The sequence below is a fragment of the Theobroma cacao genome, chromosome 7, assembly GCF_053813885.1.
Source record: "Theobroma cacao isolate CCN51 chromosome 7, ASM5381388v1, whole genome shotgun sequence".
Classification (NCBI taxonomy): Eukaryota; Viridiplantae; Streptophyta; class Magnoliopsida; order Malvales; family Malvaceae; genus Theobroma; species Theobroma cacao.
The window spans coordinates 12,107,937-12,233,277 of NC_142645.1; the positions used below are offsets into that span (position 1 = coordinate 12,107,937).

General features: G+C 31.9%; 6 protein-coding genes, 1 long non-coding RNA gene and 2 pseudogenes across 11 annotated transcripts; 1 reads left to right on the plus strand and 8 right to left on the minus strand.

The window, feature by feature from the left end:
• Nucleotides 1–8,531: 8,531 nt before the first annotated feature.
• On the minus strand, nt 8,532–69,897 carry LOC148761685 (kinesin-like protein KIN-14R). Of its 2 annotated transcripts, XM_088808044.1 has the most exons (5): nt 69,756–69,897; nt 69,489–69,659; nt 69,352–69,389; nt 8,908–9,071; nt 8,532–8,819 (listed from the first exon to the last, which is right to left on the minus strand). In XM_088808044.1, the coding sequence occupies exons 2-5, from the start codon at nt 69,644–69,646 to the stop codon at nt 8,679–8,681; spliced, it is 501 nt and encodes a 166-aa protein (XP_088664170.1). In that variant the 5' UTR covers nt 69,647–69,659; nt 69,756–69,897; the 3' UTR covers nt 8,532–8,678. The 2 variants fall into 2 exon arrangements, with proteins under 2 accessions (XP_088664170.1, XP_088664169.1); XM_088808043.1 differs by lacking the exons at nt 8,532–8,819; nt 8,908–9,071 and adding an exon at nt 68,745–69,172.
• Nucleotides 9,212–10,916, minus strand: LOC148761686 (kinesin-like protein KIN-14R; annotated as a pseudogene). The gene is made up of 5 exons (XR_016027481.1): nt 10,891–10,916; nt 10,619–10,785; nt 10,229–10,513; nt 9,490–9,813; nt 9,212–9,243 (listed from the first exon to the last, which is right to left on the minus strand). The product of XR_016027481.1 is annotated as a kinesin-like protein KIN-14R (transcript).
• Nucleotides 31,702–33,614, minus strand: LOC148761687 (kinesin-like protein KIN-14Q). Its single transcript, XM_088808042.1, has 6 exons — nt 33,435–33,614; nt 33,177–33,345; nt 32,860–32,927; nt 32,182–32,285; nt 32,048–32,094; nt 31,702–31,942 (listed from the first exon to the last, which is right to left on the minus strand). The coding sequence occupies exons 1-6, from the start codon at nt 33,612–33,614 to the stop codon at nt 31,809–31,811; spliced, it is 702 nt and encodes a 233-aa protein (XP_088664168.1). The 3' UTR covers nt 31,702–31,808.
• On the minus strand, nt 33,618–37,990 carry LOC148761688 (receptor-like protein 6). Of its 2 annotated transcripts, none has more exons than XM_088808041.1 (2): nt 34,832–37,990; nt 33,618–33,754 (listed from the first exon to the last, which is right to left on the minus strand). In XM_088808041.1, exon 1 carries the CDS (start codon nt 37,988–37,990, stop codon nt 34,853–34,855), a length of 3,138 nt encoding a protein of 1,045 aa, XP_088664167.1. In that variant the 3' UTR covers nt 33,618–33,754; nt 34,832–34,852. The 2 variants fall into 2 exon arrangements, with proteins under 2 accessions (XP_088664167.1, XP_088664166.1); XM_088808040.1 differs by lacking the exon at nt 33,618–33,754 and adding an exon at nt 34,412–34,514.
• On the minus strand, nt 69,782–71,473 carry LOC108663953 (kinesin-like protein KIN-14Q; annotated as a pseudogene). Its single transcript, XR_016027421.1, has 5 exons — nt 71,357–71,473; nt 71,173–71,272; nt 70,715–70,889; nt 70,328–70,618; nt 69,782–69,917 (listed from the first exon to the last, which is right to left on the minus strand). The product of XR_016027421.1 is annotated as a kinesin-like protein KIN-14Q (transcript).
• On the minus strand, nt 71,363–73,035 carry LOC148761689 (kinesin-like protein KIN-14Q; the record flags this gene model as incomplete). The annotated part of the gene is made up of 4 exons (XM_088808685.1): nt 71,363–71,717; nt 71,814–71,881; nt 72,350–72,518; nt 72,607–73,035. Coding segments are annotated over 4 exons (906 nt in total), but the record flags the coding sequence as incomplete, so codon positions are not given.
• Nucleotides 73,036–74,546: 1,511 nt separating this feature from the next.
• Nucleotides 74,547–77,746, minus strand: LOC108663888 (receptor-like protein 7). Its single transcript, XM_088808686.1, has one exon. The coding sequence runs from the start codon at nt 77,718–77,720 to the stop codon at nt 74,547–74,549; it is 3,174 nt and encodes a 1,057-aa protein (XP_088664812.1). The 5' UTR covers nt 77,721–77,746.
• Nucleotides 77,747–84,948: 7,202 nt separating this feature from the next.
• On the plus strand, nt 84,949–86,294 carry LOC148761690 (uncharacterized). Its single transcript, XR_016027422.1, has 3 exons — nt 84,949–85,058; nt 85,714–85,787; nt 86,170–86,294. It is a non-coding gene; the product is annotated as an uncharacterized LOC148761690 (long non-coding RNA).
• A 10,993-nt stretch (nt 86,295–97,287) lies between these two features.
• Nucleotides 97,288–97,992, minus strand: LOC148761691 (kinesin-like protein KIN-14R). The gene is made up of 3 exons (XM_088808687.1): nt 97,843–97,992; nt 97,587–97,763; nt 97,288–97,481 (listed from the first exon to the last, which is right to left on the minus strand). The coding sequence occupies exons 2-3, from the start codon at nt 97,696–97,698 to the stop codon at nt 97,288–97,290; spliced, it is 306 nt and encodes a 101-aa protein (XP_088664813.1). The 5' UTR covers nt 97,699–97,763; nt 97,843–97,992.
• Between the last annotated feature and the right edge of the window lie 27,349 nt (nt 97,993–125,341).

The window sequence follows — 125,341 nt, forward strand, 5'->3', positions numbered from 1 at the left end:
AAATTACCAATGGAAAAAATATAAAAAAATATATATGTACACATAGTAATAAAAGTGTTTAAGAGTGAAAAGAATATTTAAAATTAAGTAAATGAAGCATATATGCAAAACAAAGTAGATTGCTAAATAAAATAAGTTTATAGTGATAGATTTAGAGAACAAATATAAAAAAAATAAATAATAATAATAAATAAATGAAATAAATGGTAGGCTAAAGATTTATATATAGATTAAATTAAGAAATTGGAAATTATTAGATTAAGTAATTATGATAAAATAGGCATGAAAATTAATCTTAGAAAATTAACTCTAAAAATATATCATGATATTAACTACAAGTATAATATACCGATGATGGGATATTCGTACGGAACGCGAGAAGTCACAATTCTGAAAGAATTTCCTTAGGTTGAGAATTTCGATTAAGACTCTACCAGTATGATGGGAGGGTCCTAATTCAGAATTCTAACGTTTTCAATTTTAAATAAAATAAAAAATTATATATACTCAATCACCAATTAATCAAAAAAAATATATAAAGAAATGAGAAACCAATGATAACAATAAATTTGTTAATCATAAATAAATAACGTATATGATGAAATGGAAATAGTTATACAAAAACAACAAATAAATGTAAAATATTTTGTTCATGATAAGTAAGCTCAAAGAAAAGTATTAAATAAGGAATGAACATTGAATTTATGAGTGTTTCGCGTATCATGGTTGCATTGTTAAATGTTATGGCATATAGATATATTCTGTATATGGGTATAAACTCCGATGATGGGACTTTCCGAGGAAGCTTGCGAAGGCGAATTTCTCCGGTAAACTCCCTAGGTGAGAAGATACCTCCGGATCCCACCAGTATGATGGGAGGGTTCGGAGAAATATCTTTAATAAAAAGGCTTTTACCCGTATTAGGATTTGCATTCATGACAACATTTTTTACTTGCAAATGACTATCCCGATGATGGGATCTACCTAGTAAACTTGCGAAGGCGAGTTTCTAAGGTATTTCTCTAGGTGAGAGAATACTTCTGGATCCCACCAGTATGATGGGCGGATTCGGAAAGTACGCTCAATAAAAAGATTTTTGTTCGACATCATCCCGATTTTGTGCCATGCATTTCACAATTGCATCACGTGTATGCCAAACTTGTAAAATATTTTGACTTGATTAATAGAATAAAGAATATAATAAATAAATAATAATTAAGGAAACGCAAGAATAAGATTAAAGGGGTTAAGATAATATATGATTACATGGTACTGTTCGTGGAACGGGCGTCATAGGGGTGCTAATCTTCCCTGTGCGTAACCGTACTCCCGAACCCAACTCTAAATATAATACGTAGACTAGTTTATTATTCTTTCGACGGACCTAAAACCAATTTAAGATTTCATCGAATAGAACTAATTTAATAGGCGACCAATCACACCTAGATAAACAAAAGATTGGTGGCGACTCCTAAATATTTTATTTTCGCCCACGTCTAGCGGTCGGGTTCCCGGACCCAGCACGTTACGACATAAATTAATTTAATATTTACAATTTTATACATGAAAAAGAAAAGAGTTATGACACGTTAATTGAAAATTCCTAAAATATCAAAGGGATTTTGGTTTTTGTAATTTCCTTTTAGTAAATGTGATGAACAAAAAGACATTTTTGAATTTACAGCTTGTTTTTTTGAAGAAAAAGTGGATTTTTAGCACGTGTCTAATCACTAGACCTTATATGCATGTCAATAAAATTTATGTATATGTCGAAAATGTGACGTATATTTAATGGTGAATATTGAATATATACCAATAAATTCATTTTGTTGATTGAAAAATCTGTACTAAATTAATTACAAACATATAGGTCCCTGCTTGAACAGCACTGTAACTCCAAATGGACACTAAGAGATTAACAAATAAGCTAGTAATTAAGCTACTGTTTTAGGGGCGTTCACACCAATCACTTAATTGTGAATTTTTCAGTATATTTGATTGTAATGGTGGTGATTAGATTTTGATGTTTCCAATATATACCTTTTCACATCACAATATGCTATTGAATTTAAAATTTATTTAGATTTTTTTAGTTGATACTTATATTATTTGCTATTTGCTTAACCTTAATAAAACTCATAATGATCAATTATTTTAAAGTCAAAGGTGAAAGTGAGACCAAGCAGAGGATCAATGTCATACCCTCTTCCTCCTAAATATCTAATGTTCTAAATAGTTTTGTGTGGCCTTATGAATCAAAGCTTTCTCTAAATAGTTTTGTCCAATAATAATAATAAAGTAATTTTAAGTATATCTAGGTAGTGTTGAACTGTGATAAGGGCTAAACCCTTTCTCAATCACACTTTTCGTGCCTTTATATTACATTTTTATAGTGTTTTACAAGGTTAATTAAAGGCATTAAACAAAGAAGTAAAAGTTGGAATCTGATTCAACTTTGTAACCAAGACTTTGATTCTTCCTATTTTTTTCTCGTCTGTGCAAAGATTTATTTTTTTGCTTGGTCAAAATAAAAATTTATTAATAGTGAAAGCTGAAGCATTATTAAAATCTTCATAATGAAATTAATCATAGAAATACAGACAAAATACATTAAAAAAAAACCAAAGTCCAAAATAATGACAAACCACTCAAAAAACCATCTCAACACAAAGTTACCACCAGACATAAAACATTTCATCTCGATCAACACCAAATTTAACAAAAGAGTCCACCAAAACGTTAGCTTCTCTAAAGTTATGTAGAAAAACAATGCCACCGATAATTTTCCTTAAGTTGTCAATTTCATTAAAAAAGTATCAATTGTCCCATAGTCTAAATTTCTCATTGCACATCTAGGAAATTGTCACATTGGAATCAAATTCAACAGTCATAGTTTTCGAACCAACCTAATTTAGTGAAATAAATAGCTACAATGCATAATTTTCCATCGATAGTTTTGTTCCAATGAAATTTCGTTAGTAGTTTTCCTCAGAATTTTGTCAGTAATTTAATTTAGTTATGATCAATAATAAGTAATTTCATCAAAACCTACGGAATTCTGTCAGTACTGTAGTCATTACTTATAGATTTCTATTAAAAATTCCTAACGAAATTTTGTCGAGGATTTATTCATTATCTATGGATTTTCATTGGAAATTACCAACAAAATTTTGTTGATAATTTAATCATTATATGTGGAGTTCTGTAGAAATTACCAATGGAATTTCCTCAGTAATTTAATTTTATAATCATCAATAATTATGTTTGTTAGTGATATATGGTTAGAGACTAATAAAATTTCCCTTGACCATGCAATAAAATGAAAAAGACTTTATTTTTTACCGTTTAAAGTTGAAGAGAAGGCAAAAATCTTGAATTAGAAAAAATGTTTCAGTAGTGAAATAGAATAAAAAAGAATTGATTTTCTTTTTCAGTGTTATGCTGAAACCAAATATTTCCTAACACCATTATTAATGAGAAGAAACATGATGGTGCTTTTTAGAAATTGAGATAGAGAAAAGGGTAGGAAATTGCTATAGAAGATCTCTATTCAAGTTTAAGTGGCATTATCTGTCCCACTATTATAGTAGGAATCTTGACTAAGACTTGATCTTTTATTTTGGTCCATGAATCATTCAAAGTTTAATGTGGCTTGAATGCAATTGGAACGGGCATTCTCCATTTAGAAAATGTGGTGTTCCAAGTTCAATAACTGAATAGACAAGATTGAAATTTCTTTATATATCTCAATGTTGTAATACTGACCACTAAACATTGTCTCAGATGCGATCGTAGTTGACTCATGCTCTTTCACACGCCCTTTTGGCTTAACACAGGCTCAGTTAAGGCCTCGAACCTATGTGGACCTTATGATGTGGTTAGGGTAACAGGGCCATGAAAACCACACAATAGTGCTATAGTAACCAACCCACAAAGTACCGACTTTTGGCATTAATTCTACGCAATGGCACTAAGCAATGGTCAATAAAAGAAATCCATGAGATTTCTGATGCAGAGTATCCACTTGAGTGGCAATTGCAAAGCATATGACTCATGTCATTGCTTACTAGGTGTGAGCAGTGGATTCAAACTCAAAAACAAACTGAGAGGAGAGAGCAGCCAAATAAAGAAACTTTAGAAAAGCATACTTTCTATTTCGCTCAATATTTTACAATATAGAACTTTGGTAACTAACACTTGATCCTTATCAGTGACGGAGTTGCCTTATATAAGCATTACAAGACTACACAACAACAAACTAGCCGTTATTTGTGATAGTGACTTGATAAGACTAAAGTTACATTATATCTTACATTATTGGTGCACACCTTTCTAAAAAGCATTAAGATAAAATATAGAGACAAAAATAAGGGAATTGATTCTTTTTCACTCCTTTTGAGGCAACATTATTTTTGAGGAAGCATCGGATTCTTTTTTCTCTATCTTGATGCAATTATTTGTTGATGACTTGGCACACTCGAATAAGAACTAAAATTTAGATTTTTTGGACTGTGGATTTTTGGGTTTTCATGGGCTTTTTATGGGCTGTCAAATGGAAAGTTAAGATGGCTATTGTCCGCTCTAGGGGAGAAGTTGTAGTCAAATATTTGTTCAAGGGATCTATTTGTTGTTTTCATTTCATCTTCAGAAGATACTTCTTCACCTTTGCTAGTGGACACCTCAGTTATTCTTGATTTTAGGCATAGTTCATTAACAGAGAAGTCTTTTGGATTGAAGTCATCACCTAGGTCATATGGATCATTCTTAAAGTCATAGGCATAGGGGTCTTAGGTTTGTCGAAAGTTAACTTGGGCTTTCGGCTTGGCTTCTTGAATCACAAGTACTTGCCAATATGGGTTCCATTGGACTAGATTAAACTTGGATAAATTAAACTTAAAGTCAGGGTCTAATGGTTTCATGGTTGGATTTTTGTGTTTGTCTTTGTGGATTTGTTTGTCAACTCGTAGCTGAGTGATGTAGCTTTCAAGATATTACTTGCAAGGTTTGTCATTAAGTTGGGGCCAGATTTCCATTGGAATTGCTCTGTTCATTTCATATAGTTGTCTTTGTATCTTAACATATTCCTAGAGATGGGTATGGATCTCATTATGGAGGGAATAAGGCTGGCTGGAGAGGATGGTCATATAAGAGAAGTATTGGATAGCATTTGTATAATTGCAAGGCCTATGGAATATGGTGAGAATATATTTATGATCCCTATTGAACTTCTGATACGTCATAAGCCATTCCTTTCGGGTTGAGATGGGCCTGAACCAATTAAGCAAATATTGAAGGTGATCATGGTGTAGGTCAAAGATGTGTTTATTAGATCAAAATATGTTGTCATGAAATTTGTTGAAAGTACCCATGAGGAGGTCAAATGGAAATTCTATGGAAACATAATATACGTGACAGAAATACCAAAGGAAACTAAGGGTTTCTTTGGGGAAAGTTATCCAATGCCTCATAGGAAAACGTAGTGGGTGGATGAAGGGATATATGGGACGGATTCGTATGGGCTGGATTAAACTATCACCAAAACGTCTAATTATTTGACTCAGATATTTCATCAAGAGTGGGTAGGCATGGGTGTGAAAGGAATGTGTTGTAATGAGAGTGAAGAGCTCTTATGGGAGCTTGTCTAGTGGAAGATTTTCTTCTATAACTGGAAGATCTTTTGGATTAAGGGGTATGGGATGTTAGGTTGGGGAGAGTTTGAAGAGGAGGGAGCATCTCCAAATGGTTGGTAAAGGGGTTTCACCATTACGATGATTGGGAGTATTTTGGATAAAGAGGGATTTTGGATAAGGGGACTTGGTCAAGATAGCATATCCAGGAGGACATTGTCTTTGCCTTTTATATGTTTGAAGGAGAAAGAGTATTGTGAAAACCACCATGCCCATCGCAATAACTATGCGTTAGGGAGAGCTTTCTTTTTGAAACTCAGCATGTTCTCAAAGGTTGACATGTTTGATTCCACAGTAAATTGATGTCCTATCAGATGGAACTCGAACTTCTGTATGCCATTCTTGACAGCAAGAATCTCTTTAAAAGTGGAGTGGTAGTGTATCTTTGAGTCTTTGAAATTTTCACTTTTATATCTGCATACCTTTCTTTATCCATTAGATTCTTTGAGTAGGATTGCGAACCAATAGTGATTGCTTGCATAAGTTTGGAGTATTCTTTTCCTTTGGGAGGGAATTTGCAGTGCTAGAAGTGACTTAGCCAAAGATTTGAGGATCTGTATGGTTTTCATTTGCTTCCTTGTCCACTGTTCGGGAGAGTCTTTCTTTAATAGTGATCTTAGTGGACTTGTAATCTTTGAAAGATTAAGGATGAATTCACTCATGTAGTTAACAATTTCGAGGAACTCTTGAACTTGCTTTTTTGTGAGTTTTTCATCTGGAAAGAATTGAAGTTCTTAGCCAATGTGTGGCTACATAATATATTGTCCATTTTTTAAGTGCATACTAAGGAAGTCAATTTTCGTAGCGCCTAATGTCATCTTTTTCTCAAATAACATTATCCCATAGTACTAGACAACCAAGGCCGGCCCTTGGGTGAAGCCACCCAAGCAAGGGCTTTAGGCCCCCAATTTGGAGAGGCCTCAAATTTGGAAAGGCTCTATAATTTTATAATATAATTAATTATATTAAAAATATATAAAAATAAAAATAATTAATAAAATTATCTATTTTCTCATTTCCTTAATTATGTGCTTAATAAATCTCAATTTTCTATCGCTTTTTAATTTCGAAAATGCTATTAATTCTCATCATTTCTCTTATTTCCAATCTACTAACTGTCATTTGTATTTAATCATCTCTAATAGTTATTTTTTTCTCACTTATTTCTTCTATTTTCAATCAACATATTTAATAAATTTTAACAGCTATTTTTTCCCTATAAATAAAACCAATTATTTTTTTTAATGTATAATATCTAGTTTTGAATCCTTATTTTCTCATTTGTTCTTTCTTCCTTCTTCCTTTTAACTTTAATTTTCCTCTAAAGAATAAATAAGAAGTCTGCTATGTTATTATCTTCATAAAGTCGTGAACCTTATTTACGGTTTGTAATAAGTATTTAACAATTAAGTACTATTGTTCTAATTTTTACAAAAATTTTACTTTAATTTATAGTTTATATTATATTATTATATTGTCTTTATTTTATGTGATAGTTGATTTATTTGAATTAAAAATTTTGATTGTTGATTTATATTAGTCATTTAAAAAATATATGATACTTGTTTTAGGCCTTTAAGTTTATTGGGCCGTCCCTGTGGAAAACGTTTCGGAATCCTTCCAATAGGTATCTGTGACTTGTCTCTTCAGGAGAAAACAGTAAGATATTGCCAACATAGATAAGCGCGTTCTCTAATATTAGGCTGAATATCTTTGTCATTACTTTCTAAAATAGAGACAGTGCTATCTTCAATCTGAAGGGTATTATTGTCCATTGAAAATGGTGTTGTGGGATGCAAAACATTGTTTTGTATCACTTTGACTGGTTGATTCCAAGTTGCCAAAATCTTGCTTTGAGGTCGAACTTGGAGAAAACCTTGGCATTAGACAAATTCGCGAATAATGTTTTCTTGTTGGTAGTGGGAACTTGTCATATGCTAGGAACAAGTTTAATGGCTTGTAATTGATGATCAATCGTAACTTGCCACGTACTTGCTCTAAGCGTTTGTTAACATAGAACACTTCGCATGACCATAAAAAAGTTGTGGGCTCAATTAGTCCTCAAGTTTGGAGTTGGGCACATTTTTCAATTGCTAGCTTGAGATGGTCTGGGTTCATGCCTAAGTGGCTGGCCTTTATTAGGTTGGCCAATTCATCTTTTTGAATGCCAGAGTGATGAAAAACTTTGGGTTTTTCCATAGTGGATTTGGACATTTCAAGAGGAAATCTGCATGACAATCTGCACAAGAAGTTAGGATCAACTTCTGTCTAATATATTCAAATTGGGACGGGTGCAGGGTCATGGTGAATAGGTTCGGTAGGAGTCTCCATGGTTGGAAGAATTGTCTACATTTAAGAGCGTTCCCGTTTAGCTTGAAACCTAGCTCGTCGGAGACAATATCAAATCCAACTACTAAGTCCTTGTGCGGTAGGGAGGAATCTACTATCCTCTGAGTTATTGAGATTCTTGGGAAAAACTCGATGGTAACTAGCTGGCTAATGAAGTCCGTTGCAAATGTGCTTTCATCTACTATTCTGAAATAAGTCTTTTGGTTTTTCCACAGTGATGAGGGTAAGACAATTGGGTTAGCAATCGCCTGTGCTACGCTTGTGTCGAAGAAAGTTGTAACTTGAATTGGAGGCGATACATCATCGATGTATATTCGAATAGGGGCTACTGGAGAGATCAGCTGTTGTGCTGTGAGATATTCCTGGATCGTCATGCAATCCACGGATGTATCTATTGAGTCATCATCATAATAGCTTGAATCGATTGATTCATCTAAGTTTGAGCCTAAATCTTGAGTTTTGATAACGAGCAAAGTTTATGGACTCTGTTCATCATTGAAGGAGAAGACTAATTCTAGATTATCGTCATCAGATAAATTGTATAATGTCACATATAAGGGAATTTGGAATTACAAATCAATTGCAGACTTGCAGCTCCACGAGCAAAAAGATATTGAATATTTTCAAGATTGTTTGATAAGTTTACACTGTGCAAACCTTGTCTTGCAGGTTCTTGTTTTTTAGGTCTTTATCCTTCATCTTCGAGTCTAAACCATGAATTGTTTCCTCCATCTTCCTGATTTGCAAATCGTTGACCTTCATTTCTTGCTTTGATTTCTCAACCTTTTAGGTTCAGAAAAGAATTGTCATTGGTAACGTCAAAATGATAAATTACGCTTAAGAAATGTAGCCAATAAGTTGCCGGTTGTACCATCTGTTTGCATCTTAGAAGTTCTGAGTAGTCCATTTGCTTCTTTGCCGGACCCAAGTCTATCCCTCTCACTCTACTTCCAAAGTTCAGAGAGCATAGGGCCTCACCAAGGTCATTCTCGTGAGGACTGATTTGTACAAACATGAGTGTCTTTGAATCTCCTCCTAACAGACATAAACCTAATTATCAGGCTTTTTACTTCTATCTCTGTAGAAATTCTATAAAAAGAAATAACAGACGTTTGGCCATGAAAGTAAAAAATGAAGGAAATTTTAAAACTTGACTTGTTTTTATCATATATGTCAGAGTCTTGAAGCAAGTGTAAGCTTCGAATTCCTGCATGATTAAAGTACAGTTAAGTTTTAAACCTATGAAACACTACTGATTTCTATGTTCTTAGTAATTTAGAAGTACTCATCTCCGTATTTTTATAACCTGAAAGGAATATGAGGGCTTTTAGTAGCAAGAGCAGACATGACATCAAGTGCAGTCAAGGATCTGTTAACATTTTGAGTTTCCTGGAGTCTTTCCCCATGCACTTCAGTTTTTGCTACTCGTTCACTTCCAGCTAGGTCCACCAACCATAGATTGCTCTTTGTGCATTCCCCATTCAACAAATTCTCTCCCTGAACCATCACACAATGTATGCTGCATAAAGAGTGACCCATAAGCTGGCATTTAGCTGTGTTTAAACACATTTTGTGCGACAAGTACTGAATTTAAAATCAACTGTGACAGACAGATCAGTGGGATCTACTGCTATGCTAATTGGCATTGGTTGAGCCAACAGCCCTTGCATTACTGCCAGTCTTTAGGACTTCCCAGACCTCGTTCATGTTGTTTACATGCGCTTCAACGAGCCCTGGGACATCATGCATTCCTTCACCCACTTGCCTTATTTCAAGCCTACAAGTAGCCACACCAATGTGAAAAGAGTTAGCTATTTGAAATTTCATAAGAATGAGTAATCATTTATCAATCCTGAAGTCTCAGTCAGCAAAAGTTGCAAAGTTTAGATCACCAATATTACACAATGAATTTTGCTAGGGACAAGCACAAAATTTTATCAGTTTATGATTGAGTGTTCAAGGAAAATTCTTTCTCTAACACCTGAAATAAAACCAAAAAGAAAATTCTGTTCTAAAAACATTTTAGCATGAGGATAATAAAAAGAATTGATACCATTTGACACAGTTAATTCCTCATCAGGATGAAATAGCAACAAAACAATGTATGAAACTCATCTAACAAAAGTTGGCATAACCAATCCGGAAAAGTAAAAAAATGTCAAAGAAAAAAGGCTAAAACAAAATTACCCAACCTTTTGGGCACTGTGCCTTGCTGAGAGCCTGAAACCAGTTAATCTTTTATTTGTTCATTGTGTACTTCTACGACACCGACTGATATATCATATCGATATAACTTCTGCCGCACATTAATTATGCGAAACAATTCCTCAAGAGTCCTAAAATTTACTCCACGGGCTTCTTTTGTACCCTCCATTATAAAAGTTTTTCCTGTCCCTGTCTGTCCATAAGCAAAATGCAGACATTGTAGCCATCTAGAACTGAGGTAGCAAATGGAGCTGTGTCTTGGAAAACATCAGCTAAAAGAAACAAGCAACAGAAGTAAATTATTAAAAATATTCACTGAAAGGAGCATTAGAAAAATTTTGCAGTGAGCCCAAAACAGCTACAAGAAATGGCATTACCTTGGTCTGCTTGAGGGCCAAAAACAGCATCAAACTTAAAGGTTTGCCTAGGAGCACCATTTGATAGTACAGTGAGTTCACCATCTTTCGCGGATTCAAAATCAACAGCCATTGAAGCTCCTGCTGCTATTTCTTCAGAATTTAGAGGCCTACACCGGCAAAAGACTCTGATGTTTCCTGCAACAAATGAAAATTTTGAGTCTCAAAATTTTCAACCTATTTCAGATTTTAATATGGAATATCGAATGTGGCTAACCTTTCAATTCTAGAACCTTGTTGTAGAGTTCTTTCCTTTCATTGATATCCTTGAAGCAATTCTTATACATGGATACCTCCTCTGATAGCTTGATGTGTTCCATTTTCATTATCTGCAAATTGGAACCTCTTAAAATTTTGAAATTAAAGTTCTAGCTTTGTATTAATTATAGATGCATCATTCCGTTGCAATTTTATACCTTCAATTTTCTGGTCATGTCCCTCAATGATGAGAACCATCTGCTCTTTTCTTTCACTTGTCCCTCAATTGCAAAGGATATAAATGGATATAACAGCTTAAGGTGGAAGGTCTACTCTCATTTCACTGGACATTCCTTTCTAGCTTTTCTTACAATCCACAACAATTAAAATCATAATCATTGAATGAAGAATTCCCAAACAATTACCTGCAAGAAAAATTTAATATTTGTTAATATATTTGTTTGGTATGAGAAGAATTGCCAGGTGTAACATTCTTTCACAGATAATAAATAGGATGACATATTCTTTCACTTCCCTCATTATGTGTCTAATATATCACAATTTTTTATCACTTTTCCATGTCTACAATGTTATTAATTCTCAACTATTTCTTATATTTTTTATCAACTAACAATTCTATATATTTAATGATCTTCAACAGTTTTTTTTCCTAGATATAAAATCATTTATTTTTTCCAATTTATAATATCCATTTATGGATTCTTTCCTCAGTTGGTCTTTCTTCTTTAACTTTAATAGAAAAGACTCATTTTCTTAATTTTAATAAAAAAGCTTTTGTTTGAATATATAATTTTTGGCTTTTGAGGTTATTTAGCTGTCCCTGGATGTAAATTTTTTTTTTTGTAACTGTACATTTGAATTTTAAAAAAATTTAAAGGATAAAAATAATTTGGATATACAATTTGCAATCTAATTCGTAAGAAAAGCAAAAACAGCATACTCTTATATATATATATATATATGTATGTATATTAATTATATCATTATATAGTTTTTTTTTCCTTAAAATTAAAACAAAAGGAAAATGAATAAATGAAGTGGCTAAAAGGGGATTCTTCATTCAACGACTAGGATTAGTTGTTGTGGATTGTAGGACAAGGTTGGAACGATTGTTCAGTGAAATGAGGGTAGGCCTTCCGCCATCTTTCATACAATCTTTTCCTTTAAAAGGAGAATAAATATAAAAGGGGACTCTTCATTCAACAACTATGGTTGCAATGATTAATTGTTTTTAGAATGAAGGAAAGGCAAATTTTCCAAATCCACACTCTTTCACACTATATATGTAGATTTGAGAACAACTTGATCATTATGTATATTTTATGAAATTTTACTAATTGAATCGATGTCTCTTAAATTTGTGACTCTAATTTGATCACTCTCCTTATAGTAGTATAAATTATTCAAAATTTTCAACTATTGTGAATTTATGTTAGAAAACAATTGAAACTCCAATTTTCCAGATGAAAACTATGGCCCTGATGGTAAGAAATTGATGAATTAATGGCTCGATGCTACTACTGTGCGTTTCCCTATTGTGAAGTACTTGAGGCCTTAGTCTTGGAAATTTTTTAAAAAAACAAGAATTGGAGTAATTTGCATCATTAGCATCTATGACCTTTCATGATGTTTGGTTTTCATTTCTAATATAAAAATTTTAAGTTTTTTAACTGCAACATTTTGAATTTATTTGAAATATATCAATCAGAAAAATCTTGAATTAAGAAAAAAATGTTTCAATAGTGAAATAGAATAAGAAAGAATAGACTCTCTTCTTGGGTGTTATGTTGAAACCAAATAAGTCCTAACACCATAATTAATGAGAAGAAACATTGTGCTCTCTAGAAGTTGGGATAGAGAAGGGGGTAGGAAATTGCCATAGAAGATCTCTATTATGATAATAATAATGATGGTTGGAACATGGAAATCTAGAGATTGGCGGTCCAAACTTTGGAGTTCTCTTACTCTTTATGACTTTCAATAATAATTTCTTTGCGTTTCTGAGGACTCTTTTCAAAGCAGAACTTTATGTAGTTTGCTGGAAATATAAGTTTCATTTTGGCAACTGGATAGCTGGAAATGCATAAGAGACAATTTAGGTTATCATCTGTAAGCTTTGCTACACACTTGCCCTTTGTGCTTCTTATATAGGTTTATAAGTTTAATATTAGATTAGACGAAAGAAATAACAGGCAACTCTGTATGATGAACTTTAAAGCCAGCCTTGAAGTATGTTATCATCATGAAAGCGTATTCTTAAGCTTATAGAATGAGTAGCATAAATTCCTGTAGTGTTGACATATTGTAATACATCAAAAAGTGTAATTTATCATTTATAAATATGCGTATTTATATTATAATTATAATTAATATGTATTTATTACCATTATTTTAATATCTGACTAATTTGTAATTATTTTCATTGATTTTTTAGAATTTCAAATGTCAAATATATTATAATATTTTTCAATATATCTAATTTTAATTTAATGTCCTTAATCACTATTTTATCGTCTCAGCACATCTTTAGCAGTGTTTTACCAAACACATCGCCTCACCATTGCAGTTCCATTCTTCTGAACTATGACTGCCAATCTCTTAGCTCCACCATCACTACTGCTTCTCACCGGCGGAGTCTTAGGTGGTGGCTAAGGCCATGAGAGACTTGGAATGCCAATCACACCAACTACAACTTTTTTCAGCTTCAAACTGAATATGGTGATTATATTCTGCTTGCATACCTCATATAAGTAGAAAATCCTTTGTTGACTTGGGAAACACGTTTCTCTTTTTGCTTCCAACGTGACCAAGGGGGGCATGGTGCTTTCTCTTTGTAATTATTTTGGACCCTCCATCGCCTACCCAATTTAAGTTAGTGGCCCTTCTAACATATAAGGTTTAAAAAATAAGAATAATTAATGCCCGCAATCATGCCACCAAGACTTGACTCATGCCCTTGTTATCCACAAGATTGAGTATTCTCACACCTACTATTAGGATGGAAGCAAAATTTTTTGTAACTATGCATTTGAATTTTTTTAAAAATTTAAAGGATTAAATTAATTCAGATATATAACTTATGATCTCATTAGTAAGAAAAGCGAAAACAACATATATATTTTTATTTATTTACTTTATCATTATATATATTTTATGAAATTTTATAGACTAAGTCGATGTCTCTTAATTCATGACATCAATTTGATCACTCTTGTTATAATAGTATAAATTATTTAAAATTTTAAAAGATTATAAATAAAAAAAATAGAATTACTGCAAATGAAAATGAAATATCGTAAAAATATAACAAACTAATATGAAATTTATTTAGAGAATTGCATGTTGAAGTTAGCAATATTATTGCTATCAACGAATAATTTTGTTTTTTTGAAAATCATGATTTATTTATAATGAAGAATAGATTATTGATAAAAACTAATTATCAAATTAAAAAAATAAAAGAAATAAAAACTAATATTTTTAGAATCAGTACTCTCTCTTTCATCTATTATGGGTAGTGCTATAATTAATTAATAATAAAGGATCACATTTTACCTCTTTTAAAAATCTGAGTTGAAAGAAGAACGTGGAAAAGCTTGAAAGGATTGTTGAGAGAAATGAGAGTTATCATCTCGTTGTGTAGTGTTATCATCAAAATGTTAGGTCATATAAATCAAAGACAAAATTTTAGCATTGATAATCATTATTATTAAATTGACATCTGATACAAGTATAATGATTAAATTCATTAAAATCAAAATAAAGGGACTCAAACATGTATAACGGAAATAGGAGAGAAGCCAATTTCAAAAAACGCTCAAAACCGTTTCTTTTTTATGATTAAATATTCTTTCTTTTTATTATTTATAACTATTTATTGTAATATATCAAAAGGTATATAATTTGTTTCTTCTAAATACGTGTATTTATGTTATGATTATAATTAATATGTATTTGTTGCCATTATTTTAATATCTGAATAATTTGTAATTATTTTCATTGATTTTTTTAGAATTTTAAATGTCAAATATTATAATATTTTTCAATATATCTAATTTTAACTTAATGTCCTTAATCATTATTTTATCTTCTCACCAAATCCCTAGCAATCAGGTCGTCTCATCATGGCAGTTCCATTCTTCTTTACTATTACTACCAATCTCTTAGCTCCACCATCACCGGCAGAGTCAAGATGGTGACTAAAGCCATGAGAGATTTGGAAAGCCTCAAACTGAAAATGATGATTAAATTTCTGCTTGCATGTCTCATATAAGTAGAAATTCCTTTGTTGACTTGGGGAAAACGTTGCTGTTTTTTCTTCTAACGTCTCCAAGGGGGGGCATGGTGCCTTCTTCTTTGTAATTATTTTGGGGCCTCCATTGCCTACCCAATTTAAGCTAGTGGCTTGTTTAACATATAATAAGGTTTAAGACATAAGAATATGAAACCCGAGACTTGACTCATGACCTTGTTTTCCACGACATTGAATACTTAATTATCTAGCCTTTCTCATACCTACTATTAGGATGGAAGCAAAATTTTTTTTAACTATACATTTAAATTTTAAAAAATTTAAAGGGTAAAAATAACTTATATTAGATATAGAATTTACAATCTCATTCGTAAAAAAAAAAAATAAAAACAACATATTTATTTATATATATATTTCATCATTACGTATATTTTATGAAATTTTACGGATTGAATCGATGTCTCTTAATTCACGACCCCAACTTGATCACTTTTGTTATAGTAGTATAAATTATTCAAAATTTTCAACTATTGTGAAGTTATGTTAGAAAACAATTGAAAATCCAATTTTCTAAATGAAAACTATGGCCCTGATGGTAAGAAATTGATGAATTAATGGCTCGATGCTACTACTTTGTGTTTCCCTATTGTGAAGTACTTGAGGCCTCAGTCTTGGAAATTCTTTAAAAAATGAGAATTGGAGTAATTTGCATCATTAGCATCTTTGACCTTTCATGATATTTGATTTTCATTCCTAATATAAAAATTTTATTTTTTTTATCCAAAACATTTTGAATTTATTTTAAATATATTAATTGGAAAAATCTTGAATTAGAAAAAATATTTCAGTAGTGAAATAGAATTACAAAGAATAGATTCTCTTTTCGGGTTTTATGTTGAAACCAAATAAGTCCTAAACCAAATAGTCCACAGGGTTTTCTCCCTCAGCTACAGTGTTAATATATCACTTACTTTCCATACATTGGGGTTGGAGATGATTAATAAATTTGAAGGTTTTACTCTGAAGCTGATGGATCCAGAGATTTTTCTCCCTCAGCTCCAGTCAAGTCATGGTAGCGTGTTTGTTTAGGGTTGAAACTTTAATCGTCATTTGCAATATATAAAGAGCGTAAAGACCTGCCGTGGTAATTAATTGACATTTAATTAATTAGCAGAAATCTGTCCCAACTCTCAATTCATTAGCACAAACCAAGACACTTAACAGATAAGGTGTAGGACATATATATATATGTCGTCATTGTCACAACTCCAAAAATTTGTATTCCTATAAGTCAATCAAGTCTTTCAAAGGCTAATTTATAAATCTCTATGTATTGGTTTTAGTCCATTTGTGGGGCTGTGAAGAACAGTGCAGTCCGTTCTGGGCAGTTTGATTTTCCTTTTTTGATGTTTTGTGGTCTTGGATGAAGTCCATGTATTATGTGTCTCCCTTCTTCATAAAAAAAATGCAGAGGAGAGGACTAATACAACACTTTTGACATTGAAATAATTTATTCAAAAAGAAAAGCATTAAAACTAACAATGGATTTACATTTTCCACCCAAACCCCTAAAATTATCAAATTAAAAAAATAGAAGAAATAAAAACTATTATTCTTAGAATTATAGTCACTACTCTGTCCTTTCAATATCTCTTTCCCCTATTATTGGTAGTGCTATAATTAATTGATAATGTAGGAACTTTTAGTTTACTAGTTAGTCTAAGAATAAAATTTGGTAGATCAATTACTCAAAGAATAGAAGACTAGTTGAGAGTCACGAGCATGATAACATTCTGTCTCTTTCAAAAATTTGAATTGAAAGGAGAAAGAGGAAAGCCACCAAGAATTATTCAGAGAAATGAAAGTAGACTTTCTGCCATCTTTCCTACAACCTTGGGGTTTAATGAGCAGAGCATTAATCCTAGAGCAATTGAGGACTTCTCATTTTTCTTTTTATCTTTTCCAGAGCATTAAAAAGAAAAAGACTTTGTTTTTTTTTTCCTTTTATGGTTGAAGAGAAGGCAAAAATCTTGAATTAAGAAAAAAGTTTCAGTAGTGAAATTAATAGAATAAGAAAGAATAGATTTCCTTTTTGGTTGTTATGTTGAAACCAAATAAGTCCTAACACCATTATTAATAAGAAGAAACATGATGGTGCTATTTACAAGTTGGGATAGAGAAAGGGATAGGAAATTGCTATAGAAGATCTCTATTCAAGTTTAAGTGACATTACTGTCCCACTATTATAACAGGAATCTTGACTAAGACTTAATCTTTCATTTTGGTCCATGAATCTGTCTTTGTTTAACGTGACTCCATTTACAAAATGTGGCATTCCAAGTTCAATAACTGAGTAGACAGGATTGAAATTTAAAACAATTTATTTTTGGTTCAAAATAAAGAAGTACAATTATGAGAAGAAAGATTCAAACACTGTTCTTTAGCTATTAGCCAAACTTAAATTGTTAATTAAATATAATTTTTAATTGTACATTTAATATAATAATATAATATATGAGAATTATAATACAAATTATTTATGAAATTTTTAAATTTTATGAATAAGATTAAAAGGTTTTTACACGTCCCTGTAAGTTATATAGGGTGTCACGACCCGAAAGTTCCATCGAGCCCGTGACAACCGCCGCGACGTCCCGATAAACATTCCATTCATTGCCCGGAAAGCCAACCGAAACCTTGCAAGGCTTTAATATCAGTTTTCGCACCTCCCTTGTGAGCAACCGTTGCCAATTATCATGTTCTAAAAGATTTTAAGCTATTTCAACTTAAAACAATTAAAATAAAAATTTTCATCTCACAGGGGTATTTGGATCATTTTTCACTGAAAATTTTGAGATCAGCTAAAGATGTAGTAAGTAAGTACAAACCACATAATTCATAATCAAAAATAAATTTAGACATCTAAAATATTCGTTAAAGTGAAATTATAACTGTTAGAATAAAATAAAAATATTAAACAAAATATTCTATTTTATTGTAAAATAATATTTTTAGAACATTGCGTAAATAATTTTTTTACAGCGTAAACGCGAAATAAATTCCTACATACAGTAGTACGGGTAACCCAAAGTATAAAATCAAATTTACAGTGACACGTGGGTCCACGAATAACTAAAAGTATCAAAAGAAATGAACTTATAGTTTTTGGATGTGGCACGTCCAACCGTAGTCCTTGACGATATCAATTATCTATAATCTATTCTGAGCCTGTGATGGATGGAAAAGAGGATGGTGAGATTATAAAATCTCAATGAGTAAACAAACGTCACTCAAATATCTAAAGTCGAGTAAAAGGAGACTATTAAAACATTTCATCCAAATATGTTTTTCATAACATAAATATTCATTTCATTTAAAAACATTAACATGACTTATGAGTATCTTAAAACTTGGCTGATGCTAAAATCATTATCATACTCAGTTATCAAGGATACCTTGACAGAGGGCTATCCCAACTGAGTCCGCCAAGGCTATTAAAAAGTTATGTATGCATAAATCATGTTTTTATTTTAAAAACATAGCGGTTCCTTAGCGTTGGTTGAGTTCCCCCTCACGTGGTGGTTTAGCGTGAAGTGAACTCTAAAAGTTATACCTCGGGAGTTACCCTACTCGCCTCTCCAACCGAGGTAAAATATATCGGGATTCCGTGCCCCTCTAACAGGCTGGTCCACAGAAAACCCGCCCCCTGTAGCAGGTTAAACTCACCATACAATAAAATTTTGACAGCATGACAGGGCTAATATATTACTACCCAACCTGCAAGGGTAAAATAAAACAATTCATACAATTCATAAAACACAGCCCAGCCAGTCATGCCAATACAATAACAATGTAACATAAGCCATCAATTTAAACAATCAAATTGCCACAATTAGCAATCTCCGTGTACTCTATTTTTCAAAGTCATTATTAATTTCAAAACAATTTATAAATTAATTTCATTGAAACACATTTATTCATAAAACATGAAAATTTACTTTTTTTAAATCCATTTTTCCATAGAATCATGAAATCATCTAAAAATCACCCTAGATAATTAAAATGATAGTAAGTTTACTCACAATGTCTAGAATGTAGACTTTTGAGGTACTTTGTCTACTGGTCTTCGGATGCAATTTCCTTGCCTTTATCGGATGATTCACCACCTTGACACAGTACAAAATCTAAAAATTCACCACATTGGTACTAAATTGAAATTAAACTAATTTAGACTACTAATGCAAGATATGGAATGCAAAATGTCTGATTAATCGCTTAAATGTAATATTCGACCTAAGTCACACTATACTCGGTCTAATCTTCTAAAATCTCCAATTTAACTCCAAATCAATTCTTTTTACTTTCTACACTCCAATTATACTTAAATTACCTCAGTGACTGTGAATGAGGTTCAATTTATCAGTCCCGGGTCAATAATCACACATGTTTATATGTTGAGCAAAAATTCAGATTTTCACACCAAAATTTCCCATTTAATTTTCTAGCCTCACCAAACATCAAATATCACCAAAAATATCATGAAATATCATCAAATTCAGCCACAATATTCTCTCTAGAAAATTCGGCCATTGATGGATGATGGGAAAAATAAATTCTTTTCTTGTTGTTTTATTTCTAGACATGATAAACTAACTAAAAACACTAACATAACTTAGAATCAAATCAATCTAACTTCATTCTCTCTCCATACCCATTTGGTCAGCGATGAATTCACCATGACAACATGAAATTTAACCATGGAAAATAAGGAGAAATGCATGAGAAAGGTAGATCACAAGTCAAAATCAAGAAATTTTACCTTTGATTGCTTGATCCTTTGAAATCCCACACTTTTTTCTTCAATTTTCCCACCTAGGTTTTGTGTTTTTCCTTTCCTCTCTTTGTACTTACTATGGCCGGCCACATGAAGAGAAAATGGGATAAATAGGGGCTGATTTTTATAGAAAATAATAAAATATCCTTACTTGACACATGTCACATGCTTTTTAGTCTATTTTTCTTTTTTTTTTCTTTTTATACTTTAATAATTATGCTTCCATTCTCCACCACATGATTAGTCAAAGGTCAAAATGAGGATAAGGGAAGACCATGTGCTGGACAAGTGTCCTGGTGATGGAAAATTACGATTTTGCCCTAGGTTGGGAAAATTACCATTTTACCCCTATGCCCCAAAAAATACCGAGATTACAATTTTTCACTTCTCAACCTCAAATTATACTCCAATAAGTCAAATATGATCAAAATCTTTCAAAAAAAAAATTTCCATTTTGTCCTTGAGTGGCAAAATTACCATTTTGCCCCTAGATAGTGAAATTTTCGGTTTGACTCCAAATTGAGCTTCGAACTCCGAATCACCATTTTAAGTCATTCTAAGACTTTAAAATTCTCAATTTCACCTTAAATTCTCTATTTGATCTAGTTCGAGGCTTAGTTCAACTTAGTTACACTATTAAGTACATTATCGGCTTTTAACGATTTTCGGGGCTTTCTTAGCATGCAAACATGCTATCCGTCACATGCATGTCATGACAAGTATTTTATAAGGTCAGGCTTCATAGAATACATAAGGAATGGGTGATTTTCAAGCTTGATTCTTACACTAAACACCATAAATCATTGAAAACATCCATATAACTTAAAATCCAACCAAACCATCACCAAACTCTCTCTCTCTAGAATTCGGCCTTCATGGGTTTCATCATGCCAACTAAATTTTCAGCAATGGAAATAAGAAAATAAAGCATGGGTATGCTAGATCTCAAGCAAAAATTGAAAAATCATACCTTATCTCGCTTGATTCCTTGAAATTTCCACAATTTTTTCTTGAAATTCTCTTATCTAGGGTTTGTTCTAGTTTTTCCTTTCTTTCATTTTGTCTTGACCGAATATGGAGAAGAAGAATGGGATAAATATGGGCTGATTTTTTATAGAAAATAATAAAATATCCTTGCTTGACACATGTCACATGCTTATTAGTCCATTTTTCTTTTTATACTTTAATAATTATGCTTCCATTCTCCACCACATGATTAGTCAAAGGTCAAAATGAGAATAAGGGAAGACCATGTGCTGGACAAGTGTCCTGGTGCTGGAAAATTACTGTTTTGCCACTAAGGTGGCAAAATTACCATTTTACCCTTATGCTCCAAAAAATACCAAGATTACAATTTTGCACTTCTCAACCTCAAATTATGTTCTAAATAGTCAATCTTGATCAATCTTAATCAAAAATTTCATCCAACACTCACATCTTAACCTTGGGTGGCAAAATGACCATTTTGCCCCTAGGTCATGAAAATTCCAATTTGACTCCAAATCGGTCATCGAACTCCGAATCACCATTTTAAATCATTCCTGGACTGTAAAATTTTTAATTTCACCCTAAAAGCTCTATTTGATCTAGTTCGAGGCTTAAATCAACTTTGTTGTACCTCTTGGTACAATACCTACTTTTATAAATTTTTCGGGACTCTCCTAGCATGCAATCATGCTATCATCACATGTATGTCATAATAAGTATTTTATAAGGTCAGGCTTTACATAGGGTATGTAATAATTAAATAGACATATGACAATGGTCGAACTCCACTTGTAAAGTTGACAAAGCCCATCACTTTTGTATAGAACAATAGTCCATGTATGTATTGGTTTCTTTAAATTATATATGTCTCAAATTTTAAAATTATAAATATGTATGAAATGGTAGACATCCTTTTTTTATAATAAAATAAAAAATTAAAAAAATAAAGAAGAGTCTAGAGATTCGCATGGCCTCCACAATCAACAAATACGGAGCATTAAATGCTCATTCGACGGTCAAGATTTGAAGATCCTTTTGACAGATTTGTTTTTGACTTAAAGGCCACCCAAAAATCATGCTGAACAGAGCATGATTGCCCTATCTGATTGTCCAAAAATTTGGACAACTAGGTTATATAAGAACCCTAAAAAAACTCTGGAGCTAAAAAAAAAAAAGATTTTGAAAATCAGAAAAAAAAAACCATTTTGCCAAAAAAAAAAAAACAACCAGATTCCCACCAAAAAGAAACAACCACAAATCAAAGAAAAATCCTAAATTCTATCAGCCAGCTACCCTAACCACAATAGAAATCAACCAAAAAAAAAAAGAGAGGTTTGGGTTAAAGGCCCCGATTCGGCCAAACCCAGATCTGGTGGTTAGATTCGAGTGGCACCGAAGGGTGAGAGAGTGAGATATGGTCAGCGAAACAAGAGGGGAGAAGGAAGAGAGAGGCCGACAGAGGGGGCAAAGGCCACCGAAGGGAGAGAGAATAGAAATCGGTGGGCATAGCGAGAGAGAGAGAGAGAAAGAGCCGATCGTCGCGACACCAGATCCGGCGAAAGGCGACCTGTAGTTTCTGAAGTTTGTCACCGATAAGGGGTTTTTGGGGTAGAGAGAGAACCAACAGTTAGAGAGAGAAATAGAAGAGGGAAAATGAAAAGGAAAGGAGAAAAAAAGAGTTTTATAGCTAGGGTTTGATAGCTTTGAAACGACACCGTTTTTGACCCACAAAGGGTTCATTTTTGCTCCTTCAAACGGCGCCGTTTTGGCACGCTAAGGGCTGCTAGACAAAGGGGCCGGACGGTGCTTTGGAACGAACCGTAGGTTGGGCTGACTATTTGGGTCCATTTGACCCACAAAGGTAAACCCTTTTATACTCCTCTCAAATTTGTTGAGTGATTTGGGTTGGTTTATTATGCTGGTTCTTAGGATTATAGTTATGATTAGGATTTAGTAGTTTTGACTTAATGTTTTAAACTTCATAAATATTAAAATAAATTACCAATGGAAAAATATAAAAAAATATATATGTACACATAGTAATAAAAGTGTTTAAGAGTGAAAAGAATATTTAAAATTAAGTAAATGAAGCATATATGTAAAACAAAGTAGATTGCTAAATAAAATAAGTTTATAGTGATAGATTTAGAGAACAAATATAAAAAAATAAATAATAATAATAAATAAATGAAATAAATGGTAGGCTAAAGATTTATATATAGATTAAATTAAGAAATTAGAAATTATTAGATTAAGTAATTGTAATAAAATAGGCATGAAAATTAATCTTAGAAAATTAACTCTAAAAATATATCATGATATTAACTACAAGTATAATATACTGATGATGGGATATTCGTACGGAACGCGAGAAGTCACAATTCCGAAAGAATTTCCTTAGGTTGAGAATTTCGATTAAGACTCTACCAGTATGATGGGAGGGTCCTAATTCAGAATTCTAACGTTTTCAATTTTAAATAAATAAAAAATTATATATACTCAATCACCAATTAATAAAAAAAAATATATAAAGAAATGAGAAACCAATGATAACAATAAATTTGTTAATCATAATAATAAAAAATGTATAAAATACATATACAAATTATAATAACTACGTATAGTAAAAAATACGTGATCTAAAATATAAATAAATAAAGTATATGATGAAATGGAAATAGTTATACAAAAACAACAAATAAATGTAAAATATTTTGTTCATGATAAGTAAGCTCAAAGAAAAGTATTAAATAAGGAATGAACATTGAATTTATGAGTATGTCGCGTATCATGGTTGCATTGTTAAATGTTATGGCATATAGATATATTTTGTATATGGGTATAAACTTCGATGATGGGACTTTTCGAGGAAGCTTGCGAAGGCGAATTTCTCCGGTAAACTCCCTAGGTGAGAAGATACCTCGGATCCCACCAGTATGATGGGAGGGTTCGAAGAAATATATTTAATAAAAAGGCTTTTACCCGTATTAGGATTTGCATTCATGAAAACATTTTTTACTTGCAAATGACTATCCCGATGATGGGATCTACCTAGTAAACTTGCGAAGGCGAGTTTCTAAGGTATTTCTCTAGGTGAGAGAATACTTCTAGATCCCACCAGTATGATGGGCGGATTCGGAAAATACGCTCAATAAAAAGATTTTTGTTCGACATCATCCCGATTTTGTGCCATGCATTTCACAATTGCATCACGTGTATGCCAAACTTGTAAAATATTTTGACTTGATTAATAGAATAAGGAATATAATAAATAAATAATAATTAAGGAAACGCAAGAATAAGATTAAAGGGGTTAAGATAATATATGATTACATGGTGCTGTTCGTGGAACGGGAATCATAGGGGTGCTAATCTTCCCTGTGCGTAACCGTACTCTCGAACCCAACTCTAAATATAATACGTAGACCAGTTTATTGTTCTTTCGATGGACCTAAAACCAATTTAAGATTTCATCGAATAGAACTAATTTAATAGGTGACCAATCACACCTAGATAAACAAAAGATTGGTGGCGACTCCTAAATATTTTATTTTCGCCCACGTCTAGCGGTCGGGTTCCTAGACCCAGCACGTTACGACATATATTAATTTTAATATTTACAATTTTATACATGAAAAAGAAAAGAGTTATGACATGTTAACTGAAAATTCCTAAAATATCAAAGGGATTTTGGTTTTTGTAATTTTCTTTTAGTAAATGTGATGAACAAAAAGACATTTTTGAATTTACAGCTTGTTTTTTTGAAGAAAAAGTGGATTTTTAGCAAGTGTCTAATCACTAGACCTTATATGCATGTCAATAAAATTTATGTATATGTCGAAAATGTGACGTATATTTAATGGTGAATATTGAATATATACCAATAAATTCATTTTGTTGATTGAAAAATCTGTACTAAATTAATTACAAACATATAGGTCACTGCTTGAACAGCACTGTAACTCCAAATGGACACTAAGAGATTAACAAATAAGCTAGTAATTAAGCTACTGTTTTAGGGGCGTTCACACCAATCACTTAATTGTGAATTTTTCAGTATATTTGATTGTAATGGTGGTGATTAGATTTTGGTGTTTCCAATATATACCTTTTCACATCACAATATGCTATTGAATTTAAAATTTATTTAGATTTTTTTAGTTGATACTTATATTATTTGCTATTTGCTTAACCTTAATAAAACTCATAACGATTAATTATTTTAAAGTCAAAGGTGAAAGTGAGACCAGGCAGAGGATCAATGTCATACCCTCTTCCTCCTAAATATCTAATGTTCTAAATAGTTTTGTGTGGCCTTATGAATGAAAGCTTTCTCTAAATAGTTTTGTCCAATAATAATAATAAAGTAATTTTAAGTACATCTAGGTCGTGTTGAACTGTGATAAGGGCTAAACCCTTTCTCAATCACACTTTCCGTGCCGTTATATTACATTTTTATAGTGTTTTACAAGGTTAATTAAAGGCATTAAACAAAGAAGTAAAAGTTGGAATCTGATTCAACTTTGTAACCAAGACTTTGATTCTTCCTATTTTTTTCTTGTCTGTGCAAAGATTTATTTTTTTGCTAGGTCAAAATAAAAATTTATTAATAGTGAAAGCTGAAACATTATTAAAATCTTCATAATGAAATTAATCATAGAAATACAGACAAAATACATTAAAAAAAAAACCAAAGTCCAAAAGAATGACAAACCACTCAAAAAACCATCTCAACACAAAGTTACCACCAGACATAAAACATTTCATCTCGATCAACACCAAATTTAATAAAAGAGTCCACCAAAACGTTAGCTTCTCTAAAGTTATGCAGAAAAACAATGCCACCGATAATTTTCCTTAAGTTGTCAATTTCATTAAAAAAGTATCAATTGTCCCATAGTCTAAATTTCTCATTGCACATCTAGGAAATTGTCACATTGGAATCAAATTCAACAGTCATAGTTTTCGAACCAACCTAATTTAGTGAAATAAATAGCTACAATGCATAATTTTCCATCGATAGTTTTGTTCCAATGAAATTTCATTAGTAGTTTTCCTCAGAATTTTGTCAGTAATTTAATTTAGTCATGATCAATAATTAGTAATTTCATCAAAACCTGCGGAATTTTGTCAGTACTGTAGTCATTACTTATAGATTTCTATTAAAAATTCCTAACGAAATTTTGTCGGGGATTTATTCATTATCTATGGATTTCCATTGGAAATTACCAACAAAATTTTGTTGATAATTTAATCATTATATGCGGATTTCTGTTGAAATTACCAATGGAATTTCCTCAGTAATTTAATTTTATAATCATCAATAATTATGTTTGTTAGTGATATATCGTTAGAGACTAATAAAATTTCCCTTGACCATGCAATAAAAAGAAAAAGACGTTATTTTTACCGTTTAAAGTTGAAGAGAAGGAAAAAATCTTGAATTAGAAAAAATGTTTCAGTAGTGAAATAGAATAAAAAGGAATTGAGTTTCTTTTTCAGTGTTATGCTGAAACCAAATATTTCCTAACACCATTATTAATGAGAAGAAACATGATGGTGCTCTTTAGAAATTGAGATAGAGAAAAGGGTAGGAAATTGCTATAGAAGATCTCTATTCAAGTTTAAGTGACATTATCTGTCCCACTATTATAGTAGGAATCTTGACTAAGACTTGATCTTTTATTTTGGTCCATGAATCATTCAAAGTTTAATGTGGCTTGAATGCAATTGGAACGGGCATTCTCCATTTAGAAAATGTGGTGTTCCAAGTTCAATAACAGAATAGACAAGATTGAAATTTCTTTATATATCTCAATGTTGTAATACTGACCACTAAACATTGTCTCAGGTGCGATCGTAGTTGACTCATGCTCTTTCACATGCCCTTTTGGCTTAACACGGGCTCAGTTAAGGCCTCGAACCTATGTGGACCTTATGATGTGGTTAGGGTAACAGGGCCATGAAAACCACACAATAGTGCTATAGTAACCGACCCACAAAGTACTGACTTTTGGCATTAATTCTACGCAATGGCACTAAGCAGTGGTCAATAAAAGAAATCCACGAGATTTCTGATGCAGAGTATCCACTTGAGTGGCAATTGCAAAGCATATGACTCATGTCATTGCTTACTAGGTGTGAGCAGTGGATTCAAACTCAAAAACAAACTGAGAGGAGAGAGCAGCCAAATAAAGAAACTTTAGAAAAGCATACTTTCTATTTCGCTCAATATTTTACAATATAGAACTTTGGTAACTAACACTTGATCCTTATCAGTGACGGAGTTGCCTTATATAAGCATTACAAGACTACACAACAACAAACTAGCCATTATTTGTGATAGTGACTTGATAAGACTAAAGTTACATTATATCTTACATTATTGGTGCACACCTTTCTAAAAAGCATTAAGATAAAACATAGAGACAAAAATAAGGGAATTGATTCTTTTTCACTCCTTTTGAGGCAACATTATTTTTGAGGAAGCATCGGATTCTTTTTTCTCTATCTTGATGCAATTATTTGTTGATGACTTGGCACACTCGAATAAGAACTAAAATTTAGATTTTTTGGACTGTGGATTTTTGGGTTTTCATGGGCTTTTTATGGGCTGTCAAATGGAAAGTTAAGATGGCTATTGTCCGCTCTAGGGGAAAAGTTGTAGTCAAATATTTGTTCAAGGGATCTATTTGTTGTTTTCATTTCATCTTCAGAAGATACTTCTTCACCTTTGCTAGTGGACACCTTAGTTATTCTTGATTTTAGGCATAGTTCATTGACAGAGAAGTCTTCTGGATTGAAGTCATCACCTAGGTCATATGGATCATTCTTAAAGTCATAGGCATAGGGGTCTTAGGTTTGTCGAAAGTTAACTTGGGCTTTCGGCTTGGCTTCTTGAATCACAAGTACTTGCCAATATGGGTTCCATTGGACTAGATTAAACTTGGATAAATTAAACTTAAAGTCAGGGTCTAATGGTTTCATGGTTGGATTGTTGTGTTTGTCTTTGTAGATTTGTTTGTCAACTCGTAGCTGAGTGATGTAGCTTTCAAGATATTACTTGCAAGGTTTGTCATTAAGTTGGGGCCAGATTTCCACTGGAATTGCTCTGTTCATTTCATAGAGTTGTCTTTGTATCTTAACATATTCCTAGAGATGGGTATGGATCTCATTATGGAGGGAATAAGGCTGGCTGGAGAGGATGGTCATATAAAAGAAGTATTGGATAACATTTGTATAATTGCAAGGCCTATGGAATATGGTGAGAATATATTTATGATCCCTATGGAACTTCTGATACGTCATAAGCCATTCTTTTCAGGTTGAGATGGGCTTGAACCAATTAAGAAAATATTTAAGGTGATCATGGTGTAGGTCAAAGATGTGTTTATTAGATCAAAATATGTTGTCATGAAATTTGTTGAAAGTACCCATGAGGAGGTCAAATGGAAATTCTATGGAAACATAATATACGTGACAGAAATACCAAAGGAAACTAAGGGTTTCTTTAGGGAAAGTTATCCAATGCCTCATAGGAAAACGTAATGGGTGGATGAAGGGATATATGGGACGGATTCCTATGGGCTGGATTAACCTATCACCAAAACATCTAATTATTTGACTCAGATATTTCATTAGGAGTGGGTAGGCATGGGTGTGAAAGGAATGTGTTGTAATGAGAGTGAAGAGCTCTGATGGGAGCTTGTCTACTGGAAGATTTTCTTCTATAATTGGAAGATCTTTTGGATTAAGGGGTATGGGATGTTAGGTTGGGGAGAGTTTGAAGAAGAAGGAGCATCTCCAAATGGTTGGTAAAGGGGTTTCACCATTACGATGATTGGGAGTATTTTGGATAAAGAGGGATTTTGGATAAGGGGACTTGGTCAATATAGCATATCCAGGAGGACATTTTCTTTGCCTTTTATATGTTTGAAGGAGAAAGAGTATTGTGAAAACCACCATGCCCATCGCAATAACTATGCGTTAGGGAGAGCTTTCTTTTTGAAACTCAGCATGTTCTCAAAGGTTGACATGTCTGATTCCACAGTAAATTGATGTCTTATCAGATGGAACTCGAACTTCTGTATGCCATTCTTGACAGCAAGAATCTTTTTAAAAGTGGAGTGGTAGTGTATCTTTGAGTCTTTGAAATTTTCACTTTTATATCTGCATACCTTTCTTTATCCATTGGATTCTTTGAGTAGGATTGCGAACCAATAGTGATTGCTTGCATAAGTTTGGAGTATTCTTTTCCTTTTGGAGGGAATTTGCAGTGCTAGAAGTGACTTAGCTAAAGATTTGAGGATCTGTATGGTTTTCATTTGCTTCCTTGTCCACTGTTCAGGAGAGTCTTTCTTTAATAGTGATCTTAGTGGACTTGTAATCTTTGAAAGATTAAGGATGAATTCACGCATGTAGTTAACAATTTCAAGGAACTGTTGAACTTGCTTTTTTGTGAGTTTTTCATCTGGAAAGAATTGAAGTTCTTAGCCAATGTGTGGCTACATAATATATTGTCCATTTTTTAAGTGCATACTAAGGAAGTCAATTTTCGTAACGCCTAATGTCATCTTTTTCTCAAATAACATTATCCCATAGTACTAGACAACCAAGGCCGGCCCTTGGGTGAAGCCACCCAAGCAAGGGCTTTAGGCCCCCAATTTGGAGAGGCCTCAAATTTAGAAAGGCTCTATAATTTTATAATATAATTATTTATATTAAAATATATAAAAATAAAAATAATTAATAAAATTATCTATTTTCTCATTTCCTTAATTATGTGCTTAATAAATCTCAATTTTCTATCGCTTCTTAATTTCGAAAATGCTATTAATTCTCATCATTTCTCTTATTTCCAATCTACTAACTGTCATTTGTATTTAATCATCTCTAATAGTTATTTTTTTCTCACTTATTTCTTCTATTTTCAATCAACATATTTAATAATTTTTAACAGCTATTTTTTTCCTATATATAAAACCAATTATTTTTTTTAATGTATAATATCTAGTTTTGAATTCTTATTTTCTCATTTGTTCTTTCTTCCTTCTTCCTTTTAACTTTAATTTTCCTCTAAAGAATAAACAAGAAGTCTGCTATGTTATTATCTTCATAAAGTCGTGAGCCCTATTTACGGTTTGTAATAAGTATTCAACAATTAAGTACTATTGTTCTAATTTTTACAAATTTTTTACTTTAATTTATAGTTTATATTATATTATTATATTATCTTTATTTTATGTGATAGTTGATTTATTTGAATTAAAAATTTTGATTGTTGATTTATATTAGTCATTTAAAAAATATATGATACTTGTTTTAGGCCTTTAAGCTTATTGGGCCGTCCCTGTGGAAAACGTTTCGGAATCCTTCCAATAGGTATCTGTCACTTGTCTCTTCAGGAGAAAACAGTAAGATATTGCCAACATAGATAAGCGCGTTCTCTAATATTAGGCTTAATATCTTTGTCATTACTCTCTGAAATAGAGACAGTGCTATCTTCAATCTGAAGGGTATTATTGTCCATTGAAAATGGTGTTGTGGGATGCAAAACATTGTTTTGTATCACTTTGACTGGTTGATTCCAAGTTGCCAAAATCCTGCTTTGAGGTCGAACTTGGAGAAAACCTTGGCATTAGACAAATTCGCAAATAATGTTTTCTTGTTGGTAGTGGGAACTTGTCGTCTGCTAGGAACAAGTTTAATGGCTTGTAATTGATGACCAATCGTAACTTGCCACGTACTTGCTCTAAGCGTTTGTTAACATAGAACGCTTCGCATGACCATAAAAAGGTTGTGGGCTCAATTAGTCCTCAGGTTTGGAGTTGGGCACATTTTTCAATTGCTAGCTTGAGATGGTCTGGGTTCATGCCTAAGTGGCTGGCCTTTATTAGGTTGGCCAATTCATCTTTTTGAATGCCAGAGTGATGAAAAACTTTGGGTTTTTCCATAGTGGATTTGGACATTTCAAGAGGAAATCTGCGTGACAATCTGCACAAGAAGTTAGGATCAACTTCTGTCTAATATATTCAAATTGGGACGGGTGCAGGGTCATGGTGAATAGGTTCGGTAGGAGTCTCCATGGTTGGAAGAATTGTCTACATTTAAGAGCGTTACCGTTTAGCTTGAAACCTAGCTCGTCGGAGACAATATCAAATCCAACTACTAAGTCCTTGTGCGGTAGGGAGGAATCTAGTATCCTCTGAGTTATTGAGATTCTTGGGAAAAACTCAATGGTAACTAGCTGGCTAATGAAGTCCGTTGCAAATGTGCTTTCATCTACTATTCTGAAATAAGTCTTTTGGTTTTTCCACAGTGATGAGGGTAAGACAATTGGGTTAGCAATCGCCTGTGCTACGCTTGTGTCGAAGAAAGTTGTAACTTGAATTGGAGGCGATGATGTATATTCGAATAGGGGCAAAATTTTGCTAGGGACAAGCACAAAATTTTATTAGTTTATGATTGAGTGTTCAAGGAAAATTCTTTCTCTAACACCTGAAATAAAACCAAAAAGAAAATTCTGTTCTAAAAACATTTTAGCATGAGGATAATAAAAAGTATCGATACCATTTGACACAGTTAATTCCTCATCAGGATGAAATAGCAACAAAACAATGTATGAAACTCATCTAACAAAAGTTGGCATAACCAATCCGGAAAAGTAAAAAAATGTCAAAGAAAAAAGGCTAAAACAAAATTACCCAACCTTTTGGGCACTGTGCCTTGCTGAGAGCCTGAAACCAGTTAATCTTTTATTTGTTCATTGTGTACTTCTAAGACACCGACTGATATATCATATCGATATAACTTCTGCCGCACATTAATTATGCGAAACAATTCCTCAAGAGTCCTAAAATTTACTCCACGGGCTTCTTTTGTACCCTCCATTGTAAAAGTTTTTCCTGTCCCTGTCTGTCCATAAGCAAAATGCAGACATTGTAGCCATCTAGAACTGAGGTAGCAAATGGGGCCATGTCTTGGAAAGCATCAGCTAAACAAAACAAGCAACAGAAGTAAATTATTAAAAATATTGACTGAAACGAGTATTAGAAATATTTTGCAGTGAGCCTAAACCGGCTATTAGAAATGGCCTTACCTTGGTCCGCTTGAGGGCCAAAAACAGCATCAAATTTAAAGGTTTCCCTGGGAGCACCATTTGATAGTACAGTGCGTTCAACATCTTTCGCAATTATTATAAACTATGATTAACTGTGCAGGCTAAGTGCTAACTTGCTTCTGGACAGAATTGAAGAGCCAATTTCATTGATATCCTTGAAGCAATTATTAGACATGGATACCTCCTCTGATAGCTTGATGTGTTCCATTTTCATTATCTGCAAATTGGAACTTCTTAAAATTTTGAAATTAAAGTTCTAGCTTTGTAGATGCATCATTCAGTTCCAATTTTATACCCTCAATGATGAGAGCCATCTGCGCTTTCACTTGTCCCTCAATTGCAAAGGCTATAAATGGATATAACAGCATTTGTTCCCTATGCAAGCAAGTGTTAGGCAGTTACAGGTTAACAAAAGGGAAAAAGAAAAAAAAAAGGTTCATACCTAATGAGCCAACATGCATTGATTTGCGCATAAGCTCATTTTGAAGCTCCTGTAAAGATTTGCACGCTTCTTGACACTCTTTGCTCTTAAGTTAGTTCTCCCTCTTAAGCCCTTCAAAGGCTCTCCTCATTTCTGCTAATTCCTTACTTTGGTGCTCATAATCTCTTTGATCACTCATACTCTTTGCTCATAATTCCTCATTTCTGCTAATTTCTGCTAATTCCTTACTTCCACACCACAATCACTCATATCCTGCAAGCAATCAATTTTAAATGATCTCAAATTTTCTTTACTTCCTATTTTCAGCTCTCCTTTCAAACCTTGAAAAAGTTATAGAGAGTTCCATTACTCTTAGTGACTCATGATCTCTCAATTCAGCTATTCCCATGACTTCCTGTGATTCAGCTTCTTTAAAACCTGTTGTCCAAATTTGTTCAGTAAAAGTTTGAGTTTTTGACTTCAAGCCGAGGGCAACTATTTTTTCTGAAAAACAATAAATAAATGGTTTGCAGGGAACTATTTTCTATCAAGAATGTTGCAAACACTTCTGGCTTTTAATATGAGGTTTGTCCCGTAGAACCTTAAATAAGTATGCCTACATTTTAAGTTTTAGACAATATCAATAAGCAGAGAGAACAAAGATAAGTATCCAAGCTACAAACTTACTCGCAGGAGAATCTTTCCTTACAGTAATACCACATACAATTGGACTCCTCATTAATCCTTCAAATCTAACGAGTAAGCCCCCACCGCTATCAACAAAAGTTTTAATGTTTGATATAACCAGAGGCTTGTTTGCACCGACCAGGCCATATATGTCTAGGCCGGACACAACCTACAATACGTTCAATCAAAGTTGATCAAAAAACAATATTAATCATTTAGTGTAATGTAGATCAGAAGCATAAAATCTGGTTTTCTCACCTTCTCTTGTTGTATAAATACATCAAATACTCTAATTCCAGGTGGACCGCTAGTGAAAACTATTTCTGCAAAATGCAGATCAATGTTGTAAAAACCAGGCTCCAATGATGAAAACTCGTATGAGAAGTCACCAAATTGTGCTGTGTTGTACAATGAATTTCCCACTCCATCTCCAACCATGGTATCAGTCCTTATAACATCACCACCCACATAACAATCATCTTCCGAATAAACGACACCATCTAATTCCACTGCTCCATTTATGCACCCTGCATTGATGCTTATAACAGGAAGGTGTTCATGCTCCTTGTGTAGATAGTCTGCACTTTCTGGTAATGGCCAAACAAAAGAGAGGAACTCTGTGATTTGAAATGACAAGTAATCAAAGCTAAGTAAGATTTTCTTATGAGATAATTACAATTATAAGTAAAAATTTCAATTTCAATTAAAATTATTTTCATATATATCACATATTACATTCATATAATAAATTAATAAATAAGTCAGCATACAATAAGACTTGAACTTGAGACCTAAAGATTTCAAGACTTTCTTTTTTTATTGAGAAAAAACCTAATTTATTAAAAGCAAATAATATTAATCAATAGAAAATGGATAAACAAACACACTTTCATTGGCTTAATTCACGTTAATTTCATTTAAATTCAATAAAATGTAATTTTTAAGGAGGTTTTTATGCTTGACCCTAAAATTAGAAAATATTATTTTACTGACTTGGCTTAGTCCACACTTAACTTTATTTTTTAGAAACCTTTAATATAATATTTTTTGAAATAATTTATTAAGATTTTTAATATAAAGTACAAGATCCTTAGGTTTAAAATAAATTTAATTTATTGAGATGTGATTTATATTGCAGCTAACTAATCTAAAGACTGAAAGAAGAAGATTACAGCCACCCTAAACATCTGTTGTTTTTGACCAAACGAAAAGAAAAACTAATCTAAACACCATGCTTTGTAAAAAAAAAAAAGAAAAAAGAAAAGAAAAGCACACATATCATAATTCCAGCAGCTTTTGTGATTTCTTCATCTTCTTCTTCATTAATTTCAACAAAACCTGTATTTTGATCGTATTCATCAATTACCCACAAAGGTTGCAAAATAATTGCAATGAAAAGGATAATACAAATCATAGTAAAAAATATGGGACTAAGTATTATAATAATTAACATGGACTAAGTATTTAATTAATGAACATGCAAAGACCAGATTAATTAGTAAAAACTTTGAAGCTGTCGTATATATTTGTCTTTAAATAATATATATAGGCCAAAGTTAACACATATATTGTTACTAACCTTTGTTTTTCCTTAACCAAAAGAAACTAGCAACAGCTAAATAAAAAGCGCATTTGATGAACAACAATTAACATACCTGCAGTCTCATTGATGATTACTAACTCCTTGTCCGACTAGTGCAAGCATTCCTGTTTGACTTTTTTGGCCTTCGATGATGTTTGGCTTCAACCAAGCTCACAATCCATTTGGGTTTACCGGTCTGAAAAACTGCATATCCCATACCCACTCCAAACATAAATCCCGACATGTATCCAATTAGCACAACTTTCCACCCAAATCTAATTTCAGATTTTGAGCCATCTTCTTCTTGTAAATTTGAAGGTGGTGGCTGTTGTGCTTCATTACTGCTGCAATCTCTAGAGAGTGGAAAACCGCATAATCCATCATTCCCTTCATAGGAACTGTTCTCAAACGTGTTGAATTGTTTGCCTTCAGGTATGTGCCCAACAAGTTCATTCGTGGAAAGGTTTAGGGAAGAAAGCATTGTCAGATTCAGCAATTCCTCAGGAATCTTTCCATCCAGCTTGTTTGAGGATAAGTCTAACCATTCAAGATTGATCAAATTTCCAAATGATGGTGGAATATGACCAATAAGGTGATTATGAGAAAAGTTAAGCCCAATGACTGAATGAAGCTTTCCAATAACTCTTGGAATCTCTCCTTCAAACTTGTTATTTGATAGATCAATGATTGTTAATGTGGCAAAAATTTTCATTAATTCAACCTCTTGCCCTTTTTCGATCAAATGAACAGAATAAGTGTAGAATTGATACGTTCTGTTATCAGAACCCCCAATATACGGCATGACATCTCTATTTTCTTCCACATTCATCATAGCATTGAAATTTTCTATATACCTAGTTGGCAACTGTCCAGTAAAACTGTTATTGGAGAGGTCTAAAATTTGGAGCTTACGAAAATAATGCGTATGCCTTTTGCCATTTACGGAACCCTGCATTTGATTTGATTTCATTACAAGAACTTTTAGCTCTTGGAGAGTTCCTAGCCAATGAGGGAATGTAGCATTGATCTTATTGTTGCCAAGATCTAGTACTTGTAGACTTCTACAATTAAGGATGGATCGTGTCAAAGGCCCTTCCAATTGATTAGCATTCAAATTAAGATTCTCCAATTGACATCCCTTTGCAAATGTTGCAGGAATGGTTCCATGAAGTTTGTTCGTCCCTAGATTCAACATACGAAGGCTTTTGCTTAATTTTCCAAAGCATTGCGGAATAATTCCACTCAAATGGTTGTGGGACATGTCTAAAATTTCAAGATAACTCACATTGCATATGAGATCAGACATCTCTCCATTCAAATTGTTATTTGAGATCAAAAAAGTAGATGTTGTCAAAGGTGGAATTGGAGGATCTCCTTGAATCAAATTCGAACTTAAATCAAGAATTCGAATATTCTTCCATGGAAGTTGCTCTAATTCTGTCATAGAGTTGTGAGATAGATTTAAGTAAAACAAAGAGTCTTTCCCAACATCCCACATCCATTTGGGAATCTTGCCGTAGATTCTATTATTGGAAAGGTCTAACATTTCCAAAACTTTTGAGCTTCTTAAAAATTGGGGGAATTGATTGACATTGCAAGATGACAAATACAAAAGATAAAGATTAGGCAATGTATAATCAGTACTGGTATGGTTAGAGTTGAAGTATAGATTGTTATATGAAAGATCAAGGTATTGGAGATTTTGGAGTTTTGAAAATAGGTCAGATTCTACAATTCCACTAAGATTATTTGATGATACATCAAGCCTAGTAAGGTTCACAAGTTGAGATATTGAAGATGGATCCAGACCTTGAAGTTTATTATTATGTAAAAATATCTCTTCTAGTGATATGCGTTGAAATTGCTTGATATAACCACTGAGCTGGTTATGTTGGAGATATATGGACTTTAATGAGGAAGTGGTATACAACCATGAAGGAAATGTACCGTTGAGAAAATTAAAAGATAAGTCTAGATGGATTAGATTAGGAAAAGCAGTTACCTCATTTGGAATGGAACCTTCTAGTTGATTCTTAGAGATGTCCAACAATTCAAGTTGAGATAGGTTTGTGAGTGAGGGTGGAATCTGTCCACTGAAATAATTCCTTGAGAGGCTCAAAACATTAAGTTGCAAGAGATTCACTAATGATCTCGGAATTATTCCTGAAAAGTCACATCCTTCAAGACTCAATTCTTCCAAGGAAACTAGGTTACCAATTGAGTTAGGCAATGCTCCAGAAAAATTCGTAGAACTTAAATCCAAAACTTTCAATGAAACTAAATTGCCAATGGAATTAGGCAATGCTCCAGAGAGGGATGTGCCACTTAGAACCAAATATCTCAATGAAACTAAATTGCCAATGGAATTAGGCAATGCTCCAGAAAGGGACGTGCCACTTAGATCTAATAGCTCAAGATGGTTGCTCTGGTTGAACTTTGGAAGATAGATATTGAGCTCCCCATTGCCTTCTAAATTAAGCAACATGAGGTTTGGCAGGTGAAAAATGTTTTTTGGGAATTTTCCTTTCAAACCACAATCTCCAAGACTAAGAGAGCTTAAAGAAGAGGATATATTCATCAAGACTTCAGGATTAATAGAAGACATGTTGATTCCATCAAGAAACAATTGTCTCACCTCTGTTAGGTTCTGAACAAGTCCTCCCAAAATACGTTTGTCAAGTGTTTGATAATTATTCCAAGAGAGATCAAGTGAAACCAACTTTGACAAGTGGGAGATTTGGAGTGGAATTTGTCCTGCGAAGACTGACTCCGTGAGGTTGAGTAGCTTTAGACTTGTAAACTGAGCAAACTCAGATGACATCTTGGAACCGTTAAAATCATTATATGCGAGGTTAAGGTTCTGCAGGTGTGGAAGATGGAAAAGACTGCTGTTGGAAGGAATGACACCATATAACCAACTGCAACTGAGGTCAAGGCCAATCACATGGCCTGCTATATTGTCGCAAGTGACTCCATCCCATGAGCAGCAATCAATCCCTTTCTTCCATGAATCAGTCTTGGGATAAGATGGGGTGCTACTATCTTTGCATTCCCCAGAAGCAGTTTGTTTGATGGAAAAGGAGCTTTTAAATTTCATCAAAGCAGAAGCCTCGTTGTGAGAGCATAGGGGTGTTGTTGAAGGGGCAAATGAAGAGGATGAAAGAGTAGGCTGAGAACTCAAGCAAAACAGCAGAAGACAGAGAAGCTGATAAAGCATTAGTAAGCAACCCATATTTCTGGTTATAGTTATGAGAAGAGAAACATGTAGTATACTTATAGGTTGCCAAGTCAAACCAGAGTCTTTGCAATGCTATAAGGATGCCAAAATGTTTGTTGAGCAAGACATAAACAGAGGGGTCCATCCATTGCCAAAGATGAAAAGCTGTATGGACATATATATGTTGTCATTGTTACTTTATGAATCTCGTGTATTGCTTTTATTCTATATATGTGGGGCAGTGAAAAATAATGCAGAGGAGGGGACTAATACAACACTTTTGGCATTGAAATTATTTATTCAAATAGAAAATCATTAAAACTAACAAGGGAGTTACATTTTCCACCCAAACCCCTAAAATTATCAAATTTAAAAAAATGGAAGAAATAAACATTAATATTCTTAGAATCACTACTCTCTCTTTTCTCCCTTATTGGTAGTGCTATAATTAATTGATAATGAAGGAAATTTTAAGATACCAGTCAGTCTAAGAATAAAATTTAGTTGAAACTATAGCATTCTATTTTAATTTCAAATATGCGGTTGAGCATCAATTACCCAAAGACTTGTTATGCAATAGATGAGAAGACTTGTTGACCTCAAAAGTCTTGAGCAAGGATCACATTTTGCTCCTGAATTGAAAAATGAAAGTGGAAAAGCCAGAGAAATGAGAGTGCACCTTCCGCCCTCTTTTCTCACCGTTGCAGTTCCATTCTTCACTACTATTACTACCAATCTCTTTAATACTGCTTTTCCTCTTATTATTTAAATTATTAATTAATAAAAATAAAATATGATTTTTTTAAATAAAAATTAATTCATCTCATTGTGTTATGTCATCACCAAAATATTAGGTCATATAAGTTAAAGATAAAATTTTAACACCGATAATCATGATCATTAAATTGACATTTGATGCAAGTATAATGATTAAATTCATTAAAATCAAAGTAAATATTCTTTTTTTTTTAATTTTTATTATTAATCGGTAATTTTTTAGTTTTCTTTTATAATAAATTATTTTTACCTATAATGACTGAAATTAATTGGAGTGGTTGAGCTAAAACCGTTGAGAGACTTGGAAAGCGAACCAAACCAACTACAACTTTTTTCAGCTTTAAACTGAAAATGATAATTAAATTTCTCTCATATAAGTAGAAATTCCTTTGTTGACTTGGGGAAAACGTTGCTCTTTGTGCTTCTAACGTGTTCAAGGGGGGGCATGGTGCCTTCTTCTTTGTAATTATTTTGGGGCCTCCATTTCCTACCCAATTTAAGCTAGTGGCTCTTTTAACATATAATAAGGTTTAAGACAAAAGAATGTGAACCCGAGACTTGACTCATGCCCTTGTTTTCCACAACATTGAATACTTAATTAACTAGCCTTTCTCACACCTACTATTAGGATGGAAGCAAAATTTTTTTTAACTATACATTTGAATTTTAAAAAATTTAAAGGATATGTTAGATATAAAATTTATAATCTCATTCGTAAGACAAGCAAAAACAATATATTTATTTATATTTATATATATTTTGTCATTACATATGTTTTATAAAATTTTACTGATTGAATTGATGTCTTTTAATTCGTGACCCCAATTTTATTTTATATGTGGGGCAGTGAAATTATTTATTCAAAAAGAAAAAAAATTAAAACTAACAAGGGAGTTACATTTTCCACCCAAACCGTTAAAATTATCAAATTAAAAAAATAAAAGAAATAAAAAGTAATATTCTTAGAATCACTACTCTCTCTTTCCTCTGTTACTGGTAGTGCTATAATTAATTTGTAATGAAGGAAAGTTTAGTTAATCAATCAATCTAAGAATAAAATTCAGTTGAAACTGTAGCATTCTATTTTAATGTCAAATCTGGGGTTGAACATCAATTACTCCCGGACTTTGTTATGGCATAGAATAGAAGACTTGTTGACCTCAAAAGTCTTGAGCAAGGATCACATTTTGCCTCTGAATTGAAAGAAGCAAGTGGAAAAGGTAGAAAGGATTGTTCAGTGAAATGGGAGTAGATTTTTTTTTTTTTAAAAAAGGCAAATGAGAGTAGATTTTCCGGGATTTTTCCTGCAACCTTTTCCTTAAAAGAGAGAATAAATATAAAAGGGGACTCTTCATTCATAGATGATGGTTACAATGATTAATTGTTTTTATATCAAAAAGTACAATTTGTTACTTATAAATATGTGTAGTTATATTATGATTATAATTAATATGTATTTATTACCATTATTTTAATATCAGAATAATTTAAAATTATTTTCATTCATTTTTTAGAATTTTAAATATCACATATATTATAATATTTTTCAACATATCTAATTTTAACTTAATGTCCTTAATCATTATTTTATCTTCTCACCACATCTCTAGCAGTGTTTTAATCATCCTTTGTAATATATAAAGACCGTAAGGACCGGGGTCACTTGACATGATCTGCCCCAACTCCCAATTCATTAGTAGAAATCTGGACCAAGACATTTAACAGATAAGGCCTATGGACATGTATATGTCCCCATTGTCACAACTATCAAAATTTGTATTCCTATAAGTCAATCAAGTCTTTCAAAGGTTAATTTATAAATCTGTGTGTATTGGTTTTGGTCCATTTGTGGAGCCGTGAAGAATAATGCAGTCCATTATTAATGAGAAGAAACATGATGGTGCCCTTTAGAAGGGGGTCGGAAATTGCTGGAGCAGGAATCTTGACTAAGACTTAATCTTTTTATTTTCGTCCATGAATCAGTCTTTGTTTAACGTGGCTCCAATGCAATTAGGAGGGGCATTCTCCATTTAGAAAACGTGGGATTCCAAGTTCAATAACTGAGTAAACACCATTGAAGTTCATTCATATATCTCAATCTTGTAATAGTCGCCACTAAAAGATAAGATGGAAATAGATAATTGCCTTTTTTTAAAAAAAATTTATGTTAAGGTTACATATTAATTATATGAAAAATTTATATTCACAATTAAATAACTTACATTATATACATTCATAATTTTTTTTATATATTACAGTACTAACTATAATAACTTTTTTTTGGACTTATTAACTATAATAAATTAAACTAACTATAATACGATATCCTAAAATTGTTATATAACCTATCTGTACAATTTTAAATTTTATGAATGAGATTAAAAGGTTTATACATGTCCCTATACATTATATAGGTTATGTAAAATAGACATGTGACGATAGTCTAACTCCACTTGCACATGAAATTAATTTTAATATTATGATCTTATACATGAAAAAAACAAAGAGTTATGACATGTTAACTGAAAATTTCTAAGAATATGAAAAGTTTTATTTTTTATTTTTGTAATTTTTTTGTATGATTTACAAATCTAGATGATCAATTTGTACTTATATAGAGTTAAGATTCTCACCCATTGGAGAATTAATTGATCAAGGAAGAGGAAGATCCTAATACATTAAATCCCAATAGTTAATCTAATTAATATTGATTCTGTTATCAAATCACGTATTAAGAATCAAATATGTTTTCTAATTTTAAATGCTTGTTATGGTAGATCCTAAATTAGTATAAATTAATTACACGTAAAATTAAACAAATAACTCTTTAAACTTTTAAATTTATGTTTGAGTCCCATCTTATGTGCATTTAGCTCAACACGGGATTAATTTTTTAATCGATTTTATTTTGTTCCTTGGTTTTTTATATTGGATTATAATTGTAAAGGTTATTACCTCTTACTGGTTAAATACTTTATTTCCATAAGATTTAATTTGTTAGTCAGAATAAAAATTTATTAATAGTGAAAGCTAAAACATTATTAAAATCTTCATAACAAAAATCAATAATAGAAATACAGATAAAATACCTTAACAGAAAAAAAGTAAAGTTCAAATTGGTGACAAACCACTTGAAAAACCATCTCAACTCAAAAGTTACCACTAAACATAAAACATTTCATCTTGATCAACACCACATTTAGCAAGAGAGTCATGGAAGTGTTAGCTTCTCTATAGTTTTTTTTTTTTTTGTTTTTTTTTATAGTTGGAGGATAGGGGATTCGAACCCTACTCTTTTAGATAGGAGATTATGTATCAATTAATTAACCAAATGCTTGGGTACAGCTTCTCTATAGTTATACAGAAAAACAATGTCACCAATAATTTTCCTCAAGTTGTCAATTTCATTAAAAAATATTATTTGCCCCATAATCTAAACTTCTCATTGTACATACTAAGAGGATGAAATAATAACAAGAAGGTACAAAACAACTAAAAACCAAAGCAACAATCCACCCAAAAATTAATAACAACAAAAATCCCTGAACCACCCTACGCATAGAACTTGACAAACAAAAAGGAGAAAAGAAAACCTTTACAAAATTATTGAACATCAGCTTCTTCCATCCTCATCAATTTATTAACTATGATTTGGTAATTACAAAGTGGAGAGATAACTACAAGAAACCCAACATTTCCTTTTTGAAAGAGAGAAATTTCATTGCAGAAAGAAGGAAGAGACATCCCTTAGAATACAACCTGACAGAGAAGTTGTTCACAACCCATAAACAGAACAACCAATAAACAAAAACATCAGCTTCAGGGCACAGCTGACAGAGCAAGAAATAACTTATATTAGATATAGAATTTACAATCTCATTCATAGGAAAAGTAAAAACAATATATTTATTTTTATTTTTATATATATTTTATCATTACATATATGTTATGAAATTTTACTGACTAAATGGATGTCTTTTAGTTCGTGACTTCAATTTGGTCACTCTTGTTACAATGGTATAAATTATTCAAAATTTTCAATTACTGTGAATTTATGTTGGAAAACAATTGAAAATCCAATTTTCCAAATGAAAACTATGGCCCTGATGGTAAGAAATTGATGAATTAGTGGCTCGATGCTACTACTTTGTGTTTCCCTATTGTGAAGTGCTTGAGGCCCTAGTCTTGAAAATTCTTTAAAAAAATGAGAATTGGAGTAATTTGCATCATTAGCATCTTTGACCTCTCATGATGTTGATTTTCATTCATAATTTATCAATTAGAAAAATCTTGCATAAAAAAAATCTTCAATAGTGAAATAGAATAAGAAAGAATAGATTCTCTTTATGGGTGTTATGTTGAAACCAAATAAGTCCTAACACCATTATTAATGAGAAGAAACATGATGGTGCTTTAGAGGTTGGGATAGAGAAGGGGGTAGGAAATTGCTATAGAAGATCTCTATTCAGGTTTAAGTGACATTATCTGTCCCACTATTATAGCAAGAATCTTGACTAAGACTTAATGTTTCATTTTGGTCCATGAATCATTCTTCGTTTAACATGGCTCGAATGCAATTGGAAGGGGCATTCTCCATTTACAAAATGTGGCATTCCAAGTTCAATAAATGAGTAGCCAGGATTGAAATTTTTTCATATATCCAAATCTTGTAATAGTGATCACTAAAAGATAGGATGGAAATAGATAATTGTTTTTTTTTTAAATTTATGTTAAGGTTAAATATTAATTATATGAAAAATTTATATTCACAATTAAATAACTTACATTATATACATCGATAATTTTTTTAATATATTACAGTTATTTAATTAATATTGATTCAGTTGTCAAATCACATATTAAGAATCAAATACATTTTCTAATTATAAATTCCTGTTATGGTAAATCTTAAATTAGTATAAATTAATTATACATAAAATTAAGCAAATAACTCTTTAAACTTTTAAATTTAAGTTTGAGTTCCATCTTAAGTGGGTTTTTTTATATTGGATTATAATTGTAAAGGTTATTACCTCTTATTGGTTAAATACTTGATTTCCATAAGATTTCATTTTTTTTGTCAATCAGAATAAAAATTTAATAATAGTGAAAGCTAAAAATTATTAAAATCTTTATAACAAAAATCAATCACAGAAATACAGACAAAACACCTTGAGAGCAAAAAAAAAAAAAAAAAACAAAGTCCAAATCAGTGACAAGCCACTAGAAAAACCATCTCGAAACATTTCATCTCAATCAACACCACATTTAGCAAGAGAGTCCACAAAAACATTAACTTTTCTATAATTATGCAGAAAAACAATGTCATCAATAATTTTCCTCAAGTTGTCAATTTCATTAAAAAAAAAATAACATTTGCCCCATAGTCTAAACTTCTCATTGCACATCCAGGAAATTGCCACTGTGAAATCAAACTCAACTATCATAGTTTTCGAACCGACCTAAGCTGATGAAATAAACAGCTAAAATGCATAATTAATGGTCACCAATTCCACAAAATTAGAATCCTATACTCCAAGGGGTCCAAAAAGTTGTCCAATAGTAATCTCTTAACACTTCTCCACACCCCACAGGACCAAGTTTACCTTTAATAGATCTATCAACATTAAATTTAAGTTCACTCTAAGAAGGTGGAGTCCAAACCATTCCAAGTCTAGGATCAAAAAGAAAGCCTATCATAATTAGCATTCATTTCTCTTAATTGAAAGCAACGATAGCAGCCACACCAGCATTGACACTACTCCTTTACCCTCTAACATTCCAATAAACAATCCTCATATTTGAAAACAACAATGAAACTCAAAAATAGAACAGATTCTAAGTCCACTCCTTAATCCCACACAATCAGGGATAACCGAACAAAACAACTAAAAAAACAAAGAAACAATCCACCCAAAATTAATAACAGCAAAAATCCCTCAACCACCCTACACATAGAATTTGACAAAAAAAAAGGAGAAAAGAAAAACTTTACAAAATTATTGAACATCAGCTTCTTCCATCCGCATCAATTTATTAACTATGATTTGGTCATCACAAAGTGGAGAGATAACTACAAGAAACCCAACATTTCCTTCTTGAAAGAGAGAAATTTCATTACAAAAAAAGGGAAGAGATATCCCTTAGAATACAACCTGACAGAGAAGTTGTTCACAACCCATAAACAGAACAACCAATAAACAAAAACATCAGCTTCAGGGCACAGCTGACAGAGCAAGAAAGAAGCCAACATTTCCTACTAACTAAAATAACATTTTCAAAGTATACCTCATCTTTATCGAACCACCAAAGAAGCCAAATCCAGTTGTCTCCCTTCATGCTTTCCATCATTTCTTCATCTTCAAACGTGATAAGAAATAATTTTGCGGTAATTGTTTTCTGTCTTCTTCAATCATCCGACCCAGGATGGAATCTCCCTTAAACTTCTTTCAAGTCAAAGAAGAATTTCAGCATCCAATTGCCCTAGACATGTTCTACTTTCATCTCCACTCTGTATTGCCTTATTTCTATCCTCAAATGATTCAATTCCCGTACCAAAAAGAGTCTACAACAGTCTTACTCTACTCATCTAAATTTGCTTCATCAAGACCATTTTCAATATGACAAGATCTCGTTCTCCAGAGGGCATTTGGATCAAATCTAGTAATATTGACACAGATCTTGTGATCCAAAAATCAAGACCGTTTAGATTCCAGCTTGCTCTTCTAGCATTGTCATAGAACTGCTAACAAATCCAAACTTTCTACCCCTTTTGGATCTTATTGGTTGAATACTTGATTTTCATAAGATTTAATTACCTTATTGTTCTGCATACATACGAATAAAGGGGATTGGAATGATATTTACTTTTATTCTGATTTTTGGTATATAAAGAGATCTATTAGTATTTCAAGTTAGGCTTCTTTAAAAAAATTGAAGATAAGAATACCTTGGCTTGATTTTTAAACATTAAATGCCACTATAAAAACCTTTTGAAAAAAGAAATGCCACTATCATATGGAAACTATATATCCTGTACCAGTTGCTGTATTTAATACGATTGACAAGATTGCAACTTTAACTTGATTCTTGGGCTGGATTTTGTTTATAATTTTGATTAAATGATTCTCAAGTCAGCTAAAGTTTTTCTAACTTAATAATTGGTGTCTGTTTCACCCTAGACGATCAATCTATACTTGTATAGAGTTGAGGTTTTTTACCATTGTAAAGTTAATTGATCAAGAAAGAAGAAGATCTTAGTAGATTGAATCTCAACAGTTAATTTGGTTAATATTTTTTCCATTGTCAAATCATGTATTAAGAATCAGTTACATTTTTAATTTTAAATTTCTGTTATGATTAATCCTGAATTAGTTAAATTAATTCTACATAAATTTAACAAATAACTCTTTAAATTTTTAAATTTAGGTTTAAGTCTCATCTTATGCAAGTCTCAACATGGTATTAATTTGTTAATCTATTTAGTTTTATTCATTGGTTTTTTATATTGGATATAATTGTAATATTAACTTGTAAATGTCACGAACAAAAGGATGGTTGTGAATTTACAATTCTTTTTTTTTATTTAAGAAAAAGAGGATTTTCAGTACGTGTCTTGTCGCTAGACCTTTCATGCATGCCAATAAACTCTAGGTATGTGCCAAAAATATGACGTTTATTTAAAGGTGAATGTTGAATATATATCAAACAGTTAGTCTCTGGACCTTATCTTAGATGCCATTAAAGTCATTTTGTTGATTAAGAATCTGTACTAAATTAATTACAAGGACGACTTGCAACACTTCAATTATGTGACATCCTTATTAACGTAGAAAGTTGAGTGCCAAATATTTAGGTTGATGCTTGAATGGCACTATAACTCCAAACGGACACTAAGAGATTAACAAGTAAAATACACTACAACATTTTTTACCTATGGCTGTAGAAAAAATTGCAGCTATAAGTGAAAATTTTACTGCCTTAGTTTAAGGTTGCACTTAAAAAAAGTGTCATTTTAACCAATGTATAGAAAAATTTAATGGCACTTTTTATAAGATTTTGTAGCAAAATTAATATGTAGCCATGTACTGCAGCATTTAAAATAGGCAGCTAAAAGCATAGCAACACATACAACATTCTAATATGCAATAAAAAGGTGTAAATTTTATAAATTTTACAAATAAATATTGACCATTTAAGAAATTATTAAGTAAAATTACAGAGCACATTGGAAATATATCAGAGCTCTTCATATATATTGAAAAGTCCATAATTAAGTCATCAGTGTGAATATCTGTAAAACAGTGTAGCTTAATTACTAGCTTATTTGTTAATCTCTTAGTGTACATTTGAAGTCACGGTGCCGTTCAAGAAGTGCAGTGTTTGGTACTTAAGTTTCCACGTTAATAAGGATGTCACATAATTAAAGTGTAGCAGGTCCTCCTTGTAATCAATTTACTATAGATTTCTGAATCAACAAAATGACTTTAGTGGCATCTAAGATAAGGTTTGGAGACTAATTGTCTGATATATATTCCATTCACCATTTGGCATATACATAGACTTTATTGGTATGTAAGCAGGGGCGGAACTAGCCAACTTTTGTTAAGGTGGTCAAAAATAGAAATATAAGGGTTAAAAATTTTAAAAACTAATATGTTGAACTTAACCAACAATCAAAAGATTGATAATAAAAAATAATTTTATATAACATGTTAATTAACAAAAAAAAAACTTACAATAGTCCGAAAGTTGTGATGGACCATGTTTCTTAAATTCAAATTTATCAATTATTAATTATGTATTGAAAAATATTCATTTCTTTAGGATTGAGTCTTAGATGTTTTGATTCACATTGCTCTTGTTCATGAGTTGAAGCATTAAGGCTTGGTGGCTCAAGTGTAGAAGAATCATTTTGACGATTTTCATCTTTTCTTTTAAAGAATTTGTGAATTATTTTCAACTTACTCATACTTTAATAAGACCTGAAAAAAATATTAATGTACTCAACCTCTAATACTCTTATTTTATTTTTATTTAAGCTTATAATAATAAATATAAAACTATAATACATAAAACATAAATAGTTAAATACAATAAACAAGGTTGATAATTTCCTCTTATATGATCAAGATTGTTTAAAGGCTATATATTCAAGATAATTTCCTTTCAACTAAATATAAAACGTAAAACATATAAAAAAGATATATTCAAGATAATTTCCTCTTATATAATAAATATTAATAAAAAAATGATATATTGATGAAATTTTAAGCAACAGTACAACATTACAACTTATGTTTAAGAATTACATAATTATTTATTAATTTTTAAAAATTAAAATTATAAAACATAAAATCCATATAACAGAAAAAATAAGAACATGGTAAGTAAAAGATAGAATCCATATATGACATAACAAAAAAAAAAAAATGGTTGATGGTTCGTAGAAATTTGAAAAAGAAAATCTATAGAGATTTAAAATATATGAACAAATAAAATAGAAATGAAAAAAATAAACAAATATAAATAAAAATAATAATATAAATTGAGAGAAGAAAACAAAAAAAAACCTTTAAAATTGAGGCTTGTGAAATCATTTTGTTATTCTTTATTTGTATTAATTATTAAATAAAAAATTATTTTGAGGGGACCAATAGAAAAATATATAAAAAATTTTCAAAAATTGTATATAATATAAAAAAATTTAAAAATTTTGGGAAGCCATGGTAAAGGAGGCTCCGCCACTGCATGCAAGGTCTGGTGACGTCTAACAAAAAACAAGCAGTAAATTCATAGCCATCTTTCTGTTTATGACATTTACAATTATAATCCAATATAAAAAACCAATGAACAAAGCTAAATAGCTTAAGATGTCATAAATTGATTGTCTAATTTGTAAATCATACAAAAAAAATACAAAAAAATAAAACTTTTAATATTGTTAGGAATTTTCAGTTAACATGTCATAACTCTTTTTTTTTCCGTCATGGATAAGATCATAATATTAATTTTAATGTCATGTACAAGTGGAGTTAGACTATTGTCACATGTCTATTTAATTATTATTATTACATAACCTATATAACCTTGCTATAATACTTGGAATTCCACTTGTCACATGTTATACTCAGTTAATGTTTTAACGACATTAAAACATCAAGTTTTAGTCAAGATTCTTGCTATAATAGTGGGACAGATAATGTCGCTTAAACCCCAATAGATATGTCCCTGTCCCGAATTCTAAAGATCACCATCATGTTTCTTGTCATTAATAATGGTGTTAGGACTTAAATTGGGTTCAACATAACATGGAAAAAGAAAATCTATTCTCTTATTCTATTAATTTCACTACTGAAACTATTTTCTTAATTCAAGGTTTTAAATTCTCTTCAACCGTAAAAGGACAAAAAAATAAAGTCTTCCTTCCATTGCACGATCAAGGGAAATTTCTTAAAAACTTATTTGGTTTTTAAATATGGCACTACCAATAATAATAAAGGGAAGATGTCAAATCCTGCTTTGTAAAATAATTATAATGTCATTCACATGCTCGATAGAATATTTGTATATTGAGGAAGTTCGAGAAATCGACAAAAAACGGTATTACCCCTAGAGGTGCTGTGAAGTTGATTTATACCTCGAGCTAGTTCAAATGAGAAATTTAAAAGGAATTTGAGAGTTCTGAAAACCCAAAATCTACTTAGAATGGTGATTCAGAGTTCGAGGATCAATTTGGAATCAATCAGGAAAATTGACCAGGTTATGGGGTAAAATGGTAATTTTGCCACCCGAGGACGAAATTGAATTTTTAGAGAGAATTTAGATCAAATTTGATTAAATGGAGCATGATATGAGTATAAGGAGTGAAAATTATGCATTTTGGCAATTTTTCAATTTTTGGGGTAAAAATGTAATTTTTCACTTTTACGGGGGTAAAAGTGTAATTTTTAAAAATTTACTCCACCAAAACTTTGGAAAAGTCTAGAAATTTCATGGAAGACATGGATAAGTGAAGAGGATTGAGTGGTAGAAAAAGAAAGTAAAAAAGATGGCTAGAAAAAAATAAAATAATAAAATATTTAAAATGTAAATAAAATAATAATATTGTATTAAACCTATTAAAAGGCTTGAAAATTCCAGAATTCTTCATTGGGAGGGTCAGCCAAAACCAGCAGGAGAGAGAGAGAAATAAGAACAAACCCTAGAGTGAGAAAATTCAAAGAAAAAGTGTGATTTTTCAAGGAATCAAGTGTTTAAAGGTATGATTTTCAAGCTTAACTTAAGATCTATCATTTCCATGCATTTCTCCTTATTTTTCATAGTTAAATTATGTGTTTTGATGATGGATTCAAATCTGATCATATGGGTTTAGAGAGAGAAAGTTGTTAGATTAATTTGATTTTGAACTATGTTAGTGTTTAGTGTTAGTTTAACATGTTTATGAGTAAAACAACAAGAAAAATATTCATTTTCTCCATGAATTGCTCTAGGCCGAATCTAGCCAATGGTGTGTGAGGATGATGTTGACTTTATTTTAAGAGAATTAGATGGAAAAATGATGAATTATGAGGTTGGAAATTAAATGAGAATTTTTGGTGCAAAAATTGAAATTTTTACCCACTAGGGGTAGAAGCGTAATTTGTGGTCCGAACTGATAAATTAGACCATATTCACAGTCATTGAGGTATTGTGGATATAATTGGATAATTGAAATTGAAATGGATGGAATTGGAGATTTTATAAATTTACACTGTGTATAGGCGAGTTAGGTCGGACACCATAATTAAGCGATTGTCCAAACATTTCACACCCTATCTAGTGCATACGCATGGATAAGAGCCTGAAATAATATATATTGATTTGACACAAATTATTGAATTTTTTGTGTCATGTATTGTGGATAGGTGGTGAGCTATCTGATACGGGCAAAAGACTACACCCGAGGACCGAGAATAGGAGTTTATCTACTCCTAGTATAGTGAGTAAACTTACTATCGTCTTAATTATCTAGAGTAGATTTATTTAATTGTGTGATTTTATGGAAAAATGGTTTAGTTGAAAAATTATTGTGTTTTATGGGAAAATGAGATTTTATAAAATAATTTTATAAAATTTTTGAAAATTTAATAATGATTTCAAAAATAGAGTAATTGGAGACCTATACTATGATTGTGTTGTTTATCTATGATTTTACATCAAATGGCTTATGATAAATGTGGGTATGACTGGTTATTTTTATGATTTAAAAAATATGTGAACTACTTTGATTTGCCTTGAATGTGTTAAGTGAGCCATGTCATACTATTGTGATTTTATTGGTTGGTGGATTATAAAGTGGGCACTGCATTGATGGGGGTTCCGTGGGCTAGCCTAATTAGAGGGGCACGATTCCCAATTATTGAGCTTACCTCGATTGGAGAGGCATAGAGAATAACTCCCGAGGTAGGATTTAAGTACACTTGATGCTAGCCACCACGTGAAACTGAGACTCAGCCAACACCAAGGAACGACTGTGTTGTCAGAGGCGAAATGTGTTTGTGTGTGTGACAATAAACAGCCTTGGTGGTCTAGGTAAGATGCCTTCACGGAGTATCCCCGAGAATGAATTTTTGTCAAAGGCTAAGTTTTTGAAAAGTGCATAACCCATGTTGAATAATTGGATGAAATCCAATTATTTATATGGGTTGGGATGAACTTCCAAGTTGTGAAACTCATGCTGGGATGAATTATTTTAATTGTCTCCTATTACTTGGCTTTAGATTATTTTGATGATGTCTGTCTACTCACTGAGATTTTATAATCTCACCCCTTCTTCCTATACATTTTTCAGGCTCAGAATAGGCAGTAGACTGTCAATTGCATCGAGAAGTAAATTTTAGAGTTGCATCCTAGAAAGCAAGGTTATAGACTTAAACCTTCTCAGTTATTTTGGAGCCCACGTGTCATTGTAATTTAAATTGCATACTCCAGTTTTCTATATTACAGCATGTATAAATTTATTTTATTTTTATTTGTAGTAAATTAATTTTTGATGTTTCAAAAAAATATATATTGTTTTACATTAAAATAAATTATTTTAATTAATATTTTTATTTTATTTTATTATTCAAAAAAAAAAGAAAAAAGAGAGAGGAATGGAAAAACTAGTACAAAAGCTTTGCGAGGTCTCGAAGGGCATTCGGGAAAAGAATGTCTGTCGAGGCTTCGCGGCGGTTGTCACGGGCTCGATGGGAGTTTCTGATCGTAACAAAAGAGATATTGAAAAGGAGAGGTATTTATTTCTTTTATTTTTTTAAGGTGATAATTTTAGGGTTTGGGTGAAAACTGTAAATCCCTTGTTAGTTTTAATGCTTTTCTTTTTGAATAAATAGTTTTGTTTTGAGTAGCAGGAATTCACTGGTGAAGAATGGAGACACATAATACATGGACTCCCTCAAGGACCACAAAACATCAAAAAAAGGAAATCAAATTGCCCAAAATGGACTGCATTGTTCTTCACAACCCCATAAATGGTGTCATGACCCGGTACTCCCCTTGAGCCCGTGACAACCGCCGCAATGTCCCAATAGACACTCATTACCCGGAATGTCAACCCAAAACCCCGCAAGGCTTTAATATCAGTTTCTCATTTCTCTTGTGAGCAACCATTGCCAAATATCGTGTTCTAAAAGATTTTAAGTTGTTTCTAACTTAAAACAAATAAAATATTAATTTTCGTCTCACATGGGTATTTTGGTTATTTTTTCAAAAATTTTGAAGCCAGCTAATAATGTAGTATATAAGTTCAGAACACATATTTCAAAATCAAAAATAAATTTAGATGTCTAGAACATTCGTTTAAAACAAAATTATGATTATTTGGATATAATAAGAAAATAAAAGAAATATTAAGTAAAATATTCTATTTTCTTATAAAACAATATTTATAGAGTTATAATTAAATAATTTTTATAGCGTAAAAGCTAAATAAATTCATACATACTGTAATACAGTAAGTCAGAGTACTTAATTTAATTTACAATAACAAGTGGGCCTTCGAATAACCAAAAGTAAATAGGACTGTGAATCTACAGTTTGAAGGAATGCAAATCCAAGGGTAGTCCTCGATGAACTCAGTTATCTACAGCCTAATCTGAACCTGAAATGGATGGAAAGGAGGGTGGTGAGAATTTATAATCCCAGTGAGTAAACAAACATCATCCGAAATATCTAAAGTCGAGTAAAATGAGACAATTAAAATATTTCATCTCAATATGTATTTCATAACATAAATATTCATTTCATTTAAATATTCATCATGGCTTATGAGTATTTTAAAAGTTTGGCTCCTACCAAAATCATTCTCGGGGATACCTTGGCCGAGGCATCTAACCGAGTCGGTCAAGGCTATTAAAAAGTTCGTATACACGTAAACATATTAGTTTGAAAAACACAACCATTCCTTGGCGTTAGCGGAGTTCATCATCACGAGATGGTTTGGCGTGACGTGAACTCTGTCCATACCTCAAGAGATACCCTACGCGCCTCTTCGACCGAGGTACATATATATATATCCGAATTCCGTGCCCCTCTAATAGACTGATCCACAGAATCCGCCTACTGCAACAAGCTAAACCCACCATACAATAAAATTTTTGACAGCATGACATGGCTAATATTTTACTACCCAGTCTACAAGGGTAAAATAAAAAAATTCATGCAATTCATAAAACACAGCCCAACTAGTCATGCCAACACAATAACAATATAACATAAGCTATCAATTTTCAATCATAAATTTACAACATATCGGTGGTCTCCAATTACTCTATTTTCAAAATCGTTATTTCGTTTCAAGATAATTTATAAAATCTTTTCATTTAAACACATTTTTGTTTGCAAAACCTAAAATTAGCCATTTAACTCATTTTCATAAAATTTCACCAAAACCAAGTTAAAATATACTTTAGATAATTAAAATGATGATAAGGTTACTCACTATTTCGGGAGTCAAATTTCTAGAGTACTCTGACTATCGATCATCGGGTACAATTTCCTTACCTTTATCGGAGGATTCACCACCTAGACATAGTACAAAATCGAGAAACTTACTTCATTGGTACTAAATTGAAATTAACCTAATTTAGACTACTAATGCATGATATGGAATGCAAAATGCACTAGTAACCATCTAATCCCCGGTATTGGCCTAATTCGACTTATCACCCGATTAATTGGCTAACACGTCCAATTTAGTTCCAAATTGCTCCATTTCTTTTTTAATACCTCAATTCACCAAACATTATTCAAATAACACCAATTTCAGCATCAAAACCCTCCCATTTCTTCATGGAAAAATTCGGCCATTATAGTGCACTAACACCGTGATTTTTCCTACTTAATTTTTCTCACCATTATTCATCATTTTCTAAGCCATTTCTCTTGAAATAATAACAATCCATCACCCACACACATCAAGGAAGATTCGGTCAATGAAGACTCATGGGGAGAATGGATTCTTTTCTTGTTGTTTTTCTTCTAAATATGCTAAACTAACTAAAAACACTAACATATCTTAAAATCAAATCAATCCAACATCTTTCTCTCTCCATACCCATTTTGACCAGCCATGAATTCATCATGAAAACATGTAATTTAACCATGAAAAATAAGGAGAAATGCTTAAGGAAAATAGGTTTCAAGTTTAAATTGAAAAATCTTACCTTTTTCACTTGTTTTCCTTGATTTTTCACACTTTTTCTCTTGAAATTCTCCACCTAGGGTTTGTTCTTCTTTTGTTTCCCTCTTTTCCTTGCTTGGCCGAATATTTGGAGAGATAATAGGCTGATTTATGCTGATTTTTAAGCTAAATAATAAAATATTCTAGGCTTGACACTTGTCATCACATTATTGGTCCATTTGTAATTTCTTAACTATTAAGCTTTCTCTCTCCTCCACACATTATTCAAGGGTCAAAAAGGATGATGGGTGAAGACCTTGTGCTGAAAAATGCTCTGGGGTGCAAAATTACCGATTTACCCCCGGAGTGACAAAATTACCATTTCGCCCTTGTACTCAAATTTATACCGAAATTAAAATTTTCACTTCTAAACCTCAAATCATACTCCAATACTCAAATCATACTCCAATAAGTCAAATGGGGCCAAAAAATCTTTTCTAAAAATTTTCATTTTGTCCCCAAGTGGCAAATGACCATTTTGCCCCTAGATAGTGAAAATTTCGGTTTGACTCCAAATTGATCCTCAAACTCCGAATTACAATTTTGAGTCATTCCTAGACTGTGAAGCTCTTAATTTCACCTTAAAATTCCTATTTGATCTAGTTCGAGGCTTAAATCAACTTTGTTGTACCTCTAGGTACAATACCTGCTCTTGTAAATTTTTCGGGACTCTCCTAGTATGCAATCATGCTATCATCACATGTATGTCATGACAAGTATTTTATAAGGTCAGACTTTACAAATGGACTAAAACTAATACACAGAGATTTATAAATTAACCTTTGAAAGACTTGATTGACTTAGAGGAATACAAATTTTGGGAGTTGTGACAATGAGGACATACATGTCCATAGACCTTATCGTCTTTGGCAATGGATGGACAAAGATAAGCTCTGTTAAATGTCTTGGTCAAGATTTCTGCTAATGACTTGGGAATTGGGTCAATTAACCCCGGTCCTTACGCTCTTTATATATTACAAATGATGATTAAAGTTTCAACCCTAAACAAACATGCTAACATGACTTCACTAGAGCTGAGGAGAAAAATCTCTGGATCCATGCTAACAAATCTCCATCAGCTTCAGAGTAAAACCTTCAAAATTATTAATCATCTCCAACCCCGGAGTATAGAAAGTAAGTGATATATCAACACTGTCGGAATATGTAACTCATTCTATAAGTTTAAGAATACGCTTTCCGGAGGCTAACTTCATTGCCCTGTATTTTAGAAAGGCTTTAGGGTTTTTTTTTCTGTTATTATTTTTTTATTGTGGATGAATGCAGATCCGAACCTAACTCATTGAGTAGGGTGAAACAGACACCAATTATTAAGTTAGAAAAACTTTAGCTGACTTAAGAATCATTTATTAAAAATTCTAAACAAAATCTAGCCCTAGAATCAAGTTAAAGTAGCAATCTTGTCAATCATATTAAGTAGAGCAATTGGTACGGGGTATATAGTTGCCAAAATCAAACTTATATTTCCAGCAAACTACATAAAGTTCTGCTTTGAACAGGGTCCGAAGAAATGCAAAGAAATTATTATTGAAAGGCATAAAGAGTAAGAGAACTCAAAAATTTGGACAGCCAATCTCTAGATTTTCGTGTTTCAACTATCATTATTTGTTTGACTTGGCAGCCTATAAGTATACATCTTTCTATTATCATAATAGAGATCTTCTATGGCAATTTCCTACCCCCTTCTCTATCCCAACTTCTAGAGAGCATAATGTTCCTTCTCATTAATAATGGTGTTAGGACTTATTTGGTTTCAACATAACACCTAAAAGGAGAATATATTCTTTCTTATTCTATTTCACTATTGAAACTTTTTTTTTATTCAAGATTTTTCTAATTGATATGTTTAAAATAAATTTAGAATGTGGCGGATGAAAAAATTAAAATTTTTATATTAGGAATGAAAATCAAACATCATGAAAGGTCAAAGATGCTAATGATGCAAATTACTCCAATTCTCATTTTTTAAAAAATTTCCAAGATTAAGGCCTCAAGTCTAGTACTCCTTTCTTTCATCAAGGGTTTTCCCACTAAGTTTTTAATGAGGCAGCATTTCAAAAGCATATTCTTGAAAAGAATTATATACTCTTTTTCTTTCATTCGAATTTTTTTCCATGTGGTTTTTTGCTAGTAAGGTTTTAACAAAGTATACTTTTAATATAATGTATATTCAAAGGGAGTGTTATGAAAATAAGTGCAAATATCCATTTTGTTATGTATATCTAGATTTGAATTTAGATTATATTGGATTAAGATTAAAATTTAATCCATCTAGCTAATCTCTTATTATTATTTTTATTTTGTAAATTTTATTTAGATAAAGGGTCATCAGTCTATAAATAGGTCTCTCACTTCATTTGTACATACACACTTGAATATGATCTTCTTACTCTCTCTAAATACTTCCTTTATAGTTATTTTCTTTCTTTTATAGTTGTTCTTTTAGTTTATATTTCATAACATATATTAATATTTAAATACCACATGGAAAGACAAAAAAAATTTGCTTCTACAATTTAAGATTTTATTAAAAATGTCAAAACCTAAACTACTCTTCCTCTCCAAAAATTAAGTTCTACTCTTGAGACCCATGTAGAACACCATCATCTCCCACAAATAAGCAACAAATCTCCCATAAAACAGCAACAAATTACTAACCAAACCAGCAGCAAATCAGCAACAGATATGGAAGCAGATCAGCAGCAAGAATAGTAGCATGTGTTGCAATATTCTTGTAAAGAGACGTTGCACCAATTTTGTGTATAAATCTTGTAATCTCTCCCTATTGTTAGACAAAGTTTCCTTATATAATATAGTTTGTAACCTATTTAAAGAGAGGAGAACCAACTAAGTTCTCAAGCAGAAAAAATATAGAAACTTATTCGTTTGTTTTTCTCTTCCTCTCTTGTCTACTATCTCTCTCAACTTCTTTCTGTTCCTCTCTTTTTCTTAAAGTTTCTTCAACCTGCAGTAACGCTTCATCTTCTTGGTCCTTAATTGCATTTTTCACTCTCTCAAAATAATTCATCTAGATTTCAATTGTAAGTAATTTTCAACTTAAATTAAGTTTTTAAAAACTTAATATCTAAATAGTTTTTGATTAAATTGATAGTTTGAGTTCATAATTATAAAGCACAGACTAGCAATCGAATGAGTGATGAGTGAGTGAATGATTGCTTGGTGATATATATTGAAAAGGATGTATTTGATAGTGTTTCTACTTATGCTATTTTGCACCGTTTTCAAAATATAAAAATTCGTCATGGCCAATTATAGTAATCTTAGACATTTTTACTTTGAACTATTAAATAAATATACTAAATTTATATTTTCTTTATTTTAATGTTAAAACTTCTAGTTTATGAATTTTAGCATATTTATATATTTTTAATTATTATTATTATTTTAGTTATGACACCACTCAAAAAAATTTCTAGATCTGCCCTTCATTTACATCTTTTACCCAAACCTTTAAAATTATCAAATTCAAAAAAAAATAATAAAAGAAATAAATATCTCTCAATTCAATTCTCTCTTTCCTCAATTATTAGTAGAGCAATTAGTAATTGATAATGCAGGAAATTTTAGTTTACCAATTAATCTAAGAATAAAATTTAGTTGAAATTGTAGCATTCTATTTTAATTTCAATTGTGGCCACTACAACATTTTAGACTTGTGGATGCAGAAAAATATACAGCCATAGGTTAAAAATTTGTTGCCTAAAGTTAAGGCTGCACTTAGAAAAAGTGTAACCATTGCCAATGTATAAAAAAGTTTAACTGCATTTTTTTATGAGATTTTATAGCAAAATTAATATGCAGCCATATAATATATATAAAATCAGAATACCTCTCTAGAATTCCTTATATTGATGGTCGATAATGCACCTTTTCATATAGAATAATATAGCTAATTACAATCTGTGTAATGAAGACCATATCACCCAATGAAGGTAATGGCCTACAATTTAGCTAGGAATTATGCTATAGTCTAGCCATGAATTATGCACAAAATAGAAGTCAATGATTCTGTACATATAAAAAGGAGTGATTCTATACATATGGAAAGAAGATATCATCAAGATCATCAATACTCCCCCCAAGTTGGAGCATGAAGATTTGAGATGCCCAACTTGGCAGCCAATTCAAGGAAACGATCCCGTCCTAGAGCTTTTGCGAATATATCAGCCAACTGGTATGTAGTGAAAATGTGATGAGGAATTAGTACCTTCGATTGAATGTGATGCCAAACGAAGTGGCAATTTATTTTAATGTGCTTCTTTCGTTCTTGAAAAACTAGATTTAAGGCGATATGGATTGCAACTTGGTTATCACAAAATAACAAAAAGGAGTGGAACACATGACACCAAAGTCACGAAGAAGTTGAATCAACCAAATTATCTCACTAGTGACTGTAGCCATAGTTTTGTACTTTGCTTTTGCTGAAAAGCGAGAAATAACTGTTTGTTTCTTTTCCTTCCAAGAAATAGAGGAAGACCCAAGAAACACAATATACCCAGAAGTAGATTGTTGGGTGAGAGGGCATCCTGCCCAATCAGCATCGCAATACGCACGAAGTGTGAGTGAATTGTCAAATGGAAGAAAAATACCCTAGCCCGGTGCATTTTTCAAATAGTGGAGTACTCGATAAGAAGCCTCTAACTGTGGCTATCTTGGATCACGTATAAACTGACTTAATATATGCATAGTGTAACTAATATCAAGTTATGTAATGGTAAGATAAAGTAATTAGCCCACAAGATGCCAATATTGTCCTAGATCTTCACAAGGCTGGCCAGATCCTGCAATTAGTTGGTGTTGCTACTCCATGGGAAATGCAACAGGTTTACTACCCATCATGCCACTTTTTGCCAAAATATCTAGCACATACTTGCGTTAACATAAGGCAATGCCAGTAGGTGATCGCGCAACCTCAATGCCAAGAAAATATTTTAATTTGCCAAGATCCTTGATATGGAATTTATCATCCAAGTGTCGTTTCAAGAAACTGATTCGAGTCGAATTCGTGCTCATGCTGATGACATTGTCCACATAAATCAAAACAGCAACAAGGGATTTACCATGACATGATGTAAACAACGAATGATCAACACGTGATTGTTGGTAACCAATGGCTATGTGAGAGAAAGTAAATTTTTGATACCAATTTCGCAATGCTTGACAGAGTCCATAAAGAGATTTCTATAATCGATGGACACGATGCTCCCCCTTACGTGCAAAACCCTACGAAATCTTCATGTAGACTTCTTCGTCCAAGTCACCATGAAAGAATGCATTGTTTACATCCAATTAGTGTAACTCCCAATTATGAGTAGCAGCGACAGCTAGTAGACACCGGATAATAACTAACTTGCCAACCGGTGCGAAAGTCTCATGAAAGTCTATCCCTTCAACCTGAGTGAAACCTCTGGCCACTAGTCGTGCTGTATAATGCTCCACACTACCATCCAGATTGTTCTTGACTTTATAAACCCATTTTGAATCAATGGCATGTTTACCTTCTGGCAGAGTGGTGAGTACCCACGTTTTATTTTCCTTCAATGTTGAAATTTCTTTGGCCATAACGTCCTTCCAGTGATCATGCTTGACTGCCTGAAAGAAGGTTTTTGGCTCATCCGTAATGGAAATGGTTGCTAGGAAGGCATTATGAGTATAAAAAAATCGAGCATATGTGAGATACTTAGATAAAGGAAATATCGTTGAGTTAGCTGATGGTGGATTGGGCTGTGATGGAGCGAGAGAGTGGAAGCACAAAATTGCAATCTGCCAATGTGCTTAAAATTTTCTAGTGCGTTTAGTCGAAAGAAAAGGTACCATTGGTTCAATGGCTGCAACATCATGAGTGGTAGAAGGAGTCCCATGTAACCGATCATGGCCCAAAGAAGATTTATGACCCAAAACTTCATCATGAACAATTGCGTGATCATTGGTAAACTATGTATTATCAAGACCTAACTCATTTATGACCCGTGAGTCCATACGCCCAATGTGAGGCTGTTCTGTGTGATCCAATAGAATATACTCATGATTGTTGCCTATTTCAGAGGTATGTCCATTAAGACTTATTGTATCTCTTATAGAATTTTCATACCAAAGAGATAAAGAATTTGCTGGTAAATCGTTAAAATTTTGTTGAATTCCTTCTACTACAAAAGGGAAATAATTTTCATAGAAAGTAACATCCCGAGAAGTATAAATGTACTTATCTTTGAGATCAAAGATACGATATCCATTTTGACCATTAGGAAAACTGACGAACACGCCAGGTCAAAATCGTGGGGCAAATTTGTCTCCAAGCCTAGTGTTTGCATGCTTGTAACACAAGCAACCAAAGCTCCTCAAGTGCTCATAAGTTGGAGCTTTTCCAATCAATAATTCATATGGTGTTTTGTTGCGTAAAACAAAAAGAGGCATTTGATTAATTAAGTAGGCCATTGTCAAGATCGAATGGGTAGATTAACATGCAATCGTAACGCCCTAGCAACCTCCAATACATGTCAATGCTTACGTTCCACCATTCCATTTTGTTGTGTGGAGTGTCAGTGCAACTATATTGACATTCCATCCCATTTTCATTGTAATAAGCCAATAAGTCCTCATGGTTGAATTCGAGACCATTGTCAGTTCACAGAATCTTAACTGCCAAATTAAACTGATTCCTTACCCAATGCAAAAAATGAAATAAATATTTTCTTATTTCAGACTTGAATTTCATGAGATAAACCCAAGTGACTCGACTATAATCATCTACAATTGTGAGAAAATAATGTGCTCCTGAATAAGATTGAGTGCAATATGGACCCCAAATATCACAATGAATCAATTTAAAAATGCAATTAGTTTTATTTGTGCGAGTAGGAAAATGTAACCATGTCTGTTTCGCTTTGCAGCATGTATCACAAAATAAATGTTTCTGAGTATCAAAGTAACAAGATAAGTTTGGAATCACAGAGAATTGATGAGCTGCTAGATGTCCCAATCGACGATGCCATAAACTCGCGTTCCATTGCCTGTTTGCCATCAGTGCCATGCGCCCTTTCATGAATTCCAAGAAATAATAGCCTCTTCTCGCTTTACCCACTCCAATCAGTTTCCTCGAACATAAGTCCTGCATCACACAAAAATCAGGCCAAAATATCAATGTACAATTTAAGTCCTTTGTTAGTTGTGTCACTGATATCAAATTATAACAAAACTCTAGTATGCCAAGGACATTATTCAGAACCAAACGTTGGCCAAAGATCACTTGCCCTAAGGCCCGCACATCAATTATCTCTCCACTAAGAATCTCAATTAGAGGTATGTTAGGATTCTTTACCACATTGGATAGTATCTCAATCTGACAAGTGATATGATTGGTGGCCCTTGTATCGATGACCCAAGGTACTGTAAATGCAGTCTTACAAGAAAAATTATCATTTAGGAGTTTGTTGCCACCATATTTACCGAAGGAGTCTTTTGGGTTTGTGTCTTTAATAAAGCCATCAGCTGTTGCTGTTGTGTACTTGACAGGCCTAGAATTAAAGGAGATCTAGTTTTGACATTTGCTACAAAAGATCTACCCATGTGTGTCCCCCTGTGTGATGATGATGCACCATTGCTGCAATTTGCTCCTTGTCCCCGTCCTTGATTTCCAACTCGATTTTGTGGTTTGCGCCACCAAGAAGGATACCCATTTAGCGCATAACATTGTTCACATATGTGGGTCGTCTTGTGGCAATGGGTGCAACTCAAATTCCCATCGTCGCTGCTTCCACTGTTCCCACCAACGTGTGTCTCCTGAGTCCTTTCTCTGATCTGATTAGCAACCCTCATCTGTCCACCTTCGATGTTCTTTGCCATCAGTGCTGTTGCTTTAATGATCGATGTCCTAGCAGTGACAACTAACCTTTGTTTTTTTTCCTATGCAGCAACGGTGTATGCTCGAACAATGGATTGTAGTGGTTCGATGCTTAGTATCTGTGACCAAACGGTGGAGAAGCTGTCATCAAGACCCATTAAAAAATCATATGGCTTTTCTTTTTCCCTCATGATCTGAACCTTCTTGGTTGCACCACAAGTACAACCGCAAGTGTACATAGGAATTGGGCTAAATGATTGTAACTCATCCCAAACATCTTTCAATTTTCCATAATATGAAGAAATCAAGGTCTTCTCTTGCTGAAGGAGAGCAATAACATGTTTCAACACATAAACTCTAGAAGCAATCCCTTAAGTGAAGCATTCTTCCAAGTCTGATCAAACTTCACTTGTGGTGTCGGCATGGGCAGCGCTTCCTTGGATCTCTTTAGCCAGTGTATTCGTTAACCATGACAACACTATTGCATTGCATCGCGTCCATGGTTGGAAATCTCCAAAGTTAACATCTGATTTCTTTATGCTTCTGTCCACGAATCCTACTTTTTTCTTGGACTGTAATGCATTTAGAAAATTGCATCTCTAGGTGACGTAATTTTCGCCATTCTCACCAAGAGAATGTGTTACGAAAACCAAACTTGGGTGATCAGAGGGAGACAGATGATATGGTGAATTTGTATCGGCTGTAATGGTTTGAGATGTGTTTGCAACCGTTAGCAAATCCCCACTAGCTTTATCTACTATACCTCTAGACATGCCTGCAAATAAGATTTAAAAGAGACTTGCTCTGATACCATATAAAATCAGAATACCTCTCTAAAATTCCTTGTATTGATAGTCGGTGATGCACCTTTTTATATAGAATATTATAGCTAATTACAATATATGTAATGAAGACCATATCACTTAATGAAGGTAATGACTTACAATCTAGCTAGGACTTATGCTATAGTCTAGCCATGAATTATGCACAAAATGGAAGTCAATGATTCTATACATATGGAAAGGAGATATCATCAAGATCGTCAATAAATATATGGCGGCAACGAAGTCTGGCCTTTGTAGAGGTTTGTTTGGTGCTTGTGGGCACCAAGAAAGATGGTGTCTAGGGCATCTACCTTGATGGTAGTCTTTTGTTCCCCTTTTCTTTATGAAATGCATCCAACTTTCAAATATATATATATATATATATATATATATATATATATATATATATATATATATATATAGCTACAATCCAAAAATTTATGGCAACATTTAAAATATGCACTTCAAATATATAATAACAACACATTTTACATTCTAATATGCTACAAAAGGTTCAAATTTTACAAATTTTACAGCAACCTATAAAGTAAATTATACAAAATTTGCAAAATTTACAGCAAATATTGATCATCAAAGAAATTTTTTTTTGTTAAGTCATTCATGCATTTTCATGAATAGAATGTAAAATAAAAACTACTGGATAACGAGCTAGCAGGAAAGGCTCATGTAACCAATTTAATTACATTGAAACAAAAACCCAAATAACACCCCATCATAATAGAATCATGACCAAAATCAAAACAAAGAGCCAACAGACAACAATCATAACAGCAAGTTCTTTCTATTTGCATAACCAGAATCAAAGCCAAGCAATGAATAAAGTGCTGCGTCTCATTCCTTGTTTCGCAAATTGATAAGCACAATAGTTGCTTTCATAGGGGACATGTTTGAATGTTACATGTCCTCACATATAATTCATTAACAGTAGTAGAATTTACGCACTGATAGTACATCATATATAAGCAAAACCCCAACTATATTCATCCTTAACCTTAACTATACATTTTGTCAAACAACACAAATGAACCATAAAGAAACAAAAAAAAAATTTAGCTTTCTTGTTGTTAATCATATTAAAAATTTTCAATTTTGTGTAAACACCCCAAAACCTGTTCGGCTGAACTTGATTCGGATTTTCCAATATATATAAATTTATGTAATCTTGTCTCAGAAAAAATTTGAGTATAAAATCGAAAACAATTGGTGAGAAGTTAAGTAGGAGAAAAAAGTTGAAGTAAGAGCAAAGAGTTACAAGAGTGAGAAAGGGAGAGCTGAACCGTAAACTATTTTTCAGGAAAATATTGCTAAGTTAAAAAGACGGAGGCACTTTTAATAAATCTATTTTAATTTTTGACAATGGGCTTAGGTTATCTTGACAAAAAGGGCTTTCTTTAGTTTGTGGGCTTCTTCTTGTTTTTTTAACTCACAAATCTGTTTTAATTTGCTTTTAAGACAAATCTATTTTAATTTAGTTCAAGTGATTACATTTTAAATAGTGCAGCCAAATGAAACTATATTAAATGTTATGTAAGGAATTAGTTGTATTAAAATAATTGCAGCTAAAATTTTGCACTAAAAGATAAAAAATGTTGCAGTGGGTGTTGAAGATTCAATTACTCAAAGACTTGTTACGGCATAGAATAGAAGACTTGTTGGCCTCAAAGGTCTTGAGCAAGGATCACATTTTCTTTTAAGAAATCTGAATTGAAAGAAGAAAGAGGAAAAGTTAGAAAGGATTGTTCAGAGAAATTGAGAGTAGACCTTCCGCCATCTTTTCTACAATCTTGGGGTTGAATGAGCAGAGCATTCCTTGATTGTTTATCAGCAATTGAGGACTTGTCTTTTTTTCCCTTTTTCTTTTCTAACTTGTAATTGGAAAATGCTCGAGTATTCCTACGTTGTTAGAAAGTTAGAAAGGCATCCTATAATGCAGCACTTGAACCACTTACCTCTGCCTTATACCTTACAGCAACAAATTTAGCTTGCTTTTGGGACTGGAATTAATGTTAAGAATTTCCATTATGAATGCTAAGAATTTCTGAGCCACAAGTTGATCAATAATTATGTCTGTTAGTGATTTATGGTTAGAGACCCATAAAATTTCCCTTGACCATGCAATAAAAAGAAAAAGACTTTATTTTTTGTTAGAAAGGGAGGGAAAGATAATAAGCAGAGGGATAATAAGAAGCACAATTGCAAGAATAAGGATTCAAACCATGTTCTTCAACTACTGAGCCAAACTTAAATTGTTATTAAATATAACTTTTAATTGTACATATAATATTATAATACAATATACAAGAATTGTCATATAAACTAGTTGTGGAATTTTTAAATTTTAGGGATGAGATTAAAAGGTTTTTACATGTCCCTATAGGTTATGTAATAATTAACTAGACATGTGATAGTAGTCTAACTCCACTTGTAATGTTTACAAAGCCCATCAATTGTGTATAGAACAATAGTCCATGTATGTATTGGTCTCTTTAAATTTTATATCTCAAATTTTAAAATTATAAATTTGTCATTAACTATGAAACTAATTTTAATATTTATGACTTTATACATAAAAAAAAGAGTTATGACACGTTAACTGAAAATTCCAAAGATATCAAAAGGATTTTGTTTTATGTAATTTTTTTTGTATGATTCACAAATCTAGACAATCAATCTATACTTGTATAGAGTAAAGGTTTTTCATCCATTTTAATTGATTAAGGAAGAGAAAGATCTACTAGGTTGAATCCCAATAATTAATTTGATTAATATTGTTTCTGCTATCAAATCATATATTAAAAATCAAGTATACTTTTTAATTTTCAATTCCTATTATAATAGATCCTAGATTAATATTTTTTGAAAATTATGCAATTTTATTACTCATTACCAAAGTAAATTAACTTTGGATTTTGTAATTACAATAAAATGAAAATAACAACAAAATAACCCCACCTATGCACTTAATCAGGACTTTAGGAATGTTTGGGTGCTATACATGCCAATAAAGTATATGCCAAAAATGTAACATGTATTTAATGGTAAATGTTGAATATATATATATATATATATATATATATATATATATATCAAAGAATTAGTCTTTGGACCTTACATGCTAATAAAGTCTATGTATATGCTGAAAATGTGACGTGTATGTAAGGGTGAATGTTGAATATATATATCAAGCAGTTAGCCTCTAGACCTTACATGCCAAATAAACTATATGTATATGTCGAAAATGTGACATATATTTAATGGTGAATGTTGAATATATATCAAACAGCTAGCCTCTGGACTTTACATGCCAATAAAGTCTATGTATATGTCGAAAATGTGATGTGTACTTAATGGTGAATGTTGAATATATATCAAACAATTAGCCTTTGAACCTTACATGCCAACAAAGTTTATGTATATGCCAAAAATGTGACATGTATTAAAGGATGAATATTGAATATATATCAAATAGTTAGTCTCTAACCTTATCTAAATTGCCATTAAAGTCATTTTGTTGATTGAGAAATCTGTACTAAATTAATTACAATACGTCTTGCTACACTTCAATTATCTGACATACATATTAATGTGGAAAAGTTGAGTACCAAACATTTAGGTTGCCGCCAATTTAGCTTTGGTCTAATTAGAAAATTCTGATTTTTATACCTTTTCACAGCATAGTATACTTTTGGATTTAAACAAGGACAGTTCAATAATTTTAAGGCTTAAAGTGAAATATTCAAATGAGATCTTTTTTTATTGAAATTAAGAAAAAAATTTTATCGTTCTAGTTTTTTTGAGATGCAAAATTTTTAATTAAATTTTTATAATCAAGTTCTTCTTAAATTTCCTTTTCAATTGATAATATAGTTAATCCATTTAATCTTTCTTGAGACATTGTTGATCTTAAATAAAATTTTATTAATTTTAATTTTAAAAAACTTATTTTTTCTGAAACTAGACTTACTAAAATTAATATATGCATTTGAAAAAATCGAGTCTTCTTATATGATTAAGTATGTCGATTGACCAAAGTGAGTATCCTCAGACCTTCCAATCTTCTCTGGGTTTCTAAGGGACGATTGGCACAGGAAGTTGAGTAGTTTTATTTGATGACTCTGACACTCCTATGGTTTTTCTTTCCCATGTTTCCTGCTGAGCGGCTTTGCATTTGTTGGCTGCTTTAATTTGCCTTGTTTCCTTCTTTTGATGATGTTGTCTGCTGTGGAAAATGGTTCTGCTACATTCCCAAATGGTGTGCTCGCTCTTGATAACTTGCCTGAAAGTCTGGTGCGTCCCTTATGGAAGATTGGAGCTTTTTTCTTGGCTGCATATCGGTGAATTAATTGTTTGGAATTGTTGGAAATATTTATGTACAGGGAACTATGTTTACTTTGCTAGTTCTGTGAGCTAGGTAGTTAGCAAATCATATTTCTTTTGATTTTGGATCCTGCTTTCTGTACAGGTTCCTCTGCTCTCTGGTAGACTTCTGGAAGGGGGGTTTTGCTGAACCCCTATTTTTGTTCTGGTCTCTCTTGCACAGGCAGTTGAACCTTTTGCCTGTTTTGAATTGTACAGTTTATACTGAAATGAAATCCATGCCTTTATTTTTTTTTTTTTAAAAGTAAGAGTAATTCAAGATTAAGGTAATATTCTTTCAAACTATTATGGTCTAATGAATTCAACATTTTACTGTTAACTAGAAAATCCAAAATACCTTAAATTGATCAAATTTATTTTAAAATGAAAAAATTGTTTGATCTAATATATATATATATATATATATATATATATATATATGAAGTAATCAATTCTAAATGATTCTTCAAGAGAACTTGTTATTTCATTATCAACATTATCATCAAATTGTTTTTTTTCTATGAATGATACATGTATTATGAAATTACGGTTCTAGGTTCATTTTCAATGTAATTTCTTTAGAAGAAATCATAGCAGATGTAAATCCATCTTTTTTATATTTTTTGCAAAAAGAAAAAAGACCTTTTAAATAGAAGAAATAGTTGAGAAATAATAACCTTTAGGAATTGAGAAGTGATAAAATATTGAGATTTATTAAGCCTATAATTAGAGAAGTGAAAAAATATGTCATTTTATTAATTATCTTTAGCATTTACATATTTTGATGAAACATGAGATAAAATAATTGAAAATTAATAAGAATGTGAAAGTGAGAGAAAATAAATATTTATTAACTATGGAAGAAGTAAATGTTTTATTAATTATCTTAATTTTATACATTTTTAATATAATTAATTATATTATAATTATTATAAAATTATGGAGCCTTTTTAAATTTGAGATCGAAAGCTCTTATTTGGATGGAAAGACTGGACCTGAATTTAGAATTTATTTAGATTTCGTTTGGTTGATACATTTATTATTTACTATTTGCTTAATCTTAATAAAACTTGTAAGGAACAATGATTTTAAAGTCAAGGGTGAAGGTGAGACCAAGGCAGAGGTTAACGTCTAAATATATGTTCCTTCCGAATCTCTACATAGTTTTGCATGGTCTTAACAATGATAAAGTAGTTTTAATTATATTCAGGTGGTGCCGTACTGTGGTAAGGGCCAAGCCCTTTCTCAATCACACTTTCCCTGCCTTTGTATTAACAATGATATAGTGTTCTACAAGGTTAATTAAAGGCATTAAACAAAGAAGTAAAAGTCGGAGTCTGATTCAACTGAGACTTTGATTTCTCCACCTTTTACGTCCAGACAAGAATTGTCATTGGTAACATCAAAATGATAAATTAGGCTTAAGAAATGTTGCCAATAAGTTGCTGGTTGTACCATCTGTTTGCATCCCAGAAGTTCTGAGCAGTCCATTTTCTTCTTTGCCGGACCCAACTCTATCCCTCTCACTCTATTTGCAAAGTTCAGAGAGCATAGGGTCTCACCAAGGTCATTCTCCTGACGACTGCTTTGTACAAACATGAGTGTCTTTGAATCTCCCCCTAACAAACTTAAACCTAATTATCAGGCTTTTTACTTCTATCTCTGTGGAAATCCTATGAAAGAAATAACAGACGTTTGGCCATGAAAGTAAAAAATAAAGGAAATTTAAACTTGACTTGTTTTTATCATTTATGTCAGAATAATTTCCTTGTTAGGGGGTATAAAGATAAAAATGTACCTAGAGAGTCTTGAAGCAAGTGTGTAAGCTTTGAATTCCTGCATGATTAAAGTACAGTTAAGTTTAAAACCTATGAGACACTACTGATTTCTATGTTCTTACTAATTTAGAAGTACTCATCTCTGTATTTTTATAACTTGAAAGGAATGCGAGGGCTTTTAGTAGCAAGAGCAGATACGACATCTGTTAATATTTTGAGTTTCCTTGAGTCTTTCTCCATGCACTTCTGTTTTTGCCACTCGTTCAGTTCCAGCTGGGTCCACCAATCATAGCTTGCTCTTTGTGCATTCCCCATTCAACAATGTATGCTGCATCAAGAGTGACCCACAAGCTGGCATTTATTTGTGTTTAAACACATTTTGTGCGACGAGTACTGAATTTAAAATCAACTGTGACAGACAGACCAGTGGGATCTACTGCTATGCTCATTGGCATTGGTTGAGCCAACAGCCTTTGCATCACTGCCAGTCTGGAGGACTTCCCAGACCTCATTCATGTTGTTTACATGTGCTTCAACAAGCCCTGGGACATGATGCATTCCTTCACCCACTTGCCCTATTTCAAGCCTACAAGTAGCCACATTGATGTGAAAAGAGTTAGCTATTTGAAATTTCATAAAAATGGATAATCATTTATCAAAGCTGAAGCCTCAGTCAGCGAAAGTTGCAAAGTTTAGATCACCAATATTACACACTGAATTTAGCTAGGGACAAGCACATAATTTTATTAGTAAGATTGAGCGTTCATGGAAAATTCTTCCTCTAACACCTGAAAGAAATCCAAAAAGAAAATTCTGCACTCGATAACACTTTAGCATGAGGATAACTAAAATGTATTGATACTATTTGGACACAGTTAATCTCTCATCGGGATGAATTAGCAACAAAATGATGTATGACACTCATCTAACAAAAGTTGGCATAACAATTCTGGAAAAGAAAAAAATGTCAAAGCAAAAAGGCTAAAACAAAATTACCCCGCCATTTTGGCTCCGAGCCTTGCTGAGAGCCTGAAACCAGTAAATCTCTTATCTGTTCATTGTATACTTCTAAGACACTGACTGATATCTCATATCGATATAACTTCTGCCACTCATTAATTATGCGAAACAATTCCTCAAGAGTCCTAAAATTTACTCCACGGGCTTCTTTTGTACCCTCCATTGTAAAAGGTTTTCCTGTCCCTATCTGTCCATAAGCAAAAATGCAGACATTGTAGCCATCTAGAACTGAGGTAGCAGATGGAGCCCTGTCTTGGAAAACATCAGCTAAACAAGACAAGAAACAGAAGTAAATTATCAAAAATATTCACTGAAAGGAGCATTAGAAATATTTTGCAGTGAGCCTACTAGAAATGGCATTACCTTGGTCTTTTGAGGGCCAAAAACAGCATCAAACTTAAAGGTTTTCTAGGAGCACCATTTGATAGTACAGTGCGTTCACCATCTGTCGCGGATTCAAAATCAACAGCCATTGAAGCTCCTGCTGCTATTTCTTCAGAATTTAGAGGCCTACACCGGCAAAAGACTCTTATGTTTCCTGCAAGAAATGAAAATTTTAAGTTTCAAAATTTTCAACCTATTTCAGATTTTAATATGGAATATTGAATGTGGCTAACAATTCTAGAACCATGTTGTAGAGTTCTTTCCTTTCTTTGGCCCCTCTGAGAAATTTAATCTTGAGATCTTCATGCAAATCTGCTTGCTGGTTTACTTTTGGAAATATGATAATAGGATTATAAAAGAGGCTAAAGAAAATGGATTCATGAGGTGATTAAAAACTATAAAGTATGATTAACTGTGCAGACTAAATGCTAACTTACTTCTGGACAGAATTGAAGAGCCAATTTCATTGATATCCTTGAAGCAATTATTATACATGGATACCTCCTCTGATAGCTTGATGTGTTCCATTTTCATTGTCTGCAAATTGGAACTTAGAATATTGAAATTAAAGTTCTAGCTTTGTATTAATTATAGATGCATCATTCAGTTCCAATTTTATACCTTCAATTTTCTGGTCAGGTCCCTCAATGATGAGAACCATCTGCTCTTCTCTTTCACTTGTCCCTCAATTGCAAAGGCTACAAATGGATATAACAGCATTTGTTCCATATGCAAGCAAGTGTTAGGCAGTTAATTCCTTACTCTTAAGTTCATTTGTTCCAACATGCATTGATTTGCCCATAAGCTCATTTTGAAGCTCCTGTAAAGATTTGCACGCTTCTTGACACTCTTTACTCTTAAGTTGGTTCTCCCTCTTAAGCCCTTCAAAGGCTTTCCTCATCTCTGTTAATTCCTTACTTTGGCGCTCAAAATCTCTTTGCAGCTTTTCGTATTTTACTTCCACCCCACAGTCACTCATATCCTGCAAGCAATCAATTTTAAATGATCTCAGATTTTCTTTACTTCCTATTTTCAGCTGTTCCTTTCAAACCTCGAAAAAGTTAGAGAGTTTTATTACCCTTAGTGACTCATGATCTCTCAATTCAGCCACTCCCATGTCTTCCTGTGATTCAGCTTCTTTAAAACCTGTTGCACAAATTTGTTCAGTAAAAGTTTGAGTTCTTCTTGACTTCAAGCCGAGGGCAACCATTTTTTCTGAAAAACAATAAATAAATGGTTTGCACAAATTGTGCAAGTGTGGAGGAAGCTGAGTTGCGAGCTCTGGTGTGGGCATTAAGGTATTGTGATAATGAACAAATTACTCTTGCGGATGTTTATCTGGACAGCCAGGTAGTTACGGGTTGGATTAATAAGAAGCAATTTACTGGAATTTTCGGTCACTTAATTGCGGATTGTGCGTATTTGATGGAGAGACTTAACTGTAGAGCTATAAGATGCAGGGAACTATTTTCTATCAAGAATGTCGCAAACACTTCTGGCTTTTAATATGAGGTTTGTCCCGTAGAACCTTAAATAAGTATGCCTATATTTGAAGTTTTAGACAATATGAATAAGCAGAGAGAACAAAGATAAGTATCCAAGCTACAAACTTACTTGCAGGAGAATCTTTCCTTACAGTAATACCACATACAATTGGACTCCTCATTAATCCTTCAAATCTAATGAGTAAGCCTCCACCGCTATCAACAAAAGTTTTAATGTTAGATATAACCAGAGGCTTGTTTGCACCTACCTGGCCATATTTGTCTAGGCCGGACACAACCTACAATACGTTCAATCAACTTGATCAGAAAACAATACTAATCATTTAGTGTAATGTAGATCAGAAGCATAAAATCTGGTTTTCTCACCTTCTCTTGTTGTATAAATACATCAAATACTCTAATTCCAGGTGGACCGCTAGTGAAAACTATTTCTGCAAAATGCAGATCAATGTTGTAAAAACCAGGCTCCAATGATGAAAACTCGTATGAGAAGTCACCAAATTGTGCTGTGTTGTACAATGAATTTCCCACTCCATGTCCAACCATGGTATCAGTCCTTATACCATCACCACCCACATAACAATCATCTTCCGAATAAACGACACCATCTAATTCCACTGCTCCATTTATGCACCCTGCATTGATGCTTATAACAGGAAGGTGTTCATGCTCCTTGCGTAGATAGTCTGCACTTTCTGGTAATGGCCAAACAAAAGAGAGGAACTCTGTGATTTGAAATGACAAGTAATCAAAGAGTTTTGAGAATAAAGAGAAAAAGGGAAATGCTTTCTGAATGAATCAATTAGAGAAAGAGAAAAGAGAAATGAAAGCTTTATTGGATTCGGGCGTTTGATTTCTGGATTAAGGTAAGAGAAAGAGAGAAGGAGTTTGAAGTTTGCGTTACCGTTGGATGTTTTCAAATTCGAATTTGGGCAGCGGACTTAGGCCTCATGCCTTTCTCACGTGCCGGGGCTTCCTTTCTTCTTTCTCATCAATTTTTGTATCTGCAACCAGTAACCCACAACGCCCTCCCTCCATTCTTAATATATTATTTCTTACTTATACTACATTATCATTAATTAAAATATTTTTCTTACTATTATTTTATTATCTAAATAATTTATAATTATTTTCATTGACTTCTTAAAATTTCTATTATCAAATATGTTATAATTTTTTATAATATACTCAATGTCAACTTAGCATCTTTAATATTTTATAACTTAACATCTTTAAACTGTCTTTAGTAAAGCTAAGTAAGATTTTCTTATGAAATAATTACAATTATAAGTAAAAATTTTAATCTCAATTAAAATTATTTTCATATGTATCACATATTACATTCATATAATAAATTAATAAATAAATCAGCATACAATAAGACTTGAACTTGGGACGTAAAGATTTCAAGTCTTTCTTTTTTTATTAAGATAAAACCTCATTTATTAAAAGCAAATAATATTAATCAATAGAAAATGGATAAACAAACATACTTACGTTGGCTTATTCACGTTAATTTCATTTAAATTCAATAAATGTAAGTTTTAATGAGTTTTCAATACTTGACCCTAAAATTAGAAAATACTATTTTACTGACTTGGCTTTGTCCACACTTAACTTTATTTCTTAGAAACCTTTAATATAATATTTTTTGAAATAATTTATTAAGATTTTTAATATAAAGTACAAGATTCTTAGGTTTAAAATAAATTTAATTTATTGAGAAGTGATTTATATTGCAGCTAACTAATCTAAAGATTGAAAGAAGAAGATTACAGCCACCCTAAACATCTGTTATTTTTGACCAAACGAAAAGAAAAACATCTTTTATTCTTGAAAATTGCACACCATGCTTTGTAAAAAAAGAAAAGAAAAAAGAAAAGAAAAGCACACATATTGTGGGGTTATCAATAATTCCAGCAGCTTTTGTGATTTCTTCATCTTCTTCTTCATTAATTTCAACAAAACCTGTATTTTGATCGTATTCATCAATTACCCACAAAGGTTGCAAAATAATTGCAATGAAAAGGATAATACAAATCATAGTAAAAAATATGGGACTAAGTATTATAATAATTAACATGGACTAAGTATTTAATTAATGAACATGCAAAGACCAGATTAATTAGTAAAAACTTTGAAGCTGTCGTATATATTTGTCTTTAAATAATATATATAGGCCAAAGTTAACACATATATTGTTACTAACCTTTGTTTTTCCTTAACCAAAAGAAACTAGCAACAGCTAAATAAAAAGCGCATTTGATGAACAACAATTAACATACCTGCAGTCTCATTGATGATTGCTAACTCCTTGTCCGACGAGTGCAAGCATTCCTGTTTGACTTTTTTGGCCTTCGATGATGCTTGGCTTCAACCAAGCTCACAATCCATTTGGGTTTACCGGTCCGAAAAACAGCATATCCCATACCCACTCCAAACATAAATCCGGACATGTATCCAATTAGCACAACTTTCCACCCAAATCTAATTTCAGATTTTGAGCCATCTTCTTCTTGTAAATTTGAAGGTGGTGGCTGTTGTGCTTCATTACTGCTGCAATCTCTAGAGAGTGGAAAACCGCATAATCCATCATTCCCTTCATAGGAACTGTTCTCAAACGTGTTGAATTGTTTGCCTTCAGGTATGTGCCCAAAGAGTTCATTCTTGGAAAGGTTTAGGGAAGAAAGCATTGTCAGATTCAGCAATTGCTCAGGAATCTTTCCATCCAGCTTGTTTGAGGATAAGTCTAACCATTCAAGATTGATCAATTTTCCAAATGATGGTGGAATATGACCAATAAGGTGATTATGAGAAAAGTTAAGCCCAACGACTGAATGAAGCTTTCCAATAACTCTTGGAATCTCTCCTTCAAACTTGTTCTTTGATAGATCAATGATTGTTAATGTGGCAAAAATTTTCATCAATTCAAACTCTTGCCCTTTTTCGATCAAATGAACAGAATAACTGTAAAAGTTACCCATTTTATCATCAAAACGCCCGATATACGGCATGACATTTCTATTTTCTTCGACATTCATCATAGCCTTGAAATTTTCTATGTACCCAGTTGGCAACCGTCCTGTAAAACTGTTGTTGGAGAGATCCAAAATTTGCAGCTTACGAAAACAATGCGTACGCCTTTTGCCATTTATGGAACCGTGCATTTGATTTGATTTCATTACAAGAACTTTTAGCTCTTGAAGAGTTCCCAGCCAATGAGGGAATGTGGCATTGATCTTATTGTTGCCCAAATCTAGTACTTGTAGACTTCTACAATTAAGGATGGATCGTGTTAAAGGCCCTTCCAATTGATTAGCATTCAAATTAAGATTCTCCAATTGACATTCCTTTGCAAATGTTGAAGGAATGGTTCCATGAAGTTTGTTTGTCCCTAGATTCAACATACGAAGGCTTTTGCTTAATTTTCCAAAACATTGCGGAATAATCCCACTCAAATGGTTGTGAGATATGTCTAAAATTTCAAGAGAACTCACATTGCATATGAGATCAGACATCTCTCCATTCAAATTGTTATTTGAGATCAAAAAAGTAGATGTTGTCAAAGGTGGAATTGGAAGATCTCCTTGAATCAAATTCGAACTTAGATCAAGGATTATGATATTCTTCCGTGGAAGTTGGCCTGCTTCTGTGATAGAGTTGTGAGATAGATTTAAATACTCCAAAGAGTCTTTCCCAACATCCCACATCCATTTGGGAACCTTGTCGTGAATTCTATTATTGGAAAGGTCTAAATACCTCAAAACTTTTGAGCCTCTTAAAAATTGGGGGAATTGATTGACATTGCAAGATGACATATACAAAGAATGAAGATTAGGCAATGTATAATCAGCACTGGCATGATTAGAGTTGAAGTATAGATTGTTATTTGAAAGATCAAGGTATTGGAGATTTTGGACTTTCGAAAACAGGTCAGATTCTTCAATTCCACTAAGATTATTTGATGATAAATCAAGCGAAGTAAGGTTCACAAGTTGAGACATTGAAGATGGATCCAAACCTTGGAGTTTATTATTCTGTAAAAATATCTCTTCTAGTGATATGTGTTGAAATTGCTTGATATAACCACTGAGCTGGTTATGTTGGAGATATATGGACTTTAATGAGGAAGTGGTATACAACCATGAAGGAAGTGTACCGTTGAGAAAATTAAAAGATAAGTCTAGAGTGATGAGATTAGGAAAAGTAGTTACCTCATTTGGAATGGAACCTTCTAGTTGATTGTGAGAGATGTCCAACAATTTAAGTTGAGATAGGTTTGTGAGTGAGGATGGAATTTGTCCACTAAAATAATTCCCCAATGATCTCAACATTAGTCTTGAAATGTTACATGCTTTGAGATGCAATTCCTCCAAGGAAACTAGGTTACGAATTAAGTTAAGTGAACCCGGACATAGAGGAGCCCCTGATAAAGACAAATACTTCAAAGATCGTAGATTGCGGATGGGATTAGGCAATGCTCCAGAGAGATTAGTAAAACTTAGATCCAAATATTCCAAAGAAACTAAATTGCCGATGGAATTAAGCAATGCTCCAGAGAGATTCAAAAAACTTAGATCCAAATGTTTCAATGAAACTAAATTGCCAATGAAATTAGGCAATGGTCCAGAGAGATTCGCATGACTTAGATCTAATAGCTCAAGATGGTTGTTCTGGTTGAACTTTGGAAGATAGATATTGAGTTCTTGATTGTGTCCTAAATTGAGCAACTTGAGGTTTGGCAGATGAAAAATGTTTTCTGGGAATTTTCCTTGCAAATCACAATCTTCAAGACTAAAAGAGCTTAAAGAAGAGGATATATTCATCAAGACATTAGGATTAATAGAAGACATGTTGATTTCATCAAGAAACAGTTGTCTCACCTCTGTTAGGTTCTGAACAAGTCCTCCCAAAGTACGTTTGTCAATTGTTTGAAAATAATTCCGAGAGAGATCAAGTGAAACCAACTTTGACAAGTGGGAGATTTGGAGTGGAATTTGTCCTGCGAAGACTGAATCCGTGAGGTTGAGTTGCGTTAGACTTGTAAATTGAGCAAACTCAGATGACATCTTGGAAAAGTTAAAATGGTTATGTGCGAGGTTAAGGTTCTGCAGGTGTGGAAGATGGAAAAGACTGCTTTTGGAAGGAATGACACCATATAACCAACTGCAACTGAGGTCAAGGCCAATCACATGGCCTGTTATATTGTCGCAAGTGACTCCATCCCATGAGCAGCAATCAATCCCTTCCTTCCATGAATCAGTCTTGGGATAAGATGGGGTGCTAGTATCTTTGCATTCCCCAGAAGCAGTTTGTTTGATGGAAAAGGAGCTTTTAAATTTCATCAAAGCAAAAGCCGCGTTGTGAGAGCATAGGGGTGTTGCTGAAGGGGCAAATGAAGAGGATGAGAGAGTAGGCTGAGAACTCAAGCAAAAGAATAGAAGGCAGAGAAGCTGATAGAAGATTGGTAAGCAGCCCATGTTTGTGATTATAGTTTTGAGAAGAGAAACATGCAGTATACTTATAGGCTACCAAGTCAAACCAGAGTCCTGCAATGCTACAAGGATGCCAAAAATGTTTGTTTAGCAAGACATAAACAGAGGGGTCCATCCATTTCCAAAGATGAAAAGCTGTATGGACATATATATGTTGTCATTGTTACTTTATGAATCCCGTGTGTTACTTTTATTCTAATATAGAGGAGGGGACTAATACAACACTTTTGGCCTCGAAATTATTTATTCAAAAAGAAAAGCATTAAAACTAACAAAGGAGTTCCATTTTCACCCAAAGCCCTAAAATTATCAAATTAAAAAAGTAGAAGAAATGAAAATTAATATTCTTAGAATCACTACTCTTTCTTTCCTCTATTATTAGTAGTGCTATAATTAATTGATAACAAAGGAAATTTTAGTATACCAACAAGTTTAAGAATAAAATTTAGTTGAAACTGTAACATTCTAGTTTAATTTCAAATATGGGGTTGAACATCAATTACTCCAAGAATAATTATGGCATAGAATAGGAGACTTGTTGACCTCAAAGTCTTGAGCAAGGATCACATTTTGTCTTTGAATTGAAAGAAGAAAATGGAAAAGCTAGAAAGGATTGTTCATAGAAATGAGAGATAACCTTGTGCCATCTTTCCTACCATCTTTTCCTTTGTTCAACTGCTATAATTAATTGTTGTGGATTGTAGGACAAGGGAGAAAGGATTGTCCAGTGAAATGAGAGTAGACTTTCCACCCTCTTTCCTACAATCTTTTTTTTTTTCAAAAAAGAGAATAAATATAGAATGGGACTCTTCATTCATCGACTATGGTTACAATCATTAATTGTTTTTAGATTGAAGGAAAGGCAAATTTCCAAATCCACACTCTTAATTGAGAACAAACCATGTAGAGTTGAGAACAAACTTTTATAATCCTTAATGGAATAACCTTAAGGGATTCTTACCGATTGAATGCCAGCATGAAAACTATATATCCTGTGCTTTTGGTTGCCCTTGGGATGGTTTAGAATTTAGTTATCATAATATTTAAGTCAAAGTAAAGTCTTTCTAAACAGAATATTTAAGTTTGTCAATAATAGAGAAACAGAACTATATATTGTAATATATCAAAAAATATAATTTGTTACTTATATATACGTATATTTATATTATGATTATAATTAATATGTATTTTGTTACCATTATTTTAATATCTGAATAATTTGTAATTATTTTCATTGATTTTTTAGAATTTCAAATGTCAAATGTATTATAATGTCCTTAATCATTATTTTATCTTCCCACCACATCTCTAGCAGTGTTTTACCAAACACATCGTCTCACCATTGCAGTTCCGTTCTTCTTTGCTATTACTACCAATCTCTTAGCTCCACCATCACTTCTGCTTGCATATCTCATATAAGTAGAAAATCCTTCGTTGACTTGGGAAAAACGTTACCCTTTTTGCTTCTAACGTGTTCAAGGGGGGCATGGTGCTTTCTCTTTGTAATTATTTTGGACCCTCCAGTGCCTACCCAATTTAAGTTAGTGGCTCGTCTAACATATAAGGTTTAAGAAATAAGAATAATCAATGCCCATGATCATGCCACCAACACTTGACTCATCCCCTTGTTATCCACAAGATTGAGTATTCTCACACCTACTATTTGCATGGAAGCAAAATTTTTTGTAACTATACATTTGACTTTTTTTAAAAATTTAAATGATTAAATTAATTTTTATCATTAGTAAGAAAAAAAAACAACATATTTAATTTTATTTATATATTTTATGAAATTTAGATTAATTCAATATCTCTTAATTCGTGACACCAACTTGATTACTCTCATTATAGTAATATAAGTTATTCAAAATTTTAAAAAATTATAAATAAAAAATATAAAATTATTGCGAATGAAAATGAAACGTTGTAAAAACATAACAGACAAAAAAGGAAGTTATTCAGAGAATTGCATTTTGAAGTTAGTAACATTATTGCTACCAAGGAATAATTTTTTTAAAAAAGTCATGATTTATATATAATGAAAGATAGATTACTGATAAAAATTAATTATCAAATTTAAAAAATAAAAGAAATAAAAACTAATATTCTTAGAATCACTACTTTCTCTTTCATCTATTGTTGGTAGTGCTATAATTAATTGATAATAAAGGATCACATTTTGCCTCGTTCAAAAATCTGAGTTGAAAGAAGAACATGGTTTTAGTTACCCTTCTGAGTTCAAAAATCTTTTCCTATAAACGAAAAAGAAAAAGAATAAATAAAGTGGCTAAAAAAGGATTCTTTATTCAACGACTATGATTTTAATTGCTGTGGATTGTAAGCAAAGTTAGAAAGGAATGCCTAGTGAAATGAGGGTAGACCTTCCGCCATCTTTCCTATAATCTATAACTATATATTATGGGAAGTTTCAACGAGACTCTCAAAAGTCGACAAGTGTTTTTAGTTACCCTTGGGATGGTTTAGGATTTGGTTAAAATAATATTTGAGTCAAGTAAAGTCTTTCTAATTAGATTCAAGTTTGTCAATTATAGAGAAAGAGATATACTGTCATACATAAAAAGGCATAATTTGTTACTTATAAATATGTGTTTTTATATTATGATTATAATTAATATGTATTTGTTTCTATTATTTTAATATCTGAATAATTTGTAATTATTTTCATTGATTTTTTAGAATCTCAAATATCACATATATTATAATTTTTTCAATATATCTAGTTTTGATTTAATGTACATTATTTTTATCTTCTCACCACATCTTTAGTCATGTTTCACTAAACACATATTGTCTCACAGTTGCAATTCCATTCTTCACTACTTTTACTACCAATCTCTTCAATATTGTTTTTTCTCGTATTATTTAAATTATTAATTAGTAAAAATAAAATATAATTTTTTTAAAACTAACATTTGATATTAATCCAAACTTAATCCATCCTGTCGTGTTATGTCATCACCCAAATGTTGCGTCATATATATTAAAAACAAAATTTTAACACCGATAAACATTCTCATTGAATGGGCATTTGATACAAATATAATGATTAAATTCATTAAAATCAAAGTAAAGAGATTCAAACATGCGGAACGGAAATAGGGGAGGAGCCAAATTCAAAAACGCTTAAACCTATTTCTTTTTTATGATTAAATATTCTTTCTTTTTTAACTTTTACTATTAATCGGTACTTTTTTATTTTTCTTTTATAATAAATTATTTTTACCTAGAATGACTGAAATTAATTGGAGTGGTTGGGCTACAACCATGAGAGACTTGGAAAGTCAATCACACCAATGACAACTTTTTTCACCTCCAAACTGAAAATGATGATTAAATTGGGGAAAACGTTGCTGTTTTTGCTTGTAACGTGTCCGAGGGGAGCATGGTGCCTTCTTTTTTGTAATTATTTTGGGGCCTACATTGCCTACCCAATTTAAGCTAGTGGCTCTTTTAACAAATAAGGTTTAAGACATAAGAATGTGAACCCGAGACTTGACTCATGCCCTTGTTTTCCACAACATTGAATACTTAATTAACTAGCCTTTCTCACACCTACTATTAGGATGGAAGCAAATTTTTTTTTTGACTATACATTTGAATTTTTAAAAATTTAAAGGCTAAAAACAACTTATACTAGACATAGAATTTACAATCTCATTCTTAAGAAAAGAAAAAAAATATATTTATTTTTATTTATATATATTATCATTACATATATTTTATGAAAATTTACTAACTGAATTGATGCCTCTTAATTCGTGACCTCAACTTGATCACTCTTGTTATAACAATATAAATTATTCAAAATTTTCAACTACTGTGAATTTGTGTTAGAAAACAATTGAAAATCCAATTTTCCAAATGAAAACTATATATTGCCCTGATGGTAAGAAATTGATGAATTAATGGCTCGATGCTACTACTTTGTGTTTCCCTATTGTCACGTGCTGGACTTGAGGCCTTAGTTTTGGAAATTCTTTGAAAAATGATAATTGGAGTAATGTGCATCATTAGCATCTTTGACCTTTCATGATGTTTGATTTTCATTCTTAATATAAAATTTTAATTTATTTATCCGGGACGTTTTGAATTTATTTTAAATATATCAATTAGAAAAATCTTGAATTTAAAAAAATGTTTCATTAGTGAAATAGAAAAAGAAAGAATAGATCCTCTTTTCGGGTGTTATGTTGAAACCAAATAAGTCCTAAACCAAATAGTCCACAGATTTTTCTCCCTCAGCTCCAGTCAAGTCATGTTAGCGTGTTTGTTTAGGGTTGAAGCTTTAAATCATCATTTGTCATCTATAAAGAGCGTAAGGACTGGGGTTAATTGACATTATCTGTCCCAACTCCCTATTCATAAGCACAAATCTGGACCAAGACATTTAACAGATAAGGTGTACGGACATATATATATGTTGGCATTGTCACAACTCCAAAAATTTGTATTCCTATAAGTCAATCAAGTCTTTCAAAGGATAATTTATAAATCTGTATGTATTGGTTTTAGTCCATTTGTGGGGCAGTGAAGAATAATGCAGTCCGTTCTGGGCAGTTTGATTTCCTTTTTCTGATGTTTTGTGGTCCTGGATGAAGTCCATGTATTATGTGTCTCCATTCTTCATAAAAAAAAAAAAATGCAGAGGAGAGGACTAATACAACAATTTTTTTTTTGGGAGTGACTAATGCAACACTTTTGCAATTGAAATTATTTATTCAAAAAGGAAAGCATTAAAACTAACAAGGGATTTACATTTTCCACCCAAACCCCTAAAGTTATCAAATTAAAAAAATTAAAAGAAAGAAATAAAAACTAGTATTCTTCGAATTATAGTCACTACTCTGTACTTACAATATCTCTTTCCCCTATTATTGGTAGTGCTATGATTAATTGATAATGTAGGAACTTTTAGTTTACCAATCAGTCTAAGAATAAAATTTGGTAGATCAATTACTCAAAGAATAGAAGACTAGTTGACCTCAAAAGTCATGAGCAATGATAACATTCTGTCTCTTTCAAAAATTTGAATTGAAAGGAGAAAGAGGAAAAGCTACAAAGAATTATTCAGAGAAATGGGAGTAGACCTTCTGCCATCTTTCCTACAATCTTGGGGGTTAATGAGCAGAGCATTAATCCTAGAGCGATTGAGGACTTCTCATTTTTCTTTTTTCTTTGCTAGAGCATTAAAAAGAAAAAGATTTTATTTTTTTTCCTTCTACGGTTGAAGAGAAGGCAAAAATCTTGAATTAAGAAAAAAGTTTCAGTAGTGAAATTAATAGAATAAGAAAGAATAGATTTCTTTTTTGGGTTATGTTGAAACCAAATAAGTCCTAACACCATTGAGAAGTACAATTGAGAGAATAAGTCCTAGCACCATTATTAACGAGAGGAAACATGATGGTGCTCTTTACAAGTTGGGATAGAGAAGGGGGTAGGAAATTGCTATAGAAGATCTCTATTCAGGTTTAATTGCTATAGCAGGAATCTTGACTAAGACTTAATCTTTCGTTTTTGGTCCATGAATCAGTCTTCGTTTAACGTGACTCCAATGCAATTAGAAGGGGCATTCTCCATTTACAAAATGTGGCATTCCAAGTTCAATAGCTGAGTAGACAGGATTGAAATTTGAAACAATTTATTTTGTATAAAATAAAGGAGTACAATCGAGAGAATAAGGATTCAAACCTTGTTCTTCAACTATTAGGCAAGCTTAAATTGTTAATTAAATACAATTTTTAATTGTACATTTAATATAATAATGTGATATATGAGAATTATCATATAAATTATTTGTGAAATTTTTAAATTTTATGGATAAGATTAAATGGTTTTTACATGTCCCTGTAAGTTATATAGGTTATGTAATAGTTAAATAGACATGTGACAATGGTCTAACTCCACTTGTAAAGTTTACAAAACCCATCACTTGTGTATAGAACAATAGTCCATGTATGTATGGTTTCTTTAAATTATATGTCTCAAATTTTAAAATTATAAATTTGTATGAAATTAATTTTAATATTTACGATTTTATACATGAAAAAAAAGAGTTATGACACGTAACTGAAAATTCTTCAGAATATCAAAAGGATTTTGTTTTTTGTAATTTTTTTTTAAATGTGATGAACAAAAAGATGTTTATGAATTTACAGCTTGTTTTTTGAAGAAAAAGTGGATTTTCAGCACGTGTCTCATCACTAGACCTTATATGCATGTCAATAAAATTTATGTATATGCCGAAAATGTGATATGTATTTAATGGTGAATGTTGAATATATACCAGTAAAGTCATTTTGTTGATTGAAAAATCTGTACTAAATTAATTACAAACATATAGGTCACTGCTTATGAAATATCCCATACTTTGATATGGTGATAAATAAAGTTGATCGAATACAAATTGAAGTCAATTAAAATGTTTAGAAGTGATAAAAGACGAAAGGAGTAGTTTAGGATAAAATATTTCGCAAGTGAGAAAAAAAAAATTTACAAAAGTCGGTATTGTACCTAGAGGTACAACAAAGTTGATTTAAACCTCAAACTAGATCAAATAGAGAATATACGATGAAATTAAGAATTTTAATGTCCCAGAATGGTTTAATATGGTAATTCGGAGTTCGATGATCAATTTGGAGTCAAATCGAAATTTTCGCTATCTAGGGGCAAAATGGTCATTTGCCACTTGAGGACAAAATGAGAATTTTTAGAAAAGATTTTTGGCCCCATTTGACTTATTGGAGTAAGATTTGAGGTTTAGAAGTGAAAAATTTTAATTTCGGTATAATTTTGAGAAAAAGGGTAAAATGGTAATTTTGCCACCCAGAATCAAAAATTTAATTTTTGAAAGGATTTTGATCAAATTTAATTATTGGGAGTGTGAAATGAGTATGAGGAGTGAAAATTATGCATTATGGCAAATTTTCAATTTTTGAGGCAAAAATGTAATTTTTGAAAAGTTCGGGGGCAAAAGTGTAATTTTGAAAAATTTGCTCCACCAAAACTTTGAAAAAATCTGAAAATTTCACTTAAGACTTGGATAAGTCAAAGGGAATGCATGGTGGAAAAAGTAGGACAAGTGGATGGCTAGAAAAAAAAATGAATTAATAAAATATTCAAAATATGAATAAAATAATATTATTTCATTAAACAATAAAAAGGCATAAAAAAATCAGCCCACCCATTCTTCTTCTTCAACATTCGGCCAAGCAAGAAACAAGAGAGAGAAAGGAGAAAATAAAACCCTAGCCAAGAAATTTAAAGGGAAAATAGGTGAAAATTCAAAAATCAAGTGAAAAAAAGGTAACATTTCTTAAATTTGTCTTGTGCTTTACCTTTCCCATGCATTTTCCATCATTTTACATGGTTGAATCATGTGATTTGAGGATGAATTCAATTCTGAAAAATGGGTTAGGAGAGAGAAAGTTGTTAGATTAATTTGATTTTGAGATATGTTAGTGTTTAGTGTTAGTTTAGCATGTTTATGAGCAAAACAACAAGAAAAATATTTATCTTCTCCATGAATTTCCCTAGGCCGAATCTAGCCAATGGTATGTGAGGATGAGGTTGACTTTATTTTAAGAGAATTGGGTGGAAAAATGATGAATTATGAGGTTGAAAATTAAATGGGAATTTTCGGTGCAATAAATTGAAATTTTTACCCACTAGGGGTAAAAGCGTAATTTATAGTTCGGACGGATAAATTGGACCAAATTCACAGTCATTGAGGTATTGTGGATATAATTGGATAATTGAAATTGAAATGGATGGAATTGGAGTCAAATTGGAGATTTTAGGAATTTACACCGTGTATAGGCGAGTTAGGTCGGACACCGCAATTAAGCGATTGTCTAGACATTTCAAATCCTATCTAGTGCATACGCATGGATAAGAGTCTGAAATAATTTATGATAAATTGACACAATTTATTGAATTTTGTGTCATGGATTATGGATAGGTGGTGAGTCAATTGTTTCGGGTAAGAGACTGCACCCGAGGGCGGAAGATAGGAGTATTTCTACTCCTAATACTGTGAGTAAACTTATTATCGTCTTAATTATCTAGAGTAGTTTTATACAATTGTGTGATTTTATAAAAAATGAGTTTAAATAGTAAATTGCTATGTTTTAAGAGAAATTGTGATTTTATAAAATGATTTTATAAATTTTCTGAAAAATCGAATACTGATTTTGAAAATAGAGTAATTGGAGACTGCCTGCTTGTGTTGCAAATTTATGGCTTTAAATTGAATGACTTATGACAATATATGAGCATGAATGGCTAAATTGATTTTGGTGTCAGAATTATTTGTATTGTGTATTCAGCTTTGAGAGGCTAGGTTGCGCTAAATTGCCATGTCATGCTAGAATGAATTTTATTGATTGGTGGATTATATATTAATTATTTACTGCAGAGGGGGTTCTGTGGACCAGCCTATTAGAGGGGCACGGTAAACTCCATTATATTATTACCTCGAACGGAGAGGCGCGTAGGGTATCTCCTAGGGTAAAGCTTAGGGTTCACTTCACGCTAAACCACCACGTGAAGGGGAACTCAGCCAACGCCAAGGAACGGCTGTATTTTTCTCAAACTAAAATATATTTTAAGTGCATACAAAATTTTAACAGCCTTGGCGGACTCGGTTGGATACCCTGCGCAAGGTATCACCGAGTATGAGTTTTGGCACGAGCCAAAGTTTTAAGAAATTCATAAGCCAAGTTGATTACTCGATTTATATGGATTGATTTTATTTGGTTGAAATGAACTGAAGGTAATGAAATTACAGTATGATGACTTGTTTTAATTATCTCCATTTACTCGACTTTAGATACTTTAGATGGTATCTGTTTACTCACTGGGATTATAAAATCTCACCCCTTCTTCCTATACATTTTTCAGGCTCAGGACAGTTTGTAGATAGTTGAGTAGGACGAGAACTAAGCTCGAAACTGCATTATAAAAAGTAAGAGTTCACAGTCTTACATCCTCTTGGTCAATTGGAGCCCACGTGTCATTGCAGATCAAAACTTATATTTTGGTTATCTGTATTTCTATTCATACAATTTTTACTTTACTTTCATGTGCGAAAAATTATTTACGAATATTTCTATAAAAATTTATTTTATGAGAAAATAGACTATTTTATTTATTATTTTTGAATAGTACTAGTTGTCAACAATTTGCTTTCAAATGAACGTTTTAGATACTTAATTGTTTTTAAATCATTAAATATATATTTTCTGCTTACCTACTACATTTTTAGCAAGTTTTGAGATTTTTGACGAAAAATTATGAAAATACCCCTGTGAGCCAAAAAATAATATTTTATTATTCTTATTTGAAAATGACTTATGATTTTTTTGAAATGTGAGATTTAATAACTGTTGCTCATCGGGGAGTTGCGGAAGTTGATGCTAAGCCTTGCGGGGTTTCAATCGGCATTCGGGGTGAAAAATGTCTGTCGAGGCCTCGCGGCGGTTGTCACGGGCCCGATGGGGAGTTCCTGGTCGTGACAATTTAAATTGGTATCAGAGCATGGTTTAAAGATCAGATATTTTGATTTTAAAGCTTTGGATTTTAAAGTTTTTGATTTTAAGGTTGTTTTAAGAAATCTACACTGACACTGCATGGCCCCAAGTCCAGTTTAGTTAAGTTAAGTTAGGTTAGATTGAATAGAATGTATGCATCTACATATAGAAATCTACCTATTTTTGAGATGTATAAATAATTAAACAATTACTATTTGATTGCATATAGGTTTTGAGGTGCGCTGGTGACACATACACCATGTCTAGGAGAGACGGTAGTCCTGACGCCTCTCATAGTATTAGCGAGGGATCGCTAGATTCTACTACTAAGAGCCGATGGCAACCCGAACCGAGTTGTCCAAAAAGTACAGATAGTAATAATATTAATGTAGGCATAAGAGGTTCCCTTTTGAGAAAATCTAAGGAACATGTTAAAGAAAGGGGGAAATTAAGGATAGCTGAAGGAGGTATTCGTTCTAGGAAGAGCGTGACGGTAGTCCGACACTTTCCACCAGGCTGTGGGAGAAATGTAAGGGGACAATCAGAAAAGGATAAGGAGAAAGTAACAGTGGCGAGTAAACCCCTTAGAAAAGTGTCAGGTGTACGACATTTTCCTCCCGGTTGTGGAAGAAATGCTACACCGGTGAGTGATGAAGAATATAAGAGAATACAACAAGCCTGGATTGAAGAACAAAGGAGAAAGTCTCAAGAGGAAGAGGATCCATTGATGTGCCCGGATCAGGACAATGAGGAACCTAAAGATGTTTAATACTTTAGTTGAAGTTGTATTGTCATAAATCTAGGCAAGTGTCGTTTAAGGGAAGATGTAGTAGTTACCTGTGTAAAGGAGTTAGAAGTGGCTTTTATTTTGTATGACTCGAACGGAATGTAAAATAGCAGTTTAAATAATTGGATATGTATGGGAATCTTTTAGTATAACATAGATAAATTAATAATATAATTATTGAGGAAGGTTATAGAAGGAAGCAATAAGGTCATAAATGACATTCGGAATGGATAATGTGATTAAATTAATGATTGTAATTTAAGCATGAAAGGGATTATTCAGTGATGTTATGACACTATGAGGTAATAGTTGGGCACAAATATAACCCAATGAAATTAAATTATGGAATATGGGGAATATAAAATTTTGATTCAGTAAGGATTGTGAGAATAAAATAAGGAGGAAGCTGAGCTGTTTTCGTAGTTAATTATACCAAAAGTCAATAAGATTATTGGAGTATAAGACAAAGAAGATAAATGGGATAAGGATGACAATAAATTTGAGGAAAGTTGTAGATGGTAAGCAACTTATGTGTGGAGTGGTATATTTATCATGAACTTATTACATTGTATGGAAAGGATGTTTTGAGGTGAAATTTTATGAATGTTGATAAACGTCAAAAGATGACATGAGATGAAAGTATTAATCTGGCTTAGTGTGTATGACAAGAAAATAGAAGGTACCTATACTTATGGAACTCATGATATATATCTAAAAGAGAAACCACTGGTTGAGAATGATTGATGTGGTGACTTTGAATGCAAACAAATAGCTTTGATGAGAAAATTTCTAATAGCTACAGTACTTCAATATTGACTGTTCAATGCTGTAATGCTCCGAATACTTCACGTTTATGATGCATGAGTAAGATGGGAGTGACACGATAATGAGCTTATAAATTGAATTTTGGTTGTTGGTCATTGTGTTTTGTTATCTGAGAGTCTTAAATATTCTGGAGAATGTTTAACCAAATGAATTGAAAAACTTCTTTATTGCCTTGTTTATAGGCATATAATTAAAAAAAAAATTGAAAGATTCTTGAGATGACTATATTGAGATGAGATATCAAGTAATGAAAGTGTGAAGGAAGAATTACGAGACTGGTATAGAAAATCAGTTTATATAGAATATCATTACGAGAATTTGTAATATCTGTTTTAATACAATAAAATGACAAGAGTTAGGAACAACATGAGGCTAATTGTGTGGCACCCTAGAAACTTATGAAGATGAGTTAGGAGTTGAATGGATGAGTATGTATTTATATATCTTTAAGAGTAAATGTTTTAGGAATACATAAACATCTTTGAGAAGAGATTATAATTATACACAGCAAGTATGAAACGTAAAATTTTTAAAACTTGCTGAGAAGCCTAACGACTAAATCACAAGTTAAGGGATCACATGCTGTGAGACATAAGTTTAAGATAGATATTCCCAAGGAAATACTCAAGAGAAGTTTTGCTCTGGATCTCGTTAAAGCAAGCACTAAGTTATGTGATTATAAAAAGGAAGCTGTAAGCTGAGAGTGATATTAGTATTAGTATTGAAAAATACTTGAGGAGAATCTAGTTTTAAGTTTTACAATTTCAAGTACAATTTATAAATTGGTTAAGGAAGAATGATGTTATGTTCATATGAAGGAGTGGAACAAAGGATAATAGAAGTTGACCCTGAAAATAAAGTCAGATAATGAAACTTTCCCAATATATTATGGAAATTGGAATTCGAAAATGCTTAAGGCATACATGATTTAAATGGGTTCGAGTCTTAAGTGACAAATCAATATCGTAATGCAAGAAAGATACAAGGTAATATAGAGGCATGAAAGATGATTAAGGACAAAAGGATGACTCTTAGGAATTATGGTATTGCATGAGATGCAATGATCAAGTTGAGATAAATCTTTGAGGCATCAATAGGATTATAAAGCATACACGCATAATAGATTATATTTCAATGGAGATGACATTGTGATGAATGATATATAGTATAAGGAAACTCAAACATATGGTTGGAAATGATATGAATGATATGAAGTTATACACAAGTATAATAAGAAGGTTGATATGCACTATAAGAATTATTATATTTAAACTAGGATTGGGATACGGATGAATAAAGGGGGAATGTAGTCCAAGGCATGTGAACACATGGATTCCTATATATAAAGAGAGATGTTGACATTTGAAAATGCATGTATATATGTATATATGAAATTGATAATTTTACTAACTAAAGTGAAGAATGGTTCTCAGTAATTGGGAGATTTTGAAATAGTGTCTAGAGAGGTCAGTGACCTAAAGTGTTAACGGACATGCAATGAACGATTAAAGTTTTGAGTGACTTTGAAGGTAAACCTTGAATTGTTTAAGTTCTTAATGGAACTCTATTAAAGGAAGTGAATAGACTAGTATAAGATGGATGAATCAAGGTTGAGAAATTTGGTACGGAGTGAATTAATAAAATGATGATTAGGTATGCATAAGTAAGTATGATATGTGATCGAAATCAGTATAATTGAGGTGAAGTTATGGTTCAAATTTAATGATGGTGATAAAGGCATGCTTAGTGTCTAGATATAAGAGATCATGGTTGTGAAAAGTATTACTGATTCAGTTCCAAAGGATAATAATTGCCATAAATAAAGCATTTAATTGAACTGAAGGTGAACAAGGTGAATAAGTTGAATGTTCCTATAGAAGGAACAAGGAGTAGGATCATAGAAGGAGATTGATAACGCAACATCGATGGGAATTCGAGGACGAATTCTATATAAGTGGGGGAGATTGAAATATCCCATACTTTGATATGGTGATAAATAAAGTTGATCGAATACAAATTGAAGTCAATTAAAATGTTTAGAAGTGATAAAAGACGAAAGGAGTAGTTTAGGATAAAATATTTCGCAAGTGAGAAAAAAAAAATTACAAAAGTCGGTATTGTACCTAGAGGTACAACAAAGTTGATTTAAACCTCAAACTAGATCAAATAGAGAATTTACGATGAAATTAAGAATTTTAATGTCCAAGAATGGTTTAATATGGTAATTCGGAGTTCGATGATCAATTTGGAGTCAAATCGAAATTTTCGCTATCTAGGGGCAAAATGGTCATTTGCCACTTGAGGACAAAATGAGAATTTTTAGAAAAGATTTTTGGCCCCATTTGACTTATTGGAGTAAGATTTGAGGTTTAGAAGTGAAAAATTTTAATTTCGGTATAATTTTGAGAAAAAGGGTAAAATGGTAATTTTGCCACCCAGAATCAAAAATTTAATTTTTGAAAGGATTTTGATCAAATTTAATTATTGGGAGTGTGAAATGAGTATGAGGAGTGAAAATTATGCATTATGGCAAATTTTCAATTTTTGAGGCAAAAATGTAATTTTTGAAAAGTTCGGGGGCAAAAGTGTAATTTTGAAAAATTTACTCCACCAAAACTTTGGAAAAATCTGGAAATTTCACTTAAGACTTGGATAAGTCAAAGGAAATGCATGGTGGAAAAAGTAGGACAAGTGGATGGCTAGAAAAAAAATGAATTAATAAAATATTCAAAATATGAATAAAATAATATTATTTCATTAAACAATAAAAAGGCATAAAAAAATCAGCCCACCCATTCTTCTTCTTCAACATTCGGCCAAGCAAGAAACAAGAGAGAGAAAGGAGAAAATAAAACCCTAGCCAAGAAATTTAAAGGGAAAATAGATGAAAATTCAAAAATCAAGTGAAAAAAAGGTAACATTTCTTAAATTTGTCTTGTGCTTTACCTTTCCCATGCATTTCCCATCATTTTCCATGGTTGAATCATGTGATTTGAGGATGAATTCAATTCTGAAAAATGGGTTAGGAGAGAGAAAGTTGTTAGATTAATTTGATTTTGAGCTATGTTAGTGTTTAGTGTTAGTTTAGCATGTTTATGAGCAAAACAACAAGAAAAATATTTATCTTCTCCATGAATTTCCCTAGGCCGAATCTAGCCAATGGTATGTGAGGATGAGGTTGACTTTATTTTAAGAGAATTGGGTGGAAAAATGATGAATTATGAGGTTGAAAATTAAATGGGAATTTTCGGTGCAATAAATTGAAATTTTTACCCACTAGGGGTAAAAGCGTAATTTATAGTCCGGACGGATAAATTGGACCAAATTCACAGTCATTGAGGTATTGTGGATATAATTGGATAATTGAAATTGAAATGGATGGAATTGGAGTCAAATTGGGGATTTTAGGAATTTACACCGTGTATAGGCGAGTTAGGTCGGACACCGCAATTAAGCGATTGTCTAGACATTTCAAATCCTATCTAGTGCATACGCATGGATAAGAGTCTGAAATAATTTATGATAAATTGACACAATTTATTGAATTTTGTGTCATGGATTATGGATAGGTGATGAGTCAATTGTTTCGGGTAAGAGACTGCACCCGAGGGCGGAAGATAGGAGTATTTCTACTCCTAATACTGTGAGTAAACTTATTATCGTCTTAATTATCTAGAGTAGTTTTATACTATTGTGTGATTTTATAAAAAATGAGTTTAAATAGTAAATTGCTATGTTTTAAGAGAAATTGTGATTTTATAAAATGATTTTATAAATTTTCTGGAAAATCGAATACTGGTTTTGAAAATAGAGTAATTGGAGACTGCCTGCTTGTGTTGCAAATTTATGGCTTTAAATTGAATGGCTTATGACAATATATGAGCATGAATGGCTAAATTGATTTTGGTGTCAGAATTATTTGTATTATGTATTCAGCCTTGAGAGGCTAGGTTGCGCTAAATTGCCATGTCATGCTAGAATGAATTTTATTGATTGGTGGATTATATATTAATTATTTACTGCAGAGGGGGTTCTGTGGATCAGCCTATTAGAGGGGCACGGTAAACTCCATTATATTATTACCTCGAACGGAGAGGCGCGTAGGGTATCTCCTGAGGTAAGGCTTAGGGTTCACTTCACGCCAAACCACCACGTGAAGGGGAACTCAGCCAACGCCAAGGAACGACTGTATTTTTCTCAAACTAAAATATATTTTAAGTGCATACAAAATTTTAACAGCCTTGGCGGACTCGGTTGGATGCCTTGCGCAAGGTATCACCGAGTATGAGTTTTGGCACGAGCCAAAGTTTTAAGAAAATCATAAGCCAAGTTGATTACTCGATTTATATGGATTGATTTTTTTTGGTTGAAATGAACTGAAGGTAATGAAATTACAGTATGATGACTTGTTTTAATTGTCTCAATTTACTCGACTTTAGATACTTTAGATGGTATCTGTTTACTCACTGGGATTATAAAATCTCACCCCTTCTTCCTATACATTTTTCAGGCTCAGGACAATTTGTAAATAGTCGAGTAGGACGAGAACTAAGCTCGAAACTGCATTATAAAAAGTAAGAGTTTACAGTCTTACATCCTCTTGGTCAATTGGAGCCCACGTGTCATTGCAGATCAAAACTTATATTTTGGTTATCTGTATTTCTATTCATACAATTTTTACTTTACTTTCATGTGCGAAAAATTATTTACGAATATTTCTATAAAAATTTATTTTATGAGAAAATAGACTATTTTATTTATTATTTTTGAATAGTACTAGTTGTCAACAATTTGCTTTCAAATAAACGTTTTAGATACTTAATTGTTTTTAAATCATTAAATATATATTTTCTGCTTACCTACTACATTTTTAGCAAGTTTGAGATTTTTGACGAAAAATTATGAAAATACCCCTGTGAGCCAAAAAATAATATTTTATTGTTCTTATTTGAAAATGACTTATGATTTTTTTGAAATGTGAGATTTAATAACTGTTGCTCACCGGGGAGATGCGGAAGTTGATGCTAAGCCTTGCGGGGTTTCAATCGGCATTCGAGGTGAAGAATGTCTGTCGAGGCCTCGCGGCGGTTGTCACGGGCCCGATGGGGAGTTCCTGGTCGTGACAGCTTGAACTGCACTGTAACTCCAAACAGACACTAAGAGATTAACAAATAAGCTAGTAATTAAGCTACTGTTTTAGCGGCTATCACACCAATCTCTTAATTATGGAGTTTTCAGTATATATTATTGTAATGGTGGTGATTAGATTTTGGGGTTTCTGATATATACCTTTTCACATCATAATATGTTTTTGAATTTAAAAATTTATTTAGATTTTTTAAGTTGATACTTATATTATTTGCTATTTGATTAACCTTAATAAAACTCATAACGATCAACTATTTTAAAGTCAAAGGTGAAAGTGAGACCAGGCAGAGGATCAATGTCATACCCTCTTCCTCCTAAATATCTAATGTTCTAAATAGTTTTGTGTGGTCTTAGGAATGAAAGCTTTCTCTAAATAGTTTTGTCCAATAATAATGATAAAGTAAATTTAATTATATCCAGGTAGTGCTGAACTGAAAATGATGATTAAATTTCTCTCATTTAGGTAGAAATTCCTTTGTTGACTTGGGGAAAACGTTGCTCTTTTTGCTTCTAACGTGTCCAAGGGGGGCATGGTGCCTTCTTCTTTGTAATTATTGTGGGGCATCCATTGCCTGCCCAATTTAAGTTAGTGGCTCTTTTAACATATAAGCTTTAAGACATAAGAATGTCAAACCGAGACTTGACTCACGCCCTTGTTTTCCACAACATTGAATACTTAGTTAACTAGCCTTTCTCACACCCACTATTAGGATGGAAGCAATTTTTTTTAACTATACATTTGAATTTTAAAAAATTTAAAGGATAAAAATAACCTATATTAGATGTAGAATTTACAATCTCATTCTTAAAAAAAAGTAAAAACAACATATTTATTTATATTTATATATATTTTATTATTGCATATATTTTATGAAATTTTACCAATTGAATCAATGTCTCTTAATTTGTGACCTCAACTTAGTCACTCTTGTTATAGTAGTATAAATTATTCAAAATTTTTTACTACTAAAAATTTATGTTAGAAAACAATTGAAAATCCAATTTTCCAAATGAGAACTTTGGTCCTGATGGTAAGAAATTGATGAATTAATGGCTAGATGCTACTACTTTGTGTTTCCCTATTGTGAAGTACTATACTTGAGGCCTTAGTCTTGAAAATTCTTTAAAAAATGAGAATTGGAGTAAAAATTTTAATTTTTTTCCGCAACATTTTGAATTTATTTTGAATATATCAATGAGAAAAATCTTGAATTAAAAAAAAAAAGTTTCAATAGTGAAATAGAATAAGAAAGAATAGATTCTCCTTTTGGGTGTTATGTTGAAACCAAACAAGTCCTAACACCATTACTAATAAGAAGAAACATTGTGCTCTTTAGAAGTTGGGATAGAGAACGGGGTAGGAAATTGCCACAGAAGATCTCTATTATGATAATAGAAAGATGTATACTTATAGGCTGCCAAGTCAAACAAATAATGATGGTTGGAACATGGAAATCTAGAGATTGGCTGTCCAAATTTTGGAGTTCTCTTACTCTTTATGCCTTTCAAATTTTTCTAACTTAATAATTGGTGTCTGTTCACCCACTATTCAGCTTTGAATCATCATTTGTCATATATAAAGAGCGTAAGGACCGGGTCAATTGACATGATCTGTCCCAACTCCCAATTCATTGACATTTAACAGATAAGGTCTATGGACATATATGTTTTAGTCCATTTGTGGGGCTGTGAAAAATAATGCAGTACGTTCTGGGCAGTTTGATTTTCATTTTCTGTTGTTTTGTGGTCCTGGATGGAGTCCATGTATTATATGTCTCCATTCTTCATAAAAAGAAAAATGCAGAGGAGAAGACTAATACAACACTGTTGGCAGTGAAATTATTTATTCAAGAAGAAAAGCATTAAAACTAACAATGGATTTACATTTTCCACCCAAACCCCTAAAATTATCAAATTAAAAAAAATAAAAGAAATAAAAACTAGTATTCTTAGAATTATAGTCACCACTCTCTCCTTTCAATATCTCTTTCCTTTATTATTGGTAGTGTTATAATTAATTGATAATGCAGGAACTTTTAGTTTACCAGTTAATTTAAGAATAAAATTTAGTTGAAAATGTAGCATTTTATATTTCAATTTCAAATGTGGCGTTGAAGATCAATTACTCCAAGAATAGAAGACTTGTTGACCTCAAAAGTCTTGAGCAAGGATAACATTCTTTCTCATTTTGCTTTTTTCTTTTCTAGAGCATTAAAAAGAAAAGAACTTAATATTTTTTTTCCTTTTACGCTTGAAGAGAAGGCAAAAATCTTGAATTAAAAAAAAAAGTTTCAACAGTGGAATTAATAGAATAAGAAAGAATAGATTTTCTTTTTGGGTGTTATGTTGAAATCAAATAAGTACTAGCACCGTCATTAATGGGAAGGAACATGATGATCTTTAGAAGTTGGGATAGAGATGGGGGTAGGAAATTGCCATAGAATAATCTGAAGATTATTCTATTCAGGTTTAAGTGACATTATCTGTCCCACTATTATGCAGGAATCTTGACTAAGACTTAATCTTTTTATTTTGGTCCATTAATCAGTTTTCGTTTAACGTAGCTCGAATGCAATTGGAAAGGGCATTCTCCATTTAGAAAATGTGGGATTCCAAGTTCAAAAACTGAGTAGACAGGATTGAAATTTCTTCATATATCTCAATCTGGTAATAATCGCCACTAAAAAATAGGATGAAAATAGATAATTGTTTTTTTTAATTTTTATGTTAAGGTTACATATTAATTATATGAAAATAATAGAAATAAATATCTCTCCTTTCAATTCTCTCTTTCCTCAATTATTGGTAGATAATGCAGGAAATTTTAGTTTACCAATCAGTCTAAGAATAAAATTTAGTTGAAACTGTAGCATTTTATTTTAATTTCTTCACCCACTTGCCTTATTTCAAGCCTACAAGTAGCCACATCGATGTGAAAAGCTATTTGAAATTTCATAAGAAAGGATAATCATTTATCAATGCTGAAGTCTCAGTCCACAAAAGTACTAATACTATTTGGCACAGTTAATCCCTCATCAGGATGGAAAAAAGCAACAAAATGATGTATGAAACTCATGTAACAAAAGTTGGCATAACCATTCTCGAAAAGACAAAAATGTCGAAGAAAAAAGGCTAAAACAAAATTACCCCACCTTTTTGGCACCGCGCCTTGCTGAGAGCCTAAAACCAGTAAATCTCTTATCTGTTCATTGTATACTTCTAAGACACTGACTGATATCCCATATCAATGTAACTTCTGCCGCTCATTAATTATGCGAAACAATTCCCCGAGAGTCCTAAAATTTACTCCACGGGCTTCTTTTGTACCCTCCATTGTAAAAGTTTTTCCTGTCCCCGTCTGTCCATAAGCAAAAATGCAGACATTGTAGCCATCTAGAACTGAGGTAGCGAATGGAGCTGTGTCTTGGAAAACATCAGCTAAACGAATCAAGCAACAGAAGTAAATTATTAAAAATATTCACTGAAAGGAGCATTAGAAAAATTTTGCAGTGAGCCCAAAACAGCTACAAGAAATGGCATTACCTTGGTCTGCTTGAGGGCCAAAAACAGCATCAAACTTAAAGGTTTGCCTAGGAGCACCATTTGATAGTACAGTGAGTTCACCATCTTTCGCGGATTCAAAATCAACAGCCATTGAAGCTCCTGCTGCTATTTCTTCAGAATTTAGAGGCCTACACCGGCAAAAGACTCTTATGTTTCCTGCAACAAATGAAAATTTTGAGTCTCAAAATTTTCAACCTATTTCAGATTTTAATATGGAATATCGAATGTGGCTAACCTTTCAATTCTAGAACCTTGTTGTAGAGTTCTTTCCTTTCTTTGGCCCCTCTGAGAAATTTAATCTTGAGATCTTCATGCAAATCTGCTTGCTGGTTTACTTTTGGAAATATGGTAATGGGATTATAAAAGAGACTAAAGAAAATGGATTCATGAGGTGATTAAAAACTATAAATTATGATTAGTTGTGTAGGCTAGATGCTAACTTACGTCTAGACAGAATTGAAGAGCCAATTTCATTGATATCCTTGAAGCAATTCTTATACATGGATACCTCCTCTGATAGCTTGATGTGTTCCATTTTCATTATCTGCAAATTGGAACCTCTTAAAATTTTGAAATTAAAGTTCTAGCTTTGTATTAATTATAGATGCATCATTCCGTTGCAATTTTATACCTTCAATTTTCTGGTCATGTCCCTCAATGATGAGAACCATCTGCTCTTTTCTTTCACTTGTCCCTCAATTGCAAAGGATATAAATGGAAATAACAGCATAAGGTGGAAGGTCTACTCTCATTTCACTGGACATTCCTTTTTAGCTTTTCTTACAATCCACAACAATTAAAATCATAATCATTGAATGAAGAATTCCCAAACAATTACCTGCAAGAAAAATTTAATATTTGTTAATATATTTGTTTGGTATGAGAAGAATTGCCAGGTGTAACATTCTCTCACAGATAATAAATAGGATGACATATTCTTTCACTTCCCTCATTATGTGTCTAATATATCACAATTTTTTATCACTTTTCCATGTCTACAATGTTATTAATTCTCAACTATTTCTTATATTCTTTATCAACTAACAATACTATATATTTAATGATCTTCAACAGTTTGTTTTCCTATATATAAAATCATTTATTTTTTCCAATTTATAATATCCATTTATGGATTCTTTCCTCAGTTGGTCTTTCTTCTTTAACTTTAATAGAAAAGACTCATTTTCTTAATTTTAATAAAAAAGCTTTTGTTTGAATATTTAATTTTTGGCTTTTGAGGTTATTTAGCTGTCCCTGGATGTAAATTTGTTTTTGTAACTGTACATTTGAATTTTAAAAAAATTTAAAGGATAAAAATAATTTGGATATACAATTTGCAATCTAATTCGTAAGAAAAGCAAAAACAACATGCTTATATATATATATATATATATATATATATATATATATGTATGTATATTAATTATATCATTATATATTTTTATTTTCCTTAAAATTAAAACAAAAGGAAAACGAATAAATGAAGTGGCTAAAAGGGGATTCTTCATTCAACGACTAGGATTAGTTGTTGTGGATTGTAGGACAAGGTTGGAACGATTGTTCGGTGAAATGAGGGTAGGCCTTCTGCCATCTTTCATACAATCTTTTCCTTTAAAAGGAGAATAAATATAAAAGGGGACTCTTCATTCAACAACTATGGTTGCAATGATTAATTGTTATTAGAATGAAGGAAAGGCAAATTTTCCAAATCCACACTCTTTCACACTATATATGTAGATTTGAGAACAACTTGATCATTATGTATATTTTATGAAATTTTACTAATTGAATCGATGTCTCTTAAATTTGTGACTCTAATTTGATCACTCTCCTTATAGTAGTATAAATTATTCAAAATTTTCAACTATTGTGAATTTATGTTAGAAAACAATTGAAACTCCAATTTTCCAGATGAAAACTATGACCCTGATGGTAAGAAATTGATGAATTAATGGCTCGATGCTACTACTGTGCGTTTCCCTATTGTGAAGTACTTGACGCCTTAGTCTTGGAAATTTAAAAAAAAAAAAAAAGAATTGGAGTAATTTGCATCATTAGCATCTATGACCTTTCATGATGTTTGGTTTTCATTTCTAATATAAAAATTTTAAGTTTTTTAACTGCAACATTTTGAATTTATTTGAAATATACCAATTAGAAAAATCTTGAATTAAGAAAAAAAATTTTCAATAGTGAAATAAAATAAGAAAGAATAGACTCTCTTCTTGGGTGTTACGTTGAAACCAAATAAGTCCTAACACCATAATTAATGAGAAGAAACATTGTGCTCTCTAGAAGTTGGGATAGAGAAGGGGGTAGGAAATTGCCATAGAAGATCTCTATTATGATAATAATAATGATGGTTGGAACATGGAAATCTAGAGATTGGCGGTCCAAACTTTGGAGTTCTCTTACTCTTTATGACTTTCAATAATAATTTCTTTGCGTTTCTGAGGACCCTTTTCAAAGCAGAACTTTATGTAGTTTGCTGGAAATATAAGTTTCATTTTGGCAACTGGATAGCTGGAAATGCATAAGAGACAATTTAGGTTATCATCTGTAAGCTTTGCTACACACTTGCCCTTTGTGCTTCTTACATAGGTTTATAAGTTTAATATTAGATTAGACGAAAGAAATAACAGGCAACTCTGTATGATGAACTTTAAAGCCAGCCTTGCAGTATGTTATCATCATGAAAGCGTATTCTTAAGCTTATAGAATGAGTAGCATAAATTCCTGTAGTGTTGACATATTGTAATACATCAAAAAGTGTAATTTATCATTTATAAATATGCGTATTTATATTATAATTATAATTAATATGTATTTATTACCATTATTTTAATATCTGACTAATTTGTAATTATTTTCATTGATTTTTTAGAATTTCAAATGTCAAATATATTATAATATTTTTCAATATATCTAATTTTAATTTAATGTCCTTAATCACTATTTTATCGTCTCAGCACATCTTTAGCAGTGTTTTACCAAACACATCGCCTCACCATTGCAGTTCCATTCTTCTGAACTATGACTGCCAATCTCTTAGCTCCACCATCACTACTGCTTCTCACCGGCGGAGTCTTAGGTGGTGGCTAAGGCCATGAGAGACTTGGAATGCCAATCACACCAACTACAACTTTTTTCAGCTTCAAACTGAATATGGTGATTATATTCTGCTTGCATACCTCATATAAGTAGAAAATCCTTTGTTGACTTGGGAAACACGTTTCTCTTTTTGCTTCCAACGTGACCAAGGGGGGCATGGTGCTTTCTCTTTGTAATTATTTTGGACCCTCCATCGCCTACCCAATTTAAGTTAGTGGCCCTTCTAACATATAAGGTTTAAAAAATAAGAATAATTAATGCCCGCAATCATGCCACCAAGACTTGACTCATGCCCTTGTTATCCACAAGATTGAGTATTCTCACACCTACTATTAGGATGGAAGCAAAATTTTTTGTAACTATGCATTTGAATTTTTTTAAAAATTTAAAGGATTAAATTAATTCAGATATATAACTTATGATCTCATTAGTAAGAAAAGCGAAAACAACATATATATTTTTATTTATTTACTTTATCATTATATATATTTTATGAAATTTTATAGACTAAGTCGATGTCTCTTAATTCATGACATCAATTTGATCACTCTTGTTATAATAGTATAAATTATTTAAAATTTTAAAAGATTATAAATAAAAAAAATAGAATTACTGCAAATGAAAATGAAATATCGTAAAAATATAACAAACTAATATGAAATTTATTTAGAGAATTGCATGTTGAAGTTAGCAATATTATTGCTATCAACGAATAATTTTGTTTTTTTGAAAATCATGATTTATTTATAATGAAGAATAGATTATTGATAAAAACTAATTATCAAATTAAAAAAATAAAAGAAATAAAAACTAATATTTTTAGAATCAGTACTCTCTCTTTCATCTATTATGGGTAGTGCTATAATTAATTAATAATAAAGGATCACATTTTACCTCTTTTAAAAATCTGAGTTGAAAGAAGAACGTGGAAAAGCTTGAAAGGATTGTTGAGAGAAATGAGAGTTATCATCTCGTTGTGTAGTGTTATCATCAAAATGTTAGGTCATATAAATCAAAGACAAAATTTTAGCATTGATAATCATTATTATTAAATTGACATCTGATACAAGTATAATGATTAAATTCATTAAAATCAAAATAAAGGGACTCAAACATGTATAACGGAAATAGGAGAGAAGCCAATTTCAAAAAACGCTCAAAACCGTTTCTTTTTTATGATTAAATATTCTTTCTTTTTATTATTTATAACTATTTATTGTAATATATCAAAAGGTATATAATTTGTTTCTTCTAAATACGTGTATTTATGTTATGATTATAATTAATATGTATTTGTTGCCATTATTTTAATATCTGAATAATTTGTAATTATTTTCATTGATTTTTTTAGAATTTTAAATGTCAAATATTATAATATTTTTCAATATATCTAATTTTAACTTAATGTCCTTAATCATTATTTTATCTTCTCACCAAATCCCTAGCAATCAGGTCGTCTCATCATGGCAGTTCCATTCTTCTTTACTATTACTACCAATCTCTTAGCTCCACCATCACCGGCAGAACAGTGCAGTCCGTTCTGGGCAGTTTGATTTTCCTTTTTTGATGTTTTGTGGTCTTGGATGAAGTCCATGTATTATGTGTCTCCCTTCTTCATAAAAAAAATGCAGAGGAGAGGACTAATACAACACTTTTGACATTGAAATAATTTATTCAAAAAGAAAAGCATTAAAACTAACAATGGATTTACATTTTCCACCCAAACCCCTAAAATTATCAAATTAAAAAAAATAGAAGAAATAAAAACTATTATTCTTAGAATTATAGTCACTACTCTGTCCTTTCAATATCTCTTTCCCCTATTATTGGTAGTGCTATAATTAATTGATAATGTAGGAACTTTTTGTTTACTAGTTAGTCTAAGAATAAAATTTGGTAGATCAATTACTCAAAGAATAGAAGACTAGTTGAGAGTCACGAGCATGATAACATTCTGTCTCTTTCAAAAATTAGAATTGAAAGGAGAAAGAGGAAAGCCACCAAGAATTATTCAGAGAAATGAAAGTAGACTTTCTGCCATCTTTCCTACAACCTTGGGGTTTAATGAGCAGAGCATTAATCCTAGAGCAATTGAGGACTTCTCATTTTTCTTTTTATCTTTTCCAGAGAATTAAAAAGAAAAAAACTTTGTTTTTTTTTCCTTTTATGGTTGAAGAGAAGGCAAAAATCTTGAATTAAGAAAAAAGTTTCAGTAGTGAAATTAATAGAATAAGAAAGAATAGATTTCCTTTTTGGTTGTTATGTTGAAACCAAATAAGTCCTAACACCATTATTAATAAGAAGAAACATGATGGTGCTATTTACAAGTTGGGATAGAGAAGGGGATAGGAAATTGCTATAGAAGATCTCTATTCAAGTTTAAGTGACATTACTGTCCCACTATTATAACAGGAATCTTGACTAAGACTTTATCTTTCATTTGGGTCCATGAATCTGTCTTTGTTTAACGTGACTCCATTTACAAAATGTGGCATTCCAAGTTCAATAACTGAGTAGACAGGATTGAAATTTAAAGCAATTTATTTTTGGTTCAAAATAAAGAAGTACAATTATGAGAAGAAGGATTCAAACACTGTTCTTTAACTATTAGCCAAACTTAAATTGTTAATTACATATAATTTTTAATTGTACATTTAATATAATAATATGATATATGAGAATTATAATACAAATTATTTATGAAATTTTTAAATTTTATGAATAAGATTAAAAGGTTTTTACACGTCCCTGTAAGTTATATAGGGTGTCATGACTCGGAACTCCTATCGAGCCCGTGACAACCGCCGCAACGTCCCGATAGACATTCCATTCATTGCCCGAAAAACCAATCGGAACCTCGCAAGGCTTTAATATCAGTTTTCGCACCTCCCCTGTGAGCAACCGTTGCCAATTATCATGTTTTAAAAGATTTTAAACTATTTTCAACTTAAAACAATTAAAATAAAAATTTTCATCTCACAGGGGTATTTGGGTCATTTTTCACTGAAAATTTCGAGATCAGCTAAAGATGTAGTAAGTGAGTACAAACCACATAATTCATAATCAAAAATAAATTTAGACATCTAAAATATTCGTTAAAGTGAAATTATAACTGTTAGAATAAAATAAAAATATTAAACAAAATATTCTATTTTATTGTAAAATAATATTTTTAGAACACTGCGTAAATAATTTTTTTTCAGCGTAAACGCGAAATAAATTCCTACATACAGTAGTACGGGTAACCCAAAGTATAAAATCAAATTTACAGTGACACGTGGGCCCACGAATAACCAAAAGTATCAAAAAAAATGAACCTACAGTTTTTGGATGTGGCACGTCCAACCGTAGTCGTCGACGATATCAATTATCTATAATCTATTCTGATCCTGTGATGGATGGAAAAGAGGATGGTGAGATTATAAAATCTCAGTGAGTAAACAAACATCACTCAAAATATCTAAAGTCGAGTAAAATGAGACTATTAAAACATTTTCATCCAAATATGTTTTTCATAACATAAATATTCATTTCATTTAAAAACATTAACATGACTTATGAGTATCTTAAAACTTGGCTGATGCCAAAATCATTATCATACTCAGTTATCAGGGATACCTTGACCGATGGCTATCCCAACTGAGTCTGCCAAAGCTATTAAAAAGTTATGTATGCATAAATCATGTTTTTATTTTAAAAACATAACGGTTCCTTAGCGTTGGCTGAGTTCCCCCTCATGTGGTGGTTTGGCGTGAAGTGAACTCTAAAAGTTATACCTCGAGAGTTACCCTACTCGCCTCTCCAATTGAGGTAAAATATATCGGGATTTCGTGCCCCTCTAACAGGCTGGTCCACAGAAAATCCGCCCCCTGTAGCAGGTTAAACCCACCATATAATAAAATTTTGACAGCATGACAGGGCTAATATATTACTACCCAACCTGCAAGGATAAAATAAAACAATTCATACCATTCATAAAACACAGCCCAGCCAGTCATGCCAACACAATAACGTAAGCCATCAATTCAATCTCAAACTTACAACATATCAGTGGTCTCCAATTACTCTATTTTCAAAATCATTATTTCCTTTTAAGACAATTTATTAAATATTTTCATTTAAACTCATTTTTGTTTATAAAACCTAAAATTAGCTATTTAACTCATTTTCATAAAATTTCACCAAAACCAAATAAAAACATACTTTAGATAATTAAAATGATGATAAGGTTACTCACAATGTCTAGAGTGGGGATTTTCAAAGTACTCAAATTACTGGTCCTCGGGTGCAATTCCCTTGCCTTTATCGGAGGACTCACCACCTTGACACAGTACAAAATCGAAAAATTTACTTCATTGGTACTAAATTGAATTTAAACTAATTTAGACTACTAATGCATGATATGGAATGTGAAATGTCCGATTAATCGCTTAAATGTGATATTCGACCTAAGTCACACTATACTCAATCTAATCGGCTAAAATCTCCAATTTAACTCCAAATCAATTCTTCTCACTTTCTACACTCCAATTATACCTAAATTACCTCAGTGACTATGAATGAGATTCAATTTATCAGTCTCGGGTCAATAATCACACATGTCTATACATTGAGCAAAAATTTGGATTTTCACACCAAAATTTTTCATTTAATTTCTAGCCTCACCAAACATCAAATATCACCAAAATATCATCAAATATCATCAATTTCAGCCACAAATATCCTCCCTAGAAAATTCGGCCAATGAAGAATATGTCACGACCCGGTACTCCCCTCGAGCCCGTGACAACCGCCGCGGTATCCCGATAGACACTCATTTTCCGGAATGCCAACCGAGACCCCGCAAGGCTTAATATCAGTATCTCATCTCCCTTGTGAGTAACTGTTGCCGAAAATCATGTTCTAGAAGATTTTAAGCTATTTCCAACTCAAAACAAATAAAATAATAATTTTCGTCTCACAGGAGTATTTTAGTCATTTTTTTCTAAAAATTTTGAAACCAACTAAAATGTAATATACGAGTATAAAACATATAATTCATAATCAAAATGAGTTTAAAAGTCTAAAATCTTCATTTAAAAAGAATTTGCAATTATTTGGATATAATAAAAAAAATAAAAGAAATATTAAGTAAAATATTCTATTTTCTTATAAAACAATATTTTTGGAGTTATACGTAAATAATTTTTTTGTAGCGTAAAAGTTAAATAAATTCATACATACTGTAATACAGTAAGTCAAAGTATTTAATTTAATTTACAATAATAAGTGGGCCTCCAAATAAACAAAAGTAGAGAGGACTATAAACCTACAATTTGAAGAATGCAAACCCAACGATAGTCCTCGATGAGGTCAGCTATCTACAGTCTATTCTGAGCCTGAAATGGATGGAAAGGGGGTGGTGAGATTATAAAATCCCAGTGAGTAAATAGACATCATCATAAACATTATAACGTTTTTATATTGTCTCCATCTACTCGGCTTTAGATGCTTTTGATGGTAATTGTTTACTCACTGAGATTATTTAATCTCACCCCTCTTCCTATCCATTTTTCAAGCTCAGGACAGTTTGTTGATAGTTGATTAAGACGAGAATTAATCTCGGAGTTGCATCATAGGAAGTAAGGGTTCGTAGCTCTACACCTTATTGGTTAGTTGGGAGCCCACGTGTCACTGTAAACGAAATTTCATACTTTAATTATCTTTATTACTATATGAATAAATTTATTTTACTCTTACGCTACAAAAGTTATTTTAGAAAGACTTTGAAAATATTGTGTTTTAAGAAAATAGAATATTTTATTTAATATTTTTATTATATTCAAATAGCTATAATTTTACTTTAAACGAATGTTTTAGACTTCAAAATTTAATTTAAATCATGAAATATGTGTTTCCACTTACATATTACATTTTTACGGATTTCAAAATTTCAAAAAAAAAATGATGAAAATGCCCCTATGAGCTAGAAAATAATATTTTATTGTTTTGAGTTGGAAACAACTTATGATTTCTTGAAATGCGAGATTTAATAACTGTCGCTCACCAGGGAGATGCGGAAGTTGATGCTAAGCCTTGTGAGGTTTCGATCGGCATTCGGGATAATGAGTGTTTATCGGGACGTCGCGGCGGTTGTCACGGGCCCGATGGGAGTTTCAGGTCGTGACATTATTTTAATTAATATTTTTATTTTATTTTATTATTAAAACAAAAAAGAGAGAGAGGAATGGAAAAACTGGTACAAAAGCCTTGCGAGGTCTCGAAGGGCATTCGGGGGAAGAATGTCTGTCGAGGCTTCGCAGCGGTTGTCACGGGCTCGATAGGAGTTCCGGGTCTGACATATATTTTATGAAATTTTGCCAACTGAATCAATGTTTCTTAATTCGTGACCTCAACTTGGTCACTCTCATTATACTAGTATAAATTATTCAAAATTTTCAACTACTATGAATTTTTGTTAGAAAAGAATTGAAAATCTAATTTTCCATATGAAAACTATGACCCTGATGATAAGAAATTGATGAATTAATGGCTCGTGTTTCCCTATTGTGAAGTACTAGACTTGAGGCCTTAGTCTTGGAAATTCTTTAAAAAATGAGAATTGGAGTAAAAATTTTAATTTTTTTCTACAACATTTTGAATTTAGTTTAAAAATATCAATGAGAAAAATCTTGAATTAAAAAAAAATTCAGTAGTGAAATAGAATAAGAAAGGATAGATTCTTTCTCTTACTCTTCATGTCTTTCACTAATAATTTCTTTGCTTTTCATACGACCCTGTTCACTAATAATGTCCAAATTTTGCACTTCTTATATATATTGGTTTGCAAGTTTAATATAAGATTAGACCAAAGAAATAACAGTCAACTCTGTATGATGAACTTTAAAGCCAGCCTTAAAGTATGTTATCCTCATGTACTGCCAAACCATATTTTTCATCCAGATTAGATGTGGAATACCTGGGCTTGATTTTTAACCATTAAATGCCTCTATAGAAACCTTTTCAAAAAAAAAAAAAAAAGAATGCGAGTATCATATGGAAACTATATATGCTGTACCAGTTGCCCTATTTAATACGATTGACAAGATTGAAACTTTAACTTGCTTCTTGGGCTAGATTTTGTTGAGAATTTTGATTAAATGATTCTTAAGTCAGCCAAAGTTTTTCTAACTTAATAATTGGTGTCTGTTTCACCCTACTCAATGAGTTAAGTTCGGATATGCATTCATCCACAATATGAAAAATAATAACAGAAAAAAAAGAAAAACCCTAAAGCTTTTCTGAAATACAGGGCAATGAAGTTGTCTCTTGAAAGCTTATTCTTAAGCTTATAGAATGAGTTGCATATTCCTACAGTGTTGATCTATCACTTACTTTCTATACTTTGGGGTTGGAGATGATTAATAATTTTTAAGGCTTTACTCTGTGGCTTATGGATACATAGATTTTTCTCCCTCAGCTCCAGTCAAGTCAAGTTAGCGTGTTAGTTTGGGGTTGAAACTTTAATCATCCTTTGTAATATATAAAGAGCGTAAGGATCGGGGTCAATTGACATGATCTGTCCCAACTCCCAATTCATTAGCAGAAATCTGGACCAAGACATTTAACAGATAAGGTCTATGGACATATATATGTCCCCATTGTCACAACTATCAAAATTTGTATTCCTATAAGTTAATCAAGTCTTTCAAAGGTTAATTTATAAATCTGTGTGTATTGGTTTTAGTCCATTTGTGGGGCTGTGAAGAAACACGATGGTGCTCTTTAGAAGTTGGGATAGAGAAGGGGGTAGGAAATTGCTATAGCAGGTATCTTGACTAAGACTTAATCTTTTTATTTTTGTCCATGAATCAGTCTTTGTTTAACGTGGCTCCAATGCAATTGGAAGGGGCATCCTTCATTTAGAAAATGTGGGATTTCAAATTCAATAACTGAGTAGACACCATTGAAATTCATTCATATATCTCAATCTTGTAATAGTCACCACTAAAAGATAGGATGGAAATAGATAATTGTTTTTTTTTTTAAACTTTTATGTTAAGGTTACATATTAATTATATGAAAAATTTATATTCACAATTAAATAACTTACATTATATACATTCATAATTTTTTTATATATTACAGTACTAACTATAATAACTTAAACTAACTATAATACGTTATCCTAAAATTATTAAATAACCTATCTGTACAATTTTTAAATTTTATGAATGAGATTAAAAGCTTTATACATGTCCCTATACATGATATAGGTTATGTAAAATAGACATGTGACAATAGTCTAACTCCACTTGTACATGAAATTAATTTTAATATTATGATCTTATACATGAAAAAAAAAAAAAAGAGTTATGACATGTTAACTGAAAAATCCTAAGAACATCAAAAGTTTTATTTTTTATTTTTGTAATTTTTTTGTATGATTTACAAATCTAGACAATCAACTTGTACATATATAGAGTTAAGATTCTCACCCATTGGAGAATTAATTGATCAAGGAAGAGGAAGATCCTAATACATTGAATCCCGACAGTTAATCTTATTAATATTGATTCTGTTATCAAATCAAGTATTAAGTATCAAATGTTTTCTAATTTTAAATTTCTGTTATGGTAGATCCTATATTAGTATAAATTAATTACACATAAAATTAAGCAAATAACTCTTTAAACTTTAAAATTTAGGTTTGAGTCCCATCTTATGTGGGTTTAGGTCAACAAGGTATTAATTTGTTAATCTATTTAATTTTGTTCATTGGTTTTTTATATTGGATTATAATTGTAGAGGTTATCACCTCTTATTGGCGAAATACTTGATTTCAATAAGATTTAACTTTTTTGGTCAGTCAGAATGAAAATTTATGAAAAGCGAAAGCTAAAACAGTATTAAAATCTTCATAACAAAAATCAATCAAAGGAATACAGATAAAACACCTTAAAAAAAGAAAAAGCAAAGTCCAAATAAGTGACAAACCACTTGAAAAACCATCTCAACTCATAGTTACCAGCGGACATAAAACATTTCATCTCCATCAACACCACATTTAACTAAAGAGTCCATGAAAGCGTTAGCTTCTCTATAGTTATGCAGAAAAACAATGTCACCAATAATTTTCCTCAAGTTGTCAATTTCATTAAAAAAAAAAATACCATTTGCATCAGAGTCTAAACTTCTCATTGCACATCCAAAAAATTGGCACTTTGGAATCAAATTCAACTATCATAGTTTTTGAACCAACCTAAACGGATTATCCCTCAACCACCCTACACATAGAACTTGACAAACAAAAAGGAGAAAAGAAAAACGTTACAAAATTATTGAACATCAGCTTCTTCCATCCGCATCAATTTATTAACTATGATTTGGTCATCACAAAGTGGAGAGACAACTACAAGAAACCCAACATTTCCTTTTTGAAAGAGAAATTTCATTGCAAAAAAAGAGAGATAACTAAGATTTCATGATGTACATGTACATGCCCTTTTAGAGGTGCCATTCCTTATGAGCCATGATGACACTCAGCTTGCTAATTTTTTTTTTTAAATAGGAGTTCCGAGAATGGGCATCATTGTGGCATGTTGACACTCAACTTGCTGTTTTTATTTATTTATTTATTTATTGGATAGGAGTTTTGAGAATGGACGTCATTGTTTACAATAAACATATTCTTCAACATTCAATGTCAAACTAATTGAAAATGGATGAAGTAATACTTATTATGTTTATACGCCTAAGGTATTTAAACTTTTTTGTTTTTGGCTTAGCCAATAATGTAGATTTCATTAATATACTGCTTAGAGCATGAAAGAATCGGCCAAATAGCTATTCTGACAAGGTACAAACGCCTGAAATTACAATGTCACCAGCATATAGATAACAACATTATTGCTCATGGAATGTAGCCAAGCTTGGGGTAGGTGAGAAATAGGTTTCGATTATGTCCTTATTCGCTATTGATTGTTCTCTATGGCTTTTTCATAACAACATGGTCTTTAAGGGATATTCATGGGATCATAACCAACATTTTGATATTATAAAGCTTAAGGTTGCCATGTGGACTAAGACCAATTGCCCTAAGGAAAATGGTGCTATCACCAACATTTTCAGAACTCCCCTCAATTCTTGTTTGTCTAGAGAAGGGAATAAGAGCAGAAAAGTAGTGGATTAGATTCAGCCGTAGAAAAGATGGCTCAAATTCAATGTGGATGGGGTTGCGTCCAAATGTCCAAGTGAAGTAGGAATTGGAGGCTTTCTTAGAGACCACAATAGGAATACTTTGGGGAGTTTTTCAAAATCCATTGGCATTAGGGACTCAAACATTGTAGAAATCCTAACCATTACAGAAGCATATTTTGTCTTTCCTGCTTCAAGCTAGATTGTGTGTGATAATTTTCTCATCGAATCTGATTCCTCAAATGCTATCAGTTGAGAAAATGGGTGCTGCACATTGAAATTCTAAAAGCTAGAGTTAAAAGCTAGAAAATTGATCATGTCTTAAAGGAAGCTAACAAAGAAACAGATGTTCTGGCCAAGGCTGCAATCCATAGAGCTTCTAATTTTCTTAACATCCTTAGCCCCCCTAAGTCAACAAAATAATTGTTTCTATTTGATCCTTGGTCTGATGTGATTGTTGTTTGCAAATTTCTATTTCCTTTTACTAGGTGACTATTTTCTGCTAACGAAGGTTACATGTATAGTATAGTTGTTATGTAACCGTGTTTTTAAAACATGAGGGTAATGTGACTTGTTGCAAGGATCTAAGCTAATGGGTTACCGGGTTCTTGCTGTCTGAATTTTTTGCTTAAATTTGTCTTATAGGACTACTACTATGTTGTTTGCACCCTGCTCACTTTTAAGTTGTTGCTTCATAGTTTGTATCTATAGGACCTTCATACTCTTTGCGCATCCCTTGTTCTTGTGTCTGGCTGTAGGCGAAGAACAAAAAAAAGGTCACTTTTGCATAGCGGACATGTTGCTAGTATTGGATAGATTTTTGTTGCTTGATGGCTTCATCTTGTGTGTGTTGGTATGTCCTTGAGTCAATTGTATTGGTCAAGGAATATATATTGTTATTTAATGCATACTTAATTGCATAATTATATATGATAAAGGTTTTTCCTCATGTTACTGCAATAATAAAGAGTTATTAAGTACAAATTGGATGATGCCCATGGAACATAAAGGCCTTGCAAGAAAATTGTAATGTTGTTACAATTATGAGATCACTATGCATTAAAGTCACGTTCCTAAAATTGTTCTTGATCATTATATTGTTAAGACAAGGCATTGACAATGCTCAAAAACTGGTACATGTTAAGCCTCCTTACTTAAGAAGTAAGCAATCGATTTCATAGATTGAAATATATGGGATACTTGAGGATAACATGTAAGTGCTTGTCAAAAAATAAGTTCACTGAATATGACTTGCTATGAGAACTCCACTTGGTATTTCACTCATGGAATATGTTCTCATTTGATAGTTATGCAACTAGTCTTTGGACTTGAGACACCAAGTCATCTTGTATAGAGAATGATGTACTTTGATGTCACCTTTACGGGGTCTGAAAGTGACTGGACGCATAAACAAGGTGTTTTTGGGTATGCCATGAAGCATACAAAGGTAGATGAGTGGTCAATAGAGGACTCATCACCCCAAGTGATATGAGGCGATGTATCTCACTTGTTCTCAATTCTATATTAACTTGTATAAAGTATTTAGTCAAAGCATTACGAATTTGAGGAAAGTTAGTTTCCTAAATTAATAAGGTTAGTCATGAATTATGAGAACTAATATGGAATGTCATATATAAACACTGAGCCATGCTTTATGACATATTCGAAATATTGGATGAAAGGACCATATTGCATTAAGAGGCTTATCACTAAAGGGCTTTGTCAAATTCTTTAATTGACTTTCTAACATTTAGGTAGTAATGATGTGTTGCTAGATATCGCTCATGATCTACAAATATAAATCAATTATTAAATTGATATTTGATTATTATTTATATCTATTGCCAATATTTTATAAGTCTAACGGGTCATACACATTAGTGACATGATTGAGATTAAATAAGAATAATCAATTAAGTTTGACTTAATTGCAATAGACCACAATAAAGTGGAAAAAATAATTAAGCTCACAAGGACTTAATTGAATAAAAGTACAAATGTTGTATCTAGGGTTACAACTTAGTTTAGATATATAAATATGTTATGTTAGCCTACTAAAAACTTTAAGCCTTAAGCCACTTCGTAGCCGCTTCATAAAAATAAGAAAAAAAAATAGTTTTTTTTGTCTGACAGAAATAAAATTCGGCAAGAATTGGTCTTTTAGTTTTAAAAATAAAACTTGCTAGTACAAGTAAAATCCTACATTTTAGAAGATTTTATTTGATCACTGTGTGGAAGGATTACTATTAGAGGCCAAACATTTAGGTGGCTGAAGATTTGGCAAACCCTAAAGGTGCAGAAGTAAAGACTTCAACTATAGGATTTCAAACTGTTATATTCTCTTTTCGGGTTACTTGCTTCATCACAAATGTTTTTAGATTTAATTGGCTCTTGATTATGATGTCTAGAGTAAGATATGTAATACTTGAACCTATGAGTATTCACAATTAATATGAAAATTGCATGAAAAATACAAATATTGATCCTAAGGATTTTTAGGTATTTCTCTGATTAAATGTATTTTTATTTTTTCGCTGCGTTATACTTTTATTTCTCTATTATTTTTAGGTTTGAGTATGAGGTCGAATCCTAGCAGTGGTGTCAAAGCCTTTGTTTGATGTTTTTTCATGTAATTTGCATGCTTGATTCTTAGTGATAATCAATAGGATTGATTTGTGTGTTCATTTGATATGTCTCGGTTTTAAAGGCTTTCTTTAAAATATGTTTTTTTTAATTCAAATTTGGACAACATGTAATTATTTCATTAAAAACATGTTTTAGAAGGTTTAAAATTATGTTTAATTGAGGAATTAATGAATGGAATAAAAGGCTTAAAAAGCCAAATTAACACCGAATAGTTTTGAGGTGTTTTGTAGACTAATGTGCCAATTATTTTTGCTAACATTAGGCAAGTGTTATGGACAGTTTTAAATTGTTAAAAATTATTTTTATCAAATTAAATTACTGCTTGTTTCGGTCAGATATGATTTAGTAAGAAAAAGGTTCATAAAAATAATGTTTTCGAGTTCCAAAACAACAAAGGTTTAATGCAGAAAATTTTAGACAGCTATGATCGATTTTGGTGACTTAATTCTCCATGAATTTTGTGTTTAATTGTAAACACACTTGCTAAAAATTTCCAGCAGCTTTGTTCATGAGTTTGATTCCTGATTTATGGACTTTTAAGAGCATTTAAATGCTATATATTTTAATTTGGGGTGATTCATAAAAAATAGGAAATTAAGAATACAATAGAATAGAATTTTTAATTTGGGTGATTCATAAAGAATATGACATTATTTCCTACTATAAAAGAAATTCCTAAAATTAAGGATAGCATTTTAATTTGCAAAATTCATAGGAAATAGTTTCCTACTTTAAAAGAAATTCCTAAAATTATTTAATAACTTTGAACTTTCCTTAAAATTTTGGTTTGACTATAAGTTTTCAAAATTGTTAAGTCACCATTGAAGTAACTTGAACAAGATACAATTTAGGAAACTAATTGATGTTCTAAATGTTAGAAATTAAGATGTTGTCTTAGATATATTTTAGGAAGCTTACCTAAAATAAAGAGGTTTCCAAAATTAAAAGGAGTTTTAACTATGAAAAGAATTAAAATGGAAAGTTTTATTTTGGTGGATTTCTATTTAAACAAAAAGAGTAAAAGGTTTACTTTGAGTGTTTTGAAAATGAGTATTTCTTAAACACTAAATAGAAATAAAGTAATACCAAATAATTTGAGTCAATCGCTTTAAATAAGCTAATTGATGCTTTTCTCAAATGATACACAAGATCCAAGTGATATCGAATTTACATTTATTCTATGCTTTTAATTATGATTATAAAGCATGAGGATGATTGTGGACTCAGACTATAAAACCCGACCATATAAACACATGTCATGACATACATGCATTGAGTAGCATGTTATTACGTTAGGAAAGCACCTAAGAATAGACGAAACTCGATATTGTACCTAACGGTACACTTGAGTTGATTTAACCTCGTACTAGTTCAAATAGTAATCGTAGGATGAAATTTAATATTTTATAGTCCAGGAATGACTAAAAATGATTATTCAGAGTTCGAGGGTTCATTTGGGGTAAAATTGAAAATTTTGATGTTTAGGGCCAAAATCGTCATTTTGCCACCTAAGATAATAATTTGATCATGGAGTGAAATTTTTTATCAAGATTAACTATTTGGAGTAAAATTTAATGATAGGAAGTTAAAAATTTCAATTCTGACAATTTTCGGAACATAGGGGCAAAACGATAATTTTGTCACCTCAGGGTAAAAGCCATAATTTTCACCACCCAAAACTTGTCAAAATCATAGGATTTATTTATTTTTGGTATGAATAACTATGGTATTTTAAGTGGTGAAAAATTGAAGTTTAAAAGATGAAATTTTAAAAACGGACCAACGGGAAAGTGACACATGGCACTTTTTAATGATTTAATATTATTTTAATGAAAAGTCAGCCCATTTAAACCCCACATCAGGTGATGGCTGGCCATAAGGAGAGAACTAGAGAGAAAATAGAGAGGAAAGGAAGAAAAGGGAAAAACCAAAGGAAAACTAGAAAATTCAAAGGGGAAATCGCGTTTTTCGTCCGTTTACGCGCCTAACGGTAACATTTTCGACTTTAGCTTGATTTCTACCTTTCCTATGCCTTTATTTCCATGTAGCATGCTTGAGGAGAGAGATCAAAAAGTGAAACCAAGGGCTGACCGAATTTCAAGGGGAGAGATTTTGAAATTTTTTAGGTTTTGATTCTTAGTTAAATTAGTAGTTTTAGTTACTTAAATGTGTATAGAAATCAAATTGGGCAAGAAAGTATGAAATTCTCACAATACCCACCCTTGGCCGAATATGCATTGATGTACAATGATGATGAACTGATTTTTATTCTAAGAGAAATGAAGAGAAAATGATGAAAAATGATTAAATGTTATAGAAAAACAAAATGGAAAATTAATTGAGTAAATGTCTCATTTTTTACCGAATTTCCGAAGGAGGAAAGTGAGCTGATTTTGGTGATTTTAGAAGGTTATTGGCTGATATTTAATGGTTAAAAATGTTGGAGAGAAAATGGGACAATTTAAAGCTAAAATGGAGCGTGTTAGCAATTTAACGGGTAAAGTGTCAAAAATAGGTTAATACAACGTTTAAGCCGTTTTAGGCTATTGCATTTCATACCATGCATTAGTATAAGATTTAAGCCAATTATATAGTGATTTATCATCAATGTGGTGAATTGGGTAAATTTTGCAATGTGTTTAGGAGGAGAGCCTTCTGGTAAAAGCAAGGAAGTTGTACCCGACGAACAGTGATCGGGGCACCTAGAAAGCATTTAATTTGTACAAACGGTGAGTAAACCTATTATTATTGTAAATTATCTAAAGTTTATTTTTAAATACTCTTCATGTATTTTATGAAACGAAAATGAGATTAAAATGGGATTTTTGATGTTTTAGAAATAAATGTGACAAATAAAAATATATTGTGTTGATTATGAAATTGAGTAATTGGAGGCTGCCAATTATTTTGAAATATATATTTTTCTATGAATGGCTTATGATATATGAGTATATGTGGCTATATGTTATAATTGTATTGGGAATTTATGTAAGCTATCTTTTACTATGCAGGTTGGGTAAATAAATAAAAGCCACGTTATACTGTCGAAATTTTATTAAAATTGGTGGGTTTAGTCACTACAATGACGGGTTTCAGTGGACTGCCTATTAGAGGGGCACAGTAAATCCGGTTACATAGTTACTCCGGTTGCAGAGGCGAGGAGGGTAACTCCCGGGGTAGTATTAGAGCTCACTTCACGTCGAACCCCCACGTGAATGTGTAACTCGGCCAACACCAAGGAACGGCTTGTTTTAAAAATAAAAATGTGTTTCACATGTAAATATCTTAACAACCTTGGCAGACTCGGTTAGATGCCTCGGCCAAAGTATCCCCGGGGATTAGTTTTGGCTTGTGCCTTGTTTTTAATAAAAGTCAGAAGCCTTAACAACTGTTTTGGTAAATTACAAATATTTTATGGTTTAAGAAATAAATTGAAAACCTTATGAAATGGTTTGTAATTTGTTGTTTAAACTTGCCTCCATGTTACTCGCATTTAGATATTTATGATAATATCTGTTTACTCATTGGGATTGCGAAATCTCACCCACCTCCTTTCCAAATATTTCAGGCCTGTGGTACTTGTAGATACCGATTTTGTCGAGGATTCCAGTTGACCCCTCTATCTCACAGACAGTAGGTTACTATCACCAACACTTGGTGTATTTAGGGGCCAATTGTCATTGTAATTATTATTGTACACTATAACTTTGTAAATTATTGTATGCATGAATTTATTTTACTTACACATGTTTCTATAAATATTGTTTTATATAAAAATGCTATATTTTTGTCTTTTGATTTACGTGAGCCGGAAACGACTGGTAATTGTTTAAAACGGAATGTTTAAAAATGATTGCTCACAGAAAAGGCAAGAAACTGATATGTAAGCCTTGCGGGGTTTCGATTGGCATTTCGGACAATGAGTGTCAATCAGGATGTCGCGGCGGTTGTCATGGGCCCGAGGGAGGTTCCGGGTCGTGACAAGACCTTAGAAGATTAAGTCATGGATGGTTAAATTTATTTCTCATGGTTTATTTTGAAATAGGGTCTGCATGCATTGTCTTACTCTCATTTTCTATTAGGTTATAAAATTCTTTTCTCACCTAACTCCCCTCAAATTTAACTCAATGTTTCTAGATTATAGAATGTTATTATTTACATCAAAATGTAAAACTAGGGTTAGATAAGAAAAATTTGTAACTTGAAGATGTAGATCCAACGGCGCCGTGGAGATTCAAGGAGATTACAAGTAAAGCCTGAAGACAATGTTTGTAAAATCCCCTAAGAATTTGACCAATTAATTTCCTTAATGGCTCAAGAAAGTTAGAATTAGTAAAGTCCATAATCATCCTTGTAGTTGGCACGTGATAGATTTATTTTCAATATATATGTGTGTGTGTGTGTGTGTGAAATGCAATAAATGTTATGCATGTCAAAAACGTCAAATCCGTAAGACTTAATTAATGAATTAATAAATAAAATCCCTTATTAATATATTAAGTTAAAAAGTTACCTTTAACCATATAACAAGATAACCAGATTGCTCTTTTAATTAGAGGCTTGTTGAGTTACTCAAGACAAAATTTTTACACGAGTACGTTTAAGTTACTGGCGGGTCTTATTCAACTAAAACCATGTTGTTTGGATGTGTCAGAGTTGACTGCATAGTTTTAGAGACATAGTTTGGCACAATGCATATGATGCATTTAGACAAGGATTTGTCACCTAACTAATCTAGGAGTTGTATAACATACAATTGGTAAGCTAAGTTAACTATCTAATTAGTTTCATTATGGCATGTTGAGTCACTTAAGGTCATGGTGGGATGAAAAGGATCCTAACTCAATAAGAAGTTTAAAAGTTAAATTTCTCGAAACATTAGAGGCGGGTTATTATTTTGATAAAGTATTGAGAATAATCATACGAGATTCTAAATCTTTGCCTTAATGATGACTAGAATTGAACCCCCACGTTGCGATGGGGTGGAATAAAAGACTATTTATTTGATTGGGGAGGAAATTGAGTTAGATTTGTTAGTACTAAAGGAAGTGTTAGCAAAATTATCTATACACAAAATTGTTGTAATGTTGACCACAAAGCGAAGACCACAAAGCTAAAGATTGTTACATGGTTGTTGACAAATTTGTATATTTTTTCTCAACTAACTTACAAAAAGTTAATGTTTATGAACAAAATTAGGATACGATATGGCCTATTATGAATCATTTTGCATCGTTACTATAAAAGCTATTAAAGTAATTTTGCAACTTAAGTAATTTCTATTAAATTTAATAAGTAGTAGAGTATAATGATTTTACTAATGTATTGCCAGCATTATAGTTATATATTATTTTTGTTAAGAATAGAGTAATCTATATTTTATAATAAAAAAAACAACAAAGGTGAACAAAATTAAATAAATATCTAAATTAGTTACATAAAAAAAATAAAGTGAAAGGAAAGAATAAAATTTTATTGCTCAAATACAAAGAATTTCATACATTAATAAAATCTGAAAAATATATAAACAAAACAGGCTCAAAATGGAAAAAAATCTAAAAAAAGAAGACATGTTGTAGCAAGCCATAGTTGTATGATTCTCATCCACAAGAATCAAACAAAGAACTCTTTTCCACAATTGCTAGAGGAAGTAACTTCAGGAAAAAAAAGAGATCATCTACTACATTTCGTTGCTTCTGACCATGTTTCAACTTTTCTTTTTGTTATAAGATCTGCTTGGTTTTTGGGAACAAAATTTCATAAAAGAAACCCATCAAATGAAGAAATTTCTTTCTTCTTGACAAACAATTTTAGACAGAATAACTACAACACACAGAAGTAAGAAACGCAAACATTAATACTACTACTCAATACATTACTCCTTAATTGGAGTTGGTTGAACTTGAACATACCTTGCTCCCAAAAAATCTTCCATGAGGATAGCATATACATCCATCTGAGCATTCATCAAAATGACAAAGGGAAAACTTGTAGACTCATCAAAGTACTTTACAGCTCAATTGACCAGGTATTAATGACACTAAAATAAATGGTCAAGGTGGGGAAATACAAAATGCTGATAAATGTAAATGCCAACAAAAAAATTAAGGGATGACTAAAATTAATGTAAATAGGTTTGTCACTATTTCTAAGATGACTCATGTTCTATTGGGACCTTCGTTGATGTACTTGAAAATGTATTTTATAGCTCAAGATTGACCACAAATTTTGACATTAATGTGTGCCTGATACTTGACAACCAGATCTCTATTATGGGGTACCATATATCAATTATCTAATTCAATATTATTCTTGGTTGTTACACGATTCGGGATATCTCTTCTTTTATATATTGGAAATCCATCTTTATTTACTATAGTCCTTGTTTGGAAGTCTTTTGTGTAGTATTTTGAACAAAATCCTTTGATCATGCAAAGGGAGCTTGGTTGAGCAAGGCCATATGGGCCATGGACCATGAATTCAGCAACAGCTTTGCACCCAACAGGGTCAACAAACTTGTCAGGCAGTTCGGCTGCTATGATTTTATCTATGTCATCAAGTGATGAACATATAGAATCATAATGAAGCCAAATGAGGATATGCACATAGGGTAACCCTTATTTTTTAAATTCAATGGTATAAGTCATTGGATGAAAAGAAAATAATAATAATGGATAAGCATGTTAAATGTTTAATATTGTTTGGTGAAAAAAAAGTTTTTTTGGCCATGTCAAAATATTAACTTAAAGTAAAACAATTTCTACTTACTAGCTGTTGGAACACCGAAATGTTTGTTCTTCATTAAATCGTCTATTAAATTACGAAGCTTTATTTTGAAAACCCTTGATGTTATATCAAGTCTATCTTCAACTTTTTTATTCGAGATTAAACTTAATGCATCTTGAATTTCTTTCCATTTAGCATTGCATGTAAAATGATAAAAGGATATGGGTAACCATAGTATCTACAGATTGTCATGGAATCTTGATAGTTCTATAACAAATATCGAGGACTGCCAGTAAAGCTAGAAGGAAGGACAATACGTTTTCTTAATATATTAACATTATTGTCAACTCTGGCAAAGATATCTTCTAGACTTTTATACAATTCAGCTCTTAATTGTTTTTGATTATTTCTTATGAACAATAATCTTTCTTCCTCACAATAGCATATGCATCGACTATAAATTGTTGAAATAACCTACCACCTCTTATCAATGTATTTTTATAAGTTGATCGTTGTTGAATCATATATGCATAGTATTCTCTCATCATAACACATTTTCGCTTAGGTTTTTTTCTCGAAGGTGAATCAACATAATTTATATCAGGTGTAAATCCATTTTTATCGTAAGGGAAAAGAAGAGGATATTGCATGACCATAAAAGAAGGGTGTAGCTCACTAATTCGTTTAAGTCCTTCGCTAATATGATCTACTATAATATCTTGCTGGCTATCATACTTTCCTAAATCACCAACAATCAAACTAGCAATTTCAGATGCTACAGCTAGTCTATAGTTTAGCTATGATTGATCTCGAGATGCTATAAGTCTCAATCGAAGTGGAGCAAAATTTGTTGTTGTCAATCTATCTCTAGCCATTCTAAACACTTTGACTATTTGATTATTATTGTCTAGTATTTTCATCAAACCCTCAACAATTGATTTATCAGTAGAATTGTTATTAAAATCATCATGATGGATTTCTAATCTATTTGAGATTTCATTTTCAGTGTCATAAGTGTACAATTGAGCGAACTTTGGTTTATGTCCACTTATAGGGAGTAAAGGGCCTATTCGATGGTATTCTTGGCCATTAATTTTGAATATATAAGGCCTTATTCTATTGTTGATTGAGTGGTCCATTTCGTCGTCTAATGAAGTGAATTGAAACATGCTATTATACATTATTGTTTCTGTTTAAATTTTAACCTTTATTATATGTATTATCAATAGGTAAGTTATCTAAGAAAGTAAGTGTTTCTCTAAAGTTGGGTATTCATACTATATCTTCTTGACAACAAAGACTAAAAGTAGGATTCCTATTTTGTTTAGATAAATCAGCTCGCTCCTCATACTACATGTAAGCGGAGCAATAGGGGCATACGTAATTCGGACCACCAAAGCAAAGAATGGTTGAGTAAGTTTAGGCACTTTGAAAAGGAGTTGATTCATGTGTAGAATAAAAATTCCTAGGAATAGGCCCATCGGATCCAAAAGTATAATTAAAGAATTTGTTTGTAGACAAAGATGTGAAATCTATTCCTTGTATTTGACAAAAAAAGGTTCAATGAACCTATGGTAAGTGCACCATTGATAGGTGCAACTGAAGTTGTCTCCAACTTACCTTCAGAATTGATAGTTGAACAAACTGTGACATGGTCCCCGATAGATAAATCAACAGCATTTAATGATTGATTATGTTGTTCAACATGCGCAAGCATTTCAAAATTTTGATGTGATGAAAAAATTGCTTGAGTAAAACTTGGAACATTCTCTTTAGATATAAGTTAATGGTTTATAAAGTTTCTTCTAATTGTAGATAATTTTTTAATTCTAAGTATTTTTAATCTATAATGTCTATTTTGTTTTGCTATATTTAGTTTATCCATGGTTTTAACAATAAATCCTAAATTCTCCAAATATTTTTTATCTATAATATTTAGTCAATTGCATAAGTAATATGTATAAGCGTAAACTTCGAACGAACAGATTCACAAATCAAGTCACCAAAAAAGAAAATAAAATGTTACGATAAGAGACAAAATAAAGTTAAAACACATTACAGCACATGGCATAATCTCTTGCAAACCTTTGATTAACAATAGGTCAAATTTTGATCCAATGGATAGTTAACAATTATTGCATGCAGTACAGAGAAACAAAATCAGAATTGCCTATAGCAAAAAAATGCAAAAATCAATGTCAAAAGTGTTCATCATAACCAAACCAATAGTTTTACAAAAAATAACAAACAATACTTATTAACAGCTAGACAATAAGAATTATAAGAAACAAAAACAGTAGTGCCCAAAATTGTAAGCTGAACAATAACAAAGTATTTTATAATCAATGACAAAGAACCTTAGACAAAAAATAAATAACTAACAAATCCTTCTCCTAAACAGCAAAAGACCATATCTGAAATACCCTATACTTTGATATGGTGATAAATAAAGTTGATTGAATGCAAATTGAGGTCAATTAAAATGTTTAAAAGTGATAAAAGACAAAATGAGTAGTTTAGGATAAAATATTCTGAAAGTGAGGCATAATAAGGTATTTCGGGTACTAAGGAGACAAGATAAAATTTTTAGAATAAAATAATGTTTATTAATGAAATAATATTAAAATATTAATATTTAGCCGGATATCGAAATCAGTCAAGAAGAAGGATCATATGGTTGATCCAAGTGGGGGAGAAGATGACAAGCCCGACTTTACAAAAAAAATTTTGTCATGACATACATGTGATGGATAGCATGTTTGCATGCTAAGAGAGTCCCGAAAAATTTACAAAAGTCGGTATTGTACCTAGACGTACAACAAAGTTGATTTAAGCCTCGAACTAGATCAAATAGAGAATTTACGATGAAATTAAGAATTTTAAAGTCGCAGAATGGTTTAATATGGTGATTCGGAGTTCGAGGATCAATTTGGAGTCAAATTGAAATTTTCGCTATCTAGGGGCAAAATGGTCATTTGCCACCTGGGGACAAAATGGAAATTTTTAGAAAAGATTTTTGGCCCCATTTGACTTATTGGAGTAAGGTTTGAGGTTTAGAAGTGAAAAATTTTAATTTCGGTATAATTTGGAGAAAAAGGGTAAAATGGTAATTTTACCACCCAAAATCAAAAATTTAATTTTTGAAAGGATTTTGATCAAATTTAATTATTTGGAGTGTGAAATGAGTATGAGGAGTGAAAATTATGCATTATGACAAATTTTCAATTTTTGGGGCAAAAATGTAATTTTTGAAAAGTTCAGGGGCAAAAGTGTAATTTTGAAAAATTTTGTAAAGCCCGACCTTATAAAATACTATTCATGACTTACATGTGATGATAGCATGATTGCATGCTATGAGAGTCCCGAAAAATTTACAAAAGTCGGTATTGTACCTAGAGGTACAACAAAGTTTATTTAATCCTCGAACTAGATCAAATAGGAATTTTAAGGTGAGATTAAGAGTTTCGCAGTTCATGGATGATTTAAAATGGTAATTTGGAGTTTGAGGATCAATTTGGAGTCAAATCGAAATTTTCACTAACTAGGGGCAAAATGGTCATTTGCCACTTGGGGACAAAATGAGAATTTAGAAAAGAATTTTTTGGCCCCATTTGACTTATTGGAGTATAATTTGACTTATTGAAGTATGATTTGAGGTTTAGAAGTGAAAAATTTTAATTTTGGTATAATTTGGAGTATAGGGGTAAAATGGTAATTTTGCCACCTCAGGGGCAAAATTGTAATTTTCCACCACCAGGATATTTTTTTCCAGCACATGGTCTTCCTTTGTCTTCATCTTTGACCCTTGACTAAACATGTGGTGGAGATAAAATGTTTAAATTTTTAAAATTTTAAAAACGGGCCAATGACATGATGTCATGTGTCATGCCTTTATTAATTTATTATTTTCCTTTTTAAAAGGCACAAAATCAGCCCATCTTCCACCCCATGGCCGGCCAAACCAGCAAGAAGAGAGAGAAAATAAAAACAAAACCCTAGAGAGAGAAAATCAAAGAAAAAGTGTGAATTTTCAAGGAAATTAAGTGAAAAAGGTAAGATTTTTTCTATTAAGCTTGAGTTTTCTTATTCCCAAGCATTTCTCTTTATTTTTCATGATTAAATTACATGTTTTCAGGATGAATTCAATTCTGAAAAAAATGGGTTAGGAGAGAGAAAGTTGTTGGATTTATTTGATTTTAATTTATGTTAGTGTTTTTAGTTAGTTTAGCATATTTAGAAACAAAACAACAAGAAAAGAATTTATTTTCTCCCCCAACCATTAATGGCTGAATTTACCATGTAGTGAGTGAGGATGAGTTTGATTTTATTCTAGGAGAATTGGTTAAGGAATAATGAATTATGAGCGTAGAAAAATAATGGAAATTTTCGGAGCAAAAATACGAATTTTTACCCACTAGGGGTATTTTCATAATTTGTTGTTGGGACTGATAATTTGCACCACACTGAGGGACATTAAGTTAATTTGGGTGCAATTGAGGTATAGAAACTGAAAAGAATTAAATTGGAGTTTAAACGGACCCATTAGGAATTTAATCGGGTGATAAGATGAATTAGGCCAATACCGGGTTTAGATAGTTACCAGTGCATTTTTGCATTCCATATCATGCATTGGTAGTCTAAATTAGTTTAATTTTGATTTAGTACCAACTTGGTGAAAGTCTCGATTTTGTACTGTGTCAAGGTGGTGAGTCCTCCAATAAAGGCAAAGAAATTGCATCCGAGGACCAGTAGACAGAGTGCTTCGAAAGTCTGCATTCTAGACATTGTGAGTAAACTTACTGTCATTTTAATTATCTAGGGTGGTTTTTAGATGCTTTCATGAATTCTATGGAAAAAGAAATTTAAAAAGATAAATTTTCATGTTTTATGAATAAATGAGTTTCAATGAAATTAAATTATAAATTGTTTTGAAATTAATAGTGATTTTGAAAAATAGAGTACACGGAGACTGTTAATTGTGGCAATTTGATTGTTTAAATTAACTGGCTTATGATAAATCGAGCATGATTGGCTAGTTGGCAATTGTATTGAAATGCGAATTGTTTGGTTACCTT

Excerpts from the sequence above, each read along its gene's own strand:
- LOC108663888 (XM_088808686.1), bottom strand. The coding sequence starts at position 77,720 with ATGGGCTGCTTACCAATCTTCTATCAGCTTCTCTGCCTTCTATTCTTT.
- LOC148761688 (XM_088808041.1), bottom strand. The coding sequence starts at position 37,990 with ATGGGTTGCTTACTAATGCTTTATCAGCTTCTCTGTCTTCTGCTGTTT.
- LOC148761691 (XM_088808687.1), bottom strand. The coding sequence starts at position 97,698 with ATGGCTGTTGATTTTGAATCCGCGAAAGATGGTGAACTCACTGTACTA. Across the intron at positions 97,482-97,586 it reads TGGCCCTCAAGCAGACCAAG|CTGATGTTTTCCAAGACACA; the intron begins GTAATGCCATTT and ends TGATTCGTTTAG.
- LOC148761685 (XM_088808043.1), bottom strand. The coding sequence starts at position 69,646 with ATGGGGAATGCACAAAGAGCAAGCTATGATTGGTGGACCCAGCTGGAA. Across the intron at positions 69,390-69,488 it reads AGCCCTCGCATTCCTTTCAA|GAATTCAAAGCTTACACACT; the intron begins GTTATAAAAATA and ends TTAATCATGCAG. Across the intron at positions 69,173-69,351 it reads CTTGCTTCAAGACTCTCTAG|GGGGAGATTCAAAGACACTC; the intron begins GTACATTTTTAT and ends TAAGTTTGTTAG.
- LOC148761687 (XM_088808042.1), bottom strand. The coding sequence starts at position 33,614 with ATGGTTGGAGATGGAGTGGGAAATTCATTGTACAACACAGCACAATTT. Across the intron at positions 32,928-33,176 it reads AAGGAAAGATTCTCCTGCGA|GTTTTAAAGAAGCTGAATCA; the intron begins GTAAGTTTGTAG and ends TTTGGACAACAG. Across the intron at positions 31,943-32,047 it reads TGGCCCTCAAGCGGACCAAG|CTGATGCTTTCCAAGACATG; the intron begins GTAAGGCCATTT and ends TGTTTTGTTTAG.